Here is a 116,253-nt window from a genome sequence, read left to right on the forward strand (position 1 = left end):
GTGTTTGAGATGCTGTGCAAATGAGTCACATTTTCCACATGCAGGAGTCTGTCTGGTGGGTAGGTGCGTGATGACCAATCATACAAAGAGATCATTACTAAAGAAGACATTGAAAGGGAAGCTCTTTAAAATTTTCCTCGTTTAAATTAATCACAGAATGACTGATCCAAAAAAAAAAAGAAGAAGAAAGACTGGAAGCGCTCCAGTAGGTGCCATTTGAAAGGACTCTTTTGTCCATTTACACTGAAAATATTTGGATAATGTTTGATGTATTCTAAACCATATTTGCACACATTTTTTTTCTCCCTCTACTACATGATGACAAAAATGACAAAGTGCAAAATGTCTTTGCGGTTATTCACCACAGTACTCTGATTTATTTCAGAATTCAAAAACATCCTTACCCATAACCAACCACACTGATTTGCATAACATAATCTGTTATGGTGCAAGCTTTAGAAAAATAAGTTTGTGTGTGTGCATGTGTGTGTGTGGTTGTGTGTGTGTGTGTGGCGTGTGTGTGATTTTGCTACATGATAAGTCAAAGTGGACTTGGAGAGTTCATTCTCTGTGTCAACCTATGTGGCACGTTCAATGACATTGAAAAAACAGCCATGTGGTCATTCAGCTCGTTCCAGGAATCAGGTATTTCTATGGAATGATTCTTCACAGGTTTAAATTATTGACACACACACACACACGGAGGGGGAGGGAGGGAGGGAGAGAGAATGCTTTCAGAAATATAAATGATTGTTTATTGGTCCAAAATGTATTCTGCAGCAGGACAATGACCCTAACATACAGCCAAAGCCATTAAGAACTATCCTCAGTGTAAAGAAGAAGAACAAGTACTGGTCTGGCCCCCACAGAGCCCTGATCTCAACATCATCAAGTGTGTCTGGGATTACATGAAGAGACAGAGGGATGTGAGGAAGCCTACATCTACGGAAGATCTGTGGTTAGTTCTGCAGGACGTTTGGAACAACCTACCAGCCGAGTTCCTTCAAAAGATGTGTGCAAGTGTACCTAGAAGAACTGATACTGTTTCGAAGGCAAAGGTTGGTCACACCAAATATTGAGCTGATTTAGATTTCTCGTTTGTTCATTCACTGCATTTTGTTGATTGATGAAAATAAATGATTAACACAAAGCATTCCTTGTTTACAGCATTTTCCCTACCTGCCTAAAACCTTTGTGTGTGTGTCTGTGTGTGTTTTCTGATAGTACCTGTTTCAAATCCCTTTAAGTCTTGTGTCTACTTTTTTGCTGAGGAATTACATTTTCTATATAGTATTAAGCGTGTTACTGCGCACTCTACTGGTTATGCAAAGGTACTGCCGTCATTGTGGTCAGAGTTCCAGCATGCTAACATGAAAACACAGAGGGAGGAGATACGGCGGCGGGTAAACAGCAACGGGGCAACTACACATTTGGCTCTATGTCTGTAGTAAACATATTTTCGGACAGAGAAGGATATCTGGACTCCTACGGTAAGCGAAAGACCTTTTCACTCGGGGTCATCTTAGCTTTGCCCACACATGCTCTCCGTCTTAGCTCGCTAGCTAACCTGAATGTAATGTGATACATGCCCGGTTCTTTCAGTGGGATGGGGGACGCACCAAACACGGTTTAAAACCGGGCTATTTAACTGTTGGTTTGTTTATTATTGGGAAAAATGCTACCAGGAGAATAAAAACAGATATCCGACGCAGTATTGGTAATTCTTGCTGCATTCGGCATTCAATTGTTGTTGTAAACAGCTATTATATCAGTAAAATTGTTGTTAGCGTACTTTGTATTGTAGTGAAACTAACTAGTGTTAGCTCATGTTAAAGTGTAGCTAACTTTGACGGTGAGAACGGTAACGTTTTATAAACTGTACTCTTGTGGTTTTCTGATAGTACTTCTCTAAACTGAAAGGCGGGTTAACACTATTACACGACCATGTTTTGTTAATGAAGTTCCAGAGCTCAGAAAGGACGTCGTGAATCGTAGTGAATGCGGTTAGCTTGCTTGCTAAAATAACATAGAGGGTAGCTATATCGTTAGCGACTTGGTCTAAAAATGGCATTTATGTTTACGAAGCAGGGCAATTACATTAGAAAGCCCGTGTTTTGTTGTAACGCTGGCTGCCGTCCCAGAGTTTTCGCCGTGTTTCACCAAAATAGCAGCAGGACCTTGTCAATTAGTGAGAGCCATAAATGACATGTCTCATTGTGTTTACTTCTTACATCTATCCTTTCATCCTCTTTCTGCTGCTGAGTTATTTTTTCCCCACTTTTGCCTGCCAGATTTTATTTATAATCGCTATATTTTTACAGCGTATATTCCCATTACGAGTACGTCAGTAGTATTCTTAAACGCTCTTCATTTGTACTCCTATGGAGTGGATTGACTGGTTTCTGAGCAGCTCTGAAGCTGAATTAACACGAACAAAATAGACAGGTAGCTGCTGATTTCTCTGGCCTCTCTCTTTCATGAAAACCAACATGCAGCTCTGTTTCATTCAAGTTGACATGTGAATCTAATCTTTACAGGCTTTTACCGTAATGAATTTTACACATAATACACAAATTCATAAATTATAAATCATATGGGGCTCGTGTCAATAATTCACGTGCCCTGGGTTTGTGAGGTACTTGACAGATTGTGCCACATTTATGTAGACTCAGGGCGAATTAAGTAGATTAGGTTTTAAATACAGATTATTTAGAGGCAGTGTAATGATCCTCCATATAATGTTACACCTAATAACTCCTGTTGTTGTTGTTTTTCTATAGAGTCTTCAATGTCAGCCCTTCAGGCTCAGAATTGCTGCTAGACTTCATCCTCACACAACACTACTGTACCAAGACAAGCTTGGTGTGAAAAGCTTTATTGACTTCTATGGTGGTGTGGCAGGAGTACACAACTCAGGAAGATGGCATCACCTTTTGTGCCTGTTCCTGTGCCCATGGACAGAGCCTTGTCCCGTGGTAGCAACAAGCTGAGACGGGCGCAGCGAGCTTCATCGCTAGGAAGTGTCTCCAGCAGCTCAGAGTCTTCGTCTTCAATCGCCAGGATGGCTGGGGAGGAACATGGGGGAGTCGGATGCGGAGAATTAGATTCCCAACATCAGTCTCGCTGTGCGGACAGGGGTGGCCGCAGCCGAACGCCCCCACCCCTTCAGAGCCCTGTGACACGGGCTAAGTTGAACGGGACTCTGGAACCATCTGTCGAATACTCGAGCTGTCCGCGGTCTATATCGGATCCTAGTGGTAGCCAGCAAGCTGAGGAGAGGCCTATCACCCCCACTGTGCTGGGGTATGAGGTCATGGAGGAGAGGGCCAAGTTCACGGTAGGAATCCAGAAAATTAGTTAGCATGGCAACCGCTGTCTGTGCTAGATTTAGTCTGTATTTATTAGTGACTAAACACTAAAGCAAACATGGTGAGCAGTTATTAACATCTGCCTTCTCTACTGCAGGTGTATAAGATCCTGGTGAGAAAGACTCTAGATGAGAGCTGGGTTGTTTTCAGAAGATACGCTGACTTCTCAAGACTCAATGACAAGGTGTGTTTGGGTGTGTTGTCTGTGCATGGGATTAAATGAGCCGTCCCAAACTGGAAAACTACATGAGGGTAAACCTTATTATAATCCTGCCACAACTGAAGCAACTGGTTTCGACTATCAATCCCTCTGCTTTCAGCAAGCTTTCTTTAGTTGTTGAATGCTCAGTGAACATGATTCGAGCTACACAAAGAAGCCTACTGTTCCCAAACAGCCAGCGGGCCTGAGCCAACTAGGAGCTCTGGTCTCTTGTGGTTTTCAGAGTATATAATCACAGTTAACAGAGGAGACGTACTATTATATGAGAATACTATATGGATGGAGAAATCATGTAAAAGGTGTAAGGTTTGAAGAATTTAAGCCTATTAAAAGCAGCTCACAGTAATCATCAGTGGATGTCTCATTGAGAACATGTTTGTATCAATGAGACTGATCACAGTTTGGAAATCTGTCAGTATGAAGTGTGTTTTGATTATTCTGTTAGGATTAAATTTTTTAGCTCTACCTTGGAAAGGTTACAGGGATGAGAGTACTTGGCTGCCGTGAGTGAACGCTTCAGAGGGACCAGCAAATACGAGGCAGAAATACCTAGCATGATCTGTATAGTATGGTTTGTATAATAGAGCACTGACTCTGTACAGGGTGGTTCATCACAAACATTATTTTGAGGTTCAGACCTCAGTCAGCATAGCTTCACTGTGAAGTTTAATCGCATGGTGAAAGCAGACAGGTTTGCATACATGTTTACACACCCCAGGCCACCTCCCTCTGAGTAAATTGACACTGGGACCACATATTAACACAATGTCTCCTAAACCTCTCTACATACAGTCAAAAATATCACCAGACTTGTCCTAAATGTTGAATGCTCTTTGACTTCAATAGAGGGACTTTAGCACGATACAGTGAGGTTGTATGTTTATTCAGCAGAAACATTTGGCAACATGTTGTCATTTTTCTTGAAATCAATAGGCAGAACCTTTTATAGAAACCGTTATATACTCCAAAGAAAGTAGGCAGTCCTAGGTGACAGTGAGGATCTCAGGCTACGTCCACACTAATGCATCGTTTTCTCTCCATTTTGGCCTCCCGTCCACACTGAGGCAGCGTTTTCAAAACGCTCTCGAAAACGCATACATTTCAAAACAGTGTTTTCGCATCGCAGTGTTGACAGCAAAAACGGAGACGCATGTTAGTCATATGATGCAGTCATGTGACCAATTAAACAAAGAGTTCTAAACAAATGTCTGTCCTCCTCCAGAAAATCTTATGTACGCAAACGCACGTTGTAACTTATCTGGTTCGCGTCTTTTATTTTGACAGCGCACCTGCGGACCACTTATGTGCACCCCTGATTATACAGCAGTTGTTTTGTTTGCTCTCAATTTTGACAGCCCTATTAAAGATATATAAAGATATATCCAGATAGCTTTTTCAAATTCTTTAATTCTCACTCGCTTTTGCAACTTTGTACTTTTGTGTTACTCGCAGCAACAACTCCACTTCATTGTTAGTCCATTTAAAAAACTCGGTGCTTTTTCTCAACATTTTGGTGCAACTTTTCAAAGAGCCGGAAAGTAAATAAACAGCTGACAGAAATGAGGCAGGTCGAATCTTCTAGCCTCAGAAATACCAACCTGGCAACATGTATGGGAAACACCTTGCGTAACCACAGCAAAACCCATGTGCTTTCTATTTGTATACTAATGTTTCAGACAGTCACACTTGTATACATACCTATTGTGTCCAGGCTATATTAAACCTCACACAACAAGTTTTCATGTAAAACTCTTCCAGCCTCCTACTCACTATGCAGCTATGAACATTTTACAAACAGTCTGGTTTTGCATGTAAACACTTTGCATATATCCTATCAAAGCTTAAGCTCAGAATGAAGCTGGAATAATAGGTTTATTAATAGAGGTACGTCTCACCACCCGTGACCATGGGAACAGTTTGTGAGGAAAGCATTTCTGCTGAATGAAGCCAAGTTTACTACAAGAAAGAATTCATGTTGGATTTAACACAGTGGTAAGTAACACATTAAGAAATGTGTAGTTGCACCAAAAATGCATGAGGTCTGTAATATGACACCAGCATAGCGCAGAACACTAATCTGGACTTTCACCTGTGTGATTAAAAAAGCTCATGAGATTTAAAGCTCATTTTGAAATTTTGTTTTTTTTTTGGGGGGGGGGGTTTAAGTGTTTTTGGATGTATGGTTGTATCTTGAATGCACGTGAAATAAAAATGTGACAATCTGATGACAGACTATTATGAAAAACATTTTTGATTATGACATTTCTGTGATTTGGTTATTTAGTAAGGTATATAGATCAGAAAGTAGCAGACCTGTGCTCTTTTGTTTGGATGCAGGTTTGATCCGAGCACAAAATCTAGACGAAGAGTGTGTTTGCTTTGTGGGCTGGAAGCGTTTTTCTTGGCCCGCCACCAACTTTATTACTTTTATCTCTGCATGATGTCTACACGGCCCTTACATGACTGTCTTTGCCCCTACAGCCTGTAGCTGAATGTAAGGGCAATCATTCACTGTGTGTGTCTGTGTGTATTTGTTCCAGCTGAAGGAGACGTTTCCAGGCTTCCGCCTCTCACTGCCTCCTAAGCGCTGGTTCAAAGACAACTATGACAGTAACTTCCTGGAAGACAGACAGTTAGGACTGCAAGCTTTTTTGCAAAACTTGGTTGCACACAAGGACATCGCCAACTGGTATGAGCCTATTATGTTTAATAATAAAAATGTTACTGGGCCATATTTTATGTCATGCTGGGTCATTATTGCAGACAAACCTTGCCGTAACTCTTAGTTTGTGTTGGCTGCATCAGAGCTATGTGGAAAATACATGCATAGCTAAAAAGATAACTGATATCAGTGTGAGCTGACCTGTTTTCTAATCTTTCTAATCTTACATCATTTATTGTTCTTGACAGCCTGCCGGTGAGAGAGTTTCTGTGTCTCGATGATCCACCTGGGCCTTTTGACAGTCTGGAGGAGAGCAGGGTGAGTGTGCATTTAGAGTATGTGTAAGTTGGATGCTGAAGCTTTTGAGCATCAGTTACTTCTACTCCTCCTCCACATCTTGTCCCAGGATAGACACAGGACATGTAGCTGTCCTCTGCCTTTTAAGTTAATCATTACCTCTGGTGTTATTCAAATTTAGAAGGACGGGATTCCTCCCAGTTGAATCAGTGCATTCTTAGTTTTAAAGCTGTTTTGCAATTTGTTTATCCCTGCCATTAAGGAATATATTAAGGAAAACTACATCTGGCAACTGAAAATCTCATATGAAAGAACCGGAAAGCAGCTAACAGACTGAGCACTGTTCTTGGACTTTGCAGCAAACAGAGCCAACATGGAAAGTTATGGAAAGGAAACCCTTAATCTCATTACAAAAGACAGTGCAGTGAGATGTCAGGTGCCTAAACCATGATGGTATATGTCGTCTAGAGATGGCACGATACCACTTTTATGTCCGATACCGATATCGTAAATTTGGATATCTGCCAATACGATATGAATCCGATATAGTGTATTTTTTTGTTTTTTTATTATCTTGCTGCATTTTTTTATAAGTTCAAACTCAAGTTTAAAAAAACCAAAACACTAAAGCTATTCTGTTAAACCTGTATGTAAAAAAAAAAAAAAAAAATACACTGCACCTAAAATATTTGATAGTTCGGTAATACTGATCAATCTAATAAACTTAAACCTAGTCTATCCTCCCAATTCTGGTATTTTAAAGAGTACTTAGTGGAAATATTAAGCAGCCTAACTAATAGGGTTCCAACTCCCAGCAAAAAAAAAAAAATAGGGAACCACCCCCCACCCTCCACCTCGTGATGCTTAATCGATGTAATCAACTTTAATTTAATGCACAAAAAAATGCACAGAAGTCAATTATTTTTCCACAATAATTAAATAGATTCAACATCTTTCTTCAACAGAATTGCAGACTGCACAGATGGTACCTTCCCAAAGGAAAAAGTAGTAAAGCTTACTAGAGATGGCACGATACCACTTTTTTATGTCCGATACCGATACCGATATCATAAATTTGGATATCTGCCGATACCGATATGAATCCGATATAGTGTTTTTTAATCAACAAAACTGTTTTTTAAATATCTTGCTGCATTTTGTATAAGTTCATACTCAAGTTTAAAACAACAACTACACTAAAGCTATTCTGTTATACCTATATGCAAAAAAAAAATTTCATAGTTCAGCAATACTGATCAATCTAATAAACTTAAACCTACACCATCCTCCCTATTCTGGTATTTTAAAGAGTGCTTAGCATAAATATTAAGCAACCTAACTAATGGGGTTCCAACTCCCAGCAACAACAAAAATAAATAAATAAAAAATAGGGAACCACCCCTCACACTCCACCTCATGATGCTTAATCAACGTAATCAACCTTAATTTGATGCAGTGTGAAAAACAATGCACAGAAATCAATTATTTTTCAAGAAATATTAAATAGATTCAACATCTTTCTTCAACAAAATTGCAGACTGCACAGATCGTACCTTCCCAAAGTAAAAAGTACTATAGCTTACTAGGGTATATATATTAGACTTAATAGTTACTATATACAGTAATTGACTTCTATTCATTTTACATCAAATTAAAACTTTGGGTGTAAGATAATTATTTATTAAAAGCTAGACATTTTAAATGAGAATAAGAAAGAAAAGGATGTCTTTGTGCCCCCTTTCCCCTGTTCATGCCCTATCGGCCCCCCTGGCTAAACTTTGCTAGATCCGCCCCTGCACAGTTACCAGCCGTCAGCTAGAAAAGGATCCTGGTGTAGAAAGTAATATTAAAAAAATTCTAACAACAGCTTATCAAGGTTAAATGTGCATCAAATGCATGCTGAAGCTTTTGGCACAGACCTCACAGCCCGCTGGGCCTTTTCAATTCACGAACTTCTGAAGAAAACCCCATTGTTGTTATCTATATGGTATTTTGACCATGTAAAGATGTAAATATTTTCTGCTCCTCATTTCCCCCCTTCTTCTAGGCGTTCTGTGAGACTCTGGAGGAGAGCAACTATCGTCTTCAGAAGGAGCTGCTAGAGAAGCAAAAGGAGATTGCCTCCCTAAAGAGGAGACTGGAGGAGAGGGAGCAAGCCATCCTACTACTGGAAAAGCATATCAAGTCAGTAGATAAACACAACCGTATGCATCCTTAGAGAGATTCACAAAAGTCTCACATGTGAGAGGAGAATGACCTTTTGGATGTGTGTGTGAATCTCTGTTGCAGCGATGAGTGTGTTAGTCCAGAGTCTCCATGTCGACTGTCAGCTCAGGGCAGTGAGAGCAGTGCAGATGTGGAGTCATCTGCTGCAGAGGCCGATCAGGACATCCCTGAAGACACCGGGTAAGAGACGCTCGCATAAACCACAAATGGCAACGATAAAACAAGGAGTAGGTTTGATCTACTACTCCTCTAATGTGCTCCTGACACCAACCAAAGTTCATGTGATTTCCACAGAATTATATCTGTTTATGCTGCCACAACATCGAAGTTAAAGCAGATTTTCCATTTATTTTAAAAGTGGATCAAAGGTCGAGGGGCAAGGTTCATTTGTGAATTTAAACCACCTTAAGGAGCATTCTCGTAAGGTTAACAGGCTTTCTTGCAAGGCATTTCAGTCCATTTGATTTTGTCCGTCTTGCACAAAACTTGCATGTTTTTTGTCTTTCGTGATAATCTGGAGTTAATAAAACCCCACATAAGACCATCAGGAAAGTTAAAGGCATCACGGCTCATAAACTGCTGGAAGCCTTGAAGCCAAATGAATAAATGATGTGTTGGATTTACAACTGCAGTTAATGTAGTAAACTGGAGATGACTGAAAATCTCAAAAGCTCAAGAGGTAAAGCAGTGGGAAAGTAGAATTTGTCTTATCTGAGGACGTGCAGTTTTCTGCGACTGATTAGGGTGAAAACGGTTTGCACAGCAGAGAACTTGATTTATAGGCCCTGAAGAGTGTGCACCTCTCTTACTTCATCCTCTACAACCTAATTTAATTAAATGACAGTATTTACTGATCTCATAGGAGTAAGACTCACAGAGTGCAAGGTTCGGTGTATCTTTCCTCCTCATGGAAAAGGTTTTCACATTTTTAAGCAAGTAGAAAACCGTTTTAATATCAGAATTTAAAAAATGTTCTTTACTGTCAGTAGAAGAGTTAAATTTCGAACATGTAAATAGACAGAAAACAAAAAAGTAAAGACATCAAGTTGTCATAAATATCTCTAAATCTACACAATGTTTATGCTCAAAAAGGAGTGATGTTTACACTTTTAAAGAAACACGAAAAATAAAAATCAACATCACGCAGAAAGGAAGTTGTTCAGTTGTTGGGAATGAATACTGAAATCGACTCTGGTGTTTGCACGGTTTTCTCACTACAATGGGCGTTGTGGGTTTGAACTGTGGTTCTCATCACTGCCCAGATGTTGTTTTTTATTCCAGGATTGGACATTATTTACCAAATACTGGCTGTTGTTATGTTTCTGGTATTTTGAAATCAAGAAATACAAATGTCAACGTTTCAGTGATGAGTTTCAGACCCACACGAGAGTCATAAAGACGGCACACACTAGTGTGTAAATGTAGTTATGGTAATAAAAAAAAAAATGGCGTATGCATGTCTGTGAAGATGTTTCTGGTTTAAGGAGAAGATAATTATCATTAATATTCTAAACCTTGTTCCACTTTCTCCTTTTCTTTTTTTAAAATATGTTTTCACTTGTTTTTCACTCTCATATTTCACAGCAGTGCTGCCCCAATGTGAAAATAAAGAGCCCCATAACATGTGAGGTACTTTCAATTGCAGCTCAGCAGGCTAACACTGTGGCATACTGTTTCCTCCCCCCACTCTGTTCTTCTTTCCAATAACATGCATCCCACTGCTAACTGCACAGTAAAGATGTCATGTTTAATGATGTTGGCGTGTTTAAGGATGGGTTCGGATTGCTTTCAAGTCGGTCTAAGTGCAGCGCTCACATGGTAAATGTGCGTTTAATTCCCGTGTTCCCCGGAGCTGCACACATTACATGTAAGTGCTGTATTAAGATTTATTTGAAAAATAAACAAACCTGTCTTTAAAGTGCTAGGAGTCGGGATGTTTCTCCGGATTGGGGTGATTTCACTTTCAGTAAAACTAGTTCAGAAAAATGTCTCCTGATCAAAGTCCGGTCTTAACAAACCACATATTGATTTAAACCTGTCACAGGATTATGCTTTTTAAGGGACAACTATCTGAGTTAAAGGATGTGTTTAAAAATAGTCTAGTTTTAAAGCAAGTGACCTGAAATTGATTTTGCCCCAGCTGTGGTGTGTATTTGTTGTACTCCAACGTCCTGTCCTCTCTTCTGTCTGTGCTGCACTGCACTCCTGCATCACATATGACTAACAAATGGTGTTTGTGCCTCCTTTTCACGTGGTGATGTATGTTCATTACATGACCATTGTAGGTGTTTGGATTTGAGGGAGTGCAGGTTTTTCTTTCTTCCTATTCTCGTCTGTTGGATTGACAGCTTCTATAAAAGTACTACTGTATATAATGCTTTGTGAGTGCACGTGATGTTTGAGGATGTAGACGGGATGTAAACAGTCCTGATGCCCTTATCTGTTATCACTTGTGTTTTAACAGATGCTATATAGAGTTGGATAGCAAGCCTGTCTCGCTGTGTTCTCAGGGGACCTGTACGTGCAGTATTCTGGTGCTGCGGCATCAATAACTTGATGTCTCGGTCTCCCCACATCAATGCCTCACACTTTGAGCTATTCTAGTCTCTCGCATCTGCATTTCCTCTTTGGATCTCTGTCTGTCTGTCTTTGTGTTGCCTGATGTTCTCTCGTCCCGTTACCTTCTGTCACGTGCTCAGTGTATTTCTTCTGCTCTGACTTCCCTCTCTCCAGTGGCAGGTGTGAGGTGCAGCCTGTGCGATCCTCTGCCTGTTGGTGCGGTCCGTCGCTCAGCGTCTCTCCTCCCGTCATCCAGGTCACTCAGCTCTACCACAAGAACTCAGAACACTAACAATAAACCCGGGTCTTCCTCGCCATCTCTTTTTGTTCTCCCTGCCTTCTTTTCCTCCTCCTCACTGCAGCATTAGTCCACATGTTTGTTTGGGTTGTTTGTTTTTTAGTTTTTCTTGTGTTCTTATTTGTACTTTGCCTTTACCACGTCCTTTCACATCTCATCTTACTACCTGTCAGAGGGCAAGTGATGTTTCATTGTCCAGTCATGGAGTTGGATGATACCTCAAGATCTGGACTTAAAAGAGAATGGTTGTATACTAAAAGCAACAAACCATGGGAAATTTTATCCGGCACCTACAGAAGATGTTGAACACCTTGTTGGGACTTTGGACTAAATGGATCTGTCTGACAGTGTGTTTGGATTTCTTGGTCCTGATGATTCACTTTTGAACCCAGTGTGTATCCACAAGACCTCATGAGTTAGAGCCCAAAGCCAAAGTCTGAATTTTTGACCAAAAAGGAGAAAAGGGCAGATTTCACAATTGTGACAATCTATATGAAATCTGAATTATAATCTCAATAGTTTTTGCTGCAGTCCTTTGCCTTATGGTATCTTAGTTGTTATGAGAGGCCCTCTTTATAAACCAGGGAAACGACACCCCCGTGTGGCTGTTCAAATAAAAGTCTGACTCAGGATAAGCAGGTAACAGGTGTGTTTGACAGAGGATTGGTAACGATTGGTCTGCAGGTACTTCATCTCATTGCAGTGTACTGCCATTTACTGTTATTGTGGTAGACGGTCCTTCCGTCTTGAAAATTGCCATTGTGTCTCCACTTTCCGGTGCATCTAAAAGCTACATTCCACCCTGTTTTAGTGCCATGTGTCATAAATCATGTCCTGATGGGGGCATTTAGTCTGTACCATACTGTGTCAAAGCCAAGGAATGTAAAGGTCGACATGTATACTAATCGTGTCGTTACCAAGAAACATTCCTGCATATATGCATAAACATTTGAAGGCATTAATTTTCCAGGTGAAGGTCATTTCACAAATCTTTACACCAGACCTCTCCTGGCACTTCTTCTGGATTTCCTTTTTTTTTTTTTTTTTCAAGGCCTACTGTGGCGTGATTAAAGGACAAGAATGGCATTTTTGCTCACATATGTAGGAATGAGGATTTGGTTTTAGCTGCTGTGGATTTTAAGATATCAGATCTAACAGCTACTTCTTCGTATTTTGATAATCCACGTAGGACGTTGTCGATTGTTTTGTTTTTTTTCTACTGGCATTGCAGTTACAGCAATAGTCACGTTAGTCATGTTTTGGGGCATCCTAGGAAACCTCGACAGAATTTTTATTTCAGATGTTTCAAAATCCCAGCTGATAAAACTATCGACCAGGTGAGATACTCAGGAGTATAATTATAGAATTATAACTATATAATTTGGGTGAAAGACACAAAGAGGTGAAAGCTCCTCAAGTATACAGTGGTGCTATTCTTTTTACCTGAAAAATCCTAAAGTTTAAGACCTGACGGGCTGGAAAAAGAGGGAAAACAAGGCCAACGTAGTCATCGTTTCAAAGCCTTCAAAGCTTGTTAGGATGCAAAACCATCGGGCTGGTATTTGAGGAAGAAGTGAATGCCACAGGCAACTAATAAACTCACAGTTTAGCTTTGTTGGCTCTTTATCTGCATCAAGACTGTTATTCATTAAATCATCCACTAAAGCCATATTTTTACACTTAAGAGCACTTGAGAGGCAGACGTTTCACGTGTGATCGAGTGTGCTGAGCAGCTGTTGTTTTCACTCTTTCATGATGACTACGAAGGATATAATGGCTACGGGGGATGTTGACTTGTCTCAAACTAGGCCTGGAACAGGTCATGTGATGCACTTTATGGATGAATGGCAACACGCAATGTTTGCTAGGATATTGTTTTTACTATTATAACACAGAAATATGCCTTTTAGCTCACCTGATCTGTCCTGGCTCCCAACTGTATATGAAATGTCACAGCTTGGTTAACTTGTATTTAGTTCTGTTTGTCTGTAAATTCATTTGTTGTATAATTCTAAGTGCCTTGAATATTTCCACTCGGCTCTTTTTTTTTTTTTTTTTTTATATGTTGGAATAGCTTTATAGGTTTGTGTACAACGTGTGACATATCCACTACATCCCCCTGATGGAACTAATGTTTTAAAAACACTTCTGTGTATATGTGAAAGAGATGCTTTTGTTATATTACATGAACTGATATGGAAATTTAGTTCAGATATACACTTGTAGTTGCACTATAAAAATTGACATAATCTGTAATGTCCCCAATTGAAAGGGTTTATTCACTGAGTAATCTGAAATGTATGCTGTAGATATTGTTACACATGCTATAGCAAAAATGTTTATCAGAAATATTTAATTCACATGCAATTAAACACGGAGTGATATATTGAAAGCATGTGTTTCCTGTGTCCTCACATTTAAAGCCTTCACTGTGTTTTCAGACAAGCTATAACATAACTGCAGAAGTTCATACTTCCATAAAGAAACAAATCTGTCCAAACCATCATTTTGTCTTTACTTCTGTAAACCCCCCACAACCTTTTTAATACGCAGCTTTATGGAGGAACTCCCTTGATCACTGTACGTATGCTGTCCAAACAGTAAGTACTTGCAGCGCCCACATGGAAGTAATTTTATTCCGGCACGGTAACACTCGAGGAGGCTGACTTTAAAAGGTGCTGTGGCTTTTCCACAGGCTTTCCTTACCTCAGCTGCATAATGGGTGACCGGAGACAGTTATAATCGTATCTCTATGAAACGCCGCCGCCATTGTCTCAAGGCACAGGGCAAAGTACAAGTGTAGATTTCCATTGCTGAATGCAGTGCAGTACTGTCTTTTGTCCAGAACATTAATGTTAAAATTGAAATATACATGAATTTCTTGATTAAAGACGAGTTTCATTGTAAGCAGGTGGTTTCATGTGCTGAGTTGCCTAATACACCATTAATCTCTCACATGTAGAAAGGTGAAAACTAATATGCACTTGAGTACATAGTTTATATCATATAATGTTCTAGGATTGAAGCCAGAGAAGTTTGAAGGAAAAATCAGTGATCCATGTGCATCGTGCTGAAATAAGACAGTTTATTTATAGCTGGTTAATCCTGGTGGTTATAGTTAGAAAACATGTGTTTGCAGATTTCTTCTAATCTAACCCTGTTTGTCTGCAAGCCTCTTATTTGTATCTAAACATCACGTGACCACCGACTGCTGATTAATTTTCACTCTCATGTAAGGATCATTAGAAAACCTTGATCTTTTTTCATAAGGATTTTACTCCATTTATCTGCATTACTGTGAGTGTTTCACATCCCTGGGGAGGAAATTTATCTCACTTAATAAATGAAATTGTCAATTTAAAAACTGCATTTTTGTATTTACTCAGGATCTCTTTGTCTAATATTTAGTGTTTGATCTTAAATCTGTAAACGTCAGAAAAAACTAAGAAATCAGAAGGGGAGCAACTACTTTTTCACAGTATGTCTGTTTATCACTGAAACTAGTGGCTACAGCTGAACATGGGTCAAACTGGCTGTAAGACAGTGGCATAGAGAGCATACCTGAAGCGATTCTTAGTGGAGAGCGCTGAACTTACATTTTTGAAAAGGAAATTGTGTTTTTAGGAGAGACAAACGAGTACAGGTCAGCATTAATACTCCACACATGGACAAAAAAGACATTCAAAGACAGTCTGAAAATGTTTATGATATCAGTGAATATGGGTTATTGGCCAAACCAGTATGTATGTACATAAATGATCTTTGATATCCAGTTAGCCAAGAGGATGATTATCTCCAGGCGCTGTTGGGCCAGGGCTTCATGTGCTGCAGAGATCAACCGAGGTTTTTAACACGATCTGAGAAATGTGTTGTTGAATGACCAAGTTAAGTGTGTTTTTCTGTTTCCTAGATTTTAATTGCAAATATATGACAATTCCTCAAACATGTCAAGTTGTTTTCCACCCGCTAGATGGATACCAAGTGGTGCAGTGGTTCACACTGTTTCCTCACAGCAAGAAGGCTCTAAACTTGAATCTGCCGGCTGGCTGGGAGCCTTCCTCTGTGGGGTTCACGTGTTCTCCCTGTGACTGTGTGGGTTTGCTCTGACAGTCTTATTTAATACTGGTGATGGGATGTGGGTTCAGACTGAGGTATAACGTCAGGGAGAGCCAAGGCCAACATAACAAACAAAACATCCCTGATGTAGAAATAAAAGAAACTTACCTAACTCCAAAGAAACAAAATATACAACCTCTAACCATAACCTACCTAACGACACATAAACAGGAGAAAACAGGGTGTCAAAACAAAAGGCAGCTCTCCCCTACAAGCAGTCTGAACATGAAAACAACAATGCTCATACAAGATACAAAGGCATGCAAGCCTGCACAGGTATGGCAACCAAAATGGCCAGAGGGCACAGAAGCACAGCTCCACAGGCCTTAAATAGTGCTCTGCTGATTACCAATTAGCCGGACTCTGCGCAGCATCCAATCAGGACAGAGGAGGTGGAGCCTGGACAAAACAAAGGGTAAGGAGAAGAGACATCCTCCTGGGGGATGTAACAGTCTGTTATTCAACACTTGTGAGTACCTGTGTCTGTGCTTCCTATTTTTAGTTTACAACACTGCACTCCACCTTGTACTTGTTTGCAAAGGTGTCAGGAGAAAGTAAATATAAAACGAAAACATGGCAGCACAGCTCAGGTTTGCAAAGCTGTATCTGAACAAACCTCAGGGCTTCTGGAACAGCGTCCTTTGGACAGAGGATACAAAAGTGATGGCGACTGGCCATAACACAGCATCATGTTGGGTGAAATCCAAAAAAGAATAATGGCACAAACACCTCATACAAGCACAGTGGTGGAGGGGTGATGATTTGGGCTTGTTATGCAGCCACATGACCTGGACGCTCATTTTTCTGGAGTCTTGGCTGAAACTCCACACACGGGCCACCCAACAGGACAATGATTCCAAGCAAAACTGCAAAAATATGCCAGAAGGACTGAAAAAGCAAAGAATCAAGGTGTTGCAAGGGCCCGGTCAAAGTCCAGAACTCAACACCATTAAAATAATGCAAACTTTAGAGCGCTGCGTATAAACCGAGGCCAGCAAACCTCAATAAACTGAATCAATGCTGTGAAGGAAAGTGGGCCAAAATTCCTGAATGATGTGAGAAACTGATAGTCATACAGAAAACAGTTGCTTTGAGTTATTGCTGCTGAAGGTGGTTCTTCAGCTTTGACACGTTACAAGGAAGGAACTCTGCCAGGCTCTTTTTAAATGCATATATACACATAGTTTAAATAGTGTAATCTTTCATATATGGTGGGCCCTTGTTTATCGCTGGAGTTACGTTCTAATAACCCGCGATAGGTGAAATACACGAAGTAGCAACTTTGTTTTTTTACAGTTATTATAGATGTTGTGAGGCTGTAAAACACTACACACTTTATACACTTTTCTCAGACAGGCGTGAACATTTTCACACTTTTCTCTCTTGTTTAAACACTCTCAAAGTTCAAACCTTCGTAGAAAAATAAGTCCAGTATTATAGAAGGAAACCAAAGATTAAACCCTGTTTTCAGGTCCAGAACATGGGAATAGAGCAGCTGCCAGAAAACTCAACATTAATGAATCGATGGTACGGACGTGGAGGAAGCAAGAAGAATGAGTTGAGTAAAGTTTGACTTATCTGACTGTTTTGTTTCGCTTAACGCGCCTTATAATCCGAAAAATACGGTAACTTCTACCTTCCTTTAGCATGTCCAGAAGTCCAACTTTCTGTGCGATTGTTAGCATCTTCCTCTGCCTTTTGGATGCTACCTCAGGTGCCTTTGATGGTGCGAAACATCGACGTTGTTGTGTTTGTTGGGGAGAAAACTTACAAACATACAGTGCAGCACTTCTGAGTCACACTGCCAGCGATCGAAAATTTATGTAAATTTGACAAGCTGAACACAGTCTGTACTGTACCGGAGACACTGCAAGGAGGAGATTTATTGACGATGGTCTACAGCCAATCAGGACGCAGAACATAATGCGGCGTTAAAAAAAAAAAGCATGCAAAATTGCACAAAAAAAAAAATCCATGAAACAGCGAGGCCGCGAAAGGTGAACCGCGTTATAGCGAGGGACGACTGTACTGTAAAGACATAATTTTGCCTCTGCTGACCTGCAGAGTGCACCTTCTAATCATTTTATTACTCCCTCTGTTCTGGTTTCAGTCCTACTACCACCCTTTTAGTAACAACACTGACTTAAGTAAAGATGCAAAGTATATTAGTTACCATCAGTGCCCGCTCTTTATGTGATGCCACTTTCGTTTGGGTTTTGACATTTCTACTCTCAGCTTTTGAGTTGTGATGTTGTATGTCTCCTTTTCCTGTGTTGACTCACAGTTTCAAGTGGAGGACACAGACACCAGCTCTCCTCCCATGTGTCTCAAGTGGGAAGTTCTTCTGAACGTTTTCAAGGAACCAGTTAAAGACCCTTCGGGGACTTTCCCCATGAACTGCTTTTTATAAGATTGGTTTTGTGGCAGGTTTCAAGCTCAATAAAGAGAATAATTTGTGTGCCCTCTGCTCCCTGAAGATGTTTGCATATTCCCGGTTAAAATAATAAAAGATGGATGACATCCATAGCGCCATGGCAGCTCACTGTCGATCTTTTCTGGCCTACTGAGCCTTTTTAAAAACAAAAAGAACAACATCTGACAGTGACGGAGGCGCTGAGTCTGGTTTTCATATCCTGGCGCATATAGAATTTTTCTTGGATGCTCTTAGTTGCACAGAACCATCTGGGTCATATTTTTCTTGACAGATTGAAATAAAGTAACGGCTTTTTTTAACGGCTTCTTAGGTTTCCATTAAAAGTCATCATTCATTAAATGCAAGTCATCTTAAATTATCTGTTTGGAAGCTGCCACTGAAAACCTTAAGGCCTTTGTTCCTCGCAATATACTGCTGTTCATTTCTACATATTTAAAAAAAAAAAGGGGGGGAAATAGGTGACGTGACTTAATAAAGGAGAATAAAAACTTTACTTCGGTTTAAATTTTAATTCCAATAAATGTATTCTGCTTGAAGCATATAAGCAGAAAATGAGCAGAGAAAAAGAAAGACAAAATATCTCTATTTTCTCTTGTCTCTATTACAAACTTTGCCTCTTAACAGAGAATGAGTGCACTCAGGGGTGGAACCCTAAAAATCGGTTGTATTGGCTCAACGTGGGGAAAAGAATCCCAATTTCTATTGTGGGCTTCAGTAGATTTTTTCCATGTACAGGCTGTGATCAGCTGATCTGGGCTACTGCTGCTCTGAGGTTTACTCCTCTTTGAGGATTTACACAACGGCATTCAACAAATGTAAGCAGGTGTTTTATGAGTTGTCCTGTTTATGCTCTCTTTATACTGAAGGTGGAATTCAATAAATAAATCTAAGTATCATCAGCTTAACATTTAAATTCCTGTCTTTCTTATCTTTCTCCATCTCTGAGTGAAGTTAGCTCTCTTTCTTTTCTCTCCCTGTGAAAAACTAGCAACACACTGGGAGACAAACACACATTATTACTGAAAACTTCACTGTATTTGAAATTACCTTTTATTTAAAGCGCATTACCCCTCAGCCCTCTTTTGTAGCACTACCAAATGCTGAAATAAATACTCGTGGGCATCTGCTCTCGTCCCGGTGTTGCTCCAGGGAAAAAACTGGCCCCACTTTAACCCCTGACAACATGACATGGTTTTGCCTCTTTCATCTCTTTTTAAGTGACATGCTCTGGTGATTAATACACGAGTAGGATTTCCTCTCACGTGTTACCGTTTAGCCTCAATTCGGTTTTAAGTTTGAATGCTCATAGTGACGTGAAATAATAATTCCTCTCAAATAGGTTAAAGCAAAAGTATTGAGGCCGTTTTGAAAATGTAAGGAGTGGAAAGTACAGATATTTGTTTAAAGTTAGGCGTGAAAGTTAAAAGTTGTCAGAAAAAAAACAACTCAAGTAAAGATACCTGAAAATTCTACAAAGTACTATTACTTCGTTACGTCCCACCTCTGATGGTGTTGAATAGTGGAACAAAATCTACTTCTCTGCCTCTGTAATTCATTAGTTTTAACTAGATCCCAACACCACTGGCTGAAACCACAGAGCTTCCTACATGTTTTACAAATGGTTGTAGACACTCGCCACAACTTCTGACCTCCTCTTTTCATACGACAATTTTTTGAACCAGAAATGTTTCATTGGGATTCATTACTCCATCAGACCTGTTGCCACCAATTTTCAGTCCAGTTCTTGTGTACCTTTACGTACCACAGCTAGTAACAAAATGCCTAAAGACACAATTTAAAATCATGCTTTGCTAAGTTGAGCTGTTATTTGTAGACACAGCATTGGTTCATACACTCAGTGCCTTTTTATGCTTGAACAATTCATGAGTCAGTGTTAAATGGCTTGCAAACAATAACATCAAGAACCTGTACCTGACCATTGTCAGAGGGAAATGATCAGATACAAGGACTGAACTAAAAATGAGTGAAAGAGCAGCCAAAGAGCCAAAGAAAAAACTGAAACAGCTCCAGAAACCCTGGAGGAAAAAAGAGAATCTGGTTACCAGGAAAAACAATACAGAGAAATGAAGGGTGTCTTAAGAACTGCACAGTCCTGTCAATCATCTTGCATAAGAGTCAAGAATTATCTGCTTAAGCAACTCCAAAAGAGACAAACTGTCATGGAAACTCAAAACATTTAGGTAAGTATGTTTTTTTTAAGATCTGCTTGATTGATTGATTTCTTTGAACTCTTGAGCTCATAATGTGCTCAAGTTGAAATATCTTTGCTCGCTATACAACTCAGCACAAACTGCAACAGAACTGTGAGCATCGATTACCTATTAGAAGATAATCAGTTGCAGGATCTCCCCACAGACCTTTCAGAGCTCGGAGGCCACGGTTTTTAAGGGGAGGGGTTGGTGATTGAATGGATTTTAAGCAACAATAGAGTCTCTCTGATAATAAAACGCTTTATCAGACTCATTATTCACCAAGTCAAAGATTTTATTGTGGCTGTATTAACATGTGGATGCCAGATGAAGCTCTTATTATGTACATGAGACTGAAAATGTAGCTCTTGTGTCTTATAAATGTATCCATGGGTTTAACGCTTTCTTTATAACCAGCGGGCACACAGGGAGTATAAGTCACAAAGTACAGCTAAATATATATTTTGATAAAGTCCTGACCAAGAATCCCCACCAAGCAGACAAACACATATCTACTGCAGCTATATAAGAGTGCAATGTGGAGCTTAAGGCCAAGCTGCTGCCTTTCATTTCTGACTCGCTTTGTCAGCATGGAAAGGAGATATTGTTACATGTCCTTTAAATCCGCTGCCAATCATTTTAAACACGTTTCAAATTAAAAGCTTCTTTGATATTATGACTGAACTTTCTTCCTTCGTGAAGTGTTGTTGTATAATAATTGAATGTCACGTACAGTTTCCAGGTTTCCGTCGTGTGTGCTTTCTTCAACCTACAAAAGGCAAGGTTCACTGAAGAAGTTTGAACTTTTTATATCCTCGTTCATGTCTCAAGGCTTCAGGGGAAGGCAACAGGAATACAATTAGATAAATTCCACATGGACAAAGTTATTACATAAAAACATCCGTCACAGGTTGCCAGTCTGTGTTCTGTCTCACAGCTTAATCATGTTCTCTAAATTCAGCTCTTGGACTTCAGATAAAATCCAAATGAAGACACACTAGTAACTTCTTTCAGATTATTAGGAACAACATTTCATCCTGTTACATGTGCATGAATAAATCTGCTCTCTTTATGTTGTGAAGTGGCTAATAAATGTTTTTTCTATTTGCGTAAGAGCCGTTATCTTATTTATTTTTTTATATAAAGGCAGAACAAATCTATTTGTTTAAAGTGAATAAAGGGACTCCGTCGGTCACTGTGGTTTGAAGGCGCTGAGACAAAGTGGGGTGTGTACCATGCGTGTGTGAGCCTGCCTCCTTAATATATTAAAGTTGGAGAGGAGTGAGAAGCGGACACAGAGAACAGGCCAGCCAAGTAACAGGTTGGGTTTGAAGGCTTCAGCTGGCATCGCAACACAAGGAAGGCCTTTCCCGTCAGGGGTCCTGTGTGTCAAGAGGGAGATGAAGCTTAGAGTCGGGATGAAGCTGGCACTGCTGTGTCTGTGCATTGTGCAGCTGGCCTTCGGAAGTCGTCGAATCAACGACCGTGAAGCCGCTGCCCGCGGGGATGTGCCGCTGAGGAAGGCCTCTCATGGCACAGGTGAGTGTGTGGGATAACACTTTATAATTTACCACGAGGTCGCTGCTGGTTTACAAGCCAGCAGAAACAGCAGACTGTAATAATGGCTGGACCTCATTAAAGTAATAACCGATAACTTCGTTTTTGGCTATTATAAAAATAAAAAATAATAACACAAAATAAATAAAATGTATTTATTTAAAAAGAATTGCACAAGTCTGCTGTACAGGGTGAGGGACAAAAAGTATAGTAGGACTGACGTAATACCACCTTAAGTGGCCACCTTTATATCACGCTGCTGTTGTGCGCTTAAACAGTCTCAGAGTAAAGCTGGGGGTGGTTTAAATGTGATTTGTCAGGATGAATTGATAAGAAAAAAAAAATGGCGTTGCTGAAATTAACCTGCAGTCTCACATAATGTGAGGATTAGTGTGAGTCCTGGGAGTGCTTAGAGGATATGGGACAGCTGCTGGGTTCATTTTGATGTCACATTTGTGACAAAAATGTGTTACAAATGGTGGTGAGACACCAAGTTTCATGAACAGAACAGAACATTTGTGTCTTTCTATCTTTTTGGCTGTGTTCATCCCTGAAGTCAAAACAGCCTTTAGTAAAGTAGAGGTGGGGAATAAATTTTCCCAGTGGCCCACGTCCGAAACCGGGGCCTTTATAAACTTATAAAGAGATTTAAAAAAATGAATATTGAGCAAAACTGAGTTCAGCTGATTGATGTGGCCCTCAGATACCGAAAAGTTCTACTTGAGCACAGAAGTATGTGTACTTCGTTACCTCCCACCTCTGATGGTATTGCACAGTGAAACAAATAGTACTTTCATTTGATTCCCCATTGGGAAAATGAACTGCACATGCCTGCTTTAAAGGCTGTAAAAAGCACTCACTTTATATGTGTCTTGATCTCCGAGCCATTATCCTCTGTAAACGACACCTTGGTATATGAAATGGCTCTGAATACGCTATCCTACACACAGTGCGATCAAACCTTTACCCACCACCACTTCTGTGCTGTATTTCCACACACTCCAAAGCTGACTGTAAAAATTCAATTGTCTGCACTTAGTTAAAGCAGCAAAGAGCATGACAAGCATATTTAGTAGCAGTGGGGATGTGTCACTTTCTGATATATCACTTAGGTCAGATTTACAAGTGTTTAAAGTTAGAGTATTTGAGTTCGCTATCTTTTTTATTGTGACTGATTTATGTGCGTTCAGATTTACTGCTGTGTAATTTTAGCAAAGTTAGACAAGTCTTACTCTTAACTGCAGAAGTGCGCTCTGCTAGGATTACAGTCGGGGATCAAAGCACCACCAAACGTTTTCCACTTAAAGAGTTTAAAGGGTGTTTAAAACGTCAGGCATCTCCCATGATTCATCAGCACAACATGAGCCGCAGAGGAGGAGGCCCACTCCTCGTAGCGCATAACGGTACAGCTGGCATCACCTATGAAAGCGTATATCAACATGACAACACTTTATGGGAGTCTTCAATAATAATAACAATAATATTAATCTTATTTGTGCAATTTCCTGCTGATTGATCAAGTTTTAATATCAAGTGGTTAAAGCATTTTGTTTTTGGGGGGTTATACATTTTACATCCGTGTTATTATTCATGTTATTAAAACATAAATCAGGATTTCACATAAGAAGGGGAAGACACGCGGCAGTAAAAGCTCCGGGCACCTCTATCACCTGTCTAGAACTGACAGCTTGTGGGCGAATAAATCACCTTGTCAGTCTCAGAGTTTCCTGCTAAGCAGGGTGTGAGGTTGCTGCGGCTGCTTATCTATAGAGATCCACCAGTGTCTAGGCAAATCTTGTCTCATCTATTTGAGGAGTGATTTATTACTGCCATAAAATTATATGAGCTGCAAATTGAGAGTTGACCTGTCTCTATAGCAGTATACATTCATGCACTGTCATATACCCCTGATGTGAACCGTTTTACATTTTTTTCAGCAGTCTCAGATATGTGACCTCGGGCCTATGTCACTAAATGTTTTCAGTTACAGTTTTGGAGGAATTTATGGGCCTGCCTGCTCAGCTCTTGGGTATCCAGATATCTCGTGCGTGTGTGTCTAATTAAATAAATCGGAGATGATTTGCAGCTCTTTAGTGGGAAAAAGATTTAGACGTCTAACTTAGAGGATCACATTGAGGCCCTCTGGTGGCCAAAGAGGTGACAAATTACATGGATTAAAACAAATTTACAGAATATTTTTTATCTCATATGATATTAATAAAACCAGATTTATTTTCTATGTTGATATATTTTTTCCCGAGGTGCCCTAATCCTCATCTGTAGCTTTGCCGTTAATAAGTTATAGAACAGAACAGTAACTTTGCTGCGCCAGTGCTTCGTGACTTAAACAAATTATTATAAAAATGCACTTTGTGTGACATGAAACAAACTCTAGAAGTTGTACTTTCATTTATGTGCGTACATTTTGATTCTGTTGTATTATTTTACTCTTTTCTGAACAAAAAACTTGCCTTTTCCTGATTCAGAACTTTAAAAAATCAACAATTTAAAGAAACGTTTGTTGATCAGAGTTCATCATCAAGTCAGTTAAACTTTGGGGATATTGATGTGTTGAGTTAAGTAGCAGAGGGGCATTGTTCATCAGTTTTTGCTGATTTGGTGTTAAGGAAATTAACAACAGGTGCACTACAGGGGCAAAAATGAGACAACCCTCAAAACAGGAAAGTAAAGAGAAGGTTTGTTGATCTTCTTAAGTAAGAAAATAGTTTGATGTTGTTTCAACAGGGTCTACGAATGAAATCAAGGTGAGGCCTCTGTTTGCCAGGAGAGGACATTATGAACGACAGAGGATTCTTGTGCCAGTAAGTTCAAGATCTGTGCTGTTAATCTGTAAGTCTAACAAAACATATACATGTTCATGTTTTAGTCATACGTTATTTCAATCAATCCTTAAAATGGTCAAAAATGTTTAGCATTTACTGTGTGCTGTGGGTACCCACAGCCAAAGCTTTCAGTCTTTGGAGGCAGTATTACTATAAGGATCCAGAGGAGTCAGATGGCTTTTCTGATGCTCTCGCCATCTGTTTTGTTTTTCTCCCCACCTCACAGAAGCCCAGAGGCGGTCCTGCTGCTCAAAATGAGATTTGTCCTCCTGCTAAAGTGAGGCCAAATCCTGTGAAGATCAAATGCTCCCAGCTCGCTCAAAGCTGTTTGCCTCAGTCCGGTTGCTGTGACTCGTGTGCAACATGCCACTGCCGCTTCTTCAATGTCATCTGCTTCTGTCGCAAGACAAAATCGCAATCTGAGAAAAACAGACAAAAGGAAACACCCCATCACATCACATCAGAGACGAAAAGTCCAACACACGCTACAGGCCATTGATCCTGCTACAGTGGTATCACACCAACCACTTCAATAGTGATAAAATGACAGGCACATGTCACAGTGCCAGCATCTTGAGTCAGTAAACAGATTTACTACAGTCTACATGACTTTGATACCTCGTATGAAAGGCAGCTGCTTCAACAAATTATTCATCCTAAACATTTATGTTAATGTGAATTTCTACAAATAACTTAGAATGCATATTATTTTGTTTGTAATATCAATTACATTGTTGTTGCATTTTACCTTTAAAAAACAGAGCCTGGTGAATGTATACATGTGTTATTGTTGGTGCCGGTTTTTTGGTAATATTAATACGAATATTACGTTCACAGAATTGCATGAGAAAGCTTTATCTGATTAAAGACTATTCATTTTTTAATCAAGTTTTCACAGTAATCGGTGAGTTATTTAACAACAAGGTTACAGCAGAAACTGAGAAAATGTTTTTACAACCATCTATTGTCCAGATGGTTGTGGAGAAAACCTAACATAGGACATGTAAGAAAGCTGTCCTTCAAAGTAAAACAGGAAGTAATCAAAGGAGACTCATACAGGTATGAATACTAACAGATTTTCAATCACAAAAAACTCTGAAAAAATAAAACAACACAAAAAATTAACTAATGCTCAAATATATTAACTAAGAATAAAAAACTAGAAAACTAAGCCTCACACAACGACACTGCTGTGATAGTTATCCTAAATTTGTGTCATATCCTGAATTTATCAATTTGCTTTCTCTACAATTTTTCATTTTTTATGTTTTTTATTTTTATTTTGCAGTCAGCCACGGCTTATACACCTAGAACAGGATTCAGAGATATGCATTCGGTTTAGGAATCCAGCAACCAGACCAGACAGACAGGCCGAAGTAGCTATTTAGCTACTATAGCTATTTATAGGCATATTAGAACAATGTTTGTAGCCCAGTTAAACAAATACTTCATCCCTGCTACAGAGGAGGGAGGAGCAGTTGGTAGCTTTCTGAAGCAGATGCACGGCCATGCAGTACTCTTCTTCCAAACCAGCCAACTGTATTGCCAACTGCCAATTAGGCAGTTTGTTTGCCATATTAGTGTCCTGCTGCTCAATGTACTCAAAGGAGAACCCGTCATTAGATCATTAACAGCAGGAAAAGCAAAAACATGAATGTTTCACACAATAAGAGCAGGAAAAACGATATTAACAGCAGCTTTCTGTAGGCATGTGGTCATTAGAATCAATAATTGCTCAGCAATTTCCCTTTCATGAAGGGAGATCACTGCATCATGGGGAGTTATGGGAGACAACTCCCCATGATGCAGTGCAACATGAGTTAGACTGTGTGGGTGAGTTGAAGGGACAGGAAGCAATTGCAGATAGGCAATATGTTTATAATATACAATTGCTATGGGTAACTATGCCTTTAGGAGCAAGGAGATAATATCTAACCCCAGAGCAGCTCAAGCTGATGGACGAGGCACAAAGTGATCAGTATTGGTTATTTACAGAATTCCTAGCTGGTCTCTTGATCAGCTGAATTTGATGAGCTGAAGTAACTTGTGGTCTTGTTCACAGACAGGCTGGAATAGCATCTGATGTAATCTCGCTGCTCTATTGGTCTGTTGTGATAAAGAAAGAGCTGAGCGTTAATGCAAAGCTGTCACATTACTAAACAATGCATTCCTACCCTCAACTATAGCCACAAACTACAGATACTACCAGAAAGAATATAATCTTGGATACAATGTACAGAAATGAACTTCCTCTGAAGGGTATCTCGTTCACGGTTAGAGAGAGGACAAAGATTTTGGTTAATTGTGAGGGGCTCAGAGCTGCTGTACCTCCACATTTCAAAGAGCCAGTTGATGTGGTTCAGATATCAGACCAGGATGTCTGGACTATCTATATACTATACACTGGAGCGATTATGTGTCTCCCTCGTGAAGAGGTGTAGATGGTGGCTAGGGGGAGGGTCTGGGTATCTGTGCTTAGATCCAGAGAAGTAACAGAGGATGAAGATGGATGGATGGATGGATGGATGGATGGATGGATGGATGGATGGATGGATGGATGGATGATATCTGATATCCCTTCAAAAATCACATTCACATTATCAATAGAAACACAGATCCACTGCCATAAATGCCCATGCCATAAGTTCACCAGATGATATGAAAGTTAATGTGGTATGCTGCAGATCATGAGTTGTTTCCCTCTGTCTCTGTGCTTTGCTTCTCCTGCCATTCTGCTACAAGTTAAGCTGTTTTTCTTCTGTACAAATATTTTTTGTCCAAACTGTGCACTCATTTAGATGTTTTCTGACAAAGGTCAAACTGTCCTTCTTGAGTGTAACCAGGCGTTTGCACTTTGTGATAAATCCTATACATATCTCCAATCATGAAATTGCCTCTTGATTGTAGATCAAGTTTTCTTAGATTGCTTAGCTTACCCTGTCAAGTTCACATGGGTTCACCTTTTCTGGAACTGCATATTTTGTTGTCTGTTGAAAATAAGTGCAGTGGCGTGCATCCAGGAACATTTCCATGTTCTGAGGAATTATTTATTTCATTATTTTTGTGGGCCCAGTATAACAATTTCCCAAACTATTACACGTGTGAAGTTTTTGTGCCTTTGTGGCACCGCTGTGCTCTTTTAGTGATAATGTGTGTAATGACAGTAGACTGACTAAATGCATTAAAAAATTTACATTAATCAAATTTTAAGAGTGTAAAACCTTTTTTAAAAGACTTCACTTTTTATTAACAGTTGTGTAAATGTATGATTCATTCAAGTTTTAAGACTGCAGTTGTTCTTGTCCATCCATCCATCCATCCATCTTCATCCGCTTTATCCGAGGCCGGGTCGCGGGGGCAGCAGCCTAAGCAGAGAGGCCCAGACCTCCCTTTCCCCAGCCACCTCCTCCAGCTTATCCGGGGGAACACCAAGGCGTTCCCAGGCCAGCCGAGAGATATAATCTCTCCAGCGTGTCCTGGGTCTGCCCCGGGGCCTCCTCCCGGTGGGACATGGCCGGAACACCTCACCCAGGAGGCGCCCAGGAGGCATCCTTGTCAGATGCCCGAACCAACTCAGCTGGCTCCTTTCGATGTTGTTGACTAAAAGTCATTTTTTTAAATAGGTTAGACAGTGATTTTACTCACTGAGCCATTTGCGATATTTTTTTTATGTATTTCATTTAAACTGACGTACCCACCTGCAAATAATTCATGCAAGGTTACAGAGTTTTCTGTGGCCTGATCTCTGGCCTCTAGCTCACCAACAAATGAGGGTCACAAATGTAGTAACCCTGGAAGGTTTTGGACCTGTCATTGTAATAAGTCTCCATTATTTTTTGCAGACTGAGATGAGCTGTTCGCTTGAGAGATGGATGTGTGATGATGACAGCTCTGATGATTCTCAGTCCATCATAACATCATTTATTCAGTTTAAATGTCATCCACACCAGGAGTCCAGCATGCACCATACCAGGACCACACAATTTAATAACAGTGTCATCAATTACATCTGCACTCTTCCTGGAATTACACCCATCTGCCTGCCACAGAACCACAGTTTTTATCTCAGGATTATTTGTTAGTTAGTCAATCATTTTAAGCTCAAAAGCATCCCCTTGACTCAAATGCTATTCTAAATTAGGAAATAGATAATTAGGATTTTTACTTCCATGTGCCTACTAACAAAAAACAGTACAGACTGAGGTTTATTATAATAGTTGATCAATAATACTGGGCGACCACCAACACAATATCATCTTTAATAATAATTCTGAAAACTGATAAAAGTTGTTTGGCAAAAAAAACCACACCCCTTCAGGTTCATGTCCTCCAAATACTTCCCTAAAAAAGAAATTGTAAAAACTTAAACATTGAGACGTATTTTTTAATTCAAACTTTTATTTTTAGCCAAATGAAGAATCTTTTTTCCAAAAGTAACTTCACCACTAATTTGGGTCCTGTATCTTTATTTTAATTCATGTCTACATTTTGGAGTTCAAGGCTTTCAAAACTTCCTTTTACCATAATTTTAAAGGCAGCCTTGCTTTAATTTGCTTTAAAATGTTAATATTGACTACATTATTTGACATTATTTGCGCAAATTAACAGTTGTAATCTTTGGTATAGACAAAAGGTAACAGATCTTAGGAGAAGACCTGTTATTAAGTGTATTAAGCAGGGTGCTGAGATCTGTCGTCGTTTTAGGTTTGGAGTCAATTCTGCATCATATCAAAAGGGGAATAGTCAATTTAAATCCCAAGAAAACTTTCACAAATCTTGTAACAAATGTTCTTAAGAAGAGTCTGAAAATTTGAAATCAGAGACTCCAAGACAAGTGCACATACCAACTAGTTAAACCCACAGAATACTTTTACAGCTACTCAAATTTCTGTTGGATAACAAAGCTTTTTAAAAGCCCAGTTTACCATCTGTATCTGTGGACTGTTCAAAGTGGGTAACTTCGATACACAAACATAACTGACAAAAGCTTTTATGATTCTTGTATGTGCATTTTGTGTTATCTACCCTGTGAGCTGTTGTTCCTGTATAATGACTGTAAGCTTTTCTGAATTTTATTTCATTTTATTGTATTTTATTTTTACTTTTTTGTGCTCCAAACATTTAGTAAAAAAGAGACCTCAATCCCACGAGACGTCCCATTCAACAACCATTACCTCTATGTAAAAGATTACCAGAAACTTTTGATTTTTCCAGACAATTTAATGTAATATTCATTACTATAAGATTTTTTAAATCATCAACCACACACATGAAAAAGAGCAGCAGATCCTCTGAAAACAACACCAGCAAGGGTCTGAAATGTGTCTGTATGTTTCTCTTTAATATGTGGAAAATAAAGTGTTAAATATAAGTCACTGCAGTATTTTTGTTTTGTTTTGTTTTTTACAAAATAAAGCTGGCTCCAAAATCTGGATGTACTCTGTATTTTAAAATGATAAAAAAATAAGCATCAGGACACACTGGCAGGAAGAACTAGGCACTGAGCATGTGTGGGGGAAATGTTTCTTTATTGAGGTTTTTAATTTGGAGTGCCCCTTTGCCCCTCTTAAAGCATTATTTGGGGTGGTAGACTCAAGCAGGTTATACATCATGAAGAAGCTCTATCCACAGTGTTTGCAGGAAAAATTCTGCTCCAGTCTAGGAAATCTGAGACAAACCCATTGTTTGATAAGTGGCTGAAAGAATTAGGAAATTTGCTACACCTGGGGAAAAATATGGAAAGTTAGATACAGTATATCAGACAAAATGAGTCTCTTTCAGAAAATCTAGAATCACAAGTTGAAATCAATCTCTAATGGTCTTACAGATCAACAACAAGGCAGGTAAGTAAAGTGAACACTAGTAACACATCAAATCATATATTTTTTCTTCTTTCTTCTAAATATTTGTATTTTCTAAACCTTTAAAACTACAAATATATTTTTAAAAAGTATCAGGTAATAAGAGGTTACATTACATCAACATATTCAGTTACGACAAATCGGCCTAGTTTTCTTTCCTAATGTATCGGTGCCCGCAAGATTTATCGGGGACCTGTGTAGGGACGCACACCCCCTACACTATTTCTCTGGTAAAATTGGTTAAGTAAACGGGACTTTCAGTCAACAATGCTTACAACGTTCAGTAACGTGAAACGTAAAAATAAAGAAATTTTGAGATTAAACAAAGAAAGAGTGTTTTAAAAGGAAAAACAAAAGTTTGGATTTTATTAATAAATTGGATAATGACGGACCGAATACTTTAGTTAAGGGTTTCCGTTTTGACTACATAAAAGTAATAAATGTGCAGTGTATAGCAGTAAGCCTGTTTCGTGTTCCGACTTATTACACAGCAGTATTACCCCTTTTCCACTAGTATCTACTGGGGTGGCGCGCCTGTCGCCCGTGTGTTTTGCTAGTCATAGGCTTCTGTACAGAGATGGCAAGAGAGCCTTAGCAGACTGAGGGGCCTGCTCGGCTAAGGATTTTACTGACACCGTTGCGTTAGCACACAGCCAAGACACAGAGTGTAGGAAAGTAGAGGAACAGCGAGCAAGGTAAAACACCCCTGCTAATGTCACTTAAAGCATTTAGAAAGACTTTCTCCGAGTGTTTAAATAGTATTTCTTGATAAGCCTGTATTTTATATGCAGCCGAACTGGCTAGCTTTGTGATGGCGGACAATTAGCCAAGATGCTAAGTAAGTTAGTCAGATAGCCGGCTAGCGAGCAGCTAACTTGGCTCACCTAGCTAGCGTCTGCTGTAACGTTATAACAATATGCAGATGTAGATTAAGCAAACACGCTACATTTTTAGTTATGTGCCCATTATCACCCTTTGGTTTGTCAGATGGATATTCTACACACAGTAGAAAGGATAGTCACCTAGCGTTAAGCTACTTTCACAAGACTAAAATTGTTTTGCTTTTTTATCTGTAGCTAGCTGGCTACCTTATTGATAGCTAGCTGTGTAGCTTTAGTTACAGACTAGTACTACTACACATTTAAAGGTTGTCACCGGGAGTATCTGCACATATTGTACGTATGTGTGTTGCAAATAGATTTAGGAGGTTAAGTGTCCGAAGGCCAGTAGCTGCCTATTAAGTTACACTTTGTAAGCTAATGCTAGCAGTCAGTAGATTACCCCAAAGTTAGCCGCTGTTCGGTAACTGTACCGGAGTTTGTGTGTTATGATCAGTATTTAATATGTAAATTAAGCATTGCTAGCGTATGGCCTGCGAATTGTGCCTAAGTGGAATCAATCTTCTGCTTTATTACCCATTGATCCATGTGACTGATTACTAAAGATTTTCTCATGAAAGGAAACAATGTGTTACTCTTTAACTTTTAAACGTGTTGACATTTCTAGTCTGGGTGTTTCTCGGGTCGTAGACAGTGCTTAACACAGGTGAATGTGAGCTTGAGCCACAGCTGTTTATTTCAGTGTTGCTCCAACTTGAGTTATCCTATGAATAGTGAGCATAACATGTAACACTTTCAGGGTCTCTAGCTTTAAAGACGAAATTCTGAGCAGAGACAAAGTAAGAGAGACCATATTTATGTGGGCTCCGCTAACACCTGATGAGAATCCCTGTCAGTACTGATTAGGCCTAGTTGCCTTACATTTCCCTTTTCTGGACAGGCTTGGTCTCAGAGAAATAGTCTTTCATGGCTGTGTTTGTTTGAGTGGCTGATGCAGGTTTATGTTTATACAGTATCTGCTATTGTATTTCAGGATTCTTAGTGTCTTGCTGTCTCTCTGTCATGAACAGTGGTTTAGTATTTGGGCTATCACATGCTGTGTATGCTAGTGCCACATTGGAAGGAAATTACTTAGAGAAAAGTGTCTTATTTGTCTGCTGGCTCTAAAATATGCTTGTTTTTGTGCTCTCACTCACTTGCAAAGACACTGAACTTTTGAAAAGCAGGAAAGCAGCTGTGGGTGAAATTAGGAGTTGTAGCCTGCTACCATTGTGTAAAGCTTGTGTGTTTTGCCCATGTGAGAATCTTTTTTTTAAAGTCTGGCAAAATAAAAGAGAGGTGGACTAAAAAAAAGCTTTTACGGTATGGGGTAGTGTAAGAATAATCACAGTCTCGTTATTTTGGATAAAGATGAGATTTACTGTATTTGTCTTAAAGTTAGGAAATTCCTGCCACATTAGTTAAAAATAAAAATAAACAGAACAAACATAAAAATAACCCAAGTAAGTAATAAATTAAAAAATAACCATGTCAGTCGGTGTCAGGTTAAAAACAATAGGTATTCAGCATCAGGACTTTTAAACATTTAAATATACTTTATAAGCATCTATGCTTCATTCCTGCTCATGGTCTGCCCGGATGTGTTCTATAGACAGCTGTAGTACAGCGGGCATGTGTGTCTATGTATAAACTGTTATGTGCGTCATTAGGTCACAGGAAGACAGACAGTGCATTAGAACAGACAGCAAAGCTTGTTTGACAGGTGGTGTGAGAAAGGATTTGTCTTGGCTTTTTACACACAAAGGTGTACACTTAGAGAAACAAGGGAAGTTGTCTGCTGTCAAGCTGATTTTTTTTGTTAGCCAGACTCTCCTTTGAAACCTTTGGATTAAGCAGGAACATGATCAGACAATCTTCACAAAATACAAAATGCACGTCCAGCAGTAAGCATGTTACTCTTGTTTTGTAGGCAAATCTAACCTTGTGCTAACCCTGCTGGCAGCTAGCATATTAAAACAGATAAGTAGTCCTCGAGCAAAACAAAGAAAACTGAATTGAACCTAAGATTAAAGTTCCTGTGTTTTCTATGGTTCTATAGGGGTTTTTTAATAACTGAATTCATCTGGTGTTACCCAAGAATCCAGATCCTACAAATAAAGTATTAATTGTCCCCTAGACTTGCTGTTAAACCCCTCCAAGCAGGTATTGAACAGGTTCAAAACGGGTATCTTTAAACACCATAAGCCAAAGTCCTTGGGTGTGTATTAATTGGGCAATTAACAATTTTCAGATTGTCAATATCTCTGAGCTCTTAAAATGTTTAAGTTGTATTTCAGAAAACAAATTTAATTGCAATATTAAATCAGCTATTGAGTTATGATCCTCTTTCAACCCTGGTGATTAGGAGTCAAACACCGCTGTATAAATACCACTCTGTTTCCATATTTCTTGCTCAGAGATGCTGTTTAGTAGTAACCCTCACAGGTCCCACTTTAATCAATACCTGACATAACCCCTGACTTGGGCTGTATCTCAGGAGGTAGGGTAGGTCATCTACTGATCAGAAGGTTGGTGGTTCGATCCCTGGCTCCTCCCCTGCATGCCAAATGTCCTTGGGCAAGATATTAACCCCAAGTTGCTCTCCGATGCATCCATTGGATGTGTGTGAATGGTAGTTAGAAAGCACACAAGCACATGTTTGTGTGAATGTGGCATGTTGTACAGAGTGCTCTGAGTACTCAGAGATATATATATATATATATATATATATATATATATATATATATATATATATATGTGTGTATATATATGTGAATTAAGAGAATAGAATTGGCTTGCATGACTTTTAACTCATTCACTGCCATTGACGTCTATAGACGTCAATTGAAAAACTTACGTTGACTGCCATTGACGTCTATAGACGTCAGTTACGTTTTTCAATGGGAGGGGGCAGGTGTGGGATTTGAAGGGGAAGGTGACTGGAAAGGCAGAAAAACCCCAAGGGCACCTTACAACACTGACCCTGATAGCAGGCTAGATGGTGACCTAGGCAGGCACCAACTTGAAAAACTGAAGCCCACCAGCAGTAAAAGTAGACCTGCAAGGAGGTGCAGGGTTTGCGCACGTAAGGGATTACGCAGTGAGACAAAAATGTGGTGCAAGTCTTGTTGTGTGCCCTTGCATCCCGGAAAGTGTTATAATGATTACCACACAAAAGTGAATTATTCATTGTGAATAAATGTTTCACTATGTACATTTTATTTTTTCATATATTTGTAAATAAATTGTTTTGATAAAACATAACCTTTCTCAGTGTTATTTCTGTTTTATAGAAGTGAAAAACTATTTTATATGTTAGAGGTGTCACAAAGCAAGAAATATTAGTGTCAAAGGCACTTTTCTGCTTGAAATGTATTTTTCACAAAAAGCTCGTTTTCTCCCTTTTTTTGGTCAAAACAGGCATTTTTGGTGGAACCCACCTCTCTTCTACAGCTGATTACTAAAGAATGGAAAATGGTAGAAACAAGCTTTTTTTTTTGGATGAAAGAAGAGAGTCTGTTCTTCATTTTGGTAGGTTCAGCGTTTATATGATCATAACACACAGTTTTCTGTGGCTCTTCAAAAATGAGTAAAAATGCTCAAAAACCCTGGCAGTGGGGAGTTACCTGATTTGAAAATGGCTGGCAGTGAATGAGTTAAAGTAGTCATTGTAAACCACACATGATATGAAAAGCTGATGACTAGTTGATGACTTGGAAGAATGGTTGAATTTCCTCATATACTTATTTAGTATATTTTTCCCAGCTGACTGAGGCTGTAATAGGTTGTGGATTTGCTCTGTGTTACTTGATGGATGCTGTCTTTTGCAAGAAGCTGTGTCTGACTAATGTGCTGACAGTGGTTTAGTGTCCAGAAGCCTTAACATCAGTTGACTCTTCACTAAGCCCCACACGAGCATTATAACTATGGATGGGAGGCTTGTCAGGCCTTTGGAAATGTTGCAGTAACTAAAGTAAATTGTTAGTGGTTGCCACAGATTTGAATTGTATTTGTGGCACACTAAAAATTTATAAGGTGCTACTTGGAAAATGTTTTAAGTACCAACTATTTTGAGACAAATAAATAACAGAGCAGTATAATCAAATGCCTCTCCAGTGAGTCTCTCATCCTACTAGACTCCAACCAACCAGTCTTAATTTTTTTGGGCTGCTCTGCAACCTCAGTGAGCTGAAGGGTTCAGCTCACAGTGGGTCTCCAAGCAGAACAAAGACTCCCGTCTCCAGCTGCAGTCCAACGTGGAGTCTTGGAGTCTGTGTTTACATGATAAGACACTCTGGAGAAACAGCTTAGTGACAGTGGTCTCTGCAGTGATGTGGTCAGTGAGATGGCTGGTAAGAAAACATGAGCTGGGATGTGTGGGGGACCTGAACTTTCAAAATATGGGCAAGGGCATATCTGCTAGTTAACTGATTGCAGATGTAGTCATTGTCTTGTAACAATAAAGAAATAAAGCCAGAATGAGTTGCCAAATATACTTGAGCAGACATAAACGTGCTTAGATGGCCCACCCAAGTTACACAAGATATTCAGCTTTAGTTCTGTTAACCTGAAGCGCTTCAGCACTTAGTGTCCTTACAGTTTGATTATTGTGGTTGAAATAAATACATATCAAGTCGTAACTATATATTTGTTATCTTAATCAGGTCAGAGGTCAGACCTTTCTACCAGCTAAATCTTATCCTAAAAACCTGTGCTCTTCTGTTTCAGTGGCACCATGGGACACGGAGTAGGCTGAACCAGATGGTCTAGCAGCACACACCAGTTGTGAGTATACATGATTTTTGTTTTTTTATTTTTCTGGAATTTCTGTGGAGAATTACAGTTATTGGGTACTATTCATATCTGAAGAGATAGAATAATATAAGAATAAAACTGTAACTCCATGTATAAAATAAATAATTCCAAACCATCAACATTTGTGTTTATCTGAAGCACTTTACACTCCACAGAAAGTAAAAGTTCTCCCAAATCTGTCCTGGTACTTCTGTGGCATAGCAAGATAATGCTGTCTTGTATAATTTGAAGAGAAATATTCTCGTATTAAACCCTGGCCAAGTTTGAATTTTAGATTAGAGTATTTTAAAATTCATTTCCTGTTTCAAGTGTAGCCATAGTTGCAACTGCTTTTGACTCAACATTTCCCTGACTGTGCTGGATTTAAAAAAACAAAAAACAAACAAACTGCACGGGTAACATGGTCTCGCTTTCTCACTCTGGTGAAAGAGAATATAAAAGTGAAGGCTGCTTACAGAGGATGTTGATTAACTTTGAGGCGCTGTTAGCTGGTTAGACCTCAGTTACAAACCTGTCATTCACAATATGCAGCTTTTTTGATTTCTCTGTATTCTTATTGAGAAATATCGGCGCTCACGTTTCTTTTGTGAATTGACTCGGTCATTTGTGTGTAATGTTTGCGGGTTTAAAGGTTTTCCACTGTGGTGTATGACATGGCCACGGCCTCATCTAGAGCAGAGACTAGCCATAACCACAGAGGAACGTCACAACTCTATGCCATTGGTGAGTAAAACACTGTAGGCTACGATGTGTAAAAGTGTCAGTCGCCTCAGGGTGTTGCCACTCCCACAAAAAGCTTATGTTGAAGCACTCTGTGTACATTTTCTATGTGAATACTCATGTATCACACTTTATGACCTAAATGTCAGAGTTAGTGTCACTTTTTCTGCTGTAAATATAATGTAATTGAGTTTAAATGGTGTCTTTCATTTTCTCTCCATCAGTGTCCTGTGCCAAACTCAAGAGGAAGAAGAGTTCCCTGTTTGGGACTGCCATTTATGTGGAGGTGACAGCTGAGGGGGAGACGCGGCGCACTACAAAATCTCATAGCTCCTCCAATCCTAAATGGGACGAGAGGCTCACTTTGTAAGTGTGCTGTGTACAACTGGCTGACAGCGTTCAACAGGCTGTGTGTTGAAGCATGTCATTTTATTTAATGTCAGTGGCTGTTTCTTTCATCTTTATTTATTTAACAGCTAAGTTTGTGGAGACGAGACACGCGCGCACACACACACACACACACACACACACACACACACACAAACAAGCAAAAAGGTATGACGTTTCCAGAAGCTGTTCTGCAGTATTATGTGTTGACATTAAAAGCTGTTGACAGAGAGTTTCTGTGGTGCTTTGTTTTTTGTTTGGTTCAGCAGTCTTATACAGTATTTAATCCAAGAGTGGTTGTTGAATCTTATTAGGCAATCATAAGAGCAGGAGAACCCTCAGATGGCTGATTTTATAAGTATTAAACTAAGGGAAAAGTTGTATGATAATATACAAAACTCTTTGTATCATTTAAAAGCCCGCAGTTCTTTGAGTGGTCAGACTGGACTAGAAAAGTTCTGTAAATGGTGTTTTTTAATGGAGCCATCATCCTGAACATGGCAGACGTTTGCAGCTCTCTGGCTTCCGACTGGCTCAGCCATATGTCAGAAGCATGTCGTTGGAAATGCTAATTGGCTTGATGGGGTCATTATTGCTGACAAGACAGAGCGCTGCTTGTTTGTGGTCTCGTGTTTACACAATGGATGTTTTGCAAGCTGTTATGGGTGCTACACAAAGGCTTTAATATTCAGTGTTTTTCTTTAGGCTGATATTCAGAGACCTAAATGTAGTTACTGTGCTGTATAGTGTTCATTTTGAAGATGGAAATCAAAGGGTAGTGGTATCATGTGTGCTTGGTACATTGGTTACCCAGGATAAATAACAAGTTATTGGTGCTCTGAGGGGATGAAGGTGTTGAAAAATAGAGAAACTAGAAGAATGCAAAGCTTCAAAATATTTTTTTTTCTGTTTGTTGTTATACTTTCCTGAGGTGGGGAATAACTGTTGAGAGGGGGACCTGTTGAATCATAGTTACATGTCATATCAATTCAGTGTGTTCCCTTTGCTCGCCTTACCAATAAGTTTATTCACTGATTCACACACAAATGCTTTATAAAAGTTCTAGAGTTGCTCTTAAATCTCAGTGTATTTGAAATATAAGTCTGTGTGAGTATTGCAGAGCGTTTCAACAATAAGAGCCTTTTATTCCTTAGTTGAGTCATCCTAGAGTAAAAAGAAGATTAAAATACTGCCAGTTTTGTTTTTGTTTTTTTAACTTTAAAAAACTAAAAGTACAGTTTTAACTGCTGCTCTTCCTTTTTGTGATAGCATAAATCTATTTGAATTGTTTAAAAAGATTTTGGGGGGAATTTCAAGAATTACACATATTTTGTGCGTGTTTGTTTATGATTCTCTAGGAATGTAACTCCAAACACACAGGTGGATTTCAAAGTTTGGAGCCACCACACCCTGAAAGCAGATGCTCTGCTGGGCAAAGCCACGCTGGACCTCACTCGAACCTTGGAAGACCATGGCAGAAAATGTAACTTTTTTGTTACAGAAAGTAGCAAATGATACATGTGGAAAGTGTAGGTTGTAATTTGTCTAACTGTTTAGTAAATATACGGTTAGGACAGCATCAAAACAGGGTTTTTCCCAGCTCAAAAAATGTTTGTATTCAGGAGAAACCCAACAGAAAACCACTTCATTATGGATTGTTTAAATCAGGCTCACTAGTACTATGTGTTGCATGACCCCGATAATATCCTCCAAAGATGCAGAAGCATAGTGTCATGTAATTTTAGGGTTTGTTTTTTTTTTTTAAACGTTATTTGTAATTATTATTTGCTGTTTCTAATACTGTCCTTGCTTTGAATCCACAGTAGAGAATGTGAAGGAAGTGCTGAAGCTGAGTGCGGAGCAGAAGGGGGTGACAGTGCCCATGGGGGAGCTGACCGTGTACCTTGATGGACTCACTGTCACCGACCAGGAGGAACTGGCACCACTTACCAACGGCAATGCACCAAATGGCTCCAGTGAGCTCAGTGTTTATGTCAGGGGTGGGTGATTTATTTTCTTTTTTCTTTTTCTAAGGGAGAGGAGGGGCGGAGGGGTCTTTCATCTGTATTAACAGTATGTGAATGGATTGTGCATACAGATTGAGTTGAATGAATTCCCAGCATACATAATCTCGTTATCTCTAGGCTAACATTGGTTTCTTAAATCTTCAGAGGTCCAACAGAATGGTGACGCCATCCATGAAAACGGAGATTCATCTTCCTCATCCTCAAGGGCTGCCAACAGGTAAAACTGAAAAGGCAAACTAACCCTTTTTGGGACATTTTATGTTCGCTCGCATAGTTCCCCCCCCCCCGCGCAAAGCAAATTTCTATCTACTTAAGAATTACTGCTTCAAACCAGGGAGCATGCTTATTCTCAAGTTAAAGAATGCTAACAGGCTGATAAGTGTGTTAGCCTTGTTTCAATGCAATAAGTTGTGCTGGAATACACGAAGCCATATTTTTCCATTGCTGTTTATACTCATGTCCTGTTTTTTGCTAGCCCCGTGAGGTCTGTGTCTTGTCTTTCTCTGTCTTGCTACTTCTCAGTTAAGACCGTCGTCCCCTTTGTGTTTTAATTTCTCACGCTAGCTGCTTGTGCCAGTCTTATCTGTCACAAGTGCCCTTCAGTGAGCTGTACTGGCTTCTATTGAAGAGCCACAAAAAAAAATACTCTTCACAGCAGATGGGGGGTGGTTATGAGGGTTGTGGCTGCTTGGCTCCTCTCTGCATTGCAGCTACTGAGAAGACTGCAAGACACAAACAGTAGGATATTTAAAGCTGTTTCCACTTCCTGGGAGTTCCAGAAATGTGCAAGTGCACAGACAGATTGCAAACATGGCCAGCCGAAGGACAATTGTGGCGGGCAGACATAATTTTCCCCATGTCATTGTTACCTAAACATTGAAACCCTAAACACACATCTTGAATGCAAGACAGTTAAAGCAGCAAATATATGCACATGAATCCATCTCTCTAAACAATAATCTGTGAACAAATCCCCTTTAAACCTTTTAAGAAATGTATAAACAGGAATAAGCATAAAATAATGACTCATTTTGAAATCATTTTTACATAACATTAATAAACAAAGTGAGGATGCTCTGAGATGCCACAAGAAACTGTGCCTTAGTGCTTGCTTGAACTTTAAATGCTACTACATTAAATTTTCCCTAAATTGTTGTGAACATAAAATGTTTGTGTGTTTGAATAACTAAATAGTTGGAACCTATTAAAAACCCAACTTCATTGTGGTTTTACAAAGGTAGTTAGCAGTCTCGCAAACTGTATTGAATTTTTAGTTGCAGATAAACTGAGATTCTTGCATAGACGTATATGACATGTCACCCGCTGCTTTAACATCCTAGACAGTATAAAACATGGACGGAGCTTCTGGGTGGAAAAGTAAAGGTAATGTGGCTTAATTCTGTCTCTTGGTCACCAGGGCCCTATTTCAGGAAGCCGGTTTAGAAAACTCAGAGTGAAAAACGATACTCAGGGTTGAGTAACCCCGAACTGTCCAACTCGGAATATTCGGTTTCAGAAAGGCTGATAACAATTAGTTCAATCAACGTGGAGTTGCTTTAACCCCAAGTTAAGCGCGCGCACGAGGATACATAAAGCCCTGATTAGTGGAGCACAGATTAAGCGAGTCACCATGGAGACGGAGGGAAAGAAGGCGCGGTCAATGTATTTTACAGCGCTTGAGGCCGAAATTCTGATGGCAGTATAGGGCTTTGGAGCGTGATGTCACGGGGGTGGGCGATAACATGCAAATTTTGCGGGACAAAAGTAACACAGCCTCAGCTACAAAAGAAAGGGAGCATGCATGGCAAAACATGGCCGACAGAGTCAATGCATGAGTGTTAATTTAAACATTGATCTAGGGATTTCCACCCATTTAACACGTTATTTTATTATATTTTATTTTATTTTTTATTTCATACATTTTATTTTGTGATGTGATTTGAGCGCAGGTGCAACCCAACAGGCCCCAAACGTTCCTGGCAGCAAGTAAAAATGAAATATAAAAATATAGTCCAAACAGGTAAGGTGTAATTGTATTATGAGCCATAGTGCTTGGTCTGTTTGTCCTATATAAATTAATTGCAGTTAGAGGCTACATTAATTTTCTTTCTGTAAGCACTTATTGAAATTATCTGAGCACATTACAAGTACATATTTGCTTACTCTGTATGCTCATATGCGACCCGTTATAGCCAACAGAAAAAAAGCGGAGGCCTGAAAAACAGGTGGGGGTCCTCCACCACCACCACTCACAGAGCCTGGCCACTTGGCTTCCACATTTGTGATAATGTTGGCAGCATCACATATGATCTTCACAGTGCAGAGAACACAAATTAGCATCCATTACTAATAATGAAATAATTTGTTAGTTTGAAATGCTACAGGGAACTATGTACCTGTACATTAATGCTGTGGAAAGACTTCCTGTTCACATAGTCTCCTTCATTTACTGAAGGAGCAATGATTGGAATGTGAGTGCCATCTATACAGCCAATCACGCCTGGGAACCGTGAGAATAAATGTAAAATTTAAGTAGTAGTTCAAATATCACCACATCATGAATTAAGTTTCGTTCATCCTGATACCTGCAATTTTGTGGCATCCCTCTTTGATAAATCTTGTGGGTCTATGACCGGGGAACACCACAAACGAGTACAGGAGACGTTTCAGTGCAACTGTAACATTCCTGACTGCCTGACAGACGGTAGCCTTGGAAACGTGCTCAGCGTCACCAATATTATACAGAAAGCTCCCGTTTGCAAAAAACCGAAGTGCGATACGAATAATATGTACAGAACTGAGAGAATGTCCGCGATGTGTCACATGAGCAATATTAGGCCTGAGGATGTTATTCAAATAAATTATAGATTGTGCTGAAAAACGGTAACGTTCACACAGGAAATCATCAGGAAATGATAAAATGTCCAAACGCGCTCTAATCACTCTCTCCCGGCGGAGAGCTCTGCGGAGAATTTGGGCTTCAACATCTACTGGCTCTTCAAGGAAGGAGCACGCCATGTCTGACACTTCCTACAGTCAGGTTTCCGACAAAGAGGCGGAGAAAGTTAGGGTTAGTTGAAGTAAACCTGCTAGGGGGCAGGTTAGCTTCACGGAGTGTGTTGTCATAGTAACTCGCTCAGAATTAATCTAAACTCGCTTTGTGAAACTGAAAACCCAGAGTTTTCGTTAACTCAGGGTATACTTACTCAGATTTTGCTCTAAACCGGCTTCCTGAAATAGGGCCCAGGTAGTCGGGATGGCAAACGCATTTCCAGTCCTACAGAATGTTATGAAAAATGGCTTGCTGTCGTGACCTATGTACACAATTTCCTGCTATATTAATGGACTCGGTCATTTATTTATCCATTTATATGCTGAATAATAAATCTTGATCATGCAGTATTTCAAAATGCATTCATTATCCAGGGCATCTTCATTGCCTAATGACATGTGAATGATAAGCAAGTAGATTCACAGTTAGACCCGCCCCTGCTCATCACATCTGGGTTTTTGTCTTTGTTTTTTTGTTTTGTTTTTTTCCTTAAACCAAGATGGCGATCATGAATACACCTTCTGAAGGCTTCAAAACAGAAATTGAGAAACCAGTGGATGATGTCACAGTTAGCTACAGCTCTCTTTTATAGTGTCCATGCAACCTACATTTTTGTGTTATTATTTTAGTGTTTTTGTGTTAACACCTGCAGTGAGTTCACTTACTTAAAACCTTCAGTGCTCAGCAAAACCTGGCTCTAAATTATTGTTGTTACTGTTAAGTGATCTGTATCGTTTCACACAGGAGGCCTTTTTCTCCCTTTGTAATGCCTGTGCCTTGATTTCTGTCTTCTGTTTATTCCTCTTTGATTTGTTGCGTTTCCTTCTTTTTGCCGCCTGTCCCGTTTGGTTCTTTTGCCATCAGAATTATTGTCTGAAGGCAAAGAGAGAAGCCAAACGGAATTACTTTACCAAGTGGACCATACCTGCCTTACCGTATTGGTCCATTTAATTGACCTTTGTTGTTATTAATATTTATTTTATTTTCAGTTGTTACAGACGGGGCAGACATGACCGGGGAGAGGGAGGGAAACAAAGACGGAGGGGGAAGAGGAATACTGATGAAGGGCAAAGAAAGGGGGGGGGGGGGGCAAAAAATACATATCACCTGGATCACCTGTTGAGAGGGGGGGGGAGAGAAAACAAGCAAATTAAAAAAACAGCAATATAATAAACACAACACCATCGTGATACTCTGTGTGTGTGTGTGTGTGTATATAGCAGTAAATATTAAATATTATTATGCAGCACATAAGATTTACAGCGCACAGTGTGCGTTCAGGTAGGAGCCAAAAAGGGTGCAGTTTGTGTCTATGAGCACCCGTGTGTACACCTGTGAGCATGAGCGCACTTGTATTTAAAGTTTTGTTGCATTTCCTTTGTTCTTTCCCCTCAGTTTGTGTTTCCAGTTTTAAATGGTCAAGTAAAGGAACCCTTCTGTGGATCTAGCAGCAGCAGGTTTTATAACCTGTCAAACCACATGATAAAGCCTGTAGGCCTGTGATGCATTGTTGTCTTCAAACTGTGCATGTTTTTCTGTTTTTGTAATTGGTACCCTGTCTTTTGTCTCAGCATCACATCAACTCGCCTTAAGCAGGTCCACCTGGGTTTGACTCAGTGTTTGAAAATCTGTTGGCATCACTTCCTGTGCACAGCATCTTAACAGGTTTTGAGTCGTAATTATAGGGAGAGCTTTTATGGCTTGTAAATATGCTGACTAGTAAAAAAAACTCATTAATGTGAGTTATCTGTATTTGCCATCTCTTTTGGGTTTTCCCTCACACAGAGAACCCACCTCTCACAAAGACAAAGGTTGGCCTTGACAGCAGGTTTTGCGATGGTCTCTTTCTGTCAGCTCACAAAGGAGCCTCTTTAGTTGTACTCATTACATCACCGTACTATCCTATTATAGCCTGTTTTCCTCTACAAAACAATCAGTTCAGTGTTATAACTCAGATCCGATGGCCATGGAGGCAGTGAAGTAGCACACAGTTGCTTGTTCTCATGAGCAATTAAGATTTGAATTAAAAAATAAAAAGATGAAATCTCCTGTATTTTATCTTCAAGCACAGTGAATGGTACAGACTTGGGCCCAAGGTCAGGTTCCTGTTCAGCCTCCAGTGGTGCGGATGGTCAGGTGCCTTCAAGCTCCTGCAGCCCTGCTCTTGGTCATGTCGTCAACGGAGACTCCACAACCAACTCCACCCCTGTCCACCAACCCTCAGACAGTGATAATGAGAGTAGGATGGGTGAGTTTGCACATGCTGTAATGTCTACTTTACAGTACACATTACAAAACTCATTTATCGTTGTTTTTAGTTTTGTTTTTAGTTTTTTATTTTAGACAAAAAATAACTTGATTTGGATAAGACTGAATATTATTAGAGCACCCTGGTAACATTTATATGTTATAGTGCCTTGGATGGTCTCAAACCACCTCAGGTTTATGCTCTCCATGGTCGATGTGAACCTAGTGAAGAGTAGAGAAGAGGAGTAATTACATTAAGGGAAGCCTTTAATCTCTGCTGCTCTCAGCACCTCTATCCAATCTCCTTGGAAAGAAAAGCGAAGTGAAAGCAGAGTGCACTTAAACTCGGAGGACAGGCCACATTGAGCTGAGATTCATGACAGAATATAAATTTTTTAATGGCATTGCATATAAAGAACACACACACAGTTAGAGCAAATGGAAACTGGCTGTGTGGGGTTATCAGAATACCAAACTGGTACCTGGTAAGAGTTCCATAGGCTAACTTTGGTGCATGAAAAGTAGCTCAAGTAGACAGTTTTCACCTTCTAAAAATTTGGGTTCAATTAATAATCTTATCATTCATTTTGTTCTCATAAATTCCAACGTAATAGATGTATTTGCCTTCACAGAGATCCTTGCTGATAAGCCGGTTTCTATCACTTTATCCATGTTCTGTGGACATATGCAGACTTCTAGACTGTTACACTAAAAGTCGGTTGTTGCAGACAAAAGACTGATTTATGTATTTATTTATTGAGGCATTACTGACATCAATGGATTGAGTTATACAAGTAAACGGCACTCCGGTCTTATTGTGACTTGCCTGCAGTCAATGGGGAGTCCTGTGATGCTGCTGAAGGGCAGTCATCTGCGACAAGAAGTGATGTGCTGCCCTCTGGAAGTGACCACGAGGACTGCATTCAGGATGCTGCCCTGCCAGACTCTGACACAGCACCAAATAGCACATCTCAACCCCCGCCTGCTTCCACATCATCGTCAACCTCTTCTGTTGCTGCTAATTCTGCCACTGCCGTTGCTGCATCCTCTTCTTCCTCCACATTCACCTCTCCAAACCAGGGGGTCACCACGTCCTCGTCGTCATCCTCCCCGGCGCCTGCTGAAACAAATGCTTCAGGAAGTGGAGGTGGTAGTAATAGTAGCAGTGCAACAGTAACTACAGATGGGGCCAAGCCCAGGCAGCAGGTCCCCAATACTGGAGCCTCAGATCCTCTTCCACCAGGGTAAAAAAAAACACAAAAACAACCCCTGCTGCTCATTTACTGATCAGTATTACTGTATTTATTTTGATTTATTTCTGTTTTCAAATTACCTAAACACCAGTGCGCACACAAATATGACAACAGTAGAGTGACGTTGACCAGAATTTTTCATCCTTTGTTTGTTGTTTAATTTTGCATCTTTTAGGTGGGAGCAGAGAAAAGACCCACACGGGAGAACGTACTATGTAGACCACAACACCAGGACGACTACTTGGGAAAGACCACAGCCGCTACCACCAGGGTGAGGGTCTCACCTTTGTCTTATGTTGTTGTCACATTTGGTGTGTTTAGTCTGTTTAAATCAAACATGAACACAATAAGCACTCAGGGGCAGACTGAAACAACAGTTCCAAATGAACTCCAGAGCAGTGCATTTACGTTGTGAGCATGATCCAACCTTGATCCAAACCAACTACCAGATGCACGTTGCAAGTCTGGGCCAACAAAATTCCCTTAGACACGTATGCTTTGCATTCTGGGATCCACCAAAATATTATAGTGCAGGTCTATACGGGCTAGCAACTAGCTGTGAATTGAATGTAAATACTCCTGTTCTCCTATAGTCCAGAATACAGCACCTTCTTTCTATATTTACTTTTGTTGTTTGCAGGTGTAAGTAGTTATTTCAGTCTTTTTGTTTAATCACCTACATGTCAGTTTCTGGCATTGAAATGTACTTTCATGTGTATTTCTCTATTTTTACCATCCCATCTCATTCCTTCTACCAGTTGGGAACGTCGAGTGGATGACCGGGGTAGGATCTATTATGTGGACCACAACACCCGCACCACCACATGGCAGCGTCCCACTATGGAATCGGTGCGCAATTTTGAGCAGTGGCAGAGCCAGCGCAGCCAGCTGCAGGGAGCTATGCACCAGTTTAACCAGAGATACCTCTACTCTGTAAGACACATCACCACACTCGCTCTTCTGCCTAATTACTTGTTTTCATATTTATACATATAAATAAGTAACTTACATGCTGCCCATTTAAAAGAGAGGCTCTAATACAATCTAAAATAGTGTTATTTTGATTGCATTATTATTAGTATGTAGACCAAGCCATATCCCTTTTTCTTTTAGAAGTCAAGGTCCTCATCAAAAAGAAGCCCTGAAGCCCTAATGACTGAAAAATTTGCACTCTTTTCACTTGTTTTTATAACAAGTGCCCTGTAAATAAACTCAGAGCAAAAACCACATTTTGCTGACTGAAATGCTGCTATCTGCTAGGGCTGCACGATTAATCGTTAGAAAATCGCGATCTCGATTAATACTTATGTGCGATCTCATTTCCAAATGACAACGATTTAATAAAAAAATAAAAAAATAAAAAAAAAAAAGACGACGATTGTACCGCATTTTGATCCGGGACGTACTCTGCATGAAAACAAGCGCTCACTCTTCCTGCTCAACAAATGACAAGGGCGGAGCCTTATACCACGTGATACAGAAGCTGTGCCGTGTGATGCTAAAATTAGCAGGGAAAAAACAACGGAGAGCACGTCAGGGATGACGAGAAAGTGACAGGAGAAAATCCGTTCCGGTCAACCACCCAAACATCAATAACGGGAACCTTATACAGCGCTTCCCTACACCCGTCGAACTCCCGCAGGCACAAAGAAACTACGGAGGCTATCACTTATCACCTGACCAAAGATATGGCTCCCAGCAACACCCTAGACAAATGCTACACAGTGCCGTCCCACAACTATTTTTCTATTGTTGCACTACCTGCTCTATACACGCAGCGTCGAGCAAAGGTGGAGACGGAATTTCAAGCAGTTCAACATTTTGCGGCAACAACAAAACGTGAGACATTTGTTGTTTTTATGTTTATTTATTGTTTTTATGTTCAGTCTCAACTGTTACGAAGTTGATGTGCAGTTAATAAGTGCAATAAATATTTATACTGGAATTTATACTGGAATTTATACTGTATACTGGAATAATTATACTGGAATTTATACTGTATACAATAAATATTTATACTGGAAAAGAAAATCGTGAGAGAATCGTGATCTCAATTCTAAGCCAAAAAATCGTGATTCTCATTTTATGCAAAATCGTGCAGCCCTACTATCTGCCGTCCTTTGATCTTTCACTCTATGTAATCTGTGCATTACTGACTCAGCAGACTAAGTGGATACACACAGCTTTCAGGGTTTATCAGCTTGTTACTTATCCAGCACTACAGAAAATGGCAGACATCAGTGTCTCTGACCACTTTAGATTAGCTCTAGCATGAATGTAGAAATATGTTACCAAGTTTAAGCCAACTTTCGTTTTTTCCAAAATGATTTTCATCCAGTAGAATGAATCTCATCAAATTTCATTTGTAAAAATACAGAGCTTAGAGATTAACTCAGCTGTGGTTTCAGTCATTTTCACCACCAATTTTACAATCTCCCGTAGCCGCCTCAGTAAACAGGTTGTCGTCAGTCTTATCATCATGATGAGCTCAGACATTCAAAGGACCAGCTGTTGATGGTCATTTTTCTTTCCACCCTTAATCTCGTCTCGTTGTCTCGGGACTTTTGTTTTGTAAACCCACTTACTAAATATACTGTTGGCACCCAGCCCAGCTCATTTAGCCCAAAGGTGAGAAACAGAACTTAATATATGAGAGGCGGTCTTTTATCAGTGATGTCGTCTTCACATCTTCATGATTAGTTTACAGCATAAATAAAAAGGCAAGTAGGTGTTAAGCTTCTACCAGTAGGCAGCTACAAAGACCACTTCACATCAAGTACTATTCGACAAATAGTTTTTGAACAATTTATTTTTTATTTTTTATTTATTTTGCTTTTGGGGCTTTTGTGACTAGATTTGCACCTTCCTGGTGTTTCCCCAATGAGTGTCCATCTGTGTATCCCTTGTTTGCAGGCATCCATGATGTCTGCTGAAAATGATCCTCTTGGCCCACTGCCTCCTGGTTGGGGTGAGTTGACATTCATTTTTCTCTAAAAGCTGTGCTTGCTTTTTCTGGTGTCAGTACTTTGTGTTCTATACTTAAAAAGTGGAGCTAGGAGTACATCAGCAGTTCTTAATAAGGTAAGCAATCGTGCTAGGTTTCTACACGTGCAGAGAGGGAACAACACACCTGGAAGGTAGATTGTTCCTTCTGTTCTTGCTAGAGTCCTTTAGAGGTCACACCATTGCTCACAGGTCCTTGTTTGTTTTGTTGCTGGATAGTTGGTCAGGAAAAATGGATGCATGTTTTCGGTCTTTGTTATAGTGCAGAATACGTTTGGACCAATCAGTCTCCTCCCCATTGGTGTTTTATGCTGGATTGTATTGTGTGGCTTTATTTTGAACCTGTTAAAATAATATAACAACAATAAAGAAAAGAAAGGGGGAAAACGCATTTAGTGTTACCAAAACTTTTGCAAAGGGCTGTACATATGACCTATTTCTATGCCAGATTCTGATATACGTATAGTATATGCATATTCTGAATATATATCCCCAATATGTTTTAAAGTTAAATGTCAGCATTCTGCTCTGCTTAATGATTAAAAGGATTCATTAATTAACAGCTTTTTCTGTGTACTGATATGTAGGACCAAGTGTCTCTTATGTCTGTTGCTACGCTACAGATTTCTTGTGTTTATTTGAATAAATTTCAGAGAGGCGTGTTGACTCCAATGATCGAGTGTACTTTGTCAACCATAACACAAAGACAACACAGTGGGAAGACCCTCGAACCCAAGGGTGAGTGGCAGAAAAACACTACAGACAAACTCTGCCAGTGTGGCCTTTTGGATGTAAACCATTAACTTCACTGTGCGGTGCTACTTTGTAGAGCTGGGCGATAGAACGATAACGATATGTATCGCGATATAACTTTTACTCGATAGAGAAATTAAGCTATCGCGATAGACCTCTCAAAGTCAAAGTCAAAAAGTCAAAGTCAACTTTATTTGTCGATTCTGCCACATGTACAGGACATACGGAGAATAGAAATTGCGTTACTCTTCACTCCCTAGATAAATAGCAAATGAACATTTAAATATATTTAAATATAAAAGTGATTAAAAAATGCAAGTAAAATAATTAAAAAGTAAAAATTTAAATAAATACAATTTTACATATAACAAGAAAGCTATATAATATACAATATAATGGGTAAGTGACATTGAGTGTAAACCAGGCAGAGTAGTGCAAATAGGCAAATAGTGCAAATGGAGATTTGGTAATGTATGGTAAGAGAAAGTGTAACAACAAAGTCTTATGAGGTAATGGCAGTCCAATGCTCCACAAAGTGACTGGTAACTGGTGCAGGCCAGTGAATGAGTCAGAGAGTGTGTGTGTTTGTGTGTGTGTGACAGAGTTCAGTGAGACCGTGGAGGAGAGAGGGGAGAGGGGGCAGAATCGGGAGGGAGTTAAGCTTCCTGACAGCCTGATGGATGAAGCTGTCCTTCAGCCTGCTGGTCCTGGCCTGGAGACTCCGCAGTCTTCTCCCCGACGGCAGCAGCTTGAAGAAGCTTTGCATTGGGTGTGTGGGATCAGCCGCTATGCAAAGGGCTTTTTTAGTGAGACGGGTGCTGTAAATGTCCTGGAGGGAGGGGAGAGAGACACCAATGATCCTCTCTGCAGCTCTCACTCCGCTCTTGTCCTCTTAAAAAAAAAAAAAAGGTCAGCCAATCCAAATTAAGTAGCGCAGAGCCGAACCAATCACAGCCGCAGCGTCACGTCGCGTGACTTGTTACGTACAGCACAAGTGCCAAGCCGCACGTGTGTTTGTTTGGGAAGCAGCCAGCAGGTAATGGAGCCAGCGGGTAATGGAGGAAATGAGTGTGCCGACTAGAAAAATCAACCGAGCGTGACCGAAGAGAAAACAGATGATGGTTCCAATGCCGGAGAGATTGTCGAACGGAAGAGCCATAGTCTGACAAAAAACAGAGTAGCGTGCACTGTAAATTGTGCCGAAAGCAAGTCTGGAAATACAATAAACTGGTGCATGCGTCACACTGTGCGCCACGTTATTGTTTCGGTGAAATGAATTTCTACAATACTGTTACTGTTAATTCTACTCTCTGCAGTGTTTAAATGCTTACATATACACACAGTTACTGTCCGTCCACACATACGACTCGGTTCTGCTTCTATGCCCCAGCTTTGTTTACTTTTTCCCACCGAGGCTTCTAGACTTCTGATTGGCCAACATTTCTGCACGGTTAGGAATCTAGCGCCACCTGCTGCTTTGGCATGTTCATAGCAGCGTTTTCCTTCATTTCTGCCTTTATGTGTGGACGGGATTATTTTTTAAAACGAAAACGGAAAATCTCCGTTTTCAAAAATACCCGTGTACGTGTGGACGTAGCCTCAGTCTCTGACTGGAAGCGCTAATTCGTCATTCGGCTTTTGTCAGACTAAAGTAACTGTTAAAACTGTTTGAAAAGCTCAGCTATACAACAAGGAGAGATTGAGAATTTCCTTTTAGTTCTCAGTTTATTTGATATTGACAAAAGTTAGTCAATTTTGTCTGTTCTTCTGTAAAACAAACTAAGATTTATTTTTAGAATTAATATTTTGTTTCTAAGTGGAATTGACAATTTAGTCTGTTTCGTTTGTTCTATTTTGAAACTTAAACGCTTTAGCGGCTGCCTTTTGTGTAGTTTGCAATATTTGCCTTTATTTATCTGAAAAAGTCTCATGTTCCTTAAGTACATCTACCCTGTTGAACTTATTATGGGAAATAAATATTTAAATAAAAACAAGCTGCTGATTATTTCACATTTTACTTGTGAGCAACGGCACATTTAAATCTTACAAATATAGTTATTTGGCTTATATCGTGATAGATATCGTTATCGCCTGAAATGAAAAAAACATATCGTGATATGAAAAAATCTCATATCGCCCAGCTCTACTACTTTGTGTTAACTTTACTAGTAGCCACACAGTAACTTCACCATTTTTCTTGAACAGCATGCAGGAGTGTATGGTCAGATGGGACAGATCAAACTATTGCAATCTTGACCTACTTTACTGTCAGTACCTGGAACCCTCTCGTTTCCTTATTTTTCTGTCATGAAACCTGCTAAATTTATTTTTAAAGCTGCGAGAAGCTACAACTCCCTGTGTGTCTTCATCTAATCTTAATGTACTATAACCATGGCAGGTTTTGCAGAACCAGTATGTTCTTCAGCCAATAAAGTTGAGCAAAAAAACAAGGAAACCCAAAGGAATTCAGTTAAATTAGCCATTATAATTTGATTCAGTGCAGTAAAGTAAATAGCTGAAAAGGTTTAAACACAAAACTTTCTGCTGTTCATTTGATGGTTTAGAGTTTGACTCTTTAAAAGGAATATTAACATTTTATTACATTTTATTGTTTTGCCTTTGGTTTATGCTAACTTGTTTTCTATTACTCTTTAGTAGTGAAGTAAAGTGCTGCCAGATATTTTCAATTTGGACTTTGTCCTTGTAGGTAATGTCTGTGTTCAGCAGCTACAAACCTACATAACACTTTGTCTGTGTGCCTGCAGGCTACAGAATGAGGATCCTCTGCCTGAAGGTTGGGAGATCCGGTACACAAGGGAAGGGGTTCGCTACTTCGTGGATCACAACACCCGAACCACAACTTTCAGCGACCCCCGCACTGGAAAGTCTTCTGTGTAAGAACACCTTTCAAATCAATTTATGCACCAGGTGTCTGAAGACCTGCATCTTTAGGTGCTTATGTAAAGTTTAAGGGGCCATGTTTAATGAGGCCAGCTGGAGTTATTTTGAGATTTAATTTAGCTGATATGCTGTACATATAGCATTAAGCTGGGTAAGAAGAAAAAAGGATGTGGATTCAAAAGAAGCACTTCCCACTGGTGTTCAGTTTTATGGGTTTATTTCACACCGGGCCTTTGAGGAAACCTTGTAATTTCTTTTTGAACTCCAAATGTATGCCTAGAGCACATTTTCCATGCAGGGCAAACACTGAAAAACATAAATGGATGTAACTATTTACAGTGGCTCGCAAAAGTATTCGGCCCCCTTGAACACATTTTCTAAATCTTCTTTTCTCCTCAGCACCAAAGGCCCTCAGATTGCATACGAGCGCAGCTTTCGATGGAAGCTTGCCCATTTCCGCTACTTGTGCCAGGTTTGTGTTTCCTCTCACTTAACGAATTAAAGACGGTGAGAGATTAACTTGATCTTCCAATTTCCTAATCCCACTCTAATACCTTTTTTGTTCTTGTCTCCACTCAGTCTAATGCTCTCCCAAGCCATGTGAAGATCACTGTCTCCAGGCAGACACTGTTTGAAGACTCCTTTCAGCAAGTAAGTGCGTCCTTTTCCTTTTGTCATCTTTGTGTTTAAGATGATGTTTACAGCATAAGGTAGTACCTTAGTGCAGTGGTTCCCAAACTTTTTTTGCTAGGCCCCCCGTTGTTTTACAAGAAAATATTTGAAAATCTGCTTTGGTGCAAAGTGACAATGGGTGTAGTGGAATTAAGACAACCCCCAAACACTAAGTGGGTTTGCAGGCAGTGCCCCGTGAACCATTACTCTCTCCTTATCCCTCTGACTGACTGGGGGTCTGTTTTGGGGGTTGTCTTTCAAGTGCACCCGTTGTCACTTTGATTTGCACAAAGCAGCTAAAATGGATTCACAGTGACTGCTGCTTCCTAGCTGGGCACAATGATATCCCTGAAGTTGAACAGACTTTGTGTTATACTTTAACGACCAAGCGTTCTTTATTTATTTTTGTACAATCTGTATTCACAACTGTGCACTCATCACTTGCTGATGTTGTGTGTGTGCTAACTGTCTCTTAGATTATGGCCCTGAAGCCTTACGACTTGAGGAGGCGATTGTACGTCATCTTCAGAGGCGAGGAGGGTCTGGATTACGGTGGCCTGGCCCGGTAATAAAGACACTGAAATATAATTTTAACTTTAAAGAATTCCAAAGAATATTTGTGTATAAAGAGTAAATGAAAATGTGCAGCTCATGGCCCTCCATCTCCTTCTTCTCTTCAGAGAGTGGTTCTTCTTGTTGTCCCATGAAGTGCTGAACCCCATGTACTGTCTGTTTGAATACGCTGGAAAAAGCAACTATTGTCTGCAGATCAACCCAGCGTCAGCCATCAACCCCGACCACCTCTCCTACTTCTGCTTCATAGGCCGCTTTATTGCAATGGTACATTCACTTGATTCTCGCACACATTAAAACCATCATGACAACACAGATGGTTGTGTTACAGTAGATTACACATGATTTGTCAACCAGTGTCTCACATCCAGTCTTTTTTTTAAGACAAGTCATATTTTGGATAAAGTTATTTCAAAATCATAAGAGCTCAAGAGAAAAAGTGTTCAGTGTTGTTTTACACTTCCCAATATTTACTTATTTTGTTAATATGCAATTACACTGTGAGACTGTCTGCAATCTCTTTATCTTGATGCTTTCTGATTGACCAGCAGTTAAAGAACCTTATCTCCTCTTGATTACCCACAGGCACTTTTCCATGGCAAGTTCATTGACACAGGCTTCTCTCTGCCTTTCTACAAACGCATGCTGAACAAGAAGCTAATACTCAAAGACCTTGAGTCCATTGACCCAGAGTTCTACAACTCACTCATATGGATCAGGTAATCGATCTCTCATGTGTTAGTCCTACCATATTGTATTCATTTGAGAAGAGGGCATGGCTAGAAAATTAATTTCACTGCACTTATTACTGAGTTGACTTTTGGTTAAAGAGCCACAGAGTGTACTCTTAATTTGATTGTTTAGAAAGTTTCTCTTTGCTTGACTTTGCTTAGAATAACTTTCAAGGTCTCTTGACCGTTATTAAGGAACTTTTGTTATTGGGTGCTTTTCAAGCAAATTTGTTGATAGAACAAATTGTGCAGTTTATTTAGGCTTTATTTATAATGGAGGTCATATCAAAGTGTTGCTCTTGGAATGCTGTGTACAAATAAGGCTTATCAAATATATCTGTATCATTTCTCAAACTATTGCTGAGTCAAGACTCTGCATAATTGCATAATTGGAAAACTGCATAATTGTTTTGTTTTTGGTCCCGAGTACAATGAACACACTGTAAATGACACCTGGAGTCAAGTCGGTTCATTTATGCAGTCCACTATATGTTGCGGTAGGTTTTATAGTGCATAACATACAACACTCTGGTTTTTGTCCACTTATTTGGCTAAGAACACCCCATAAAATCAACTACTTAAAGAAGTGAGAGACCTCAAGGAAAACATTTGTCCCTTTCCCACTGCTCACAAACATGTTGTGTTTTATATTGAATCCTCAAAATAGCTTTTATGAAAGCTTTGTAAAATTTGGAAGTGTCTTGACCACCTGTGATGGTTTCCATTTAATCTGTGGCTCACTAGGCTTTTTAATAACGTCATTTTGTCAGGATGTTGTTTTCATACAGGAAACGACCTGTTCCGCTAATCTTATATTAGCAAGAACTACTGAACTTAGTTTTGAACGTTTTTTTCGTACGGTTTCACCTGTATGTCTTCAAGTGTTTCTCCTCAATGACATCTTCAAGTACAAATGCAGTTTGATTAATCAGTGTGCTTTGCAGCTGGTTCATGCGGTGTGCAGCATTACAGAGCAGTGACCTAACGCAGCTGTTTAAAAGAATGAAAGAGTTAGGTGGAAAAGTTGGCAGCTTTGAAGAAACTAAAATGCAGACCATGTTTTGATTGAATTAACAATAAAGTAAAAGCTGGGAATGGCTGACAGTGAAGAAAGCCAGACAACATCTTGTAATGGGGTTATTTATAGTAGCTTTGCCCCTGCTTTATTTGCTTTTTACTCATTCTTAACTAAACTTAACCTCCTGCATTAGAAGTCAGAAAACCCTTTTACCGCAGAAGTATGGAAAGAGCAAAGGCTATCCACGTACAAAAAGGTCAACTTAAGAATATCTCAGAGATAAAAATCCAGAGCGTTTGAAGCAAACACAGTTCCCTGTGCGTCTCCGTGATGTGTTAAAAATTGGTTGTACTTTGGCAACATCTGAGTCTTTCCTCAGGGACAACAACATCGAGGAATGCGGTCTGGAGATGTTCTTCTCCGTGGACATGGAGATCTTGGGGAAGATCACCTCTCATGACCTCAAACCCAATGGTGCCAACATCCAAGTCACTGAAGAGAACAAGGAGGAGTACATCAGGTTCACAGTCTTTGTTTTATCAAAAAAAAACTCACCTCTGAATATCATTTAAAGTACATATTAAAGAAGATTTGTACTGTTTGGCTTGCAGTTTAATGGCAGAGTGGAGGTTCTCTCGTGGGGTGGAAGGTCAAACCAAAGCTTTTCTCGACGGCTTCAATGAGGTGGTTCCACTTCAGTGGCTCCAGTACTTTGATGAAAAGGAGCTTGAGGTGAGCACCATTTTTGATCTATTTTAATGACTTCCGTTGTCTGTTTAAATGTAATACTAACTTATACCTAATAATAATTTAATAACCAACTTACTACATGCCACAGAATTATTTTTGTTTGAATTAAACCTGGAAATCAAAGCATACACAACTACAGTGGAATGATGTTGGTTTATATCCTCTGTGTTTGTGTGTATGTGTTTAAACCAGGTGATGCTGTGTGGCATGCAGGAAGTAGACTTGCAGGACTGGCAGAGAAACACTGTGTATCGTCACTACACCAGGAACAGCAAACAGATCATCTGGTTCTGGCAGGTACAGAAATGCACAGCCTCACAGTTTGTTCTGTTTGCTCAGTTTGTGCTTTCTTTCCCTCCAAGTAGCAGTAAAACAAGCTCTTAGTGCAGGATTTGATAAAATAATTGAACTTCAAGAAATAGCGTTTGTTTTTTTTTCTTAATGTGTCTCATATTGCCGTAAATTCCCCGTATAACCTACGTGGATGAAGGTCCTTGACGAGTCGTAGAAAGTCAGTGATGAATGTTCTGGCGTCATTTCCTTCCCTGCAGCTGGTAAAAGAGGTCGACAATGAGGTGCGACTACGGCTCATGCAGTTTGTCACTGGAACCTGCAGGCTTCCTCTGGGCGGCTTTGCTGAGCTCATGGGTCAGTGAGAGACGAGCATGCTTACTAAACATACTATTTATATTTCCTTAATGCTTTCATTTTTTTTCTTAAGCCTCTTTCTCCTTTGCATTGCAGGAAGTAACGGACCGCAGAAGTTCTGCATTGAGAAGGTGGGGAAAGACACGTGGCTTCCTCGCAGCCACACGTGGTGAGTGCTTGACCTTTGACCTCTCTACTTGACCACTATGTCTTGTAATGTTGTGCACAGAATTTTACATCAGTATACTTTAGTACAGTTTTGGTGGAGTCCCACAGGCTGTCTGACTGCAGGATAAATGATATCAAGGACCACCAGAGTAGCAACCTGGCCAGCAAACCAGCTAGTAGCAGAAAACACAAGAAGGCTTGTTAGGAATATTCAAAATAACAGCAGAATTATTTACAAATTAAACAAATCCCCAAGTATCTCTGGGTAGCCTGCCTAAGTATCCTGCCTAGTGACTTTTATACTCTTGGGTAATGGGATTGATTTTTTCCCAACCTATTTCAGATCTGATAAACACAGTTTAAAAATGTCTTTGTTTGTTTGTCTCCGTTTTTGTCTTTTCAGTTTCAACCGTCTGGACTTGCCTCCTTACAAGAGTTACGAACAGCTGAAAGAGAAGCTGCTCTTTGCCATCGAGGAAACAGAAGGATTTGGCCAAGAATAGAGGGAGGAGTCCTCTTCTAGTTCCCTTCCTCTCCCATCGCTGTTTATTCAGCCAAGAAAAACAAACTTAAAAAAATTGCACAAGATAACCACCACTGTATATAAGCTATTTTGTCATTTCAAACCAAATCCTAATTTGCTGCATAATTGTTGCTGCAGCCCTCTTCCCCCAGTCCCTATATATCTAAATATATATCTATATAATACACCTTCATGAAATATGCAAGCGTTACAGCATTTTGCTCTTTGTTCAAAAACAGAAATCACTGATAGTTTTGGGTTTTTGGGTTTTTGACACTTCCTCCACCACTGCTGACTGGCTTTTAAAAAGACATTTAAATTGTTTTTGAGAGGATTTTATAAAGTGCAGTCTCCTTTTAAAGCTCTAGTTCTATAGGGCTTTTAAAAGGCTAGAGTAGAAGTATCGGGGTCTGGTGCCTGAAATTGTTGCTCCTGTCGGACTCATAGTAATTTTGCAATTTTGGTGCACTTGCATGCTGCCTCTAAAGATGAGAAGACTGCTATGCCCACCCTCCACCGCACACATAGTTTTTAGCATGGATCTCTCCGTTTCTAAATAAGCTCATTGCTACCATTAAAAAAAAAAATGTAGCACTGCAATTGGACTGATTGGAAGCACAGAAACACCCAGTGTTGTTTTGTTCTAGTGTTTTTGCTTTTTTCCCTCAATGAAATTCTGGGCACCGGCCCAGAGACAGAACATGTTTGGGGAAACAAAAGAGTGATTTTTTTTTTTTTTTTTTAAACGCACACATGTGAGTGTGACAATGGAGGGAACTTCATGGATTAAAGTTTCAAGCTAGAGATCCCACATGAGATGTTGCAGATTGCCTATGCTGCAGTCTGCTTGCACACTGTGAAGCTACAAGAGCAAAGCTGGTTACTCTAACCTAAATAATGAGCTACAGACAGGTGTCAAACTAAAGGAGAATAAAGTGTCTTTAAAGATATTGGGCCACCAGTTCTTAGAGTTTTTCCGCAAGACGCTTGCTATTCCAGGTCCTCTGTGTTGGCCAAAATCTCCACATTTCCACCCTCAGCCCCTCCCATTGTCATTCCTCTCCAGCCAGATTTGTTTTTGTAACTGAACATTTTTAGCCCTCAGCTGTAAAAGGCTGATAAGTCAAGGTCACTGAAATTCAAACTCGAGAGGTCAGGTTTTCTGAAAACCTGTGAAAGATGTCGTCTAGGATCATCTACAATCCTCAGATGAGTTCAAATCTCAGTGACCTTGATGAGGTATTGTTGTCACCCCACCAGGTGGGAAAAGTCACACCCAACTTTGAACATGAGAGTGAGGTGACCTAGGATTTTCAAATTTATACCCTACGTGTATCTACTATAAACCTCGGACAAGTTCAAATCTTGGTGACTTTGACCTCGCGTTCGAGGTTCTTTAATGTGTCATGTTTCATTCATCATAAAAGAATCTGACACATAGACATGAAGCCACTCAGGTCTTAGTGTTAATAGCAATTAAAATAGGTAATCCATCTGATTTAAATGTAATAATATAACAGTAAAAATATACAGTCAGAGGGGAAGTCAGAGCCAGAGGCCTAAGATTTCAAATTGATACTTAATGGTATTAATTTGACTTCAAATCTCAGTGACTTCTACCTCAAAGTCAACATCAGAGGTCAAGTTTTCTGAAAATCTTATGAATGAAATAACCCAAGAAGGAAGTCACCTGGGATTTTCAAATTAACACCATAAGTGCAGCTGCTAGCACAGCTGGCTGTCAGTGTTTTAAATCAATTACAAACGGAGTCAGTCATGTCAGCAAATTGTCAGATCCTAACAGAACCAGACGCACTCGCTGTAGAGGGAAAGAGTTCAAGGCTTTTGTCTTGGTGTAAAGCACACATGTGCCCCCTACAGACCATCGTAGGTGCAGTCACCTCTGTAATGAGGGCTCTCCTATGATTTCCTCTCAGACTGTTGTTGGCGCTGTCTGTTTACATCCTGCATTGACATTCTCAGTCACCCCCCCACCCCACCCTTACATCACACTGATGCCATTTTTCTTGCCAGCTTCATACAAGCACAGATTCACTTAAAAAGAGCGCGTTTGCTTAGCTGGCTTTCTTCTGCCTCTTTGAGTTATCTCAAACTGGCGTGTGCTATAAAGCCGTCATGTTTCAGAGGACGGCGGGTATTATCGTTGTTCTTGAGTGACAGGCATCACACCTAACCAACATAATGCACAACAAATAAATCAGATTTGTCCATGTCGTGTCACAGTGAGGTTCAAAAAAACAGTTGCACCCCAAGAAGGCAACTACATTTCATCTACACAAAATGACGACCTGACCCAAGCATTCGGGTCTTAACCACATGATACAATCTCATTTATTTACCTCCGTATTTAGACTGATGTCCTTAAATTAAAAATAATCTTTTGTGGCAACTCCTCAGCATCTTAGGCCCTAATGCAGCATCAGCCTGATGACACACTGCTTTGTTGTGTGTTTTTATCTTTACACCCCCAATTTCCCCTGGTCCTTTTTGTTTCTTTAACTGCCTCGCTGTTATGTTGAAACTCCATTGTTTGTAAATGACAACTCTGGTGCTTACTCTCAGTCAGTGGTCTAAATGCAGGAAAAAAAAAAGAAAATAACTCAGCCAGTGGCAGGCCGTTCTCCTCATCTTTGGTGTGTGGGGTTTGTTTTTGTTTTATTTAAAGACCACTGCAAACAGCAGCAAGCTGATTTAGACTTTGATTCCTCTGAGGAGCTCGTGATTTAGTAAAACGATCGGTGGTGTATATAACTTGTTCGGCTCTCTGAGATGAAGCGCTGAAACGAGGGACAACAACATGAAGAGATGCATTGCTCTGTAGCAAAAGGAGCCGACTTTTAAGAGACGTTAAAACTGCATAACTGTGCTTCCTTTTGAACAGAAACCTCTAATCAAAGAAAATCAACTGTATGTGAATATTCATTGTAAAAAAGAGACAGTAAATGAAGTACTTAAATATTATAATTACTTACACAGAGCCGCCGCGCCATTGATGGAAATCTGTGATGCCTTTGTTCTTATCAGAAGTAGATGGACGTTTCAGATCGCCTTCATCACAGCCAGTAACTCGCCGAAGTATCACGTGAATATCGGAAACAAAGTAGAGTTGAGTAACGATGCTGTATATCAACTTAATGCAGCGGGGAAGTTGCTGCGGTTTAGGCGATCTGAAATGCATCCAAACTTGTAACATATCGCGTGTAGATACACACTGTAAACACAAACTACACTGTACAGAATGCCCCTTTACTGGAGAAGATGTGTATAGAAGTTTCATTTTTAATCTGCTTTCACCCATTTTCAATAGAGAGAGAATGATTTATGAGATACAAATAAATAAGTGAATAAACCCCCGCATTGATTCATGTTTTCATTCTTTTTTTGTGTGTGTCCTGTGACTTTGGGGCATTATATACAGAGGAGAAAAATAAAACAAGGTTTGGAAATGACACTGATGTGACTTAAAGAATCTGTTGGGATTATTTCTACATGACAAAAATTTAATTTTGGTCTTTAAGGGATTTGGTCCAACAGTAATTTAACAAACTAACATACATCTCAACTTAGGCGTTGTTTGAAAACTTGGATGAAAGTCCTGTGAGGCAGGTGACTGGAGTCCACAACTCATGGACATCACCGAATGCTGCGTTTCCTCCACTGAGATGCTCTGCCAGGCCTTCACTGCAGTCATCTTCAGTTGCTGCATGCTGCTTGTTGCTTGAGATCAGGTGACTGACTTGGATGTTAAAAAATAACCCATTTCTTTGCTTTGAGAAACTGAGTTGCTTTTACAGTTTGTTTTGCGTCATTATCCATTTGAAATGTGAAGCACCAGCTGATCAGTTTTGCAGAAATTGGCTGAATCTAAGCAGAGAGTACAGCCCTGTACGCTTCACAATCCTCCCTGCTGCTTCTACCAGCAGCCTCATCATCAGTAAACGTAGTGTAAAGCACTTTGGGGTCCTTAGGGACTAAGTAAAGCGCTATACAAGTACAGACCATTTACAATCATCAGTAAACACACTAACAGCACAGTTACACTGGAAGCCATACATGCCAATAACATTCAGTCTTCATGTTTGACAGGAGACATGATATGCATTCTTTTCTTTTGGATGTAGACTGGCAGAGAGTCTAATCTGGCAATCAGTGGTTTGCACCTTATTGTAAACCCACTGTATTCACATTTATGAAGCCATTTTTTGATCGTAGACATTGACAATAGTACACCTTAACAATTCTTGACTTGGATAGATGTTTTGAGGGAAATTGTAAGGGAGTGCTTACATAATTAAAACAAGGAAGCGTAAATAGAGAAGTAGATATGGTCAAGGAAACCCAGGATTTCTGTATTAGTGGTGGGTGTAAAGATCAAGGTATCAATAGTATTAATACCAACGCGGATAATGGTATTGGATCAATTCTAACATGACGGGATTGATACTTTGTTTCTATCCTCTGAGTTCAGTATGTAACCCACTGAATTGTGTTCATTTGTTTTATGGAAATAAAAAACATACATTTAAACAACAGAAGCTGACCCAAAGTGCTTTAAAGTTGGGCACAGTTACATTCCAGGTTTTAAAATAACTTTTTGCAAAATACATGAAAAGCTAAAGCGTTTTTTATTGTATTAACTCATTCTCATGGAAGAGTAAGAATAACAGTTATTTAGTTGTCATTACGAATTTACAAGTTGATGATGATTCCTCTCATAAATCATGAGACATGGAGCTATACCACCTTTGTAAGTTGAAAGCATGGTTATCAGTATTGGCATCGGATTTATTGGTATCAGATCGATACCAAAAGTTGAATTATGGCACACCGATAATCTGTATGCAGTTACCTCAAGGCGCTATATATTGTGATTTAAAGACCCTACAGTAATACACAGAAAAAAGAAAAACTAAATAAATGTAAAAATACTATTAGAAAACACAAAACTTTAATACATCTGCCTTTTTTTAGGATTCACCTCAGTGGCATTCATAATACTCGTTTTTTGTTTTGATGGGAATGAATTCATGAATCCAAAAAGAAGTACTGTTCTGAAGAATGTGTGCGAGCGTGACTCGATTAGTAAGCACTCACGGTGCCAACACTTGAATAGCTCAGCTCACCCTGTGCTGGTAAACATGGATGTCACAAAGATGTCTCTCTTGGTTCTGCAAAAACACAACTTGAACTCTCCATGGAAATCCTCTGTGGAAAGTAAAAGGTTCACGCAGAGTTCATTTGTTTTTAATCTGGAAAGAAGCAAATGGAAACACCTTGCTGATGCCAGAGGTCAGAGATGAATGGGCAAAAATGCATTGAGCTAATAGGAAGGCAACAGGAACTCAAGTAACCATTCATTACGTCCAAGATATGCGGAAGAGCATCTCTGAATGCACAACTTGTCAAACCTAGAAGCAGATGACTACACGGGGTGCCACTCCTGTCAGCTAAGAACGGGAAACTGAAGCTACGGTCCAACTGGACAACAGAAAATTGGAAAATTGTTGTCAGGCCCGGGGAAGTCTCGCTTTCTGCTGCAATATTCAGATGGTGAATTTAGAACTCTGAAGTTTGGATAAAATGAGATGAAATACACGACGCAACATACAAAACTACTAACGACAGGACATTGTTTTATTATTTCTTGAAGGCATGTGTGATTTCTGTGTGCGAAGCCGGCAACTGTTCGGTTTTTATAGTTAATAATGAAGTAGAAAATCTTTAGGAAACAGTCTTGTTAGCAGCTGTTAAGGGTCCAGAGGGGCGTCATGTTTCACCGAGCTTCATCCCAGCTTCTTCAGGAGATCCACAGCTTCCTTGTGGACCTGCAGAGGAAGAGGAGCATGCACTGATTAAGTTAAACAGTTCCACTGATATACAGTTAAACTGAAATATACAAAAACAGAGTAAATCATAAGTCTGGAGTCAGGGTGTGTGTGTACCTCTTTGTCTTCCAGCGTGTGAGCAGGGTATTCCTTTGTTTTGGTCAGCCACAGCAGTGCTTTCTCCTTGTCTTTCATGGCTAAATAAGTCTTCCCGAGCATCAGCAGGTTCTTGCTGTAGAAGTTTGGATCGACTGGGAAAAACAAGAGACAAATGTTTGTCGGCTGACTGCTTTTTTTTTTTTTTTTTTAAATCACAGACACATGTTTGTCTGTGATTATTTTTAAAGAACCGTGTTGGTGACAGTACTCTACCTTCCTCAGCTTTTAGGAAAAATGCCAAAGCCTGAAAGACACAGAAAAACAAAACTCACTGTGCAGCTAGTAAGAAAGCAAAGGATGTCAGATTCAGACTGGGCGGTGCTCACCTCCTCGTATGTAGACTCGGGTGGTGATGAGAATATTACAGCTGCCACCTTGCGCTGATACCACGGCAGCTCAGCAAAAGCGAAGCACCTGAGAGACAAAGGACAGCATATGTTAGGTGCCATCCATGTGGATGTTACTTGTTGCACACATATACACCCTTTCATGCAAACGGCGCTCCCTCATGGCTGTGGCCTCTTTCAGCAAGATACTGCACCCTGCCTCAAAGCAAAAATGGTTCAGGGATGATTCGAGGAGCACAACAATGAGTTTGAGGTCCAAGCTTGGCCTCTAAATTCCCCAGATCTCAATTCAATCAAGTAATTGCAGGATGTGATGGACAAACAAGTCCAATCCACCTCACAATTTAGAGAACTTTAAGGATTGGTTGCTAACATCTTGGTGCAGATGCTCCAGCACACCTTCAGGCGTCTAGTGGAGTCCATGCCTCGACGAATCAGGACTGTTTTGAAAGAAAAAGGGGACCAATGCAATATTAGGAGGGTGGTCATAATGTTATACCTGATCAGTGTATATATTCTGGGATTTGCACATAGAAAGTTGCTTCAAGGGCTTTTTAGTCATTTATCTTATTAATCATGTTGGTTGAAATCCAGACACTGATCCAGCTTTACCAAATGAACGTATGGTAAAGATTTTAATCTTAAAGTTTCATCCAACACATTTAGTCGACATCTATTTCATTTTACATTCCTTGGGCCGCAGAGAGTCACAACTGCATTGTTTATTTTTTTCTAAATTTACTCCAATTCCAGCTGCACTCCCATGAAAGTTGTGGAAGAAACACTCCTGTAGGTGTGAGAGTTCAACCACACAGAGCTAGTTTGAGAGAGGGGAGCCCTCCTTTCACTCACAGTGTTAAAAAGCAAAAAAACACCCACGAAAACAAAAAGCAGTCTCACCAGTAACCCAAAATGTGTATGGAGGTGGCGTCTTTAGGGTTGAGCTCGATGGCTCTCTAAGAGGAAAGAAAAAAAATCAGTGTTCCGATGTTAAATATGACGGTGTGATTTTGGTCACATGACTTCCACCTTAAGGTCCTCTCACCTCTAGATGATCCCTGATGATGTACGAATTTCCAATTTTAACCTTGACACCCTCATAATCCCCGACGTCGCTGAGACACACGCCGTACCACTGTGTGACGAGCGGACGAAAAAGAAACCTGTTAAAACTCGTAATCAACATCCTGTGAGTGTCGAGTTGGCCTCGGAGAAACCACAATCGCACCTTGTGAGCTGCAGAGCACAGGTCATCTTTCTCCAGGGCCTTTTTGGCGTACTCAAAGGCCTCAAACGTGAGCTGCTTCTTCCGCCCGGCCTCGATGTTGGGTAGGAGGGACAGGTCCCGAGAAGCCCGGGCCAATCTCCACAGGAACTCTGCATCGTTGCTACACACACACAAAGAGAGTCATTATTGTCCAACTAAATTCAGACTGAATGAAAACACAAACCATAACTTTACACCCAGTGGATGGTAAAACACTTTGCTTTGGTGGCATGTGGTTGTTGTATTACAAAAACACACACAAAGACAAAAAAACCAAAGATCAAATAGAATAAATAAACCCTCTGAACTCTCCTTACCTGTCTTTGTACTGCACCAGCAGCTGGTAGAGTTTCTCTGTCTCTGCACAGCTGTACAGGTAGTCAGCCTGCTCCAAAACCTCCCCTAGACAGACACAAAACCCACTAGTCCAGCCATAAAGCCCAGCTGACATTCACTAGATCAAACCTAATAAAAAGCACATGTTCGTATTTGAGTTTGCCATCTACCTCTATCTAAAGCGCAGACCACAGCTGAACTCTGCACCTTGCGATAAGCTGCATAGCCAAGGCACGACAGCGCAGGGAGCCCCAACAGGAATGCAGCCCGTCCACTCTGTGCACAAGTGAGGAAGTGACACAAAAACACACTTGTGAATGCAAGCGCTAGGCAAGAACAGACTGTCTCCCATTCAAAGTCATTCTTGGCGTCTGTGCTGACCCTGAGTAACCTGAACCCAGAGCTGGACTGTGAAGCCATGGGGTCAATGCATTCTTCAGTCCACACGGGAACGTTACAGGAAGTTCTAGGTGAAACTAACGCTGAGATCCAGTTTAATTATACAGCCAGCTGACAAGCATAGCAGCATCATTCCTATACAGTGCTGGTAGTTCTCTTCCTGCATGGATAAGCAGCTCTGACAGCATTTACAAACCCGTTGCCCCTTCACCTATATATCAAATATGAAGCTCTGAGGAAGTGGCACCACTGACCTTCCTGAGCGCAAATCACGGAGCTCGCATAAAGATAAAGAAAGCAGTGTGATAATGAATGAAGCAGGGTTATTTTGGATGAGAAAGAAGCATCGTTATTTACAGTCAGAGCGGTGGAAGTCCTTCGTAGAGCAGTCCAGTAGTTTCGGTTTGTCCCTCTGCTTTTTACGCAGTTTGCGCCAGACCCAAACTCCACTAAAGCCCTGCTCACACACCGTGTTATAATCCTCCCAGCCATCTTATCACAGGTCCACACTATCAGTGATCACTCATTACACTGACAAACTTACAACCTCTCGGTGAGAGTCCCCGGAGCGGGGGGATGGTGCGTTCAAGAGCACAAATTAAACACGTTGCAAAATAAATAAATGAATGACTAAGTCGTGGATTTTTAGAGCAGATAAAAGTCAGTTTTGTAAATACTTTGAAGCCGGAACAAAATATCCTTACTTTAAAATAAAAATGTATTCTACCCAATGCAAATGTGCCTATTTTTCTCTTTATATGTTCAAACATTTACAGTGGAAAAAAACAAAACATGAAATACTCTTTTATTCATGCTTCACCAGGATAAATTTGTTATTAACGTCATATTTATTACAACATGCTTGTATAAAAGCATGTATAAATTATTTGCTGTATGTATTAAATCCCAAACCTTTAATTATCTTGTCTCTGAAAATCGACTGAGTGGTGTTTTGTCAGCAGAAAAGTTATAGTTTAATAAACAACAGAATTAAATAAATATTCAAGGATATCCTTCCAGTTAGTGGTGAGTGTTGTAAGGGATTACTATTGCAAAAACGGTAATTAGATTACCTTTACTTTCCCGTAGGAACGCTGCGTTACTGCGTTACTAAAACCGTGATTTTTTTGCGAGAACGTCTCATGACAGTGACGTAAGCGAGTGCCACGTTGGTGACAACAGCTGTGTGCAGATCAACAATGGATCATGGATAATATATGGAGTGCGGGAGAGAGTATGAGCGTGCAGCGTTTAAATCGTGGAAGTACTGACCTTATTTTGAGTTTGATTCCATAAAAAGTGACAAAAGCATTAGCCTCCGTAGTGCGTGGGAAGAAAACTTCTTTTTACAGCGAAGAAAAAACCCTAAACTTCTGAGCAAGCACCAAGTGCCCAAAGACGTAATGGGAAACTCACAGAGAAACTCGTGGATTCTTCCACTGACCGCTGCAGCACACCTGCACCAGGGTAAACCTCCGCCTACCCTGCTCCTGCTTTACAGGTGAAAATAGAGCAAAAGGACCGCAAGTTTTACTTGTTTTACTTGCATCTATTTGAAAGAGTGAGTGTAAACACAAAACATATATTAATTTTAATGCTGGAATGTGCAGAAAATAGGTTTAAATATTAAACAAATTTCTTCCAGTCAGAGAATGTTGCATATAATTAAATTTTTGCTTGATGCATAAAGTTAAAAGATTAAAACTAATAAAACAAGTTTTAAAAGGGGACCTTTCCATTTGATTACATTTTGTATGATGGATTATGTAGAAAAAGTAGAATTGAGCTGAAAGATCTATCACTTTATTACCTATTCAGGTTGTAAATCGTGTTTTTAAAAAAGTAACTAAGTAACTAAGTAATTAATTACTTTTGAAAATAAGTAATCAGTAAAGTGACGGGATTACTTTTTTGGGGAAGTAATCAGTAATTAGTTTCTGATTACTTTTTTCAAGTAACTTGACCAACACTGGTGTTCAAAAGTTTAAGAAGCTAGCCTTTTACCTTAGCATTACTAGGTATTATAGAAAACGCTAAACGGAAAAGCTCTTCTCTGAATATTATTAGACAAAACGATGCAGTCGTTTGGATTGAGAACAGCTCAAAATTAGACATATCAGGTGTCTGTTTATTGGCCAACACTGGTTTGAAAACAACACAGCAGCTCTTCTATAAGCTAAATGAATATCTACTCACAGTCCGTCCAGAGAAAAGTCTCCCAGAGCTTTTAACTAGATGGTGCCTGGTCGCATCACCAACAGCAGCTTAAATTGGTGTTCAGCACAGCTGCAAAACACTTTTCTTGAATGCACCCCGGACAACGCTGTACCGCTTTGTTATCGACTCGACGAGAAACAACAGAAACACAAGAACGTTCCGGCATAATATGAAGCGCCTATCGTACAGTAATGTTACAACAGCGTGTTTGTTAATATAATGTTGTCCAGGTGAAGCAGACACACCAAACAGGCATTTACACAAAACTTCAACTTCAGGTAAAAGTAGTTGTAAAATTAGTGGAAGTTGTGAAGCGAGCAGAACACTGGGCAGGGCAGAGTGTGGGCTCCACCCAGTGCGACAACACAGCTGTTGCCGTCAGATTAACGTTACGCGTTCAGAACAGAGGCAGAAAAAAGTGTATATTTGTCAACAACTACACAGGTAAATGAACCAGTAAGCATTATGAAAAGGTAACGTAGTGTGAAAGGGAGAAGTGGTGTGGTTGTTAGAGCTCCACCTAACTGTCACTGCCTGCATGTGTTAGCTCGAGTAACGGTAACTTACATTATTCGGTGGTGGTACTACAAAGCTAGAAATCTAGGGGAAAGTCATCACAGCAAAATTAAATATATGTCTATTTGTGTGTGTGTGTGTGTGTGTGTGTGTGTGTGTGTGTGTGTGTGAGTGAGTGAGAGAGAGAGAGATCCAGTTGATTTATTTACTTATTTTTAACTATGACATAAAGTCTGTCAGTAAAGATTGATTGACTGATTGATTGATTGATTGATTGATTGACGGTGTTCTAACATTTCGCTCGAAGCTCTGAAATTACAGTCACGTGATCAGTTACAACTCACCCATACTTTCACTTCTGTCCCTTTAAACGTGACTTTTCCTGCACTTCTGATAGATCCATAAATGTGTGTGCAGTTTTGTGTGTAAATCAAGGGTTTGTGTAGCCTAAGCTCCGGCTTCCAGATGCTGTGCCAAAAAGTGATCGCCTGCCAAAAAACTGATTTGTTTCTGTGTTGTTTTTTTATGTCTAATATCTTTACGAATGTTGGTAAATAGACTTGGGTGAACAGGGTTTACAAAGGGGTAAAATAGAATTTAAAAAAAATTACCAGTTTTTCAAGTATCTTTATAAGTCTCTGTTATTGTACATACATTATAACCAATCCGGTTCTTTTTTTCCACTCAAAATATGTTTACATAACTATTGTTATATTTGTTGCAATTTCTGCTTCCTCTTGGCCAGATTACTCTTAAAAGAAGACATTTTTGATGTCAACAAGATTTTTTTTAACTGGATAAATAAAGGTCACTATCATTATTATTTTTCTTTTTATGTTCTGTTTTGTTGTTGCCCTCTAATGTTTAAAGAAAAACAATAAAAAGAAAGTATAAAAAAAAGTCACTGCCAAAAACTGTTTGCGGCTTCTACCTTGTGACAAGAATGTTGTTTGTGGCTCAAGATGACTTGATATCATTCATGAGGGTACATTTGACATATCTATCATATTATAGACCAACAAGTTCTTTATAGCAGTTTAAATTGGCAGACGATCATTTGTTGGCACACTGCCTCTAGGACTGTGCTTGTTCTTAAATTGCTGTGGACATACCACCAGGTGGCGTAGTATTCAGCGATTTATGTGTGAACTTAGTGGCCTGGTTGTGGTGGCATTTGACCATCTGAGCCTGCCTTACTTTGGACAACCACCACTACCACCTGACTAAAGTCATGACTGAAGATTGAGTAATATGTAGTAACAAGTCAAGAGAGCATTTTGAGAAGATGGAAGTGCTCTGAAGACATTTCTGTGGTTTATCTTTTTCAGGAACAGCTGCAATGGCCTCAGGTGGGGCCCCACTGCCCACAGCCACCCAATGTGCCACTAAGGTGGAGCTGAGCATCTCCTGTGAAAACCTAATGGACATGGACGTCTTCTCCAAGTCTGACCCTCTGTGTGCTTTGTACATCAACACATCAGATTCTCGGTGGTATGAGGTATGTAATTGGTAGTGGTACGAGATTTTTGCATATAACAGTTAAGACTGCAAATCTATGGCTGGCATTAAATAATATGTTCTAACCTAAGTCATGTGACTTACGTTACACATCTTTTTTTACTTTGTGAATTAGTTTGGCCGCACAGAGATGATCCTGAACTGCCTGAATCCGAAGTTTGCTAAGAGGTTTGTGATCGATTACTATTTCGAGACGGTGCAGAGGCTGAAGTTCTGCGTGTATGATATCGACAACGATACCTACGACCTGAGTGACGATGATTTCCTTGGAGAGCTTGAATGCACCCTCGGGCAGGTAAGTTTCCCCTTTATCAGGTTGCTCTTTAAACACTGGTCGTTCGCCCACTGCTTTAGCGCTCCTTGTTGTTTCCATCATTTGTGTCCAGGTCGTTTCTAATAAGCAGATGACGCGGCCGTTGTTGCTGAAGAACAGGAGGCCGGCAGGCCGTGGGACCATCACAGTGAGCTGACTCTTTTGTCTGTGTGAACTTAGTTTCTCCAGTTTGTCCTTCTGTATGCATCTATGTGTGTAAAAATAAGAATATGCTTAGCTTGTAGGGTTGATTTTGCTCATATTTTGCTAGAATTAGTCATTTTAGCAAGCTACAAACAAATGCTGTGGAACCCTTGTAGTGATTGATTGGCTTCCTGTAGTTTAATATAAGTGTCAGGGCTCATGGCTGGGTTTGTAAGTGTAAAATTGCAGTTTACTTGTGCTAATTTCTAACCAAGTGATGGATATGACTGTTACTGTCCTGCTTTGTCTACTGTTTTGTGATAAATGAAACCATAGTGTACAAAATGAACACCATGCTGTAATAATTAAGAAGTAAAACTATCATTTTAGACCATAAACCTACTGGGAAAATATTACTAAGGTAATTCATGAAGGGAGAAATTGTTTGATTTTCTCATAGATTTCTGTACAATCAGACTTCTTTTTAAAACTAGAGAAGCTGCCCCCTGCTGGCCATCAGAAAGAATGCAATTGCACTTTTAAATTGGCTTCATTTTTTTTGTATATAGCTGAGGTTATGTTAATCTTTTACATAAAAGAAAACCACTGTGAACCTCAGTATAAAACTGCACAAATCTTTATGTTTTTCTCCTTTTTGATAGATCTGTGCTGAAGAAATCACAGACACCAGGGTAGCAAACTTTGAAGTGTCTGCCCGCAGGCTGGACAAAAAGGTAATGAAAGTTGCTTCAGGGTTTTTTAATAAAGTTCATTAAATGTAAGTTCTGTGAATGACTAACTGGGAATGGTTTGTCAGTATCTGTGGTGGTCCGACCCTTTCCTGGAATTCTACAAGCAGACAGAAACTGGATGGCAGCTGGCTCACAGGACAGAGGTACACACATTTACCATCAGGTCCTTCATCGGCGTGCACTAAATTCCCGTGGACTCGTTACTCACGGTAACCTGTTTATGCAGGTTGTGTACAACAACCTGAATCCAATATGGAGGCCGTTCCGCATCTCATTGCGAACTCTTTGTGGAGGAGATGTGGAGAAGCCTATTAAGGTAATTCTATTCAGTGAACCTGCACAATAAAATGCACCCAATTAACAAAACCTGTAAGCACCTCTTAAGTAACACTCCAATGGGTGAAACAGTGGATTTCATCCCCCTCCCTCACTTTTTAAAATTTTCGAATTGGCTTTATTGACCACACTGCTGACTAATAACTAATCTTGTAATTGCAATTCTCTTATTATCTTACAAATCTCCCAAACATAAAGGGAGTGCTTGTGACCCAGTTGGATAAGCGCTACATGCATGTATGCACGATTCATGACATCACCAGGTGAGGCTTTCTTCCTCTTTGTTTACTCACTTGACTTACTGCATTAGCTTTTGCATTTATACTGATAACTGTTTGCACTCTTTCCATATGTCAGGTGTTCAGAATATGATGACACTTCGTCACTGACTGTAAATAGTGAATGATTAGTGGGGGTTTTGGCAGCAGTCTAAAAAAAGACGTAATTTTCTCACCTTGACCAAGAACTTCATCATCAACCATGGTTTACTCTTTCTCTCCTCCTGTATGATCCGAACTGTTCATGCAGTAGTTTTTACGTGGTCCCCCGTTAGAGAAAACTCTTCTTGTTTTGCGTCCTCAGGTTGACTGTTACGACCATCACAGCAGCGGCTCCCATGATCTCATTGGGAGCTTTAAAACCACACTAGCAGAGATGCAAACGGGGACGCACATCTCCCCGGTGAGGCCCTTTATGTTTTGTGTGTGTGTCTCGTGTGTGTTATAGTGTTTATGTTACACTGACATTAACATGGTCTCGTTTCAGGCTGAATTCGAATGTATTAACCCCAAAAAGTCAATGAAGAAAAGCTATAAAAACTCCGGGGTCGTTTGCATCCGGCAGTGCCAGGTAAGGAATTAAAACTGTTACTCTGCCTCGATTTTACAACATATGTCCCACCAGGTTTGTTTTGGATCTCTGTACATTGTGCATTGCTGCACGTTGTTAGCGTACTCTTTACTTTTACAGATAGTGAGGGAATACACCTTCCTGGATTATATCATGGGTGGATGCCAAATCAACTTCACTGTGAGTGTGGAAATATTTTTATTGTTAAAGTAAATAAATTGTTTGGTAAGATTTGTAACATTTCTAAATTGACTGTCACATTGCACGGCACTCTGAAACTCGCAGAATACATATGAAGTATGTCAGACGTTTACCTGGTGACTGAAAAGCTCTCTGTATGTTGACCCGTATCCTCTCGGTCCAGATCGCCATTGACTTCACGGGCTCTAACGGGGATCCGGGGTCTCCTCAGTCCCTCCACTACATCAGCCCAGAGGGCTACAATGAGTACCTGGCAGCCATCTGGTCAGTGGGCAATGTCATCCAGGACTACGACAGGTGAACCCAAGCATCCTACATCATCCCACCATCTAAAGTAATGATATCAGAGGAAGAAACAGATACTAAAAAAACAACATGTTAAGCCAGAGTTGAGCAGAATGAAAGAGTCTTATCACCAACTTACACCAACCCCTCCCCCCCCCCAGAAATTATTAACCTTTTTGCTACTTACAGTGTTAATATTAAAAATCTTTAGCGGCAGCATCCTTGATAATCACCTACTAACATTTTCCCTGGAACTAGTTTCTGTTCAAACTTGGGGCCCACTGATCTACCGCTCGATGAGCTCATGAGTTTGTTCTGTCTCTGTGTAGTAAGAAGATGTTTCCTGTGTTTGGTTTTGGAGCCCAGCTCCCTCCATCCTGGCAGGTATGAAATATTCATTAAAGAAACAGCATCATTGAGCCATATGTGTGACACAAAGTTGTTATTTCGATATCACTGAGTTATTAAGGTGCTTTATTGTGTTCATCCTCTCTCTCTTGGCTGGAATTGTGGGTATTGAAAAGCACTGGAAATTTGCAGTGTCTCAAAGGACCAGTGCTGCGGCATTTCCACTCGTTACTTGGATGTGACTGCTGAATTCAGAGCGCACTCACATGATGGTGTGGTTTTGGGGCTGTTGAGTGTCCCGTTGTGTATGAAAGGCAGTTTGCTCTGACTGGTAATGCTCAATGAACAGTAGGGTGGTGGAGCGTAGCTCAGCTGCTGAGGCACGGCAGTAGAAGGCGTGATGCTGTGAGCCTGATGAACAATTGAATGATCCCTCATTAGGGAGCTGATGCAGCAGTTTGTAACATCAGCTTCTTTATTATTGTTCTTTTTTCTCTGTGTCCTGACGTGTCTGGAAACGTTTGCAATCAGAATTATGATCTTTATGCTGGGTTGTGGCTCTTGTTCACATGTTTCATTATGAGTGTTATTTCAGTTATTACATTATATGTAAAATGGGCAGCACGGTGGCAAGCTAAGAGGCAGAAGGGGAAAAAACAACCTTTTTTTGTCGACCTCTGCATCTGTAAGACAACACAAGTACAGTGCCTGAACAAAAATACAAAGATGCACAGATTTGCAAATCAGCAGAGTATGTGGAGAGTATGTGAGCAAGAGAGTGAGTGTCTTTGTCACAAAATGTACGTGACAATGAGGGTGGGAGGCTGGGATAACGCCCCCCATCCGCAGCCCCCAAGAGTACCAAAGACCTGAGGCCACACATCACTGCAGCATCTGCAGCAGGAGAACAAGCGAAGCTCCAGATAGGCCGCTCACGGCTATAGAGCGAGAGTCCCACCAAGAGCTTTTCATATTCAAAGTTGTGCTTTAGGAAGATATCTGCTTGGGTTAACTTTGCATTAGCTTCAGATCATTCGGGGAACCCGCCTGCTAGTTTGCTAGCACCGGCTAGGTTAAATGGCCAATTATTCAGGGTTTCCATTATAATCAAAGCCAGTCAAATATGCGTGCAGCTTACACTATATGTTTATTTCACCTGACATTTATGATCTCTTCCAATCTTACTGATCACTCAAAGCGCTTTAGACTGGAAGTTCCCATTTTTTTACCACATTGCCTGACATCCATGACCAATTTCGATTCACTGACTAACCTAACATGCATGTTGTTGGACTGTGGGAGGCAGTTGGAGTACCCAGAGAAAACCCACCCAGGTACAGGGACAGCGTGCACCCAGAAAGGCTCCAGCTAGGACTCAAACTAGGAACCATCTTGCTGTGAGGCATCAATTCCAACTGCGACATATGTATATTCTTATACAAACACACTGTGCTTGCTTCTTATCGTTCATGTACCCCCCCCCCCCCCCCCCCCCCTCGCCCCCGTGTTGTGTCATGTCAAACACAGGTCTCTTGAACAGTCGTCTAAAGCTTTTGTTGATTTTACTCCTACAGGTGTCCCATGAGTTTCCTGTCAATTTCAATCCAGCAAATCCCTTCTGTTCAGGCAGGTTTAAACTTCTCACAAAGCTGTGTTTGGTTCTTGAAAGTTGCCCATGGATGCTGTAATGGTGAACCACTGTACCTGTGGATGTGTGTGCCGCAGGCATAGAGGGCGTGGTGGATGCCTACAGACACTGTCTGCCTCAGCTGAAGCTCTGGGGTCCCACCAACTTTTCCCCGATCATCAACCATGTGGCCCACTTCGCCAGACAAGCTCTCCACCAGCACGTGGCCTCAGTAAGGAAGCAGGAAGTGTTTAGACACTCACTGCTTACAAACACTTCAGTCACCCTTCTGCTGTTTTGCTCCCATGACATTGTTGTGCGAGCTTCTGTTTTCTCATCTGCATAATATGCTAAACTGTATGTGTTTCCCCAACTGTGTCCAAATCTTTATTTTACAACAATTAGCTACTTTACACAACTTGGCTTTTTCTGTGATATACACCTGATGAACACCTGCTTTGTCTAACTTTCTGGGCTTTCTTCTCAAATTTTAGCATCCAACATTTTTATGGCTCATTATGACAGATTTATGCCAGCCTAAAGGTAAAAACAATTAATCCGCTTGACATTTTTATGACTTTAAGAGCAGTTTTACCTGCAAATTAAGATATAATTTGTATCACTTGGGGATTTCTACAACTTTGGACAGTTTGAACTTTTAGAGTGACTACCCATATGTTACAGCTTTTCTCAATAGGCCATAAAACTGTCAAAGTTAAATTAAATCCCAAAATAACCACCGTGCATCAACAGGTGCTCATACAAAAAAGTGCAGACTTACGATATAAATGTAGATAATACTTGACCAAAGTATATGAGCCACAAATAATTTGAGTATATGGGTCAAATGCTTAACATTGGTATATAGTGTATACAAGTATATGTGTTTCAGAATATATATGTGCCATCTAATCCCCAACTCTGTAATCTACTTTTCTGTCATCGTGCAGAATTACTTTGTGCTGCTTATCATCACGGATGGAGTGATCACAGACATGGACCATACACGTGCCGCTATCGTGGAGGCCTCTCGTCTGCCCATGTCTATCATCATAGTGGGTGTTGGCGGGGCAGACTTCAGCGCCATGGAGTTTCTGGACAGCGATGACAAACTGCTGCAGGCGCCCAGCGGGGTCGTCGCCTCCAGAGACATCGTGCAGTTTGTGCCCTTCAGAAATTTCCAGGTAGGCAGCAGCTCCGAGGCTTTAGACAGCCAGCCTTCCTCTGCTCAGCACACACGCGCAAACCTGAGTGCTGCTGAACAAGCCGACTTCTCATTCTTGTGAATTTATGTTTGCAGAGAAACAGCGTGGCCCTGGCGCAGAGCGTGCTGGCAGAGCTTCCCGATCAAGTCGCATCCTTCTTCAATGCCTACAAGCTGAAACCACCTAATCTTTTTAATGTTCCTGAGCCGTCCTAGTAAAGCAGGTTAAATGTACTCGAGTATCTCCAATGCACTTCCTGTTTGTCTCTCTTTCTACATTCAGTGCATAGAGGGGTGTCAATCCGTGTTGGGCAAACCTTTTGAGATTTACAGATTAATGATTGCTTCACACTGGAACACTGGAAAGCAGCAAATCAACTCTGAGGTGAAATCTACAATGGTAAACTGGAACAACTCAGAAAGCAGTTAATGCTATTTAAAATCACATGCCATCCGAAAAAATACATTAACCAATAAATAAATAAATAAATAATAATAATTTAATATTTGTATACAATGACGATCAGTTTCAGCTTGCATGGCTCACAAATAAAATCCAGAGCAGGACATCGTTATGGCTGCGGAAATGCTTCCTCAGGCTAAAATTTGGGATTCTTCTCCATGATGTCATCACTGTGTGGGTGGTTGAGCAACAGTCACCCTTTTGCAAAAGCTCTAAACAAGTGGTTGCATGACAGCTGCCTAAGGTGTAGCATCACAGTGGTCAGGATGAAAGGAAACAGGAAGTGGCTTTGAACAAGCGTGCAAGCCAACCTTATCCTTTTAATCGCTCAGAAATCAGTTTCTGTTACAATTAACAAAGAGCACCCAAATGGCCTTAAACAGCAAGTTTAATGTTGTGCAGTTGACTTTTTCACAACATCTATGTAAATCACTAGTATTACAGTTTCTCTAACAAGCTGAGTGACTGAGGTGTTTTCCATGTGATTTGAGACCCTCCAGCTTGTTCACTGCATGTAATTAATAAGAAATCGTAATAACAGGAAACAATAACAGTGTACTCTGTGCATCTTCACACATGGCTTTGCTGATTAAATGCTATATTTGTTGCATAAACGAATGGCACCTTATTTGTTGTGTGATCATAACATAAAAGGAAACGGTGGATATCTGCTGAGACAAAGCTCAGAGTCTACATTGTTACACTGGATGTTCCCAGCTAGCAACCTGACTCCTGCTACCTTAATTAAAGACTTTGACATGTAACCTTGTTTGCTAACAAGATTTTATACGTTGTGAACATTTATTGTTGTTTATAATGGTTGGAAATGATTTTGACTCCCGTGTGGCCCACAGTGGTTGCTTCCGACAGTCTTTTCCCAAATTAAATAAAGGAACTGCCATCTGGCGGCAAAAGTGAATTAGTAACCATGATTATTAACTAGATTAAGTACCACAGTGTGTATACACATTTCCATGAGGATTTATATCCTCATGATTGATGCAGAAACATGTGTTCATACTTACTGTATATTATAGTAGTGTATAGTGTATATACATTTTAGACTGCAGATAATGTAAAATAAATTTCTAGTAACAAATAAATGTAATAAACTATTCTCCTCCATCATAATTTTGGGCATGTCAAACATAAGGCCTGGGGGCCAGAAGTGGCCCTCCAAAGTCTTCAATCTGGCCCATTGGGTGGCTTTGGAAAATGTGAAGGAGGGCATACATTTCAGACTTTTAACTGTATGCTGACAGATTTATTTCAGTTACTACAGCAGGGTTTCTTTATCGTGCAGCTAAACATGCTGTGTAAATTACACTTCTTTTTTTATATTTAAATGTCTTATTGTAGCTAAATGTCTGTACAATGACAGAAAAGGAAGTTTCACACAAGATCAACATACGTGGCTCACGATGTAAAATGATGCAACGAACAGAACACAGATTTAAAGCTGGTACAGTGGGCCCTCGTTTGTCACGGGAGTTACTTTCCAAAAATAACCCACGATAGGTGAAATCTGCAAAGTAGCCAACTTTATTTTTTACAGTTATTATAGATGTTTAAGGCTGTAAAACCCCTCACTACACACTTTTTACACTTTTCAGGCATGAACATTTTCACACTTTCATCTCTTGTTTAAACACTCTTAAAGTTCAAACTTTCATAGAAAAATAAGTCCAGTATTATAGAATGAAACCAAAGGCACCCGCAGGTGCAAAATGTTTCGTCGATATTGTTACAAACTTACAAACATACAGTACAGCACTTCAGAGTCACACTGCTGGCAATCAAGCTGAATGCATTCTGTACTGTACAGGAGACATGGCACAAAATTGATTGACAGTGGTCTACAGCCAATCAGGATGCAGGACACAATGGGCTGTAAAAAAACACACACAAAAAAACCCATGCAAAATTGCACAAAAAAAATCCGCGAAACAGCAAGGGCACAAAAGGTGAACCACGTTATACTGTACTTGAAGTTTTGGTGCTACAAGCTGCTGGATCATGGAGTGCACTTAGTTTTTGTTAAATAAATGTCATGTGTTGTTGTTATTAATGTCAGGACATAATCATTTTTTATCAGGTCCCAATATGTAAAACATATTGTGAAAGGGAGCATGCTCTCGTTTCAACACGCACGTTGGTAGGACTCGATTGGTTCGTTCTGTGAGAAAGCTGTATTGAGGACTACAGTTGTCACAGAAGTATTTAAACATTTCCTTAACTAAGAACTAACTGCACAGGAAAAAGACAAATGTGGAGAGATCTTTTGAGGCATTTGTAAATACTGTAGTTTTTTTTTATGATTATTAAAAAGGGATTTACAAAAACAAACACTCAACTTGAGAATAGGGGATTTTCCTATAAGCTTTTGAATTTGTAGTCATTTAGTTTTCCTTTCAGTTCACATGCACTAAAATGGAAATTCAGTTAACCTGCAGTTTAATCTGACATTTTAAGGCAGCATGAATTAGCTAGGCAACTAAAGGGTTCAAACCCCTCTTGGCAACCCTGAGATGTAATACCACCTCACATAACATGTCATAACATGGTAATACTGTAGCTAAATAAAGACTGCATTCATTCTCCTTTAAACAGAGCAAGTTCCTCTCCTAACTAAGTGCTTTAGGGTGCTGAGGCTTATAAAAAAAACAATTAAAAAAAATTAGCACACCCTAAAAAAATGATAAATGAGAATATAAGTTTCAATCTCTCTAAGATCTCTAAGCTAAAAGGTAGAAGGAGTGGAGTGGGTGTAGGTGGTAGGAGGCAGAGATGGGTTTTTCTGTTTTTTTCTTGCTTTTTATTCTTTTAGATATCCTCAGCCACCTTCTCACTGTTTTGCTGTGAATCTTTCCTTCCTCTTCCTCCCATTTCTTGTAAATTTTGTTTGTTATAAATGCAAGCTCATATAAAGACAGGCTGTATTCTACATCCTACAGTCTATTATATCTTGGAAGGATCAGAAAAACAAACTCAATAAACATGACCAGTAATGTTGTGGGGATGAAGCTGGACTCCCTTAAGTTGGTTTCAGAGAGGTGGATGTTGTCCAAGATAAGGATAGTGCTGGACCTCCCACCCACTCCATGACATGCTGGCCAGTCACAGGAGGACGCTCACTGATAGAGTGAGATTACTCAAATGCACCACTGAAAGACACAGGAAGTCATTCCTGCCAGTGGATATCTCTCTGTACAAGTCCTCCATTTAATGCACAAATACAGATGCTGGTTGTTGGAAAACAGACGTCTTACAAGTCAGGCTACTTTATTAAATGACACCAAAACAGCTATACTTGTTTTTGAAGGGACCACTACACACTATAAACATTTTTGGGCTTTCCCACACATTAATGGTCCTCACTGTTTTTCATAACAAGAACTGAGGAGTTTTAGAATTTCTTTTTTTTCGGAGAGGTATTTTGAAGATTTTGTCCAGTTTCCAGCTGTGTTAGCATGATGCCTTTTATGGAAAGTTTGGGGCAGATGTTAAAATCATTTTACACTGATGACTACATATAACCCACTATGATCTTAAGTAGGCAGGGCAAGGGAAAATCTTAATAAGAGTTAAGGATGTGCAATTTCAATAACACATCTCAGTTTTCTGCATGATAAATATATAAAATTACTGAAAACGTTCTGGTAGCTCACCAGACTGTCCTATATCTAAAAATCATTACATTTTTGTTGATTCACAACTTACAATCTTTAAACTGAAATTTCTGTAGTAGACAGTTAAGAAATGGGAACTTTTCTGCCATTTAATTGTTTAACTTACATACTTAAACTACAGTTAAAAGTCCAAACATGTATACTTTCCTACATATTTTCCAAAGCTGTCAAGAAGGCCAGATTGGAGTCTTTGCCGGGCCGATTGTGGCCCCCGGGCTTTATGTTTGACATCCGTGTTAGCTGCTAAGAATGGGCTCAACGATCACGTGAACACGAAGTAGTGAGCTGGTTGGTAATTTACTTAAATTATGGTGTCACTTTAATTCTAAATAAATGTACGAATTCATGTGTTTTTATCGTTTACTATTAAATAAAATAGGTCATTGTCATTTCCGCGACACTAATAGTCCTCCATACACCACCCGCATGGCTATTATAAGCTTTTGGGCTGACTTCGTAATGGCAAAAGTTGTGTCCTTGTTTATTATTTTTACAGTATATGTGTTTGTGTGTGAGTTTTATACCTTTTGGTCTCATGTAGTTCGTACAGTTGATTTGGGAGGTCGTGTTTGCGGTCGGTACGTGAAGTGAGCGCACTGGACTCCGCCCACCACCACCGAGCTAGCTGTGCTGTTGCTGCAGCAGCTGGAAACAAACCACAGCACCGCAGCAGTGTCGCTAGCAAGCAGGCTTACGAGGTAAGCTACCACCGCGCTAGTCTTGACATTTGCAATTGTTCAAGAGTTTAAGCGCTGCTGATGAATTCCCACAGAGTGTGTATATACTTTTTCTCGCGTCATGTGACTGTCGCTGATAATAAACCCATTCAACTTAACGACAGAGTTCGTAGGTGTGGCTTTTCGCGTGGTGTTTATGTGAACAGCCACAACCTTTCTGTGTTTCTTTAGAGAAGTGTTTAGGCAACTAACTCTAATATTGTAACCTTAATTAAGGTTTATTTACTATGTAATAATGTTTGTCAGTTGTCTCTGATGGATTTGTATTCTAATTTTTGCGTCATAACTTTTGCACTGTCCACTTCCTGCTGTGACAAAACACATTTCCCACGTGTGGGACTAATAAAGGTTATCTTATCTTATTGACTTCTTGTTCTATAATCTGGGAAATGTGTGTCAAACATATCTCGTGAATGATATCGAGACATTTTTAAGATAGAAAGGATATTTCTGTCACGAGATGGAAGCTTCAGCCTTTTTTTTGGCAAAGCAACTTTGATAAATTCTTTATTTATCAGTGTAAAAGTCTCATTGACATTTAAAACGTCTTTTTCAAGAAAGGTCAGGCCAAGAAGGCAGCAGAAGTCCCAACAAATATACGCTGACAGTTATATAAAGATGTTTTAAGTGACCAAAAAGGATTAGTTTATTATATTGTGGAACACGGAGTATGAACAATAACACAAAGATAGTTGCAAAATACATGGAAACACGTGTTGAGGGGAGTATCGGCATAGATATTTTGATATAACGGATATGATTCATTCTCTATGCTGGTATTTCCCTGCTGGTCACGTCCTCCACTGCTTCATGGTGGTTGGTTTTTATGTAAATGATCAACCCAAATCCAAATGTAATATGTACATTAAAATACAATGTATAACATATCATGTATATAAAAGCATCTTCCACTGACTGTGCATTATTATTAGTACATCTGTAATTTCTAAATGGCTTTGAATGAGAACATTAACTAGAAAGCTAACAGATATTACACTAAAATACTAATCATGTGTTTTAATATAATGTAATAGATCAATAATATGGTGACTGATTATTTGGCTGACAAATAATCTGTGCAAAAGTCTTGAGTCATCACTGATTTCTTTATTTTTCGCTTCCAAGCAGCCACACATTTATGTAGGTTCTTGAGCAATCGTTCACCAGGCTTTCTCTTTGGACATTGACCACTCCTCAGTCCGGTCCTTGTACCTGACCATTTTCGCAGGAATGTTTTGTGTTTGTTAAGCCATTTAACACTGACCTGTGAACCATTCAAACAAAACAATAAAAAAGAAAGAAAGAAAGCATCTAAAACAGCCTTTAAAAAAAGAAAACAGCTGTGGCAAAACAGCAATACTGCGGTAGCTGGAGCGCCTGAAAAAATACCATGAAATCATGGAAATATACAATCATGACATAATGAAAACTTTCTGTAGTTAAAACAGGGAAATACAGATGTTAGAAAAAAGAGGTTTTTGACATTAAATATAGACTTTATTCTTCCTCAGTCAAACAGCAGCACTCATGCGATTGTTTTGCCCCTGAGCTCCAGGTGTTGTGCCAAAAAGAAATTGCCGCCCGCGGGAGCGCGCGAAGCTGCTTAAAGCTGTAGCGCCCAGATTACTTTATTTACTTTATTTATACTTAATTTTATTATGTGACTTTAAGGTAAAAATCTGGGGCTTTTATTGCATAATTAATGTAATAATATGTTATATCACCCATTTAAAATGAGATTTGTTTTACAATGACAAATCCTGTGGCTGAACATTTAATTCTGTTAACAAGTAGACAACATCAGAAAGCTTCTAACAATTTTACATAAAAAATAAAAGTCTGCTATTCAAATAGTTTTTTATGAGCCATAAAAACAAAACAATTTAAAAAAAAAAAAAAAACCATCTAGCAGCTGAACCAAGGGTACCCTAAACTTACAGTCACACTGAACGTGACAGGTTCCCCCGGTACTGCAGACGCCTAAAGGTTTTTGGACACATGTAAACAGCAAAGTTATGTTTCAGTCTAGGTGCAGGTGACAGCAAGTACAGTTTATGTGCATTTAAACAATTACATTAGAAACCAGGAGGTTTAACCCCCCCCCAAAAAACCTAGCCTTTAATTTGCATGTGTGTGTAGCTAGTCTGGCCTTCAACTCTATGTTGCTGCAATCGGCGTTGTGTGGTGTGAATTAAGTGTTTTAATTGAGTTGGTTGTTCCTTTGCCAGCTGAAGTGGGTTTATTCCGCCAAAGCTGTTTACATAAAACAGAAATTCTGTGCAGTTACTTCACATGAAGTAACTGCACAGTTACTTCTCCATGCACATCGTCAAGAGAGAGGGAAGAGCAGCAGAGAAAACAACTGGCTGCAGATGGCTGCCCCTCCTTGAGCTAGGTTCTTCTGGAGATTTCTTCCAGTTAAAAGGAAGTTTTTCCTTCCCACTGTCACCAAAGCCCTTACTCATTGGGAGTCATATGATTGGGGTTTTCTCTCTGCTTTGTATTAGTAAAGGGTCTTTACCTTACAATAGTGCCTTGAGGCAACTGTTGTTGTGATTTGGTGCTTTATAAATAAATAAAATTTAAGTGAATTGACTTGAATGAGAAACCACCTGCACGCTCGCACAGCAACTGTCTAAATTATAAAACAATAAAAATAAAAAACCAGAGGAGGTCAGGAGAGAGGTGTGTGTTTATAGCCATGGATAAAATATTGTGGATGTATTGGAGATTTTCTCAAAATCAATGGAATTATGAATGCAGAAGAGGATTTTGATCCACCTTACCTGTAGCATCTGTAAAGCGTCTGATTGGCAGTGGCTTCATTTTTCAGCCTGAAAATAATCCCAAACACACTGCCAAATAACTAAAAACATACCCGGGTAAAAAACACACACACAAAGGAACCATATCAGTCATGGATTGGCCTCCGCCTGTTAGATTTGAACATAATAATAATAATAATAATGGATTGGATTTATATAGCGCTTTTCAAGGCACCCAAAGCGCTTTACAATACCACTATTCATTCACTCTCACATTCATACACTGGTGGAGGCAAGCTACAGTTGTAGCCACAGCTGCCCTGGGGCAGACTGACAGAAGCGAGGCTGCCATATCACGCCATCGGAAGCAGTTGGGATCATCTCAACAAAGAACAGAACAAAAGGAGACAAAATCGGAGAAAAGCTTTAAAAGTCCTGCCTGGAAAGCCTGGAGAATTGTTCCTGAAGATCACAGAAATTACTATAGAGCTTGCCTAAGAGAGTTCTGGCTCCATTGAGGCATAAAGGCAGTAATTCCAGACACTGACTTCCAAGTTCATTTGAATTTATGTATCTTTGCATCTTTCAGTAAATTGCTGCACCTATTTTAAATGAAACGTTTAAGGGGGGCACAAGACTTTTGCACAATACTGTATTCTATGTTCTCCATGTTCATTTTCTGTTTACCCACATTTATGGTTATCAGCTCTTGTGAGTTGAGCGTTTCCGGGCTGCGATGGCGGCAGTTGGAGTCCAGCAGACGAGGGTCGCAGACTGTGTGACCAAGGTGTCGCTGAGCATCTCCTGTGACCATCTGCTCGACATGGATGCATTCTCAAAGTCCGACCCTCTATGCGTGCTTTTCATGAACTCCTCTGGAAACCACTGGTTTGAGGTAAGTAGGTTTTTGTTGTGTGGATTTGAAAGGCCTTACTCTTAAAAAAATTAGAGTTATCAATTTCCAGTTTTAGGGCAACAGCTCAACTTTAAAAGTTCCTAAAAGAAAATCCCTGACTGTGAAACGTGTTTGTGTTAGGTTGGTCGCACGGAGAAAATCGAGAACTGCCTCAGTCCCAAGTTTTCCAAGCCTATTGTCCTCGACTACTACTTTGAGATGGTGCAGAAGTTGAGGTTTGAAGTGCACGATATTGATACTGAAAACTGCAGTCTGCAAGAGGCTGACTTCCTGGGACAGCTGGAGTGTACCTTGGGACAGGTTTGCCATCTTTGATTTTCATTACAAGCCATTTGTCTATATATATACTGAAAGAGCTATAAGTGGTGGGAAGTGGTATTGGCGTTGTTTAGTGATGACTAAGATGTGTCTTTCTGTTCAGATCGTGTCCTCAAGAAAACTAACAAAACCACTTGTTAAGAAGGACAAGATGCCTGCAGGAAAGGGAACCATTACTGTGAGTTTCTTTGAGTGAGGGACGCAGTGATTTGGTGAAATCTGAGTGAACTTATTTCACATTTTTAATGCAAAACTGCTTCTTGCTCTCTAGATATGTGCAGAAGAAATGACTGACAACAGAGTGGTGGCATTTGAAGTCGCAGCAAGAAAACTGGACAAGAAGGTGTCTTAGACTAGAAGGAATTATGTTCCTGTAATCAGAAATCTTTACGCGGATGATTTGACTGAAGTTACTGACTCTTACTGGTCACAGTTTATGATTAGAAAAACATTTAACACCACTCATCAAAAGTTTGTGCCACTTTGAAAGGTTTTTTTTTATATTTAAAGAAAAGCACTTGAACTGATTAAAATTGTTTTGGGTGAGAATCAGTGGTCGTAGGCACACATTTGCAGTGTTTCCAATGAAAAGCTTTGTTTCAGTGACACATTTTTTGGATTACACAACCAACAATTTAGTTAGTTAAGAGTTGAAATCATAGCAATTGGGAAGTTGAATTCATAGGGAAGCATGTACCAGTTTCCTCACAAACCACCATAATCTGTTGTACTGGGAAACTTTTCATGAAGCTGCAAGTGTATTGTGTTAAAAGGCCAGAAAATTAGCCAGACTGTTCTTCCTTTTAAAACAAGGATTGCCACTCCATGCAGGCATTTCTCAATGATTTCACACAGTGGTGAGAGTTTGCAGAGAACAATGCTCTTCCCAGAATAGAAGGACAGATATGGTAAATGGACTGATTCTTATATAGCACTTTTCTACTCACCCAGAGCACTCAAAGTGCTTTATACAACATGCCACATTCACCTCCAACCATCCTTTGAAGTGCTTTCTATTCATACTGTGACAGATGCATCAGAGAGCAACTTAGAATTAGTATCTTGCCCCTAGATGCATCACAGAGGGGGAGACAGGGATCGAACCACCAACCTTCCCACCAGCACATGACCTCATGAGCTACAGTCACCCTAGAATAGGAACCAGAGTACAATTTAGCAAGTGGGGGGAAAAGAGACCTTACAGATCGTTGGTCGGCCTCTGGATTCTGAGAGACAGATTGTCCGGGTTCAGATGTGTTTTATCCGTTAGGTGTGCATTAGGTAACACAATGTGCACCTACAGAATGTGGATCTTTTCAAAATGATTTTTGATGAATGTCTCCGTTAACCTTTAATTGTCACTGATAGCATTTCTGATCAATTCAAAGTTCTATTAAATGCAAAAATACAAATGTCTTTCTTTCCCAAACGAAGACATTTCCACGTGAAGCCAAACTTTTTAAGTGTCAGGGATGTGACAGCTAAGATTATTGAATCTGAAAATTCTCTGAAATGTGATTGGACAACTCGAGCTGTGCCTGTTTAGTAAGTTTAGTTTAGTAATGACTCTTGGACACAGTTAGCTGGACGTAACTCCAGGTGAAAAAGGGTAAAGGCAGCTGATGAGCAGTGATCGATATCGTGTTATGGTGGTATAAAACATGTCATCACTTTATCCTCACTTTAGAATTTACAGTGTAATCTGTGTTTGCCTGCTTTTTCCTCCCTTTTATCTCCAGGATTTTTTTGGCAAATCCGACCCTTTCTTGGAATTCTACAAGCAGACAGAAACTGGATGGCAGCTGGCTCACAGGACAGAGGTAAACCTGCACTCATTGTGTTTGAGGCTTTCTGGCGCACGGGGAAAAGTGTTTTACGTTTGTACAGTTACATCTCCCAACAGAGGAAGTCTTTCTGTATCTGTGTTGTTGTGCAGGTGGTGAAAAATAACCTAAATCCTGTTTGGAGACCATTCCAAATCCCAATTCAGTCACTTTGCGCAGGCGATGTTGAGAAACCTATCAAGGTACGCACACTCATACACACATAAAGTATGCTGGTTTCTTTTTTTCCTAACTGTCTGCAGAGCTGAATGATGTGAAGCAGCCAGTAAAACTGGAAAGTTGTTATGCACTAATTGTGAAATTCTGGAGTGGTGCTGATGTTTAAAACACCACACTGGCTGATAGCCAGTGTAGCAGGGAGACAACATAGGCATCGTTAGAAAGTTTTTTGTTTTTTTTTACACATATATCCTAAAAACAAACATTATGACTACTGAAGCTTTTCATCTCGAAAGATTTGAACCGTAAACGTCCTCTGTTGTCTCCCTCTTGCATAACTTGCATATCCTTGATCTTACTGCCACTAAAGATTTGTTGTGAGTATTCGTTTATGTTGTTTCCATCCTCTAACTCTTATTAAGGCAAACTTATCAGGAAGAGATGCTTTCCAGTCAGCAGTACACGTGAGGTAACTGTCGACAGTGTCAACATGGAATGCTGTTAATGTGAAGGATGCAGGGTCTGTGACAGGACCGGCTCAAGTCCTGGATGCATCTACATCTATCTTAAAGGAACGCACACTTTCAAGGAGTTTGGCCCATTGGTTAAATTTACCTGATCGTTTACTGACACAGTCTGGGAGCGCCTTTAATCAAATGTAATTAACAACACTTTATGTCCAAAAATGATCTCTGATTACAAAAACAGCTGACAAAAGCATCTTTTTGAACCTTCAAATATTCCTGTTAAACAGGATATGAAGCTTATTTATGAAGTTTACTGGTGATTGTATTTGGTGGCTCCACACTATATTCCATTTTGATCCTGGGAGGAGACACAAAGCCGTTGAGGGTTGTGTCAGGAAGAGCAAAAAATTTGCCAAATCAAACATACAGAGCTATCTGCTGTGGCGACCCCTGTGAATAAGGGAGAAGCTCAAAGTAGCCCACTGATTCTATTTAATTTGATATAAAGGTTTAGGTAAGCTAACCAAGGGGTCAGTTTTCCAAATGGGACAAGTTTTCCATTAAGATGGATCCATTGTTTTACTTACCCATTAGCTTTCATAGCTGTTGAAGAGTCACCAGTGTGAAATTAGTTGTAAAGAGGAATACGGTGCTGCATAACAATCCTTGCGATCGCTTTGGTTGCTAGCGGGTTGCTGCAGTTGCCACTTCACTGAATGGAAGATGCAGATGTGTCTGCAAACACAAGCTATTCTCTAAACGGCAGTGGAATATGCAAACTGGAAACAGGGACTGTTCACCTTCAAAGTGAAAGTTGTGCCGATTGAAGAGTGTCAGTGCAGTGCTAAAGCACAACGTTAGCTTTGGGAGTGACAATCCGCGTTTCCTTTTTCAAATGTTCAATGAAGCTTTTTCAAGTTTCACTACAGATTGGAGAACAAATAGCACGTGTTTGCAGACAAATTTGCATCTTCCACACCAACTGCTTGCCACAGACGAGGAGGTTTTTGGTGTAGCTCCATCTTTGCAACTGATTTTACGTAGCGACATCCAGCAACCTTCAGTAACCACTTGCCACCCGGTCTGGGAATTTAGATTTTTCCTAGTCAACAGAGGTTACTGAGGGGTCACCGACAGACTGGTTTATAGGCCCGTGTGACTGAGGCCTAAGATGTCCATGCTGTGTATGGAGCTGTTTGTGTTTTCTGTGTTCTCTCAATGCCGAAAGTGTTACAGAATCTACTGTGTGTGACTGTGAGCAGGTCCTGCAATCGCTCTAAAGGAGGAACTCTGTCACCCCATTTGCCAGCTTAGATGGCCTCTGTGTGTGTGTGTGTGTGTGTGTGTGTGTGTGTGTGTGTGTGTGTGTGTGTGTGTGTGTGTGTTTTTCTGGTTGACGTTTTAGTATCATGAAGTCGCCTTACATTTGAAGCTTCACACCCACCATGCTTTTGCCTCACCTACTTTGATTTCCAAGCGCCGCTGATCATTTCGGTGCAAAATTTGGTGATTCCAAGTCTCACCTCTCCTCGCTGTCTCTGTTCGCTAGATTGACTGTTATGACCACAACAACAGTGGCGATCACGACTTCATTGGAACATTTCAGACCTCGCTCAGTCAAATCCAGCAGGCAACAGAAACATTTGCGGTGAGTTCATGTGTGTGTGTGTGTGTGTGTGTGTGTTTGCCAGTTTGAACATTTTGCTTAAGAGTAAGCAGAGGGGGGGAAGTACATCCTGACACCTGTATGCTGTGTTTCTCTTCTTCACAGGCGGAATTTGATTGCATCAACAGCAAAAAAAAAGAGAAGAAGAAAGGATATAAAAACTCTGGCATCATCGTCATAAAAAAAAGCAAGGTACTCTGGTTTTAGATGTTTTTAATATGTGTTTGATATGTTTTCTTATGTTTTTAGATATATCATTCGTCCTGTTGTTTATCTGCTGGAGCACAAAAAACAACATGTTTACCCTTCTTAATAGATAAGTACTACTGCACAGTAACTCTTGTGGTGTTTACAGATAGTGAGGCAGTACACGTTTCTGGATTACATAATGGGAGGCTGTCAGATTAACTTCACTGTGAGTTTCACATTTATTTGTTAATCCGAATCCTTCCAGTTATCATTTGGAGACACACCTGAAATATTTAACTGACGTTGACATTTTATGATTCATTCATAATTAACTGACGTTTATTAAAAAAATGCAACACATCCCTCTGGGGGCGGCGCAGATTGCAATTGACTTCACAGGCTCCAATGGGGATCCCAAATTCCCCCAGTCACTCCACTACATCAACCCTCAGGGCTACAATGAGTACCTGGCAGCCATCTGGGCAGTTGGTAATGTCATCCAGGACTACGACAGGTAAATACATACATAAAGGATTATGCAGGTGCAGAAAGTAAGTCTGTTTTCCTTCATTCAGAAAAATTATAAGTCAGACCGATTTAAAAACAAGCTCCACCGTAACTTTTTCTTTTCTAGTCTTAAAGGTTTCTGTGCACTTCATCAGTTCATCTGCAGTAATTTCAATGCAATTTAACATGTCGTTTGTAAGTCTTAATATGCACCTCGCCTTTGGCAAACTCACAATCATTCTTACAAGCCTTGAAAGACCTAATATATCACAGTACTAGTTGCCCACATTCAACAAGTTTCAAATAATGAGGTCAGTGTGTGGGCATGTAATCCCTTGTGAGCCAAAAGCTCCAGCTTCAGACTGTTTTACTTGTGGCTGTGTGAACACTACCAACTCAGCACAGGAACCCACCTTCCTCCTGTTCAAGTTAATGAGAGAGTCAGTCAGGAGAAAGGTGGCTCAAACAGAGGGGAGGGGGCTAGCAGCAAAGGTGGCCCATGGTGAATATGCTGCTGGGAATGAATATAATAGATCTCTGCTCTCACCATGATAGTAGCAGCAAAATACTAATAATCTGACCAGTACTTATCTGTTATTTTGAGCGTTCATTCCTAATGCATGGATAACCGAATTCCCAGCAAACCACTTAATGCAGCATGTCAGCTGACAGGCATTAAGCCAGAGCACCAGCTTATCATCCTGATATTCACTAGTTTTCTTGCACTACAGGAAAATAAATGATTAACAAAGTGAAAACATAACAGCGTGAGAAGCAAGGCCAGGATGTCTTGTTTAAATAGAACCATGAAGAACATTAATGTAAAGAGTCTGACGAAAAGACTTAATTTTAAATGTTCACTGGTCTTTACAAACTGACATTAACAGTCTTTATTTTTGTATTGCTTCCTTTTGCACAGTGATAAGATGTTCCCTGCTTTTGGTTTTGGAGCACAGATTCCTCCTGCATGGCAGGTGATTGTTGCACTTTTGATGTTTGCGTACATGTGACACGCGGCAGAAAGATTGTTTGTGTTGTAGGTAAGTGTAAGCCATTGCAGATACGATCATTTGGGATCTGGGTTGTTTATGTGTGCAGGTCAACCACGAGTTTCCCATCAACTTCAACCCATCCAATCCATTCTGTGCAGGTAATAACAGACTGAATGTAATGTGAGATTTGTATAAACATTAGCAGTTATTTAGCACAGTGGAGGTCAGTCTATGTTCAGATTTGCCAGTGTGCAGAACAGCTGCAACACGGGGAAAACAATTATATGTTTTACACTAAATAAGAGATATTTTAATTTTAACATATTAGTAGATTTATTTTTGCATCTTGTTCTTCTCATAATTTAATTTCTATGTTGTGACCTATTGCTTAATAAACATGGACGTACCTTTGGGTATAAAATTCAGTTCAATACAGTTTTATGTATACAGTGCCAAATCACAACAACAGTTGCCTTAAGGTGCTTTGTATTGTAAGGTAAAGACCCTGCAGTGTTAGAGAGAAAAGTCCAACAATCAGATGACCCTCTTTTGAGCAAGCACTTGGCGACAGTGGGAAGGAAAAACTCCCTTTTAACAGGAAGAAACCTCCAGCAGAACCAGGCTCAGTGAGTGGTAGTGATCTGCCCTGAGCAGCTGGGGCTGAGGGGAAGAAGACGAAGATGAATTATAACTAATAATTAAATGCAGAGTGGTGAATTAACACATGGAGAGTCTAAAGAGGTGCGTGAAGAAGAAACACAGTGCATCATGGGAAGCCCTCAGTGGCCTGTTCCAGTGTAAATAAGGGAGGATTCAGGTTCACCTGATCCAGCTGTAACTTTATTAAAAGACATCATTTTAAGGCTGATTTTAAAAGAAGAAAGGTTTTCTGTCTCCTGAATCCAAACTGGGAGCTGTTTGCACATAAAACAGACCTGAAAGCTGAAGGCTCTGCCTCCTGTTCTACTTTTAAATATCCTAGAAACCACAACTACAGTAAACCTGCAGTCTGAGCAACGTGCTTTAGTGCGGTGATACGGTACATTTCATCCACCTTCATGTAACTGTGACCCATGACTTTATGATGGTTTTTTGTGTGTGTTTCAGGTGTAGAGGGTGTGGTTGCTGCCTACCAGCAGTGTCTGCCTCAGGTGAAGCTTTACGGCCCAACAAACTTTTCCCCAATCATCAACCACGTCGCCCAATTTGGAAGACAGGCGCTGCAGCAGCAAACTGCATCTGTGAGTCACAGAAAGTTTGGAATCAATCAAAGCAGTCCTAATGTCAACTGACTGCTCCACTCTGCTGCTTTTTTTGTTCCTGTTGTCCTGATGATTCACAGCAATACTTTGTTCTCCTGATCATCACTGATGGAGTAATCACGGACATGGACGAGACGCGCAACGCCATCGTCAACGCCTCTCGTCTGCCCATGTCTATCATCATCGTCGGGGTCGGAGGGGCGGACTTCAGTGCCATGGAGTTCCTGGATGGAGACGATGGAGTTTTGCGTTCGACAACAGGAGAGAACGCCATGCGGGACATCGTGCAGTTTGTGCCATTCCGGAAGTTCCAAAATGTAAGCCGTGGCAAGCTATAAAGCACACTCTTTGTCCAGATGCACCAACACCACCAACATTTGAATGTTTGCACATCTTATTTCAGGCGGGCAGTGCAGCCCTTGCACAAAGTGTACTGGCAGAGTTGCCTGACCAACTGGCCTCCTTCTTCAAGTTATTTGAGCTGAAGCCCCCCACTGAACCGAGTCCTACCTAAAATGTGCAGGAGTACCCCAACCAACACGCTGATCGTGCCCCTCATCCTTCCCTTCATTTGATCCGAGCTGCAATCAGGATTTATAAATATCATAGTAACCTTGCTTTTTCAAGGTTATGTCATGCCTTGATTGTTCACAGTACGTGGTGCATTAAGTCATCATATACTGTAGGTTTGTATGAGCACAAAACGGTAACTTAATGATGCACGACTCTGTCGAAGCCATGTGAAGTTTTCTAGCTTTTCTAGTTCTGGTTTTATTGGCTGTAAGAACATGTGACTAGCTTAAACTTTAAACACCTTCTCTTGGTGCTATGCTCAAATTACAGCTGCAGCTCTGCAACCTCCCTGCTTTCTTTTCTAACTGCATGTTTCTGTGTGTGTGTTTGGCACACTTTCACTGTTGCTCTGTCTCTGCCCTTTGTCTCAGTGTCCTAAAGAACTGCTTGCTCAGAGCGTCCTGGCAGAAATCCCAGATCAGGTGTCTGGCTTCTTCAACACCTTCAATTTGAAGCCGCTTGAGAGCTGCACACCTACTTCTGACCTCTCAGCATCTGCGCCACCCCTTCTGTGATTTATTCTGAAAACTATCTTTCCTTCTTAATGTCTTACCTACAAATGTCTTGTGATTCCTCACCTGGAATTTTTTAGGAAAACTTCCTGCAGCTACAGGGTAAAGCCATACTGCATTAATGTTATCAAAGATTTCCTAATATTTGCTAATATGTGGAAATTTATGTCAGTTAAGTGCCAGATATAAATGTTGCTTTTATTTTATTACCTTTATTAAAGGATTTATTGTAACTGTGTTGTATTGGGTGAGTTGTTGACTGTTAGTCACATGACAGGGCCTGGAGTATTTAACTGGGTACTCCAAGTTTGTGCTGATATCATCTCCTCTGTATTACAGCCATAACTTCTTTGTTGGTTTTCACATTTCATGTTGTAATGGAAAATATACATTTCAGTTTAATACATTTCAATTTAATATTTCCAGCAGATTTCAGGTGTGATGCAGTAAGTTTTACAAAATGAATCCATATGTACTGATCCCGATGTTCAAAATAATACATTTGTTGTTCTGTTTTTATAGACTTTTTTACAGTTATGTGATTTTGATTCAAAATACTAAATGTGCTTGCATGTCTTAACCAAAAAGAATCAAAGTGATTAAGAAAATCCTTTTTTTACACAGTGTACTTTTTTGATTTTTACTTTGTCTTAAGAGGAAGTAGCAAAAAATGTACTTCAACATTTATTAAATCCCCCGATACATTTCCCTTGGTGTATGTGTAAATTCATTGTTGATATTTGGAGCTGTTTACACTGATGACTGTGGCGTTGCCTTATGCACTATACATGTCTTTGTAATGGACGCTAACTTTGTCAGTATTTTACTTTGATATAAAACACAGTGGAAGGAAAAATACCAGGAGTTATCCTTCTGCATTCTTGTCATGGTGAAAAATACTGCAACAGCCAGTTTCGCATGTTGTTCTTTGTGTCTGTGTGTAACCCAGTTCAAGAAATATTTCTTAGCTTTACAGGTGAGACTTCAACTCACTGGTGCAACTAAAGCAAAATCTCTTCCCTGTCAGTTTTGGTATAAATCTATATTTTTAAAAAAATGAATTTTTGGTGTTTTTTTTTTTTATTCAATGCTATTTATATTCCTTATTATTCTGTTTTATTTTCTCTTTATATATATTTTTGCAGGTAATACAATAAAAGTAACAATAATAAATATAAATATATTGAAGTGTGTCTCGTATGCTTTTATTTTCCAGTAATACCTACAAAATAAATCATTAGATACTGCGACAGAATGAAATGCCATGACTGCAAACTTGGAAGAACGCTGACCTAGAAAGAGCAATGATATATATTAAGGCAGCATCATTTTCAAAAGTCCGGAGGCAGATATGACTCAATGATGTGATAATGCGATTGGGCTTGAGTACTGTTATTTTTCATTAACATGAGATTAGAGCAAGCGTTTAACCAGTAGGAATGTCACTAATTACATTTACTACTTTAATCCACTATTACTTCATTTAGGTATTTCTATATTGTGCTCATTTGTGTTGCACCCGTGTTGTAGAGTGCTGCTTTTAAAATACTTGCTTGTTTGTCCAAAAGCCTCTTATACCCTTTAAGTTAAATTTTAATTCACTAAAATTAAATAATTGTAAATATAATCTTAGGTCTCTGAAAAACAAATGCTCACGCGATGGTCTGCAACGCAGCAGAGTGAAGCCACTGAGCAGCCCAACTTTCTCCAGGTGAAATCAGTTTCTCCTGGTGATGTTTTAACACAAAACGTTTAAGACAAATAAGTTTGTAATGAATTAAATGTCTGCTGAAGGTTATGGATGGTTTAGTACATACATTAATCACATGCAGTAGTGCGGCCACATTTAAAAATATTACCCAAAACACTTCACGGAGCAACAAAAACAAGTTTCCTCAGTGAGTGGTAGAAATGGTACAAACAGTAAGTTATTAAAAATCAGAATTATAGTCAAACTCTGACTGAAATTTGACAGCCACTCAAAACCTTTCTGAACATGGCCATGATGAAACAGAAACCTCACAAAACCAGAGAAATGTCCTTAAGATCTTAGATCTAATAAGCAAACATGATGCATTAGTGAAAAGACGACCGTCACAAGGTCCCACAAACGCAAAATATATCAGCAAAAGCACTCAAAAGGAGATTCTGGGATGTTTAGCTGAAGTGGTGAGTGAGGAAATCCTCAAGAATGTTAAAGAAAGTTAACATTTTTCTATTTTGACACATGAGACAAAGGACATAAAAAACAAAAACTGAGCAGTCGTCTCTAGTTGTAAGATATTATTATGATGGTGCGACTCAGGAGAGCTTCCTTGAATACCAAAGAGCAGAACAATTGGATGCTTCCAGTTTAAGAGAGAAGATCATTTGATGTCTGGAGAAGTAAGAGATGTAATATAAAGAGAACGTGGTGCTGACTCTGTGAAAGATGTCGCAGAAGCTGCATGTTTTTTCACTGCTGGAAAGACTGTATACATTCATGTCAGGCTCACATCACAATAATCAGATTAATATTCAAAAAGAAATGTTCGGTATGCCAGCACAAGAATGACCAAAACTGAGTGACCCTAGGTGGTCCTGTTGCTTTGCTACGCATAAAACCCTTCCTGGCAGGTTGTCTGCAGTAATGAGAGCGCTGGAGGAAAATCCACAAAATGCTGTAGATGCAAGAGGATTACGCTCTCAGACTGACTCCACGGGACTCCTTATGGTCTTCAGAAAATTTCTACGTGAAACAAAGATTTTGTCTGAGAAGCTCCAGTCAATAAATATGGACCCTGCCAAAGCAGCCGACCTTAATGAAGCCTCCGACAGACGTTTGAAGACTGCCTCAAAGAGGAGAGCTTTGATGAGCTGTGGCGTATAGCCACTGCAACATGCAGTAGTTGCCATCTTTCTACCATTGCCAAATCAAAAAGACCAAAACAAACATCTAGCAGACTGTCTGATAGTCTTAGTCTTATCTACATTTGGACAGAAAACAAATGTCAACAGCAAAGATGCCTTTACAGTCTCTATATTCCTTCCCATTATAGATAGGTGAGATCATTTCTCCATATATGACTCTGAATTGCAAGACTTACAAACTGAGATGTGCCATACAATACGACTTCTTGAAAGAAACAAAGCAAATGGCAGAGAGTGCCCATCCAGTTTGTGACATTCCTGGAACCTTGGAAGGAGGTCTTCTTGGAATTATTTTGCTTGTGCAATTGTCTGTGTTTCCTTAGAAGAGGTAATGATGCAATTAATAGTTTTAAAGCATTTTTGTGGATATTTTGTTGACTCCATTTACACATAGGGGATTTACACATACATCACTGAAGATGTGCCACCCTGCCGAGATCCCTTGCCCCTCCTTTGCCACCCCAATGTAAAATTTTCTAGATCCGCCACTGCTGAAGTAAAAAGTGAGTTTTTTTCCCCATATTTTGCAAAACCATTATCCAACACTAAAGTATGTTTAAACTCTTGTGCAGCTCCACTTTTCACGTAATAGATCATTAGCAGGACAAAATACTGCATATAAGTTTGAAAACTGTACCCAGTGTTTTGTTTTTTGGCTTTACTCGAGTTTAAAGTAGTTTACACTGGTTTTATATCAGATTGATCATATATCCCCCTCTTGCCCTTAGCCCCCCACCCAGCCACCCGCACACACAGATTCCTGGTGACGCCCCTGTTCGTTTAAAGTGGTGGGCGTGGTTTCGTGCTTTCGAGATTAAGCGGACGGGAGCTACTTTTCCTTACAAGAGCACTGTGCCAAGGGAGTGTTACCAGTGTCGGTTATAGTAGCCAATATTTTCTTTTCGTGAGTCCCATAACGCGTCTCACACTTTCAAAGGTAAGCCTGAATTTAAACTAGCTATTACTAATTTTGCGGAAGTTGACGTGGTATACCAGCTAACCTAGTTAGTTGTCAGTTTATTAGCCCTGTGAGCCTACGAGCAGTCTTTTTTTTTTAAGTGCTCTTTAGCTTTTCTGCTCCACACCCACTGCACGGCATTAATGGTTGTGTCACATTTTCCAAGACACTGTGCAGCAGAGAAGCATTGTACGTAAGTGAATTCATTGGCTACCTTAGTCATAACGGGATAGTGTAACGTTAGCACCCCTAATGTAGTGTAACGTTAGACCGCTAATAGTTAAACGTAATGTCGAAGCAAAAAAATCCTCCCGAAAACAAAAAACAAAACAAACCCGTCTGTGTGTTAGAACAACATCACTGCCTAGCTGCACGACTGGTTTCGTTTAGAGGGAGGCTGGGAGGGCTAACAGTAGCGTCACAATTGTATACCTACGTAAACAAACGCAAAAATGTCAGTATTTCAGGACGATCTTCACTAAACATTACCACAGCCACTTACTGTTAAATCAGTGCTCATAGTACTGTGTAGTGTAATGTCTGTTTTTTTAACATCTCTATGTTGTTGTCTTCCCAGTTTATTACCAGTCAGACATGGCTGCCCAGTGTGTAACCAAGGTGGAGCTGACTGTGTCCTGTGAAAACCTCCTGGACAAAGACGTCGGCTCAAAGTCAGACCCCCTGTGTGTCCTGTTAATGAACAGCTCTGATTCTCAGTGGTATGAGGTCAGTGTGTTTAGCAGGTCTAAATGATTTGAGTGTCAAACCCACCATCATGAGCCTGTATTCCATACCAACTTTGAAAGGAACAGATAGATTCCTAAGAGTCTCTCCCTACACTGGAAAGCTGATAAGACAGGATATTGGAAACCCCACATGTTCTCTAGGTGCAATCGGTTATATCACTGTAGTAGGAGAAAAGCTACAGTTCAGTGTTAATTGTTAACAGTGTTAAAAGCCCCCTGAAGGGATAGTTTCCATTTCCTGTTTCCTCACTGTGTGTCTCAATACAAACTACTGCTTTGCACTAATTTCTCTCTGACTAACTGATGCAATCTTTTCTAACAGGTGGGTCGCACAGAGAAAGTCCAGAATTGTCTCAGCCCAAAGTTTGCAAAGAAGTTTGTCGTTGACTACTACTTTGAAATAGTGCAAAAGCTGAAGTTTGGAGTTTATGACATTGACAACAAGACAATTGACCTGACTGACGATGACTTCCTGGGTGAACTAGAATGCACCCTGGGCCAAGTAAGGTTTCCTTCTCTTTTCCTCTTTCTGCAAGGCTGAAGGTTTTCAGTGTTCAACATTTCAGAATTAATTTCTGTTAAATGAAGTAAACAAGATTTTGCAGGTGCAAAACTGGTAGGACTTATACTTTGCTGTAAGAGGACACTACAGTGTTACCATGTTGCAGATGAAGCATTAACATCCCTGATAAGCAGTTGCTGGTTCGACTCTTATCAGTGTAATGTGACCTCATGTGTTCATTATGCCCGATTTGTCATTTGCTTAATGGTCTGCAGGCTGCTGTGTATTACTCATTTATTCTCTTGTCTTCATTCTGAGCCTATTCATTCAAATTATTTTGCTGTGGCTAATTGTCTTTGTCAAAGTGCATGTTTTTTTGCTTGCTTTTAGGTTGTATCTAGTAAGAAACTGACCCGACCGCTTGTGTTGAAGAACAAATCACCAGCAGGGAAAGGGACCATCACAGTGAGTGATGCAGAAAGCTGCAGATAAACAGTTGGATGGTGTTGTTTTGCTTTTGTCTCAGTCATTTATCTTTAATTGTGTTATAGATCAATGCAGAGGAAATAAAAGACAATAGGGTGGTGAATTTTGAAGTGGCAGCAAGAAAACTAGACAACAAGGTATGGCTGATACAGCGTTATAACTTAAATTCATTCTTTCATTTTTAGGTATTATTGACCTCATTCCCTTTATTCATTTTCGTACACAGGATTTGTTTGGAAAGTCCGACCCCTACCTGGAGTTCTACAAGCAGACAGAAACAGGCTGGCAGCTGGCTCACAGAACAGAGGTGAACACAAAGCTTTTACACTGCTCCTGCCTATCCAAAAGATACCAAATAACAGAACTAAAAGTTGTAACTAGATACACAGTGACCATCAAAACGATGAAACAATATTGCCGTAAACAGTTTATTTTGCGACACCACGAAACAAACGATAGCGTAAAATGAAACGATAGACGTTTTTATATCGTCATCTGATATATATCGTCATATCGAACAGCCCTACTTCTAAAGAAAACTAATATATTTAGAAGACACATTATTTCTATTTGCACACAATAACAAAATTACTCCAGAAAAATGACCGGGGTCAATATTATTAGTACCCTGATAAACGGACCTTTTCATTGAGCTGTAGCACAGACCATTGCTGTGCAATGATGTGATTTAGCTATTTAATGTTCAGAGGTTGTAAAATGAAGAGGGGAAGACTATCTTTAAATTTACACATACTATAAAAACATCAGGAGAGGTTTGAGCTGTCACTGGAGAAAGCGTCATGCCAAAAATGAAAGCAATCAGTTTAGACTTGAGAAAAGAATTGTTGATGCTCACAGAGGAGGAGATGGATGTGCAAAGTTATCACAGCATTTCTGAGTGTCAAGAGCTACAGCGAGAAGTATCAATTCAATATTCTTATGATTGGAGAAAGAATGGAGAGGCGTACAACCCAAAGATCATCATCATCTCCACAGTGAAACATGGTGGTGGGAATATTATGCTGGCGGATGCTTCAGTGTGTCTGAAACTGGGAATCTCATCAAGGTGGATGAAATCATGAAGAACGATATGGGAAGTAAAGCAATGACCCATCAATTATGGCAGTCATGGCGAAAAACTCTCTGCAGAAGACCAAATTTTCTCCTTATCTCTAACTTTTCTCTGATGGAGGAACAGTGATTTTTCTCTTCACCCTCAATATTCAGGGTGAAAAGAGGAACTTCTGATGGTGTAACTGTTAAACACAGCTTTTGCACAATTATTATTAGCTAACACTAGCTTAGTTAGCAACTGCTCAGACACACATAGCTGCTAATTATCGGTGAATTACATACATCTCTCTCTTGGCAGTGTGTACCTCACAACAGGATGTATTATTTATCTGATAATACAATTACAATGTTCCATAAGGCACTAACAGCAGAACACTCTAGTTTAGTGACTGGATTTGGTGGAGGTGAGGCGTAGCAGATGGCTTTAGGCTGTCTCTTCTCATCTACCTGTCAAAGAGGCCACACCCTAACTTTAAGTCTTAACCAAACAGGTGAGTGATTATAAAAGCTAGAGAGCCTGATACAAACAGTTTTCCGTACCAGGTTGTAAACCTGTTAATTTAAATTTTGAAGTTTGGCATTTTGAGAAGGGGGTTGACTCTGTTTTAGAGTCAGGCTCCAGACTCTATATTGTTGTTGTTCAGTGAGTCATGGCATTAACTTAAGCCTGTGCTTTGTTTCTCAAATACTGAAAACCGGTTTTGATCCAAATGTGAGGGTGTATTTATAGCTTTTCTTTCTTGGAAGGACTGGGCTCTTGTTTGAGACCAAATAAGCTCCAGAGGGGAAAAAACATTTTTTCTCCTCCATGTGGTGCTCCCCAGCACCTGATCAAGAACTCTCTGTATGTCTGATACTAAAATTTCCTTTGTTGGATAACAAACTGTAGCTGTAGCTTTTGCGTTGTTGTTATTAGGTGGGCCGCCTACCAGTTGGTGACACAGCATCAACAAACCACAGATGAGATAAAAGGAGCATATTTGACATTTTCTCCAGTGACATGTTGACTAAACCAGACCGACTGGACTTGTAGTATCCTGCAGTATCTGATTGTGATGAACTGTTTTTCTCAGGTGGTGAAGAACAACTTGAATCCAACATGGAGGCCGTTTCGAATCCCTCTGCAGTCTCTCTGTGGAGGAGACATGGAGAAGCCAATAAAAGTAAGTAAATGATTTCAATCCACTGGGCACCTACAATCACTCTGATTTTTCTTGTTGAGTTCAAATTCGCTGTTCTGCTTTAGAGCTGTCGGAGTAAGTGGTACTTCAAAACATACAAAGTAACTAGCGTGTTACAAATTAGCTTGATGATATTTTTTTTAACCTCTGAAGCAAACATGTCAGGAAGGAAGCACTTTCCCACCATAGAGGACAAGTGAGTTATTTGTGAATCAAAGTATTTGTATTTTTACATCTCTCCATCATTTCCTGTGTGATGTGTGCGTGAAAGGACCACATTGGGAACAAGGCGGGGTCTCTGCAAGGTGCTCGCCACTTTTATCAAGTTTACCATTCGTGAAAAGCAACACATACAAGTCCAGTCATTTTACTGTCCGCCTCTCTTCAAGAACACGTGGAGTACAAAGTGTTCATTTGAGTGTTTCCTTTGCATGTTGTTTGTTTCTTCTGTTTTGTTTGTCTGCAGAGAGGAACTTCACCAAACCTTTTCTCATTTGTCTATAATGGCATCCAGCACTGCGGATATTTTTAGTTTTTATTCGTAGCCCTCCTAGTTACTGAGAATAATCCCATTTCCACAGAGAAAGTATTCTTAGCAAAGTCTGGTTATTTATTACTTCTGCTTTGGGTGAACTGACCCTTAATGGAAGATTTTCCCCTCCAGTTTAACTCGATCACGACCAAATGTTTTTGCCCGTTTTCAGGTTGAGTGTTACGACTACGACAATGACGGGTCACATGATCTTATTGGCGTCTTTGAGACGACAATGAAACGCCTCCAAGAAGCCTCACACACTTCTCCGGTATGAGAGTACTGCAATATGTGGGCAGCTCAAACATTTCTGCACTGTGTTTGAGTTGATGGCTAAAACTGCCCTTTGGTCTCTGACATTGCAACAGAATGTGGCCTTTACTGTGGTTTTATTCTTGCAGGCAGAGTTTGAATGCATCAACAGTAAAAAGAAACAGAAGAAGAAAGGCTACAAGAACTCTGGTGTTGTGAGCGTAAAGCTTTGCCAGGTGTGGTACTGATTTTTGTTGTTGTTTTGTTTTTGCTTTTTGCTATTTAAACTGACTTGATGACCAGTATACTTGTTCCAGGTGGTGAAGGAGTATACATTCTTGGATTATATTATGGGAGGCTGTCAGATTAACTTCACTGTGAGTCTCGTCTTCTCTGTTTCTTTTCCGTTTTCATTCATTCATCTTTGCAGTAAGGTTTTCTATAGCTTCACCTGTATGTTTGCCAATAGGTGGCCGTTGACTTCACAGGTTCCAACGGGGATCCTCGGTCACCCCAGTCTCTGCATTACATTAGTCCCCAGGGTGTTAATGAGTATCTCACTGCAATCTGGTCAGTGGGTAATGTCATCCAGGACTATGACAGGTAGGAATATATTTCACATACCTGGTATTATTAGTGTAAACTATGAGATATTTAAAGCTACTTAAGTAGAGTTGTATGATAGGGACTCATTTAACTTGGCTGATAACTGTATCAACTTATTGGCAATGCAATCTATGGCTCATAATTCAAATAAGCTTTTGGTTTGTCTTTCATGTTTAGTGATAAGATGTTTCCTGCATTTGGCTTTGGAGCCCAGATTCCACCCACATGGCAGGTAAAGCTTCTGTTTATATGAAATGAGACATTTCCACACCACATAAGACAGTTTTTTGTTTGTTACCATACTGTAGATTGTGCTTTGACATTGTTAGATCACACTGTGAACCTGTGATGTTTGCTCTAATTTGCTGATTTTTCTCTGTTATAATCTATTGTGTTACAGGTTTCCCATGAGTTTCCGCTCAATTTCAACCCATCAAATCCATTTTGTGCAGGTGTGTTTACAGATAAATGCACTGGAGCTGATGTTTCATTACTTACTATACACATGCACCCTAGTACACTGTAGTTCTCAGTTTGTAGTGTGTTTAATCAATGGTGTCTGTATGGGTGTGTGTAGGTGTTGAAGGTGTGGTTGAAGCCTACAGAAGCTGCCTGCCTCAAGTCAAACTGTACGGTCCCACCAATTTCTCCCCGATTATCAACCACGTGGCCTGCTTTGCAAAGCAAGCCCTCCAGCAGACCACTGCAGCTGTGAGTATTTCACCTCTTCAGCTCACTCACTGTAGGCAAGGGCTTTCAGTTTCATATTTGAAATTTAATTTAATGCTTTAACATGCGGACCATCTACAATTGACAAAATAAGAGATTGATGCATGCTTAACATACAACCCCACCCAGTGGATGAACTGAGGGACTGCACCAAGGGCTGGTATAAGGTAAATAAGGGTTGTTCAATGCTGTGAATAATGCAAACTCCAACATTATGGAGTAGAAGGATATGAGCCTAGTAGGTTATCTTTTACTCTACAACTCTGTGAGCATTTGCAATATTCCAGCCTGCACTGAAGAGTAAGAGATATTAGTAATGTCATGAGTAGTGCAGTCTACAAATTCATATGTTTAGTCATCGGTTCTAGTAAGATCATAGTGTGTTAAAGTCTTAGCACTCAACTTGAAAACCTTGCAAAAACATTTGCTTTTGGAGCGAGCAAACTCAAAAATGTTTTTTGTACATCCCAAATCCAAAACTAAAAAACTGCAAGTGTTTGCAATATCTCTTGGAATTTGTGAGCCATTATTGGATACTGTATTTGGGAAAATAATTAATCTTACATCATGGCCACATATGCTGTCCTGTTAATAAGGAAAAAGTGGGTTATGAATTCACTACCTCATTTATACTCTCAGTAAACATTTGGTTCAGGCAGTCCTGTCAGTGTAATGGTTGTATAATCTTCACATTGAAGCAGGTGATTTAATAATAGCTTGATCCAAAGCTACAGGATAACAGGGGATGGGGCTTTCTGATGCTCGAGGGGCACTAAGCAGTAGAACTGAGCAAATATCAGAGTTTTGATGAGGATTCAAAAGCTTCTTGCTTACATGTTGCTGTAATAGTTGTGTTTTTGTTGTTGTTGTCTTCTTGTAGCAATATTTTGTTCTGCTGATCATCACTGATGGAGTGATCACGGACATGGACGAGACGCGCAACGCTATCGTCAACGCATCTCGCCTGCCCATGTCTATCATCATCGTCGGGGTCGGAGGGGCGGACTTCAGTGCCATGGAGTTCCTGGATGGAGACGATGGTCGTTTGCGCTCTCTCACTGGCGAGGCTGCCATGAGAGACATTGTCCAGTTTGTACCATTCAGGCAGTTTCAAAATGTAAGTGACAGTAAAAACATCAAGTTTTTGTTGTTTTTGTTTTATATCTATATGTACCAGGTTTCTGGATGCTGTTAGCTTTGGGTGTCCCCCTGATTTTTCTGTCCACATTGCATGTACTTTGTTTTTATTTTTTTTTCTAAGCTGACATTAAAATTACAAACTAAACGGAGCAGAGTGTTTCTCGAGCCAATACCAGTTAATCATATATATCCAAAGTGAGGGATTGCCTGCGCCTCAGCCTAAAAATCATCTAAGCTGTTTTCACACATGAAATGTTGCGGGAAACATGTTAGGACAACCAGAGAATGTCCCTTCTCACATTTTCCACATCCCAAGAACAATGCCCATGTGGGCCCACAGTGGGAAAGTGTGGGTGAACTGTGGGGTTGTGTAGGCGGGGCAAACCCACACTTACACCATGTAAGTCCCAAGTTGGGTGTGCTAATGCTGGGTCTCTGCTTCGTGTAGTCCACTCTATGGGCTGCCTCACTGGAGCCTTACATTTCATGCCAGTGAAATATGCTGTTTGGTGTAGGAGAGGAGGTTTCATGGGCTCTTCCCACATGAGTGCGTTGTTAAAAGAGAGCCGGGAGGCTGACGGCCGTTTAATGTCCAGTCTGACTGAGACTGACAGATGCATTACCACAACCTGTGTAATGTCTGGAAACATGCAGAGCTACAGCGCATGTGTGGAAACAGCTTTAGCTTATCTCTTTGCTTTGTTTTATCCATTTCTTTTCAGGCGCCCAGCCAGGCTCTTGCCCAAAGCGTATTGGCCGAGTTACCTCAGCAAGTGACCTCCTTCTTCAGTTCATTGAAACTGAAGCCTCCCCAAGATCCTAGTCCTTCATAGGGGTACCTCAGAAATATTAAGTCATAAACCCTGCTTTCATCTAACTTCTCCTTCACCTGCACGAAAAACTGCAGCAATGAATCACTGCATGCGATTCATCATCAGTCTGGTACAACAAAGTCTGTCGTACTGTCTGACTGAGTATCTGTGGCTCTGGTTAAAGGCACTGGTGGCACTCTGACTTATATTAAAGGAAAATTCCTCTATTTACGTAACGCTGTTAAAGCGGCACTTTGTTGTTAAAGTGATAAGCAGTTGAGCACATCTTTGATCGGTCCAGGAGTTTTGATTAATGTTAGCCTACCACCGGCCTCAAAAGTATAATCATCTCTGCTGGAGTGTGATGTAATTACAGCCTCAGAAAGTGTCACGATAACATCTGAAATCCAATGTTTATTAAAGTGTGTGGAATTTTCCTTTAAGCTCTCTTCATTTCCATCACTCTCTCCTTGCTGTGTTCAATACTCGTGCAAGGAATCAGTTAAAAACATGTAGAATTATTTTCCTCTTCACTGTTTTTGACTTGACTCTTTTTGCTCTTCAGGCACCGAAGGAAGCGCTGGCAAAGACCGTGCTGGCTGAAGTACCAGGTCAGCTGGTGGATTTTTTTAATACCATGAAACTGAGTCCACCCAACTCCAACCCTGCAACCAACCCTGCAGGCACTGTGTAGCAGACTCATCTCATCTCCAGCAACTATAGATCACCTCATAGCTTCCTCACATTATGCAATCACCACACTGAGATAATAGAAAACACATCCTACACAATCACTCTCCTCGGTTGAATAATCTGTTATTGCTTTTAGATGCTAAAACAGGCTTGGTGCTTTTGAGATTACAGTGAATTCTAAAGCAACTGCAAAATAACCCACACTAAGATTTAAGGCTTTAGTGTTAATGTAATATTTACTGAATAACAGGATATTCAGATTTACAAGATAAAACACTGCAAAGCAGTGTGATTAATTTTTTTTAATGCGTGTTTGTTGGCTCCAGAAGCAAATTATAAAAATTAGGTCAAATGTAGAATAGGGAGTTCTGGGCTTCTCTGCTTAGGCTGCTGCCCCCACGAGCCGGCCCCAGATAAGCGGGAAAAAAATGGATGGATGGAGGTAAAATGTAAAATAATAAAGATTATCTTTTGATAGCATCATACCACATGTTTATTCTTGTTGTTTTTGGCACGTGGAGCTTCTTCTAAAAGCTGTGGCATTATTGCACATTTATAGCAAAACATTATATTATTCTGTTTAGTTAGAATGAAATGCCAAACCCAGAGTATTATTCTGAAATGATGTTGTGATAACTGGAATGTATAATGCCAGTTTCTAGTTTTGTGTCAGCTACATTTAGATACTTTATCACTTGGATGAAGATTAGCAAAGTTACCACGGGATCATTTCTTCAACTGGACCAACAACTAAGAGGAACATAAATCAGTATTAAACATGCTGGCACAGTAGAAACCAAACTCAGGACTGATCGTTAGTCATATATAGAGTCTAAATGATACAGTAGTCTTTAATAAGATCGATAACGATATTTGGTGAGTTTAATAATCTGATACTTTGATATATAGGCAGACTTTTGTTTTTTTTCTTCTCTTACCTTGTTTACTCTGCCCACCTTTGCTTGTTTTGTGGCTTTCCAAACATACATGCTGCCAACAGGGAAGCTGCATGTTTCAAGGGCATATCTACCGTAACTTCTTTACCTGATACTGAAGGATTGGCAAACAGCTAACATTGTTCGGGTGATAAATGGATCAGGTCCTAGTCATGTACATTTATGGTTTTTTTTTGTTTGTTTTTACCTTTTTGTTTTTATATGGTTTTACAATGAAACGAATGTATCACGTTTCATCTGCTTTGTGGTCTGAAAGAAGTGGGAACTGTGCCTTCATTGTGCATTAAGCATGCAAATAAAGCCTATTTTATTCAAACAAATTAAATCAGAGCGTCATTTACCCCTTACAAAGAACTAGAAACTGTTTATTTCTCATGCACACAGTAAAGTTGAAGCCATTTCTGTTGCTACTAATGTTAGTGTTATGTTAATTCCACAGCTTAGTTTAGGATGTTGATCCACTCTGCTGGTCTTGAGTGTAAGGATTTGTGGATACAGTCATGTACGGTATTTAAAAGACAGACGAGGCTTTCAACTCTGCAAACTAAAGCCAGTGCGGAAGTGCCCTGAAGATGCATTCTTTCTAATGCCCACAGTATACATGTGTATACTGAAGAAATATGTTCATAAATGCAGGGTGTGTGCGTGTGCACAGGCACATATGTATGTTTATATTTGAGAATGTATTCATGTATATACATATAAATGCAAATGTGTCCATGTTTCTGTTTGTTTGCAGCTGAACATATATATCAGGATAAAGTTTATTGCTATCAATTTTCCATTGACTGCACGTCAGTACCTAGCTGTCGATGCCCCATCTATTCTGTCCTTTACAGCTTTACAGTCCTGTCTTTCTTGTTATGTCTCATGTGAATGTTCCTCTGTACAAAAAACAAAACTTAGAAAAACCATTCAAGCCAAGACATCGTGCTATTCAGCTTGAGTTTATTTTCAATATCTTTTATCATTTTTCTTCAGTTCCAGTTTAAGATTCATGCTTTTCCCCCCACCCAATTTAGAGCTTATAATGAGTGTCTGTATGGCCTTTGTGACGCTGGTGGAGAGTTGCTCAGACTCTAGGAGGCCATGCTGAAGAGAGGGCGAGGAGGAAGCTCCAGCTGCAGGATGCAGGGAACTACCTGTCACCACTTCCTGTGTGGTGAGGATTTCGGAGCTATGCGTTACCTGCTGCTTCTCTTTAAGAGTTTGAATGTAACTTCTCACCATGCGGAGGAGTTTAGGTGTTTTGTAGAATAAAGTTATAAGAATGATCTTTTAAGCCTATTTAAAGAATCACAGAAATATTGAGTGATGTTACATTAGACTGTTTTTTTGCTGCTCTTTGACTTCAGCAGGAGGAGGTGAACCTACAGCTGGGAGCGATTCCCTGGTGGGTGTGAGGATCGTATTTCCGTTATTCCTGGTCTGTACCTCAGACAAGAACTGAGTCAGCTTTTTGAAGTTTTCCTACAGAAAGAGGACTAAGACGGCAACACACTCCTAATGATTTGTCTTCTCAGTGTTGCCATGTTTTCAGTTGTTAAATACTAAACTAAAAGCAGATAATTCAGTGTTGAAATATTCCACAAAAGTTCCACATTAAGAAAAGTGACCCCAGACAGTCTACGAAGGTGTTTTTCTGTCCACAAAGTAAATATGATTCAAGAATCACCAATTACACGATTTCAGCTAAAAAAAAAATTCACATATCAGCTTTCTCTAGATTTAAGTCTTAATGAATAATATGTTCATTTTGTGAGTTACATTCCCCCCGTGAGGCAAAGAAACGATAAAGCAAAGTATACTTAAGGGCAGACCTCCCATGATATTGCCAAATCACCACCATATAATCTCTCCCTTGGCCTCTCAGTTGAGGTCTGGTTTCAAAAAGCTCGACTTGATATAAGATGTACAACTTACCGAAATTATTACCACAAAAATCAAGGTATTATTCAGCTAGTAGTGAATCAATTGAATCTAAAATTCAAAAATAAATGCTCGTGCAAAGTTCACACAAATACTTTATTGTGTAAAAGTGTACAAAGATACAGCTTGTTCACTGATGTCACTGTCAACAATGCAGAGTGATAGCAGTTGTGACTTAGAGATACTAATCCCCTCAGGCTAACGACCTATAATCAGGCACTTCACATTATTATATAAAAATAGGTTGCTGCCTTTGTGGAGCTGTTCTTATTTAGTGTCACATTTCCTGCTAACATCACCTTCTGCTCAGGCTGTGAACCCAGCTCATCCGAACTATTGCCTGAAAGATGACACGTGAGCACTACAGCAAACGTCTGATCTACAGTGAAGATGGATGCATCTCAGTGCTACAAACCTACATAAATCACCTTATAGATCACATGACTAAGACATTCTTTACTTTGCGTTACAGTGCTGAAGCTCTACACCTTCTCCAAAGTAGCTAGTGGAAACCTCACATCTTGAGTGGAGGTTTATTTTCAGTTCTCCAGCAGCTCAGCCGACTGTATTTTTATGTCAGTTCTGCATAAATCAAAGAGCTTGAAATGCTGGAAGAGGAGCCGGATCCTGGATAGAATTACATGCGGTGGATTTTGTGGTGATCCATGAACTGTTTGAGGTTCTGCAGGTTGTCCCACCACGTGAAGAGGAAGGTCTCTGCAATGAGACTGAACCAGGGTGTGATCTCCAGTTCTTTGCGCTTGGCCTTCTCCAACATCTCCTTCAGCTCCTCTTTGCTCACATAACAGTGGCTTTTGATCTCATTGGGGTCTGGATTCAAGTCCACGTCCTGTGGAGAGGCATAAGAAAGTCATGCATCAAAGACAATCCTAATAGACAAAAGGCAGACTCGCAGACAAATGAAATCCAGATACACGTTACATCAAGATAAATGAAAACAGCTGTCTGTAGAGTTAATTTGCTCAGGAGTAATCATGTTTTTTGCTCCATTCCTGCTTCCTCTAAGCCGGTACTCTCTCATATTGTCTGCACCTTGTAAACATGAGGCCTCTGTGCTCATACCCAGAGCTGTATGCCTTTGAGACCACATTAGGGATGCTCTCTATATGATACAGAGTCATGAGCCATTACTTGCACATACGCTGACCTCATTATAGGAAAAACTGGACATGTTTAATGTGGGCTGTCACAGTTTGCATGCTTAACTTTAAATCATCATGGAATTGTATCTGTAGAACACCTTAAAATTTAAGGTGATAATATTCAGTTGTATGATTGTGGTCAGTGACTCACTGAGCTAACATGCACCTAATATATGCGCATTTTAATTTTTGCATGCCAGTCACAAACACACACATTAGAGCAGTTTCACCTGAGGCAGGTCCACCTCACATCAGTGTCCTGCAGAGTGACCACAAGTTAGTTTGAAGAGCTTAATGATTACATCCTGTGTACATGAAGCATATTCCTAAATGAAGCTATTCTTTTAAATCCACAGAACTCATGTACTCAGAGGTAAACTCAGGCCAAGGGTTGTTATTTACACGGGTGAAATGAAGCTGTCACATCAAGCCTGCACACTGTGTAAGGTAGATTTAGCCTTTCAGGTTAAAACAAAAATCACTGAGTACAGTGGATATAAAAGTGTACACATCCCTGTTAAAATGCCAGGTTTTTATGATGTTAAAAAAAAAAACAAGACCACAAAAAATTATTTCAACTCTTTTCCCACCATTAACATGAACTTTGACCTCTGCACAATTCATCTGAAAACCAAACAGATCTGTTGTGGGCAAAAATATGAATAATTAAAAACGTACAATAAGGGAGGCTGCCAAGATACCTACAGCAATACTGAAGGATGTGCAGGTATATTCGGCATGTACTGGTTGTGTGCTACATATGACAACATCCTGTATGTTGTCACATGTGTGGACTATGGGGCAGGGTTTCAAGACGGAAGCCTTCTCTGACAAAGAAAGACATCCAAGCCCAGGCACAATTTGCAAAAAAAATACTAAAGTCTCTCAAAAGCATGTTACCATCCCCATGGTGAGCCATGGTGGTGGCGGTATCATGCTTTGAAGTTGATTTTTATCAGCTGGAACTGGAGCTTTAGTCGAGGTGGAGGGAATTATGAACACCAGTCGCTTTTGGCTCAAAACCTTCAGTCATCTGCTTGAAAGCTGAAGATGAAGAGGAATTTCACCTCCAATGACCCCAAGCATATATCCAGATCAAGATAGGAAATATTTTCTTTTAGTGAAAGTTTTGCACAGGAGATGACCTCACAATCTGACAGCTGGAGCACTTTTACAAGGAAGAGTGGGCAAATGTATCCAAGTCAAGATGTGCCATGCTGATGGATTTTTACCCAAAAAGGGTAAATGCTGTAATTAAATAAAAAGTTGCTTCAACAAAGTTCTAGTTTAAATGTGTGCATGCTTATGCAAGCAGCCTATTGTCCATTTTTTGTCTTTTAGATTTTTCCCATAACAGATTTGAATGTTTTTCAACTGAACTATGCAGGTTGTAACACAAGGGAAAAGCTTTGAGGGTCATGCACACCATTTATATCCACTGCATACATTTGTATCTAACAGATACTACAGCACTACCTTCTGCACAAAAAGGATGTAGTCAATCTCATGTTCTCCCCAAACCCCATCGGACTGGGCCTTGTAATGGATTCTTGTTAGGTATGTCATTTCATCTGGAGTCACCTGAGGAGAAACAGGAAAGCGGAGATCACACACAAGCGAAGATTTGCCACAATCCTTAGTAATCCTCTTCCAGTGTGGGTAGAAGTCGGAACTGAAACACACACCTGCTCCATGGGAATACCCAGCTCTGCGCCGAGTCTCCTCTGAGCAGCTCTCCTCACCCCCAACGCATCCTTCTCCTCCAGCTCACTGTCTGTGTGTAGAGGATGACTACAGCATGTGTTTGTGAAGCAGCCTGCGCAAAAAACACACACAGAGACACAGAGGATTGTTAAAACCTATAAATACTGCTTAGCCTCGATAAAGCAGCCTCTGAGGGGACCGCAGGAGAATTTAAAAGTAGTGAGACTGACCTGGAAAAGTGATTTTGGCGTCAGACCTCTGCTGTAAAAGCAGCTTCTCCTCGCTGTTGAAAATAAAGACGCTGAAGGCTCTGTGCAGCAAACCTGTTGGCAAGAACAAACAACATGCATAGAAATGAGTGATGCAGAACAATACCTGTGTGGATACTAATGTGGAAGACAGGCACCTTTGTCGATGTTGGAGTTGAGGTGGCAGTTTTTCTTAGTGTCCGCTCCGATCTTGAGGTCGTTCTCGTCGATGAGGATGCACATCTCGGACAGAAGCTGCACCTGCTTCTCGTCCAGGTGATCGGTGGTTACTTCGGGCATTCTGGCTGCAGACTGCAGGTGTCTGACTTCACTGCAGCGCACAGGGTAGCAAACAGTTCATGATTCACCAATTTATCAGTGTTGGCTTTTAAATGGCACTTTTCATTTGAATGACAGGCTTCACCGTTGTATTTTTTTCTGTAGTTTTACAGTAGATGAAAAAATGATTATTGTGAGGTGCTTCTGAAAGCTCTAGAAAGTGGACCTTGCGTTTTATTCCAAGTTTAGGATTCAATATTCACACTCAAGGAATATTGTATAGCAATAACACTGAAAATCCAAAATCAAGAGACTCCGTGAAATGATCAAGAAACCCCCTTTGAAACACATGAAACGTTGGTATCTTGCTAGTTCTGTATAGCTTTTATATTAAGACAAAAGTTTACTAAATACACCTGCTACAACATATAAAGCATGCCGTACTGGCGACAATATACTGAGGATTTGAGCCACGACCATAACAGTGTGTTCTTTAACCCTTATGTAAAGCTATGTCAAGTGCAAGACTTTGTTTTAGACAGAATTTGGCCTGAGTTTTGTTGGTAGCTGTGATAACCCGGAGCATACAAACAAACGCGCTGCGGCACTCAGCTATCAATAGCCCAAAAAACAGCGTTACTTCCTGTTTACGGCTAATAAGCTTAACCGTTAGCTGGCTTTTAAACTCAGTATTTTGGGCCTGTTTCAGAAACCTACGTCCTTCTATCTTACCTGGATATCGCTCTGCCGCAGGTAGTAACAGCTGCGCACGCAGGTCTGGATCGCCGCAAAGCTCCTGTGGTGGCACAAGGTGCGTTTGATTTCAGCACAGCGGCTCCCTCCCTGGATAGCATCCGGAGGACCGCCCACACAGCCCGCGCCATGGCCTGAGAGAAACAGAAAACCAATCACGGGGACCGGGGGTGTGGCTGTCGGTAAAAAAACGGCCAGGATCGCAGTGGGTCAGGATCGGAAGGTTAAATCACCTTCTTGACAAGGTTATTCTGCCAGATTACCACCACTCTATAATTCAGATATATTTAATTTACAATGACACAAGAGAGAGAGAGAGCTCGGCTGTTCAAACACTCGATTTTTTTTAGCATTAAGGTTCCTGTTTTAGATCAAGTGCAGTTCATGTTACATCCATATAGGAAAGCCATAGAACTTAATACAGGGTGCAGGCTCGCTTATCAAGCCCACTATGTCCCTTCAACTGAATTCTACTGATCTGTTTTGACTGTAAGTTACACTAATTCATACAATTCGGTAGTGAAACTCTCAAACACCTATATTTCCGGCAATTTAATGCAGTTCAAGCTCCATTAATCATTCACATGACTGCTTCTGCAACAATCACGGTAACCAGGAGGACACTGAGCCGATACGGTCAGATTTTGGGAAGCATCTTTCATGTCTCTTTGAAACCAGTACAAGGTGATTCACCAGGTATACAGCTAGCTTTAAAGCATGGCTCTACTCAACAATGGCAAAACAAATAAAATGAAAATGTGATGAGGCTATTGTGCTAGTGATCCACTTCACCCAGGAAAATGCCTCTCTTGTTTTGCCTCTGCAATCTAACAGAGACATTTTTGCACTTTTATAACTGTGGCTACACCTCTCCATAAGTGTACTATGCATATATGCTTATAAATATGCAGACAGCCATCTACAGTCTGGCCCTGCATTTATAATGGCACTGCATCATATTACATATATTTAATTTAGTGAGGAGGACATATTTCGATGATGCAACTTTGATAAAAAAAATACAAATAAATAAATTAATTAAATTAAAAAAAATAAAAAATAAAATATACACATATATATATACACACATATATATATATATATATACACACACACACACACACACATATATATATATATATATATACATATATATATATATATATATATACATACACACATATATATATATATATATATATATATATATATATATATATATATATGTGTGTATATGTATATATATATATGTGTGTATATGTATATATATATATGTGTGTATATATATATATATATATATATGTGTGTATATATATATATATATATATATATATGTGTGTATATATATATATATATATATATGTGTGTATATATAAAAAAAAAAAACACCCAGCACGCCCCTGCGGGCGGTTTATCCTTCAAGCTCGGGTCCTCTACCAGAGGCCTGGGAGCTTGAGGGTCCTGCGCAGTATCTTAGCTGTTCCCAGGACTGCGCTCTTCTGGACAGAGATTTCCGATGTTGTTCCCGGGATCTGCTGGAGCCACTCGCCTAGCTTGGTAGTCACCGCACCTAGTGCTCCGATTACCACGGGGACCACCGTTACCTTCACCCTCCACATCCTCTCGAGCTCTTCTCTGAGCCCTTGGTATTTCTCCAGCTTCTCGTGTTCCTTCTTCCTGATATTGCTGTCATTCGGAACCGCTACATCGATCACTACGGCCGTCTTCTTCTGTTTGTCTACCACCACTATGTCCGGTTGGTTAGCCACCACCATTTTGTCCGTCTGTATCTGGAAGTCCCACAGGATCTTAGCTCGGTCATTCTCCACCACCCTTGGGGGCATCTCCCATTTTGACCTCGGGACTTCCAGGTTATACTCCGCACAGATGTTCCTGTACACTATGCCGGCCACTTGGTTATGGCGTTCCATGTATGCCTTGCCTGCTAGCATCTTGCACCCTGCTGTTATGTGCTGGATTGTCTCTGGGGCATCTTTACACAGCCTGCACCTGGGGTCTTGCCTGGTGTGATAGACCCCAGCCTCTATGGATCTTGTGCTCAGAGCTTGTTCTTGTGCTGCCATGATTAGTGCCTCTGTGCTGTCTTTCAGTCCAGCTTTGTCCAGCCACTGGTAGGATTTCTGGATATCAGCCACCTCCTCTATCTGCCGGTGGTACATACCGTGCAGGGGCCTGTCCTTCCATGATGGTTCCTCGTCTCCCTCCTCTTTCTTGGGTTTCTGCTGCCTGAGGTATTCACTGAGCACTCGGTCAGTTGGGGCCATCTTCCCAATGTATTCTTGGATGTTCGTTGTCTCATCCTGGACTGTGGTGCTGACACTCACCAGTCCCCGGCCCCCTTCCTTCCGCTTAGCGTACAGCCTCAGGGTGCTGGACTTGGGGTGAAACCCTCCATGCATGGTAAGGAGCTTTCTTGTCTTTATGTCAGTGGCTTCTATCTCCTCCTTTGGCCAGCCTATTACCCCAGCAGGGTACCTGATCACGGGCAGGGCGTACGTGTTGATGGCCCGGATCTTGTTCTTACCATTCAGCTGACTCCTCAGGACTTGCCTGACCCTCTGCAGGTACTTGGTGGTTGCAGCTTTTCTAGCGGCCTCTTCATGGTTCCCATTCGCCTGCGGGATCCCCAAGTACTTGTAACTGTCCTCTATGTCTGCAATGTTGCCTTCTGGTAGTTCAATCCCCTCAGTTCTGACTACCTTCCCTCTCTTTGTTACCATCCGACTACACTTCTCCAGTCCGAACGACATTCCAATGTCATTGCTGTATAGCCTGGTAGTGTGGATCAGTGAATCGATGTCTCGTTCACTCTTGGCATACAGCTTGATGTCATCCATGTACAGGAGGTGGCTGACAACTGCTCCGTTCCGTAGTCGGTATCCGTAGCCAGTCTTGTTAATGATCTCACTGAGGGGGTTCAGGCCTATGCAGAACAGCAGTGGGGACAGAGCATCTCCTTGGTAGATCCCGCACTTGATGGTGACTTGTGCTATGGGCTTGGAGTTGGCCTCTAGTGTTGTACGCCACATCCCCATTGAGTTCCTGATGAAGGCTCTTAGGGTCCCATTGATCTTGTACAATTCTAG

The 116,253-nt window shown here is 40.2% G+C and overlaps 8 protein-coding genes across 21 annotated transcripts in view; 6 read left to right on the top strand and 2 right to left on the bottom strand.

Annotated features, from left to right (window-relative positions):
* The first annotated feature begins 1,332 nt into the window (after nucleotides 1-1,332).
* Nucleotides 1,333-14,825, top strand: snx16 (sorting nexin 16). Of its 7 annotated transcripts, none has more exons than XR_014893795.1 (9): nucleotides 1,333-1,490; nucleotides 2,781-3,337; nucleotides 3,466-3,552; nucleotides 6,129-6,277; nucleotides 6,499-6,568; nucleotides 8,595-8,731; nucleotides 8,837-8,953; nucleotides 10,358-10,640; nucleotides 11,507-14,822. XR_014893795.1 is itself a non-coding variant. In XM_085286090.1 (9 exons), exons 2-8 carry the CDS (start codon nucleotides 2,921-2,923, stop codon nucleotides 10,374-10,376), a joined length of 996 nt encoding a protein of 331 aa, XP_085142216.1. In that variant the 5' UTR covers nucleotides 1,333-1,490; nucleotides 2,781-2,920; the 3' UTR covers nucleotides 10,377-10,402; nucleotides 11,507-14,820. The 7 variants fall into 7 exon arrangements, 6 of the variants coding, with proteins under 6 accessions (XP_085142216.1, XP_085142217.1, XP_085142219.1 ...); XM_085286090.1 differs by having other exon boundaries at nucleotides 10,358-10,402; nucleotides 11,507-14,820; XM_085286091.1 differs by having other exon boundaries at nucleotides 10,358-10,397; nucleotides 11,507-14,820.
* Nucleotides 14,826-21,705: 6,880 nt separating this feature from the next.
* On the top strand, nucleotides 21,706-25,918 carry LOC146566556 (uncharacterized). Its single transcript, XM_085285881.1, has 3 exons — nucleotides 21,706-21,929; nucleotides 24,693-24,769; nucleotides 25,017-25,918. The coding sequence occupies exons 1-3, from the start codon at nucleotides 21,791-21,793 to the stop codon at nucleotides 25,287-25,289; spliced, it is 489 nt and encodes a 162-aa protein (XP_085142007.1). The 5' UTR covers nucleotides 21,706-21,790; the 3' UTR covers nucleotides 25,290-25,918.
* A 5,218-nt stretch (nucleotides 25,919-31,136) lies between these two features.
* On the top strand, nucleotides 31,137-61,146 carry wwp1 (WW domain containing E3 ubiquitin protein ligase 1). 2 transcript variants are annotated; one of them, XM_085286097.1, is made up of 26 exons: nucleotides 31,137-31,346; nucleotides 34,950-35,060; nucleotides 36,258-36,314; nucleotides 36,976-37,067; nucleotides 37,289-37,430; nucleotides 38,810-38,934; nucleotides 39,275-39,451; nucleotides 39,623-39,695; nucleotides 44,597-44,778; nucleotides 45,610-46,021; nucleotides 46,206-46,301; nucleotides 46,789-46,963; nucleotides 48,944-48,998; nucleotides 49,687-49,771; nucleotides 52,552-52,680; nucleotides 53,087-53,159; nucleotides 53,267-53,338; nucleotides 53,836-53,924; nucleotides 54,040-54,199; nucleotides 54,518-54,651; nucleotides 56,061-56,201; nucleotides 56,293-56,413; nucleotides 56,624-56,728; nucleotides 56,983-57,079; nucleotides 57,176-57,248; nucleotides 57,651-61,146. In XM_085286097.1, the coding sequence occupies exons 4-26, from the start codon at nucleotides 36,998-37,000 to the stop codon at nucleotides 57,748-57,750; spliced, it is 2,886 nt and encodes a 961-aa protein (XP_085142223.1). In that variant the 5' UTR covers nucleotides 31,137-31,346; nucleotides 34,950-35,060; nucleotides 36,258-36,314; nucleotides 36,976-36,997; the 3' UTR covers nucleotides 57,751-61,146. The 2 variants fall into 2 exon arrangements, with proteins under 2 accessions (XP_085142223.1, XP_085142222.1); XM_085286096.1 differs by lacking the exon at nucleotides 34,950-35,060.
* A 2,258-nt stretch (nucleotides 61,147-63,404) lies between these two features.
* Nucleotides 63,405-66,685, bottom strand: rmdn1 (regulator of microtubule dynamics 1). The gene is made up of 10 exons (XM_085286102.1): nucleotides 66,482-66,685; nucleotides 65,896-66,001; nucleotides 65,707-65,791; nucleotides 65,351-65,510; nucleotides 65,168-65,257; nucleotides 65,023-65,078; nucleotides 64,102-64,189; nucleotides 63,989-64,019; nucleotides 63,734-63,867; nucleotides 63,405-63,616 (listed from the first exon to the last, which is right to left on the bottom strand). The coding sequence occupies exons 1-10, from the start codon at nucleotides 66,614-66,616 to the stop codon at nucleotides 63,575-63,577; spliced, it is 927 nt and encodes a 308-aa protein (XP_085142228.1). The 5' UTR covers nucleotides 66,617-66,685; the 3' UTR covers nucleotides 63,405-63,574.
* A 1,802-nt stretch (nucleotides 66,686-68,487) lies between these two features.
* Nucleotides 68,488-77,511, top strand: LOC146566559 (copine-3-like). Of its 2 annotated transcripts, none has more exons than XM_085286101.1 (16): nucleotides 68,488-68,814; nucleotides 70,186-70,355; nucleotides 70,491-70,670; nucleotides 70,762-70,836; nucleotides 71,495-71,566; nucleotides 71,650-71,727; nucleotides 71,811-71,900; nucleotides 72,503-72,601; nucleotides 72,686-72,769; nucleotides 72,890-72,949; nucleotides 73,134-73,267; nucleotides 73,585-73,639; nucleotides 75,178-75,229; nucleotides 75,329-75,462; nucleotides 76,181-76,414; nucleotides 76,531-77,511. In XM_085286101.1, the coding sequence occupies exons 2-16, from the start codon at nucleotides 70,197-70,199 to the stop codon at nucleotides 76,648-76,650; spliced, it is 1,626 nt and encodes a 541-aa protein (XP_085142227.1). In that variant the 5' UTR covers nucleotides 68,488-68,814; nucleotides 70,186-70,196; the 3' UTR covers nucleotides 76,651-77,511. The 2 variants fall into 2 exon arrangements, with proteins under 2 accessions (XP_085142227.1, XP_085142226.1); XM_085286100.1 differs by having other exon boundaries at nucleotides 68,489-68,785.
* Nucleotides 77,512-81,182: 3,671 nt separating this feature from the next.
* Nucleotides 81,183-94,201, top strand: LOC146566560 (copine-3-like). 3 transcript variants are annotated; one of them, XR_014893796.1, is made up of 17 exons: nucleotides 81,183-81,284; nucleotides 84,795-84,983; nucleotides 85,125-85,304; nucleotides 85,426-85,500; nucleotides 85,594-85,665; nucleotides 87,062-87,142; nucleotides 87,259-87,348; nucleotides 89,342-89,440; nucleotides 89,564-89,650; nucleotides 89,814-89,873; nucleotides 90,028-90,161; nucleotides 91,074-91,128; nucleotides 91,253-91,304; nucleotides 92,254-92,387; nucleotides 92,489-92,725; nucleotides 92,812-93,094; nucleotides 93,353-93,488. XR_014893796.1 is itself a non-coding variant. In XM_085286098.1 (16 exons), exons 2-16 carry the CDS (start codon nucleotides 84,825-84,827, stop codon nucleotides 93,494-93,496), a joined length of 1,659 nt encoding a protein of 552 aa, XP_085142224.1. In that variant the 5' UTR covers nucleotides 81,183-81,284; nucleotides 84,795-84,824; the 3' UTR covers nucleotides 93,497-94,201. The 3 variants fall into 3 exon arrangements, 2 of the variants coding, with proteins under 2 accessions (XP_085142224.1, XP_085142225.1); XM_085286098.1 differs by lacking the exon at nucleotides 92,812-93,094 and having other exon boundaries at nucleotides 93,353-94,201; XM_085286099.1 differs by having other exon boundaries at nucleotides 92,812-93,495.
* Nucleotides 94,202-97,206: 3,005 nt separating this feature from the next.
* Nucleotides 97,207-107,689, top strand: LOC146566561 (copine-3-like). Of its 2 annotated transcripts, XM_085286105.1 has the most exons (17): nucleotides 97,207-97,340; nucleotides 97,939-98,087; nucleotides 98,430-98,609; nucleotides 99,000-99,074; nucleotides 99,161-99,232; nucleotides 99,322-99,402; nucleotides 101,243-101,332; nucleotides 102,055-102,153; nucleotides 102,284-102,370; nucleotides 102,452-102,511; nucleotides 102,604-102,737; nucleotides 102,918-102,972; nucleotides 103,141-103,192; nucleotides 103,318-103,451; nucleotides 104,350-104,586; nucleotides 105,332-105,444; nucleotides 105,987-106,126. In XM_085286105.1, exons 2-16 carry the CDS (start codon nucleotides 97,956-97,958, stop codon nucleotides 105,440-105,442), a joined length of 1,599 nt encoding a protein of 532 aa, XP_085142231.1. In that variant the 5' UTR covers nucleotides 97,207-97,340; nucleotides 97,939-97,955; the 3' UTR covers nucleotides 105,443-105,444; nucleotides 105,987-106,126. The 2 variants fall into 2 exon arrangements, with proteins under 2 accessions (XP_085142231.1, XP_085142230.1); XM_085286104.1 differs by lacking the exon at nucleotides 105,332-105,444 and having other exon boundaries at nucleotides 105,987-107,689.
* Nucleotides 107,690-109,076: 1,387 nt separating this feature from the next.
* Nucleotides 109,077-116,253, bottom strand: part of idi1 (isopentenyl-diphosphate delta isomerase 1) — an 11,107-nt gene continuing 3,930 nt past the window's right edge. For all 3 annotated transcript variants that reach the window (XM_085286106.1, XM_085286107.1, XM_085286108.1), the window contains exons 2-7: nucleotides 113,126-113,280; nucleotides 112,273-112,445; nucleotides 112,097-112,189; nucleotides 111,848-111,978; nucleotides 111,639-111,743; nucleotides 109,077-109,849 (exon numbers count right to left, since the gene is read on the bottom strand). In XM_085286106.1, coding sequence (XP_085142232.1) covers nucleotides 109,637-109,849; nucleotides 111,639-111,743; nucleotides 111,848-111,978; nucleotides 112,097-112,189; nucleotides 112,273-112,445; nucleotides 113,126-113,280 — 870 coding nt within the window. In that variant the 3' untranslated portion in view covers nucleotides 109,077-109,636. The remainder of the gene's footprint in view (nucleotides 109,850-111,638; nucleotides 111,744-111,847; nucleotides 111,979-112,096; nucleotides 112,190-112,272; nucleotides 112,446-113,125; nucleotides 113,281-116,253) is intronic.

This window comes from Mchenga conophoros, linkage group LG9, assembly GCF_057382185.1.
Source record: "Mchenga conophoros isolate Kocher_MC1m ecotype Shallow Benthic linkage group LG9, M_conophoros_male_GT1.1, whole genome shotgun sequence".
Lineage (NCBI taxonomy): Eukaryota > Metazoa > Chordata > Actinopteri > Cichliformes > Cichlidae > Mchenga > Mchenga conophoros.

Coding starts and splice junctions, on each gene's coding strand:
- LOC146566561 (XM_085286104.1), top strand. CDS start 97,956: ATGGCTGCCCAGTGTGTAACCAAGGTGGAGCTGACTGTGTCCTGTGAA. Junction 99,233..99,321: donor CAAGAAAACTAGACAACAAG/GTATGGCTGATA, acceptor TTTCGTACACAG/GATTTGTTTGGAAAGTCCGA. Junction 102,371..102,451: donor TGAGCGTAAAGCTTTGCCAG/GTGTGGTACTGA, acceptor TACTTGTTCCAG/GTGGTGAAGGAGTATACATT.
- LOC146566556 (XM_085285881.1), top strand. CDS start 21,791: ATGAAGCTTAGAGTCGGGATGAAGCTGGCACTGCTGTGTCTGTGCATT. Junction 21,930..24,692: donor GAAGGCCTCTCATGGCACAG/GTGAGTGTGTGG, acceptor TTGTTTCAACAG/GGTCTACGAATGAAATCAAG. Junction 24,770..25,016: donor GACAGAGGATTCTTGTGCCA/GTAAGTTCAAGA, acceptor CCCACCTCACAG/AAGCCCAGAGGCGGTCCTGC.
- LOC146566560 (XM_085286098.1), top strand. CDS start 84,825: ATGGCGGCAGTTGGAGTCCAGCAGACGAGGGTCGCAGACTGTGTGACC. Junction 89,441..89,563: donor AGGCAACAGAAACATTTGCG/GTGAGTTCATGT, acceptor TCTTCTTCACAG/GCGGAATTTGATTGCATCAA. Junction 91,129..91,252: donor AGATTCCTCCTGCATGGCAG/GTGATTGTTGCA, acceptor TTATGTGTGCAG/GTCAACCACGAGTTTCCCAT.
- LOC146566559 (XM_085286101.1), top strand. CDS start 70,197: ATGGCCTCAGGTGGGGCCCCACTGCCCACAGCCACCCAATGTGCCACT. Junction 75,230..75,328: donor AGCAAATCCCTTCTGTTCAG/GCAGGTTTAAAC, acceptor TGTGTGCCGCAG/GCATAGAGGGCGTGGTGGAT. Junction 75,463..76,180: donor TCCACCAGCACGTGGCCTCA/GTAAGGAAGCAG, acceptor GTCATCGTGCAG/AATTACTTTGTGCTGCTTAT.
- wwp1 (XM_085286097.1), top strand. CDS start 36,998: ATGGCCACGGCCTCATCTAGAGCAGAGACTAGCCATAACCACAGAGGA. Junction 44,779..45,609: donor TGATAATGAGAGTAGGATGG/GTGAGTTTGCAC, acceptor ACTTGCCTGCAG/TCAATGGGGAGTCCTGTGAT. Junction 46,302..46,788: donor CCACAGCCGCTACCACCAGG/GTGAGGGTCTCA, acceptor TCCTTCTACCAG/TTGGGAACGTCGAGTGGATG.
- rmdn1 (XM_085286102.1), bottom strand. CDS start 66,616: ATGGCTGGGAGGATTATAACACGGTGTGTGAGCAGGGCTTTAGTGGAG. Junction 65,792..65,895: donor GGTCTGCGCTTTAGATAGAG/GTAGATGGCAAA, acceptor GTGTCTGTCTAG/GGGAGGTTTTGGAGCAGGCT. Junction 63,617..63,733: donor ACACGCTGGAAGACAAAGAG/GTACACACACAC, acceptor CTTCCTCTGCAG/GTCCACAAGGAAGCTGTGGA.
- snx16 (XM_085286089.1), top strand. CDS start 2,921: ATGGCATCACCTTTTGTGCCTGTTCCTGTGCCCATGGACAGAGCCTTG. Junction 6,569..8,594: donor ACAGTCTGGAGGAGAGCAGG/GTGAGTGTGCAT, acceptor CCCTTCTTCTAG/GCGTTCTGTGAGACTCTGGA. Junction 8,954..11,506: donor GACATCCCTGAAGACACCGG/GTAAGAGACGCT, acceptor CCCTCTCTCCAG/TGGCAGGTGTGAGGTGCAGC.